General features: G+C 52.0%; 10 protein-coding genes across 14 annotated transcripts in view; 6 read left to right on the plus strand and 4 right to left on the minus strand.

The window, feature by feature from the left end:
- The window catches only part of GMIP (GEM interacting protein), a 24284-nt gene extending 12239 nt beyond the window's left edge, over positions 1-12045 (plus strand). Inside the window, exons 4-23 of the mRNA XM_076360826.1 lie at positions 510-603; positions 694-769; positions 1649-1712; positions 2613-2738; positions 3018-3082; positions 3525-3635; positions 3885-3965; positions 4604-4792; positions 4912-5049; positions 5506-5696; positions 6273-6394; positions 6643-6729; positions 6854-6952; positions 7038-7177; positions 7484-7672; positions 7754-7891; positions 7999-8195; positions 8781-9075; positions 10643-10763; positions 11286-12045. Of these exons, the coding sequence (XP_076216941.1) occupies positions 510-603; positions 694-769; positions 1649-1712; positions 2613-2738; positions 3018-3082; positions 3525-3635; positions 3885-3965; positions 4604-4792; positions 4912-5049; positions 5506-5696; positions 6273-6394; positions 6643-6729; positions 6854-6952; positions 7038-7177; positions 7484-7672; positions 7754-7891; positions 7999-8195; positions 8781-9075; positions 10643-10763; positions 11286-11782 (3020 nt within the window). The 3' untranslated portion in view covers positions 11783-12045. The remainder of the gene's footprint in view (positions 1-509; positions 604-693; positions 770-1648; positions 1713-2612; positions 2739-3017; positions 3083-3524; positions 3636-3884; positions 3966-4603; positions 4793-4911; positions 5050-5505; positions 5697-6272; positions 6395-6642; positions 6730-6853; positions 6953-7037; positions 7178-7483; positions 7673-7753; positions 7892-7998; positions 8196-8780; positions 9076-10642; positions 10764-11285) is intronic.
- Positions 12046-21900: 9855 nt separating this feature from the next.
- On the plus strand, positions 21901-31234 carry LPAR2 (lysophosphatidic acid receptor 2). Of its 2 annotated transcripts, none has more exons than XM_076360814.1 (3): positions 21901-22097; positions 26081-26823; positions 30690-31234. In XM_076360814.1, the coding sequence occupies exons 1-3, from the start codon at positions 22057-22059 to the stop codon at positions 30989-30991; spliced, it is 1086 nt and encodes a 361-aa protein (XP_076216929.1). In that variant the 5' UTR covers positions 21901-22056; the 3' UTR covers positions 30992-31234. The 2 variants fall into 2 exon arrangements, with proteins under 2 accessions (XP_076216929.1, XP_076216930.1); XM_076360815.1 differs by lacking the exon at positions 21901-22097 and adding an exon at positions 24626-24680.
- Positions 31235-41732: 10498 nt separating this feature from the next.
- Positions 41733-56236, plus strand: PBX4 (PBX homeobox 4). 2 transcript variants are annotated; one of them, XM_076360776.1, is made up of 9 exons: positions 41733-41992; positions 45580-45653; positions 52095-52336; positions 52690-52880; positions 53190-53325; positions 53583-53739; positions 53939-54045; positions 54872-54973; positions 55404-56236. In XM_076360776.1, the coding sequence occupies exons 1-9, from the start codon at positions 41781-41783 to the stop codon at positions 55494-55496; spliced, it is 1314 nt and encodes a 437-aa protein (XP_076216891.1). In that variant the 5' UTR covers positions 41733-41780; the 3' UTR covers positions 55497-56236. The 2 variants fall into 2 exon arrangements, with proteins under 2 accessions (XP_076216891.1, XP_076216892.1); XM_076360777.1 differs by having other exon boundaries at positions 54872-54958.
- A 224-nt stretch (positions 56237-56460) lies between these two features.
- Positions 56461-60876, plus strand: DSN1 (DSN1 component of MIS12 kinetochore complex). The gene is made up of 11 exons (XM_076360778.1): positions 56461-56577; positions 56670-56715; positions 57056-57403; positions 57845-57918; positions 58126-58198; positions 58571-58658; positions 59798-59857; positions 60045-60116; positions 60234-60381; positions 60487-60574; positions 60666-60876. The coding sequence occupies exons 1-11, from the start codon at positions 56479-56481 to the stop codon at positions 60752-60754; spliced, it is 1185 nt and encodes a 394-aa protein (XP_076216893.1). The 5' UTR covers positions 56461-56478; the 3' UTR covers positions 60755-60876.
- A 203-nt stretch (positions 60877-61079) lies between these two features.
- MVB12A (multivesicular body subunit 12A) lies at positions 61080-63303 on the plus strand. The gene is made up of 9 exons (XM_076360779.1): positions 61080-61160; positions 61242-61337; positions 61434-61530; positions 61624-61750; positions 61873-62007; positions 62185-62267; positions 62697-62761; positions 62858-62908; positions 63038-63303. Exons 1-9 carry the CDS (start codon positions 61080-61082, stop codon positions 63098-63100), a joined length of 798 nt encoding a protein of 265 aa, XP_076216894.1. The 3' UTR covers positions 63101-63303.
- Positions 63304-63593: 290 nt separating this feature from the next.
- ATP13A1 (ATPase 13A1) lies at positions 63594-78721 on the minus strand. The gene is made up of 26 exons (XM_076360775.1): positions 78371-78721; positions 77797-77886; positions 77312-77502; positions 76879-76951; positions 76392-76547; positions 76163-76232; positions 75396-75502; positions 74628-74757; positions 74297-74352; positions 73554-73680; positions 73142-73279; positions 72511-72631; positions 71727-71884; positions 70717-70892; positions 70203-70313; positions 69547-69672; positions 69112-69220; positions 68371-68570; positions 67884-67980; positions 67272-67453; positions 66827-66941; positions 66324-66520; positions 65506-65648; positions 64790-64901; positions 64390-64533; positions 63594-64003 (listed from the first exon to the last, which is right to left on the minus strand). Exons 1-26 carry the CDS (start codon positions 78719-78721, stop codon positions 63893-63895), a joined length of 3591 nt encoding a protein of 1196 aa, XP_076216890.1. The 3' UTR covers positions 63594-63892.
- Positions 78722-78975: 254 nt separating this feature from the next.
- On the plus strand, positions 78976-101574 carry CHCHD5 (coiled-coil-helix-coiled-coil-helix domain containing 5). 2 transcript variants are annotated; one of them, XR_012997212.1, is made up of 6 exons: positions 78976-79020; positions 79126-79266; positions 79400-79551; positions 92838-92874; positions 97923-98004; positions 100874-101574. XR_012997212.1 is itself a non-coding variant. In XM_076360743.1 (4 exons), coding segments are annotated over exons 1-3 (294 nt in total). In that variant the 5' UTR covers positions 78976-79018; the 3' UTR covers position 79551; positions 80267-82621. The 2 variants fall into 2 exon arrangements, 1 of the variants encoding a protein (XP_076216858.1); XM_076360743.1 differs by lacking the exons at positions 92838-92874; positions 97923-98004; positions 100874-101574 and adding an exon at positions 80267-82621.
- Positions 88272-115381, minus strand: LOC143171719 (LIM homeobox transcription factor 1-alpha-like). The gene is made up of 9 exons (XM_076360741.1): positions 115198-115381; positions 114646-114723; positions 110790-110976; positions 91099-91331; positions 90474-90631; positions 90306-90383; positions 89478-89610; positions 88933-89091; positions 88272-88503 (listed from the first exon to the last, which is right to left on the minus strand). The coding sequence occupies exons 1-9, from the start codon at positions 115379-115381 to the stop codon at positions 88349-88351; spliced, it is 1365 nt and encodes a 454-aa protein (XP_076216856.1). The 3' UTR covers positions 88272-88348.
- A 2814-nt stretch (positions 115382-118195) lies between these two features.
- LOC143171726 (hepatic lectin-like) lies at positions 118196-121694 on the minus strand. 2 transcript variants are annotated; one of them, XM_076360752.1, is made up of 6 exons: positions 121559-121694; positions 120461-120568; positions 119948-120022; positions 119393-119544; positions 118846-118958; positions 118196-118556 (listed from the first exon to the last, which is right to left on the minus strand). In XM_076360752.1, the coding sequence occupies exons 1-6, from the start codon at positions 121599-121601 to the stop codon at positions 118421-118423; spliced, it is 627 nt and encodes a 208-aa protein (XP_076216867.1). In that variant the 5' UTR covers positions 121602-121694; the 3' UTR covers positions 118196-118420. The 2 variants fall into 2 exon arrangements, with proteins under 2 accessions (XP_076216867.1, XP_076216868.1); XM_076360753.1 differs by lacking the exon at positions 118196-118556 and adding an exon at positions 118599-118762.
- A 2526-nt stretch (positions 121695-124220) lies between these two features.
- LOC143171745 (F-box/LRR-repeat protein 12-like) lies at positions 124221-127202 on the minus strand. The gene is given in 6 exon segments (XM_076360793.1): positions 124221-124943; positions 124946-125008; positions 125011-125500; positions 125502-125645; positions 126929-127001; positions 127102-127202. Coding segments are annotated over 6 exon segments (945 nt in total). The 3' UTR covers positions 124221-124869.
- Positions 127203-127588: the final 386 nt, after the last annotated feature.

Raw genomic sequence — 127588 nt, forward strand, 5'->3', positions numbered from 1 at the left:
CTACGCACATGGTTCTGCCGACGCACGTTGCATGGCGTGCGCGCGGGTTTGATCAAGGTGCGAGGCATGCCGCCGCATCCTGCGAGCCCCTCCATCAGGTCTGCCAGCGCATTGCCAGCACCGAACTAAGGACAGTGACGCGACTTCAGCTCAGAGTGGCTACGACAAAGGTTTCCACGCGGTTTTCGCAGCTGATCTTGGGTCTGACTGCAAGCCCTAAAACCAGCTTAGATGTCTCCCCTGGACATTCGCAGACTCGTTTTCTAGGGGTTCTGCCCAAAGAACCTGCATGAATTTACCGTTACCCAAGTTTTCTTTTGGATCCCATCTGACCCTCAGCCTTACCTTGCTGTGCTTTGCCAGACCATCGCAGTTTGACGCTTCCCCGTAAATCCGCGCAGGGTAGCAGGGCTCAGCCACTCTCCCCTGCGCCTCTAGAAACCGTCCTGTCAGCCTCAGGGAGTTCTGGGTCAGGTGCTCCAGTTAAATGATTTCTTCTCCAACTCCAGGTCTCGACAGTCAAGAGGGGACACCTGAAAATAGGAAGCGGTACAGTGAGATATTCCGGAGCCTGGATGCCATAGAAATCTCCATTGGAAATGCGTATGTAGAGAAATGGGGCTGAACTGGTTTTCTGGGTCTTTGCAACCTTAATTTATTTCATTGCTTTTTTTTTTTTTTTCCATTATACAGGACGGTTGATATGTTCATTGGTGATGCTGACGGCACTGATGACGCAGACCTGACCACAGAAAGAGAGGCCGTTCCGGTAGGCAAAGAATGAGACCCATTTTATTAAAGAAATTATCGATGGTCCATTGCCAAAGTGCCTGATTCTATGTTATTAAATTCTGTGTTATTAAAATTGTTTTTTGGGTGATCATCTGAAAAAAATCAGTTACAGCTCTTACTTGAACAGACAGAGAAGAACTGTACGACACTCGGTTATAACAGTGATGGAGGTGGCAACAGAGCAGATAATATTTAGTGGAAACATTCAGGCATTTACTGTTTGGATTTATATTTTTCCGAACAACAAGATGTGGAAATCGCTGGTTTAAGTTCTGCGTGCTAAGAAAAAGATCAGACAAGACAGCAAACCCAAAATACATTCGAGAGTCGTGCATCGAACATCTCTAAAATTTTGGCCTTAAGAAACAGAAGACCTTCAAAATAGAACTTAATGTTTTTTCGCTTGCTTTGGGCAGAATGGGACTTTTGGGGATAATCAGCCTCATTTCATGCTTTTCTGTATGAACAAAGGGGCCAGGAACTTAAATTTTCTCTGACAGCGACTGCTCTCATGTAATCGTATTATCCCATGAGCTAAACTTAAAAATAAAAATCAAGCATATTGCGATTTATAGTAAAATAAGAGCTGCCAGCATTCAGCCTTGCAGCCCTTTTCCAGCCTTGATCTCTCTGCCTTAATGATGCGTTTCCTCCGTGTTTCTCTTTGTGGTAGACTTTTATACCATGCTACCTTCCCTCTGTCAAGTCTCAGGCTACTATTTTAACCGCCCTGGGTTGCTTCGCTAAGCAAAAGCGGCGCGCCAGCTGGCCTTTTGGAAAAATCCTCCAAAATTTCTGAATGCTCATTTTCCTTCACCATTTTCCTCTTTTTTTTTCTCTTCCCCCCCCCCTGCAGCTGAGCGAAAGTTTCTGCAAGAGCAAAACCAGTTCAGAGAGGCAAGTGCAGGCAGACCTAACAGGTAACATTGCTAATTAAAAATCGAAGAGGTGACAGGAGAACGCTTCGCCAATCACCTGGCAACGGTCCTGGCAGCCTCCTAATGACACGGATGAATAATGCTGGTGTCTCCGCTGGCATCAGTCTCAGGCTGAGCTCGGGCTGATGGCCAGCAAGGATGCGGATGCCTGTTTGAGCTCAGTAGTCCCGCTGCTTCCTCCGGCAGGCAGATCTTCCCCTGTTCATCCATTAACATCTCGTTAAGGAGCGTCTCACGAGGTCTTGATTTCTAAATACTGAGACATCAGTTCCCCAAGGTCTGCCGGTTTTAAGCACTGTAAGGATCTACCCAGTGAAACTTGGGATACTCTGAAGCACTTTGTTGCCCACTGGGAGGGTTCTCACCAGCTCTCTACTTGTTGCTGGCATCATAAAGTGCAACATAAAATTGCTTTTTCTTCATATAGAGTCCCTATGAAGCAAAAAACCCCCAAAACAACATTCTGAGCTGCTTTCTCACAGATTTCAGCTTGAAATGTGTTTAGATTTGCTCACTGCAGTGTGATGAATCTGTACTAGGTTCCACCAAGGAACAAGAATCCCACCTGCAACTCCCCGGTAACCCATTAGGTCCTTCACTTTTGGATTTCAAAACAAATTAAATAAAAATATTTAATTAGAAGTGGAGGGCAGAGGAATATACATGTCTAAATTACCTGGAACTTGCGTGGTTCCACGGGCAGGACTGCATGGGGTCACCGTGAAGTAGATCATAACGACGTCGTTCAGTGAAAGACCTTTTTTATGGCTGTTATCTGAGTATTTCACAGCACCAACTCTTGAGACTCTAATTTTGCCACTCTTGGGGGAGCCTCTGCCCATCAGCCAGAGCCGTTCTGAACCTGGATTTATTCTGTTGCAGTTCAGGAGGCAGACGAAATGCTGATAAAATGTGAAGGTGGCATCGACGCAGCCCTCGAATATGCCAAAATGTGGTGTAAATACGTCAAAGAGCTTCTCAGCTGGATTGAAAAACGTCTGAGCTACGGTGAGTCTGTGCACAGAACCAGCTGGGAGTCTGTATGCTTTTTGATAGCTTTTTTTTCTTTAAATCATAGCCAAGAACACACAGTTGCAAGCAAAAGTATACCAGTGAGAAACTGGCCGAACACCAACCCTTTTAGTTGCTTTTGCCCGAAGATAAAGACACAGAGTCAGAATTTCTTCTTCCCTGAATGATCCTGATTGACTGGAATGACCTCTGGCTTTGACAAACCCACCTCTGCGACTGTGAATCTGGTGTCTAATCCCCTCTGCCCTTTTACAGAGACAGAGTTTGCCAAAGGGATGGTGAAGATAGCAGAATCGGGACGAAATGCCATCTTCCAACAGGTATGGGTCCTTGCGACGTTCCCGCTTCGCTGCACGGGCTTCCCTTCGGAGGAGGAGCAAACGTGAGGCTGTCCGCACACACGGCCTGCTCGTAGAGGCCAGCTTAAGCAAATATGCCTCCAAAAACCTTCCTGAAACTCTCAGTATTGGAACAGTTCCTTTTTTTCTTCTATGGGCTTGTAACACAGAGTGATTGTTGGGAAAATTAGACAGAAGGATGAGCAGGCAAGGAGTCAGTACAATACTGCCCAGCATAAAAGCTCTTCTGCTTCCAGCGTCCTGCTGTGTTGTCCGAAATACCCCCCCCCCCCCCCCCTTTAACCAGTGTAGACACTCTCGCCTTTCTGTAATAGATCTTGGTCATAGCTACCAAAAGCTCTTAAATTTAGGAAAGCTGCAGTGGTTACCCATCATTTTGTATTCGCTTTTTTGGTCTCTGCAGTACAACATGCCTCTTCGGGCGCTCTACACGATGGTGCTGGAACATGACATAAAGGTCGGAAATTCAGCCTGCGAGACTGCAGGATTGCTCCAACAGAAGGAATTCTACCAGGTACTGTATCTCTGCGTGGGCTAGACAACTTTGCCGAAAGATTAGACGGGAGCATCACAGGGACCTCACAGAAGTGACTTATCCCGGTCTGAGGGGGCGGAGGGGAAGAGAGGAGGAAATGCACACCAAGTTTAAGGAAAAAAGAGGCATCTTGCAAGGCTTGCTGTCTAATGTCATGCCCTCACCTGTCAGATACTTTTTCCTGCCTCATGAGGAACTGTTGCCGTCCTAACTATTATTCCTCTGCAGCCTCTGTCAGCCAAGAAGAATGAAATTGAAAAATGGAGGAAAGAATTCAAAGATCAGTGGACAAAGGAGCAAAAGAGAATGGTAAGAGGCCGATAGATGGGCCTGACCTTTATGCCAGTCACGGCTCAAAACACTGAAAACAAATGTTTATGAACAAGCAGTAACTAAATAATGTAATATGCATCCTGCTATTGAATAAAAGTACTTTTTAGAAGAGTACAAGGGGGGAGTGCTAGAGACATTCCTGTGCCATCCTGCCTGCTAGATCCCATCACCTCCTGCCGACTGCAGAGGCTGGCAGAGCGAGGGTGCAGTTTGGGTTTGCACACGCTGGCACGAGGCCGTCCTCAGCAGAGAGGGATCCCCTGCAAAGGCAACCTCTGTGCCTGCGACCCCCCGCCAAAACCCAGCTGCACACACCCTGCTAGCACTTCGCCATCCGCCCTTTTCTCCAGGGTTTCCTGCCAGGGAGGAAGATGCTCCTGGGCACCTCGCAGAACGTGATCCAGGACGGCTGGGTCTCTACTCGGCTGTAGAGGAAACCCAGGGACTCCCTTAGAGCTCCTGAACTTTGGGAGGGGAGGGAGGGACGGAGGGAGAATACTGATGTCCATTTGAACCAAGAGACAGGCACTTTCCTTATAAGCAGAGTACTGCTGTGACTTCTTCCTCCCACTGCCTCGCCGGGCTTCCTAAACCTGCTCCTCTTCCTGTTCAAGAATGAATCCTTGTCATCCCTGCGCAAGTCCCGCCTGCAATACATACAGCGCTGCGAGGAGCTGGAGAAAGCGAAGCACTTGAGTGCCAAGGCGGAGGACGAATACCAGAGCACAGCCATCACCAACCCCGGCAGCGCCAACAAGCAGCTGGAGAAGCGACGCCGTTATTGCGAAGAGGCACAAGCCAAGGTGACGAGTTCAGATCAGGCTGCTGGTTATTCCCAGCCATCCCACGCGCCGCGTTACGGCATCTTCCCACCCATCCTGGTGACTTTCTCCTCCTTTGCTCCATTTCTGATCACGCACAGGTTCAGGAAACAGAAGCTTTGTACAAGATGTGCATCAGCGATGCCAACTTTCGACGACAAGAACTGGAGAAAGTACGAGCACGGATCGTCTCCCATATTCGGAAGCTGATTTACCAAGGGGATGAGGTGCTGACGTGGGTACGTGCAGTCTTATAATTTCTCCTCTAATCCTCATTTCAGGGAAACTGCTGTTTGGGATGAGACCTCTAAGGCTCTTCACCATTTCACTGTTGAACCACCCTATAGCTGACCGTTCTCAAGCAGTTGAAATTAGGGCAGTGCTCTGGACATCGCTTTGCTACCGACCTGCTACCAAATTATCTCAGATATATAATCACGTTTTCAATTACTACTGCTTTGAGGACACAGATATCCATAGGAAAAGTCTAGGGAGAGAAAATCCTAGAACAAGAAACAGTGACAAATAATTTTTATCCGACCGGTTAAGTAGAACTATCAATATGCAGAAGTGCAGGTAACTGAGTTTGGGTAATGAAAAACTGAAGACTGGTGAATGACTGTGAGATCCAAGGGAGGAAAAAGCACCTGGGCTTTGACTGGCAATGGGGTTTTTTGTTTTCTTCCCCCTGTAAGGTCACTTTAAGGATGTTCAAGCAGCGGCAGACTCAGTCAGAACAGATTCCAGTGGGATACCAGTACCTGTCCGAGGTCTGCAAGCCATACAAAGCGGGCGAGAAATACCTGGAATTCATTCAGGCTCTGCAGAAGAGAGACATTCATATGGAAGTGTTTGAATTCGAGCCGCTCGCTTCCGGAGGGCAGAGGTAAAAAAAAAAAAGGGGGCAAAACTTGCATCCTAGCTGAAAGGTCAGAAATACACAGTGCACAGAACAACAACAACAAAAAGTTTAACACACATTTATAAAGTCACTAGCAACACTGCAGCGTTGCGATTGCTAATTACAGAAAAGCCCACAGCCTCAGATGTTAGGATCTTTTCTCTCTGCGTAGCTCCGCTAACGAAGAACAGATCTCTAAAGATGCGCTTGGTTCCTTCTGCTGAGCACAGGACCAACATCAGTAAAAGCAGGGCAGCAGTTCTGTACCACGTCCCTTCAGTTATTTCTATCATTTGCCAAAGATTTGGCTCGCTCTGTTCTCACGTGGGTACTGTTTGATTTCTAAATTTTGCCTGCGGATAGAAAAGGTGAAATTATACTGAACAAATTTGTTTTCCTAGCTTTGTGCAAGTGTTTATTACAGGCTCCTTGAAAACCCAGTTTACACCTGTAAGCTGCCTGACAGAGACGCTTTGTCTCAGATACCCGTAAGGCACCTCCGTGATGCAATATCATCCGTTATTCTTCCCTGCTGGAAAACTGTTTGCAACCCCTTCTCAGGTCCCCTCCCAGCAGCAAAAAGAAGATGGCATTGCATTACACTGGACCCTCTTCCGCAGCAAAGGATGCGAGCACTCCAGAAGATACATCCAGGAAGCAGCTCTCCACAAACGGTGAACAGAGTAGGTTGAATTTAATAAAGACGACCCAATTTTCTCTCAGGTCACTGCAGTTTAATTTAGATTAGTAGCCAAAGAGGTGGGAGAGCTTCTCAAATTCTTAGGGCAGCAGCTGAGGCTTTGCTCAGACTGGGAGAAAATATTGACAAGTATTTATGAATTTTCTTGGGAGCTTGGTTTGGACTTCAACCCCGTGTTGAAGTATCCCAAGGGCGCTCAGGATGGTCTGTCACCGTATCCACCTTCCGCAGGTGCCAACAAATCGCTCTGCAGCGACACAGAAAGCCTCGGTGGGAGCTGTGAATCCCGATCCCTGGACTCTCCCAATTCTAGCCCAGGTGAGAGCCGCAGAAATTCTTGCCTAATATTGCCCAAAAGCCTAAAGAGGGAATAAAGTCTACACTGACCCACTTGTGCATCATGAGGACGAGAACAGCTGTTTATATTTTCTCTCTTCTCAAGGAAACTCTAATAGGAAATTGTTGAAAGCTCCATCCACCGGCACCATGTCCTCCTCAGATGATTTTGAAGAGAGAGATTCCTTGCAAACTTTTGAAAATGGTGAGCCACACACATATTTGACTCACGAGGTGGAAACCATGCTTACGTATCGGTTCCTTTTCACGCTTTAATGCTGTTTCTGCAGAAAACGGTACATCCCAGCAGCAGTTTAAGAACATCCTCCTCTCCAGCGCAGCGCAGACCCACCGGCTCCGGAAGCTGCGAGGACCATCCAAGTGCAGGGAGTGCGACACCTTCATGGTCAGCGGCTTCGAGTGCGAGGAGGTGAGGGCTAGAAGATGTCATTGCAGATGCCTCGCGTAGGAGCTTGGGGTGACCATCGTCTCGCTGAAGGTCTGCAGGAATGAGGGGCCCCTCTGCAAAGTTCTGTGCTTTTTCTTCCTCTGCATCACACGAGGCGTGTTTTTCTACCCTTGAGTAAGGCACCAGCTGCCACTTGCCTGAAACAACCCTCTCGGGGCTGGTGGGACTTCGGTGGCTGGGGGAACGGGAGAAGTCCTCCAAGTTCAGCCCCTGCTGCAGTGCTGGACCACAACCAGACCGTAACTCGGGGCGGTTCTGCCATTTCAGTGCTGCCTGGCCTGCCACAAGAAGTGTCTCGAGAATCTGCTCATCACCTGCGGCCACAAGAAGTTGCCCAACCGAGTACCTCTTTTTGGCATTGACTTCACGCAGGTTCCTCGAGATTTCCCAGAGGAAGTTCCCTTCATAGTGGTGAAATGCACCTCGGAAATTGAAGCTCGTGCCCTCGGGGTGCAGGCGAGTAGTCAGTTATTCTTGCTTCGGTCTTCTCTGCTCTGTATCCAAAACTCCTGACCTCTCCCCCTCTTAACCATGCAGGGGATATATCGGATAAGTGGATCCAAAGCCCGGGTGGAAAAGCTGTGCCAGGCATTCGAGAACGGACAGAGCCTGGTGGAGCTCTCCGAGCACTCCCCTCACGACATCACTGGGGTCCTGAAGCATTTCCTGAAGGAAGTGGGTACCAAATCTCTGCCGGGAGGGCAGGTCTCAGCCGACCGCGTTCCTCGGTGCCAGACCAGCAGGATGAAGTAACACGCTGTTTTCCTCCCTTCTCGCTGCAGCTTTCGGCACCGATGCTTCTGTCCCAGCTCTATAACGATCTCATTGCGCTTGCCAAAGATTTGCAAAAACCTGGGGAGGAAAAGTTGGACTGCGCAGGCTTCCCTTCCGATCCCATCCAGAGCATGAAGGACTTGCTGAGCAAGTTGCCTGGAAGCAACTACAACACTCTGCGGCACCTTATTGCACACTTGTACAGGTGAGGAGCGTGCTGGTTGTCACGCAGGTTAGCGTCAGGTCCGACCACAGGAGATCCCTGTTGAGACCTCGCTGCCAGAGGAGCGGCTAGCTCAGGACCACGTGTGTACGAGAAGAGCAGACGCTCTGGGCTTCCTTGACCTGGGAGAGGGCTGATCTAGAGCCGAGCAGGCAGTTGTGAGGAGGGTAAAAAAAATTCATTCATGGAAAGGACCGTCTTGAAGCAATGGGGGGACAGTCTTAATGACCGAGAAGGACCAGGAGGTCCTCACTGATAATGCTTCATAGTTAAAGTGCAGAGCAAGAGGTCAAGGAATAACACGAATCAAGCCCCTTTCACCCAGCTCTGAACGCGGGTCACAAGAAACAGCCGCTCTCATTAGGGCGGCACCATCCAGGCAGATCCAGGCAACTTCTGAGATTTTTCTCTGGAGTTTCCCCGCACAGACCAGCGCTCTGTTCTCCGTAAAAGATGGGGTTTCACTCTCTACTAGGAAATGGGGGTTTTGGTGCGTTCCATCTGTGTACTCAATGCATTCGGGTTGAGAGCTGGGAAGCCCCTAACAGTCCTGTTTCCCTTCCCCAGGGTGGCAGAGAAATACGAAGAGAACAAGATGTCCCCAAACAACCTGGGCATAGTATTTGGGCCAACTCTGATCCGGCCAGGCTCAGGGAGCGATGTCTCAATGTCATGCCTTGTTGACTCTGGTTATCAAGCCCAGATTGTGGAGTTTCTCATTCAGAACTACGAAAGGGTGTTTGGGATGGATGACCTGCCTTCATCCTTATCCCCTGGATGTGAAAATCCTTCGCAAGAAGCATCGACAGAAAAGGATGAAGGACCTCAGAGCCCAAACACAACCCAGAATATAACTCTAGAGGTAGAGCTCCCAGACACTGAGCTGGGCTTACTGACCCTGCTGTAAAGACAGGAAGGTGGACTAGCAATTAAAGAGAAATTTTTTTCACGGATAACAAAACCGTTTGCTATCAAAGGGTTATTCTGAGAGGAAGGAGCAGAGAGCCTGTTACACATGGAGTGGGAGAACCAGGAAAAAAAAATTAGAAGCTACAGATCACTCGGCAGCTTCTCAGACCACTCTGGATGGTGGCTTTGCTCCATGTTTTAGAACCCAGTCACTCTGAAAAATTGTGGGGTTCTCCATACTAAATTGCTTAGGACACTGCTGTTTCTCTCTGTAAACAGCTCTACGACTTTGGAAGCAGCTATGTGCACTTAAGACCCGGCACATTCCCCGGTACAGCCCTACAGGGCTCTGCTGCATCCCTGAGCAGTGGCCACAGACCCTGTTTTCCCTCCCCCACTGCTGAGTGTTCTGTGTTCTTCCCAAGCTCCACGGCTCTTTCCTCACAATATTTCACAACTTATTTCACAGCACTTTAAAAACACAAATGGACATAGCATCCCTGAACTGGGACATGGTGGTTTTTTTTTTTCCTTTTCACAGCTGGTTTGATGAGCAAGAAAGAGGAAATTACTTTCCTAAAGTTAAGCCAAAGGGAGTGAGATCCGGGTTCGGGGACTCTCTGCCTCCTGCTTTTGAGTCATGGGTGCTTGTGTGCAAGACAGCGTGTCTGCAGTGACCATATCCATGTCTGACACGCAGTAACGCTGCTTTATCTACAGGTCCAGCTCACTGAGGAAGCAGAAATGAGAATAACTATGATTACAGTTGAAATAAAATCACCAGGGTAGACACAATGCACTTCTTGCGTGCAGAAGTCCTACAGGATTAATAAACCTTCACAGAAAGCACTTTGAGATACACACAACTATTGCCTTTGACTATTTTCAAAGCCATTTTTACCCGCTTGTGCAGCGTGACTGAATTCCACAGAAGGTGTCACAAACCTTTAAAAAGGGGAGCTGCTTCTAAGGGCACTCTCATTTTGCCATTAATAAAACCGACCTCTGGAGCCCCTGCCCAGGTGACCTGCTCCTCGTGCAAACTCACGCTGGTTCCATACCAACTACAACCCCCAGGCGCTCTCACATCCTTCACTCATCCTCCCACTTGCATTTGACCACAATTACTGTGCTACAGTTAACGGCTTGGTTTCTGATGTTTCCCCTTTTTGTTCTGAAATGGGCTGCTTCAGTGTCCTGCCGGACACGGGAATTGGTCTCAGCACACTGCTGCTCCGCAGAAAGCAGCGGCTGCTTTCTGGGGCGAGTTTTGTGGCAGTTACGGCACAAATGCTGGAGTTGGTAGGTCTTGAACCATAATTTTCTCTCATGGCCCTGCCCCGTGACCTTCCGCAAGCTCCCTGCCTATTCCCCCAAGTGTTAGATAATCTAAGAGAAATCAAGGCATTTTCAGCTCAAGTGGTGTCCTCCTCTAACAGCATTTGGGGTAAAGTGGGAGTTGACCGTATCTTCATGTCAAATAAGAGTCTTGTATAAACACTCGTGGCTTTTTCCAACAGAATTTCTCCTCCAAGCATGGTTTAAATGTGGACTGTCTCTCTGATAACTCGTCTTCCAGGGAAGCCATCAATGAGCTGACTCTGGAGGGAGCCCACAGTCCATTAAGCGTGGATGCCCTAGGTAAATAAAGTGGTGATCGTGATGCTGTTATAGGTTGTCTTGTACTATGTTTGCTGGTTTTCACACCTCCTGCCTGCCTCTACGTTACACAGCAGAGAAAGCATAGCTGGGGCCTCTTCGGCATCGCTGCTCAGTCTTTGTGCAGATAACCTATCGCAGAGCAACCGCCACGTAGCTCGCACGAAATCACAAGCACATTTTCTGCTGTTCTCAGGAAGGGCTTTTCCCTGCTGCTGCCTCTCAGCTCTCGAGCCCACAGTCACCTCTGTCAGCTCTCCTGGCTTTAATGCACCGAGGACAGCTTTAAGAATATAAACCTGATTCATATCTTATACCTCGTTCAAATGCATACCTTGTGATTGCTCCTGATTAACGAAGCTGTTAGAGAGAGGCGTTTTAGCCTGTAAATGCAGGAGGGATTTCGGTGTCCTTTCTAACAGGCAGAGAAGTCATCAGCCAAAATTGTTTGTCATAGTAACCTTGTCTCACTGTTCTAAGAGAACTGTCTAATTTTTTGTTCAGAGATGAATACAAGTATTGGCTCTGAGCTGGAGGACCTGGAGGACTCTGTGCAGGAAAAGACAGACAGTGACTCGGACACGGTGCTTGGGACCCAGCCCAGATGCCATTTCAGCCGACAGCCTGTAAAATACATTCGAACACAGGCAAAAACGAAACCAGTCATTCCCAAGCCTTCCAATTTGCCCCTGAGGACTACCACATTAGCCAACGTGGCAATGGAGCCTGGTGCAGAAGGCAACCCTACCGACAGCAGCTCCACGACAAAGGACGTCCTGGAGGAGAGCACTAGGAGCAGGAACAGCTCGACCGACACAAGCACGCTCAAGCAGCGCTCAGGAGGGAGACAGCAGCTCAAACATTTTGAGATCACGCAGGAAACCGCCAGGATTGTCTCAAAGTTTAAATTCGATGACACTTCTGTGTCCCCTGAGCCTTCTCTGGAGAGCACGAGATCTACTGAGAAGGCAGAGGACCTCAACCCAGGGACATACCTATAGAAAAAACCCTAAGGGTAACAGATAATAGCAATGGAAAGGGAGACTGGACTGAAATCCCACACCTCCCGAACAAAGGAATAGCGATGGGGTGAGAATAACATCCTATTTGTATGTACCATGCAGGCTGGAGAAAAGGCACCTGCTGTGAACTACCTGGCAGGCTTTCAGCTAACCCAGGATTTGCTTTTTATTCGTTAACAAACCCATGTGAGTGACAAGAAACAAGCCCAATGGCGCTCTCTCTGGAACATGCCCTGCTTAGCATGAAGGACAACAGATTGCCTGGCTAGAAAGATGTAGCCAGGAAGGAAGCAACTGAAATGTAGGACATTGGACAGAAAACGTTCCCAAACGGTCATTTTCTGGCAGCTGCAACAAGCACTGACTTTTGCCATTTTTATTTCACAGCATTTTTGAGTGTAACTCACTTTTTGAGTGTAATAGAACAGGGTACACGGGCAAAGCTCACGTACTCTGGATCCTTCTGCTTCCGTTGCTGGAGCTTCAACTTGCCAGTCAGCACAAAGCCATTCTGTAAAGGGAAAAGACACTGCTGTACTCTGAGCCGGACCCCACTTCTCCAGAACATGAATTCTATTTCCCTCAAAGCACGTTGAGCTTCTGCAATACTTCCACGTGAAGCTGCTGCTGTCACGGAGGCGGCAAAGCCCTGAACCCCCAGCAGATGAGAAGATTTCTTGGGCCTAAGAGGAGGTTGCTCTGACTTGCTGGGTCTCCAACTCACCTACACATGGGTTACCCCAATGCTCCTTTCTGCCTCCCTGCAGCGGATTTTCTGTCTGCCAAACTTTGAGGACAGGGAGGACTCTGTCCTGTAGTGCCATCTCGTGACGCATGCACGGGGAAGACAGGCTTCCTATACTGCTCACTCCCGGGGATAGCTTTGCATTATAGGATGGGCAGTGTTACAGATTTCCTTGGTGTTTGGTTGTGTGTACAGCATGAAATTCGGACGACAACGTAAAAACTTCTGCACTAAGGCAGATTTCAGTGATTACCATCGGCTACAAAGACACTAGGAAACGTATGAAGGCGCCAGAGCTAAATGCTAAAAGAAAACATTACACTTTCCCCAAACAGCTCAAGAGGTTAAACAATCTACTTTACAAATTTCTTTTGTCTCATCAAAAGACTGTTAAGAAACAGGACCAAAACATAAAGTTGTAAAAGAAATGCTAAGGATCTATTCTCAGTATTTGTACAGCTAAAGAGAGCTTGCATCTCTGGAGCAATGTACATTTGTTAATATAGTGCTTTGAATTCTTGAATACTAAATTATCTTTTACTGTAGAACTTCTGTTATTGGGTATTTTATTATAAGCTTATCCCGTATTTGTTAACCATGAATAGGGAAGCCTTAAGTAAACACTCACCGGACTATTATTGAAAGTGCCAAGCGCACTCAGGTCTCTATAAAACAAAGGTAACGCTTGCCCACAAGAATTTATAATTTGAGGAACCAGCAGAGCTAGAATAATATCCCTGGTAAAACCCCTAGTTTCCTTTTCCTGCACATAGTTAAATAGGGGATTCATTCTACGCAGAAGAAGCGTTAGGGGCTTGTACGGTACAACTCCTGCCATCCACCTCTGCCCCCCGCTTTTCCTTCCAGCAGTCCAATATACACAAAAGTGCTGTTGGAGAAAACACACTTGCTCTTACCTTGTAGCTCCTCATTACTTGCTGCTTTCCGCAGAGCTGGTAATTTGTTGAGGGTAGGAGCTGCCAAAGCAACGCTTCTAGCCAGAGTTGTACGGCTGCCAGGTCCCACTCGCGTGAGGAGAGCTTGGATGCAGGGTCCGAAACTCCTGCTCGGGATGGGGATTTTCTGTCATCCAGCCACAGCTAACATGGTTTGGTTTGGAAGCCGAGACACTGAATTTAAGAAGAAACTTGGCAGGGAGGGAAGCATCATTTCCTCAATTCCTCCCACCTCCTTGAGGCTGCGTCTTCACTTCAAAGGAACAGCCTCAGCTGTATTTATGTACAGCAAGGGCCAGGCAACAATCCTGGGAAGCACTAGCAAGGAACAACCTCATTTCCCAATTTAAAGCCGGAGTAGAAAAGATCTTACAAATACCCTATTTTCACAGCAGCACCTTACGTAGGTGGCTGTCTGACCCTCCAACTCAGAGCTACGCCGCTCTGTGTAATTGATATACAAAACCATAGCAACCCTCTCAAAAAACCTTTTATCAGCCAAACAACCAATAAACCAATTTCTTACTTTAAGCTTTTTTTTTTTTTCTTTTTAAATCAGCCAATGTGAATTCAGAGCACAAAGCAACCATCTCATCTCAGCTAGTCAATGTGCTTCTGAGCATCAATCACTCCTCGTTAAGGAAATTAAAGGCCCCAGGTCCTCACAAATAAGGATCTCAGCTGGGCTGCATACGCTGGACTCTGAACAGAAGTAGGAAAATTCAAGCTCCTGATAATTTTAAGCAGGGCCCAAGAGATTCCTTTTTCTTGGAGAAGCCAGTCGGCGTTTGTGATTTGCTGATCACCCAGTGTTTAATTGTGATCAGGCTAGTGACAAATGTTGCCCCAAATTTCCTGCCCTCAAAGAAAGGCGCTCTTTAGTTTACCTTTATCATTCTAAAAAAGCAAAGCAAATAGACCTGCAGGTATCAGGAGTCTCGAGGGGAAAACTTTCCAGGTTTTTCCAGCAGAGACTGCTGAGGGATTACCTTTACACCTCGACAGTGTTCTAACAAAGCAAGGTAGAGCAAGGCAAAAGGCATTACATTTTTTTAAGGAGCTCAAGGCTTTGGTCCCATTCTTGATCGCACCCTTCTCTTTTTCCTTTTTTTTTTTTTTCTTCTTCCTCATTTTAAGTTTTGTGCTGCTGTTTCTTATTCTCTAATTAGAGAAGCTAAGTGGAGATTAAAGCACAGCTCTCAGATCTTTCTTAAAATTACCCCCAGAAGGAGAGTCTGCAAAAAAAAAAAGAGGGTTCAGGCCATTTATTGGCTGGAAACAGGCTTCATTCACAGGTGCTTCCTTTTGAACCATTAGCGCGTCTTCATCGTTGGCCTTTGAACCAGCATCCCTAGAATATAAAGACGGGGATGACTGGCTTGCTTAGAGCCTGGGGCTTTGATGAAAGAATATGGGAGTTCAGTGGGATTTATTGCCGGTTTCCCTGGAGCAGGCTTTTTCTAGGAGCTTTTATACTTTGCAGAATCCATCCTCTAAGGGTAAGAAGTATTTGATTATCAGGTTGGGCCTCTCAAAATGGGAAATGTTATAGCGTCTTTGTTATTTCTTAAAACCAATCCAAATACTAGGTAGCGTCACAAGAAGCTGGTTTATGGGTTGGGGTCCTTTTTGAAGGTTGTCTGCTGCCTGCTTTGAGAAGAGTCACTGGGACACAGGTGCTCACGGCAAGCCAAATCTCAGTAGTCTCTGTGTAGCGTGGATGCGCATGCGCCCTTAGAGTACGTTGAGTGAAAGCTGGCAAGGAGATAAGCTGTTGCTGAACGTTTAGGTGAGCAAAGGCCTTTCCCTGAGTCAAGAAGGGGCCAGCAGAAGCAGCTATTTATAAAATGGTAACTGCTGTCTCCCTGAGGCTAGCTTGGGCGCAACTCAGGCTTGTATTTGGGTGGGAGGTTTCATTCCTTACGGGTGAGCCGCGTGCGCGTTACCCTTGTGCAGGGTGCTTCCTCGCTCAGTTATCGCTAAAGATCAGCCTAGGCCATTACGTTCTGCTTTGCTGCTCTAGCAGTTACTAGTAGGTACCAAATTTACTTTTATTCCTCCTCCTAAGCTCTTCTGTTGTCTCGCGCTATAGCGGGTGGTTTAGCAGCAGGAGTGGCTGTGTATGTTGTTGTTTGGAGTCAAATGAAATTATTCCTACCCTTGGACATTAACTTTAACACATCTGGAATACTGCAGGGTATAAGATACATCGGTATTATTGCATTCTTGCTTTATTTTACTTTGAAAGCTGTCTTCCAACAGTCAGCTAGCAGATGGGATGAGGCAGAGCGCTGGGCAGATGAGGTAGTGAAAAGTGAGCTCCTCTGCATGTCTTGCTGAGAGTTCACGCTGCTGCAGACAAACAGCTTTTGTTTTCTTCTTCTCTCTCCCCCCTGCCCCAGTGTGTTTTGTAATATTCTTGGCTTTGTGAATGTACAGAGCGATGGTACCTATAACCATATGGAAGATGGGAGAGCAAGTAAACCAGGCATATGAATTTCTGATCAGCCAAAACTCCCACATCTGAAATTCAGAAGACACTTTGCTTGGGGAATTTTTGCTAAAGATGCTGAGTTACAACGTGCTTCCATTCATTCGTATCGCAGTGCAGGCATGCCCATAGGTGTCGTGCACCTCAGGGCATTCAAGAAAAGCAGTTGCAAAGGGAAGTCTGGAATGAACTAAATCAATTATGCATGTCTATGCATTCAGGCCCACAGCTTGTGGCTGGAATCCTTTCAGGGCACTGGCTGCTCTCCTCTATCATTTATTTTAAAAAAAGATGTGTAGAGCTGTAATTCAAGCTTTGCTTAGGCAGCGAGTTTCAGATACTTGGTATCCAGGGCCCTCGAGATGGTCAGTTTTGTAGGTATCTTATAAATGGGTTTCAAGGGAGTTGTATTTTTCAGTGTAAATCTGTTTAATAAATGAACACGTGGACTTCCTATGCCCTTTGCAAGAATGACTTAGTTAAGGGAACATTTTTCTTAGAAGGAGCAAGAGCTTTCTTGTTGCTTTGCAACAGAAGGCGGCATCTGAAGTAATTTTTTTGCCCGCTAGAAATGTACCCAAAAGCTCAAGGCTTTAGGAAGTTAGTAAAACATCACCAAAAATGATCGGAAGCTCAGGAATTGAGCAAACAAAAGTAGAAAAGACCGTTTCATTTGTAATGGAAACCTTGAATGTTATGGGCCAGATTGTGGCCTGAATATATCGAAATCGTTCCAGTTACTCCACGCTTACAGAGGGCAAAGAGAATCCAGGGTCTGGTGGTGAAGGCAACGAAAAACAAATGGTTTTGGCTGCTGAGCAGGCAGCTGGGTCTGCTTAGGAGAGACCTTGTGTTAGACCAGGACTGCAGGACCGAGGCAGAACAGGAAAGGTTTGCCAGCTATCGCTTGAATGTGTTCAAGGGACTTGGTGGGGGAAAGGTTTGCAAGGGAAGGGTTGTGCTGAACATACCTTTTGTTTGTTTAAAGTGGGGGCGTTGTAGTCTTTTTTTTTTCCCCCATGGCCTCACTCTTGCGGGAGCCGATTCTTGAGGAAAAATGCAAGACTTGCTAACGTGAGTCAGGCCATCGATGAAGCAGTCGTGGGCATAATGAAACATCCCCAGAGTGAGCTGAAATCTTCACCGAACCGGGAAAAAGCCGTGTTGCTGAGAATTCTGCTTGACCAAGGCCACCCCAAAGGCGAACTCTCTGGAGGGAAGTCGCATTTCTTTCAAGGGACAGATATTCCCTTTTCTTGCTCAGGGATAGTAGCTATGTGTCGGTCCCTGATGCTCTTTTTCAAGATAAAGCTGCAGTTGTGCTGCATCTGCTTATTCTGTAGCTGGAGGCTTTTCTGAATTGGTTTTGTTTTTTCTTTCTAGACTTAAGCAGAAAGGCATGTTAAACGCTTTTTATGACTCTCCAGCCATAAGCTGCAGGCATCTGACGTTAAACCAAATGGAGACACGGGGGAAGTGGGTTTTTAGAAATAATCCCTGTAAAAGCAAAGGCTGAGGCATGCGGAGCTTGAGTGCCTGTAAAGTTCCCTGACTTTCCAGCAAGTGCCAACTAAACAGGGAGACTTCATCTTGCTGGGTGCCAGCCAAGATCAGAGGAGTTCAGAGCAAGGCAGCGTGCAGCCTTCTTGCAAACGGAGACTGAGCTGAGGGCTGCCTGCATGTGGTTCACAGGAAGGGAATTTCTACCCAGTTTTGTTTTTATTGACAATAGTGTGAAGTGCCAGATGAAATTATCTTTGGGTGAAGATGAGGCTGAGTCCTGCTTCGTAAACACAGCATCCCGACTTGATTCTAACCTCGCTGTGGCTTCTAATAATGTGACATCATTCAGAGGCCAAGCTATTCTTTCTCTGAACTGCTGCTTCTGCCTTCAGTATAGCTTGTCTCTGTGTAGGATAATCTCCTTCTTCCTGTGTGAATTAGGAGGAGCAGCAGCAGAGGGGCCCCTGGACCATCCCGACTCCAAACAAAACACCACTGCAAATAACCCTCTCTTCCCTCCCCTCCCCTGTTTTCTCTCCACCGCTGCAGAACAAATGTTTTCATCTTGGAGAGTGCTGGAATAGCCAGTAACTGTGCAGAAGGAAGTTAGCCCACCAAAATCCATTTCCAGGATAGTTACCTGGGGAAGGTAAGAGTGTCGTTTTGCCAGGACCCGGATGCATCTGAGGGAATATCCCGGCCATTCTTTTCAGCTGTTTTTCCATCTTGTCTAACAAGGCAAAGGTGACAAGATCCAATGTCATGTTTTGCTTCAGTGGTCTCCCCGCTTCAATTTAAGGTGTTGTCTGCAATATGGAAATGCCTTGATTCTAAGTGTTTGAACGCAGCCAGGGCAAACCTCCTCTGGAAGGTGAAAGGGGGAAAGGAATTTTCCAGGTTCTTTGTGATTTGTTCTGGAGCAACTGATTGCAAATGGTTGCTAACTTGCTGGAGGGAAAGAAAATTCCTGTTGTAGGCAAGGCTGCAGTGGGCACGGATTTCTTCCCTACCTCTTTGTTGAAAAGTATTCTTTGATGCTGTAGGCTTGCAAACAGCTCCGCTCCACCTCAGAGTTGGCCGCATTTCAGCAGCAGTGGGTGTTATGAAATTCCTGCATTTCTAACGCTGATGTATATGCTGCTTTCCATCGAAAGATTTGGCTGTTAGCTGAAGTGGTAAGAACTGTGTTGTCGTTTTGTTGTACTCGAGGGAGTGCTCCTCGCTGAGGGTTTGGGAATCTCTGGGCCAGTTGGGACTTGGGAAGTATTAATTTGAGCAACTGGTTCTCTGCAGAGATCTGCTGGGGGGGAGATGATGACATGACTCCTTCCAGAAGGTTTTTAACATTCCTGGGATTCCAGGAGAGGGGTCTCAGCAAAAAAAACTCCAAACCCTTCAGACTGTCATCCATGGGAACAGTCACAGCTGTGAGGCTTAAAGAAAAATCTTGGCTTTAAGTTTGTCTGAAAATGCAAAAATCTATTAAAACAATTAACTTCACTTTGAAAAACAGAAGTGTAATAAAGGGGAGGCAAACATCTGTCTTTGGAAGTGTTTCTCTACCAACTCTCTGCTGGGCACCAGAATGCGATCAGATCTGCCGGCTGCATCAAGATCAGGTTACTCGGTGCCTCTGCTCCAGCAGCCTTTCTGCTTGGGGGGGAACAATGCTGCACAACACCCTACGAGCCCCTTCTGAACTGGTGGAAACAGGAAAACTCATGGAGCGATTGGAGGGGAAGAGGGGCTGGACGCGATGGGTATCTGGTCTCCTTGATCTTGCCTGTGTTCAGCGTCCGGTGCTCGCTCCCAGAAGTATCATTATTGGAAGATACCTGAGCTCAGTCTTTAAGAAATCATTATGTTGGCTGTAAAAGCTGATGCGAGGTTTTCAGGTGCAATGACTTTTGGTTTTGCAGGTAGCACCCTGAAAGGGTGTGGCTGTGCAGAGCCCAAACTTGTTCTAATATCCCCCAAACCTGAAAATAAACAGACTCCCAAACTTCTGTTATGCAGAGAAGTCAAGTTAGGGGTTTTTTTAGACAAAGGGACTAGAAAAAATTGCTGTTATTAAGGTCAGGACTTTGAAACCTGAAATATTCTCTCACCTCCACATGCAGGCAGATACAGTCTGTGACAGGCTTACATGAGCCCTGGCCTGATCCAGTCTGACATTTCTTGTGTCCCCCCTCTGTCCCGACTCCGGGGTGTGTGGATGGAGTCGCAAAAGTGCTTCTGACCCTTTGTCAGCACTGGGTGCTCTGAACTCGCTGGGTCTGTCTGACGTGCTGAGCTATTGTGATGAACTGTTGACACTTCAGTTGAAACCAGTTATGCTGGGCTGTTTTCCTGATTGCTCTGGGTGTTTCTTTATGAAAATGTCGCCTCTAAAGCACTTGCTGAGTGCCAGTTTGAAACCTTAAAGGAACAAGTAAATCAAAAGTATTTTTAGACTGCTGCCATCCCAAACTGCACAGCTGCAGAGCATGTGTGGCTTCCTAACTGTCTGAAGCCAGCGCTGCTGCCAAACGGTTGCTCTGACCTGGGTTCTGCTTCTTGTGCACCAGCGTGGAGAGTTGGATCTGTGACTTAAACCTACTGCTGGCAGCACAAGTGCTGGAGCAGACCGACCAAAGGGTGGGCTGGGGAAATGGGGGGGGGAGGGGGGGGGCTGTTTTATTGCAGCTTGGACTTGGGTCTCTTTGGTCTTAAACTAATAATGTAACCAAAAGGATAATAAATGCCTCGTGGGAAGGTGGAAGGATCTACTCTCTGTCACTTGAGTAAGATGCTTCAAATTTGAAATGACTTCTTGTAACTATAATACTGTTGTGAATCTGTCTAGTTGCAGTAAGAACTTCTAGCTCTCTGTGTTAGGACCGGACTTCTCGGTAACTTGGTGGCTCTCTGGTATGAGAAAGCAAGCTTGTTAAACCATAGATTATTCCCCCCCCCCGAAAGGACTCTGGGATACCTGTCAGTGCAACTTTTTGTTTCTTCTAAAAATGCATGTGGAAATCTTGTGAAAGGCCCCTGTGCCTGGTACTGTCTTGTGGGTGGCATCATCGGTCTGAAGGCGCAGAATTTGTAAGCAGGTGGCCATTGTAGGTTCTTTCTGAGTTTTTTGTAGCCCTCGTGAGCTTTCTGGTATGATCTTGGCCTTTGGAGGCTGCAGGACGTAGGGGTAGAATTCAGGGAGCCTGGTGCGATTTTTCAGTTCTTGCAGGACTCGGTAGTTGGCCCTCTGCTATCTCAGCCTGCCCTGGTCATCCATCTTTTCTTCTGCCAGTGTCGCTACTGCTCTGCTTCCACTTATTGGCTGCCGTGCTCTGTTAATGTGACCTTGGATCTTTGACCCTATCTCTTTCCCCTTTGTGCTGGGCTCTCTTTGTAAATCTCCTGCCTATTTTGCATAACATTACTTGGCTCTGCCAAGCTCTACCGTGTATCTGACTGGCAGCAGATTAGGGTTGTGCTTGGTGATAACATTGTTCCTTGGGGAACAGATGATGGTAGGAGGAGGGTGGGAGAATAGGAAATTGGAGTCGAATGGAAATTGCTGGGGCCTTTGCAAGAGCAGCAGGCATAAATCAAAATGAACGGATGTTGCAAACTCGGTGTTTTTTTTTCCTTCGTAATTTATACAGCTATGGCTTGTTAGCACCAAGTGTGCTGTTGGTATTTGTACAGTACTTAGCAGGTAAGAGGATCTCGGATGTGTCAAGGACTAGCTCGACTGACATATCAGAAATGTGAGCTCTCTTTCTAGCAGTGACGCACGCTTTTACCAAGTTACAGCAGGGAAATCCTGTGCCTCAGTTCCCTTTGTGTCTCACGACATCTCCTTCTCCCTGCTTCTTACCCATTTCAAGGTTTCTTGTGTTGCACTGGGCAAGTGTGGCTGCTGTAGTGGATGTAGGGGGCCGCATCCTGACCTGACAGTCCGCTTGAGATGTGGGTGCTGTAGCTGTAGGCTAGGAAAACAGCCTTCTGGTGCCAAGGCAAGACAGCTCCTCCATCATGGGATCACACCTGGTCATTCAGAAGATCCGCTCTCCTCCTGCGGTGGGGCAAAGGCTCTGGGGCAGCAGGTGAGCACGAGCGAACCCTCACCGTGGGGCGAACCGGTGCGGTGGGAGCGTTGGGACCAGAAGGTGCCAGTTCCCACAGAGCAACACCTTGCCAGCAGGAACGGTCCATGAGGGTGATGTTGGCAGATCGGAGCTAACTCGTTCCAGTCAGAACCGGAGGTGCTTGGAAAGTGGCTTTGGCCTCCACGGAGGCGGCAAGGACTCGGGTTACAGCTCCTGGTCTCCTAGAAGGACCCGCCTAGGGGAGGACCCAAGGAGGGACGGGCTCATCGGAGCTCTTGCAAACTTGCCTCCCAGGAGCCAGTGTTTCGGAGCGGTCCGTGATGGGCTCTGGGGCTGTAATGCTTGTCTGAAACTTTCCTGTAAGGCACTTGGCATTTTTTCTTGCTTGGAAAGCACCTCCGCCCTCCAGAGATGGGGATCTCCTTGCTGGATAGCTGCCCTGGTTTCCTGTGGTGGGGAGACCAATGCTAAATGTCAGGTTTGGATGCAGTGGTTGTGCTTTCAGGTAAGGATGCTATTCTCTGGAGTAAAAGCTTGTACTGTTTGTGGCTTAAATATAGCAGTGGTTTGAATGTTTGGCCACGTAAATCTGTGTGCAGTGGACATGGGTAAAACAGGTTGGATTTGAGTCCCTGTGAGTCTTTATAGATTCATTGTTCTGTCTTGATCAACACTGATTGTGGCTATTAGCAGGAGCATAAATTCAGCCATTCATCCCTGTTCACTTCCACACTACGCTGGCTGTCGGTTTGTTCACAAGTGTTGAATGTCTTCCCAGAGCTCAAGGAGCTGACTAGCATTTTCCACTTTTGCAAGCAAGAGGAATTGGAGAAGGGAGGACACTTACACCTTTACTTTCTGTGTAAAAGGACTCTGAACTTACCGTGAACCTGGGGCAGTAATTAACTGAGTAAGAAGGGAGATGGCGTATGCATACAGATAACGCTGGCGAGGAGAAAAGACGCGTTCTGCGCTCACTTTGTGTGGTGGTTCTTACCAAACTGCAAAAGCTGTACTCGATTTTAAGGGGGAGAGACTTGAGCAGAGTTTGAGGTAGCGTGATTAGAGAAGAGTCTGTGTTTGCGTATTGCTCAAGGAACGGGGCCGCTGAATTGTTGCAGCACGTAACTAGACTCTTGTTTTACCGAGTAAACAATGCTGGTAAGGAAAAAATCTTGTAAGATCCTGCTGAGGAGTGTAAGGCCATGGAAGGGGGTTGCTCGGACACTGAACAATAGACTCGTCCAGCTCCTTTGTGCATCATGGCACCAGCCTGACTTTCTGTCTGCTTGCTGCTGTGGGCAGGGTGTCTCTCTTCCCCCAGCACTGCCTGTTAAATTTTGATTTGTGGCATTGTCTGCCCTTGATGCCAAGCTCCAAGGTCAGTTTTCTAATTGCAGGGTAGCGGTGAAGTGGCACACGAGCTCCTAGGGCCAGTCACAAGCATTAACCTGTCAGTCCCTCCTGGACCCCACCCAGTTCACAGCACTGCACAGATTTAGTTTGTAGCCTACGCACGTTTCAGAGGGATTTGCAACCCAAACTTTTCCCTGCGCTCTAACTGGGTCTTGCCTAAAGAAGCATTTCGGATGTTGTCATTGGGATTCATGCTGAGGAACTGTTTCTCTAGATTTGAGTATTATACATGCAGAACACAGCTCTTTTGTGGGTTTACACAGCTCTAATCCCCTCCCCCCGTAAACATGCCATTGAACCTGTACTTGTGTAATGCTTTGAAAAAAAGTTCACAATTTGCCAGTGAGCGTGCAGTCTTACCGAGGAAGTTTATGGGGCCTGTCATAGCTGTGGAATCTCTAATATTTGCAACAAAATAAGATTGGGCTCTGTAATTTAGTGGCAATACTAAAGCTAGTCTTATCTGGATTTAATTTGTGTTGGTGTCGGCTCAAAAATTACTGAGAATAAGACCTAGATCTATCAACCCATTATTTCACTGTAGTATTTTAATGTTTCTTAAAAATTAAAGCGTAGCGTGAGCTGTCTTTGTGCCACGCTGTGCGCAGGCAAGTTTCTGGGCATCTGCGTGTGTAACCTTAAAAAGGTGAAGTGACTTACCTAACTAACTTCAGCAGCAATTTCCTTTTTGATTCGGGATTAAAGCTTTCAAAAATGTTTAGAGGAAACCGTTTTGCATAAGAATGGCCTAGCCTTGGATTTGGTGCCTCTGGTGCCTCCCCAGATACACCCTACGCAGGTGGTTATCCATCTGCCTGCGATTCACAGCGGTTGTGTCTGTCCTGTTCCTAGGCTTTCCTCCCTTCCTTCTTCCATCGCTTTCCGCTGTTCAAGCCAAAGTTCTCCCCAGTTACCTGCCAAGTCACCACACGGTATCTCTGCAGAAGCCACTCGGTTGCTTTCATCCCCCACGCGACTCTCCTGAACAGCTCTACGCCTTGAGATCTACAAACATCCCATGACCTGAAAAGAGAGGAAAGATGGACTTGTTACAGCACTAGCCCGTGACTCCATCCCATGGGGCAGGCTGATTCCTCCTCTGCCTCCTTTTCCTTTTTTCCCCACCAATATTTGTAAAAATAATAGTTCCCTATTCACAGACTTTAAAGTGAATTAGTTCGGTCGTATAGCTTTCTCGCCTCACAGTAAAGACAGCCATATGCCAAAGCAGGCTGATACAGAGCCCATTAGGCAGCGGAGATCAAAAGTTCAGCTGCAGGTATGATAGGGTTTCCCGGCTCAGCCATCTTGTTTGCACAACTCGGCATGTGTGCAAGCAGAGGTGGGTGCGGTGCAGGTGATAACAAGCTGGCCTGCCTGCAATGATCTCGCCTCCCTTGCTGCTATGCCGAGAGCTCCTGCTGAAGTGTGCTGGAAAACAGAGCGGTTGCTGCCTAGAGAGTGGAGGAACATGCAACTAAATGAGCTGTGTGTTGGTTTCGGGGCTGGTTGAAGTGAACTGTGAGTCAGGCACTTTGGGTTTTCTCCCTGTCTGAAGAGGATGGCACTCTTGCTGCGTGGTCTGCGTTAAGCTTTCTCTAAAAAGAGGATGACTGTTGAGCTCATGCGAGGACAGGGAGAACCAGTGACTTCATGTGCAGAACACACCAGGGTAAGGAAAAACTGTGTCATTTTTCAGCACCTCAGTGCCGCAAGGAAGGAGGCTCCAAACTGGGTTTGCCCATCCCAGCAGGGACCGCAGCCAGCCCTGACTTGAGATTTCCAAGCTCTTGGTTAGGAAAGGAACACGAACATCTGCTGTGGGGTGTAATGATTGGGCTTCTTCTCATCCCTTGGCTTTGTTCATGGTGCTGTATTTTTTTTTGTGTGTGTTTTCATTTTTTCATGGACAAGTAACGCAAGCGTCAATTACCGGGTTTAAATTCTGACTCTGTAAGGTAAAACATCGCTTAACCCGCTGCTTCACGTTTGGCTGTCTGCAGGACAGGAAGCTAATTACCAGAGAGGTATATGGGCTTTCAAAATTAAGACTTAGCGTTATGATCCAGACGAATGGCTTGTCTGGTCTTGCTCCCAGCAGTGCCCACTGCATCAAAGAAATGTGGAAAGTCCTCCTTGAGACTTAAACGTCTTTTCCTATCAAGTTTTTCCACTGAGTTCAATGAGTTTTGAATTGCAGCCTTGTTCCAGAGCTGGAAGGGGAGAAGGGAGTTGCTTCCTGCACAGGTGACTTACCAGTTGATACTCTGGGTGCTGACCCACACACTGTTGCGTAGCCTCGAGGTGCTGCAGGGGTTGCAGATGATCCAGCTCTTCCAGAGATGCAGCCCTGTGGTTGTATGAGCTGACTTCTTGCTAGTTTACTTTTCTGGGCTGAGGAGTTTGTTTCTGCCCAGCTCGGTGTGCTCTTTGCCTCTTGGCAGAGTTTGGGAAGTACTCACCTGTTTTGGAAGGCTCGGCAAGCGCTGTGCATAGAGCAGCGTTCGGAAGCAGCTGTGCATTACATTAGCCTTTAAGCAATAAAACTACCCAGGAAAGATGAGATATGTGTGTTCACTGAACCAGAAGCAGCAGTCCTGGGGACTGCAACAGCTGCAGAGGCTCATAGTCTTCATCAGAGCGTTGTTTAGTGATTGACTGATAAACCTTCTTTGCTCCTGCTTTGTTTTTACATTTCTGAAGTAGGACATCTGGGACAACAAAAATAGTTTTGTCTGTCATCCCCATGAAGCTGCGTGGGCCGGACGGGGAGAATCTCTTATCAGATCTGGCAAACCTTATCTCCTCCCATGAATGTTCAAGGTTTTGCTGCATCCTCAACATGGCTTTGAGGACAGATAAGGACTCGGCCTGTGAGATGTGTAGCTCTGTCTCAAGTACAGAAGCAGATTCCTGTTGCTCATGTGGTTGGTTGTGTGTTTCAAGCTCCTCCCCGCCTCTGTCTGTGTCAAAGGCATTATCGTAATGCTCAGCATCTCCCCGGCTTGTAATAGTTGTGTGTGTGTGTGTGTGCAGGCACAAGCAGCTAATGACACTCTCGTCCCTCTTTAGGACAGCAGCGATGAAGCACTGTTTTTACAATGAGACCGTGGGGTTCTTCTACAACAACAGCCGCAAAGAGCTGACCACGTACTGGAGGACGAAGGATGTCCTGGTGGTTGCCCTGGGCCTGACAGTGAGTGTCATTGTGCTCCTGACCAACCTACTGGTCATCACCGCTATCATCATCAACCGGCGTTTCCACTACCCCATCTACTACTTGCTGGGGAACTTGGCAGCTGCCGACCTCTTTGCTGGCATCGCGTACATGTTTCTGATGTTCCACACGGGGCCCAGGACAGCAGAGCTCTCCCTGAAGACCTGGTTCATCCGCCAGAGCCTGCTGGACACCAGCTTGACAGCCTCTGTGGTGAACCTGCTGGCAATCGCTGTAGAAAGGCACCAGACTGTTTTCACTATGCAGTTACACAGCAAAATGTCCAACCAGCGTGTGATGATCCTGATCTTCTGTATTTGGGTCACGGCCCTGCTCCTGGGGCTCATCCCGTCCTATGGCTGGCACTGCCTCTGTGCCCTGGAGAAGTGCTCCAGCATGGCACCGCTTTACAGCCGGAGCTACCTGACCTTCTGGGCCATCTCCAACCTGGTCATCTTCCTGATCATGGTGGTTGTGTACACGCACATCTTCATCTATGTCAAAAGGAAGATGACACGGATGTCCAAGCACACTAGCTTCCACCCCCGCTACAAGGAGACCATGATCAGCCTTGTCAAGACGGTCACTATTATCCTAAGTAAGTCCACTTGCTGTGGTCAATCTAAATGTTGCTTTGATCCTCCATCTTGGGTTGTGCGGGGCTGGAGAGGTGAATGTGCGTGGGACGACGGGGAGGATTGAGAAGTGATGTTCTGCTTCCCTGGTCTCTGAAGCTGCTGGTGTGGCTGCTGAGGAACTCGACAGTTTCAAGACTCTGTGTGAATTGTGTGAGCTGTAATGGGAGCAACCTGGCAGACAGAGGGGAGGGCAAGCTCCTGAATCTCTTCCCCTCTGACACGGCTGCTCCTCTGGTTAGCAGGGACAAGAGGGACTGTTAGTAATGTGACTTGGTAATCTCTGACTACTGTAAGTGCAGGTCCTTTGGGCAAACAAGAGGCTCTTTTATGTGCTTAACTCTAGTATGCTTCCTCCATAGAAGAGTGGCATGGAATTAGGAGCTATAATCAGGCCTTAATCAAGAAGCAGCACTTGGTGCGTCCTTTATTAAAGGATGGAGAGAGGCTTGGGGCAGATATTACAAGGTGATGGGGAAAGAATGAGGGAGTTGCATCCAAATTCCTTACTGTTGACTGGAACAAAGCACTGAACTCTGTTCAGATTTTTTTTGTGAGCAGCTCAGTACCGGGTCTCGATCTGCTTGGGTAAATATATCCCTGGAAACTCTCAACTCTTAGTTCGAGCTGCTCTCCATGAGCAGGGGATCTCCAGCAGAGTGCTAACTGCCTGTCAGTCTGTCTGCATCCACAGTCTGTAGTGCAAATAGGAGCAGATCAGTAACTGGAAGTGGTTGGTGCTTGATGGTTGGTTGATACTTATTTGGATATGTGCTGTTCTGCCCGGTACCGTACATCTAACAGCAGAGGCTGGTGCATGCATTGTGCTTTCAACAGCCTATCACTCCGTGATTTCTTTAATCTCATTTTTGTCTCATGCTTTAATGGTCTAGCAACCTTTCTTTAAAGTGAAATAAATCAACGCGCTCAATCTTCCACAACGCAGCTTGACTCTGGGCTTACAGTCACAACCCCTTGCTTGCAAATCTTTCCTGATAAGCGCAGAATTTGCTCCGTCAGGGAAACCTTGCAGCTGCAAACAAAGACTACTCCCTTGCAAACTCCTGCTGGCAGAGTGGGCTTGGCAGGGGAGGGGAGCAGGGTGGGAGCAGTGGGGGGGGCTGTCGGGCTGCTTGGTGTGTCCCTGCTCGGGGGCATGCCGGCTTGCCGGGTCTTGTTGCAACGTGTGAGCGCTGAAACTGGAGTTTTCTGCCTGTTCCTGCCTTTCCTGTGACGTCTTCTCCCCTGCCTCGCAATCGCTCCATCGCTTGTGCGCAGCTGGGAGTTCATTACTGCCTCGGAGCTGATCAGATGCAGCACAGAGGGTCAGCGGGGCTGAAGAATGATTTACTTCATGTGTTTTGCACAGTCCACAGTGGAGAGAAGTTGTCTTGTTCCCCCTTTCCTTCCCGAACAGTATTGGAGGGTCACCCCGTGGTGTCAGCAGGACTGCTTAATTTTATGGGACTTCACAACATCAACTGGAAGAGGGGTCAGCAGGATGGGGATGCTGGCCAAGAAGGAAAATACAGTTCATGCTTGGTGCGTCACCTTGTTTTGGGCGATCCCTTTGCTCTTGGTGTCCTCCCTCCTGGCTTGGCCTGCCCGCCTTTGTCTTCTGCCTTGAGTGAGGAAAAAGCTTGGGTCCGAGGAGGCTCAGAGGAGTTGCTGTGGTTTCACAGTGAATTGGGACTGGTGTCTGAGGACGGACAGAGGGGAGGAACCTAATGTGGAAAGCTGAGGCACTCAGGAATTCATCAGGCCTCTGGGACTCTTGTAGCCCAAGGGTTTTTCCCTTCCTCTGCGGGGCAGTGTTGGAGAGAAGCAGCAGTCAGTTCTGTACAGGTCCCTTGCAGAGAAGGGAACAAGGGAGGGAATTGCTCAACTTGGGGAAAACACCTTTCCATTCGGACTCAGTGTACAGAAAGTTGAGACTGCAGAGGGTTTTTTCCCCTCCCTGTGAAAGCCCTGGTGTAATTCCTCCTCCACCCTCGTTCCCCAGCCTTCTGCAAACTTGGACTCTGCACAGAAGAATACTTTGCGCCTTATGCATCAGAGGGTGTAGCTGCTGGTGAGCGTGCGAGGAAGTCGAGGGTGCGGTAGGAGCTGTCTCTGTGTGCCACTTCATTGCAAGGCAAGGTAGCTGCGGTTGATAATCCTGCAGGTCCTGGCCATTAGGAACAGGTCTGGGAGCTGACCTGGAAACCAGTAAGTCCGAGGTACATCTGGAAACGAGTAGCAAATTTTCCCACAGACCAGTTGAGCGACACAGGGATATCATAACGACCAAACCACAGGGCAGAGTCCTTAGTGACCACGCTGTGTTAGACTAGTAAGAGTTCAGGCTTCTTTCTGAGTACTTTAGCTTCCATTAAGGAGCAAGGAAATCAGCTGGATTTGCAGGCAAAGGCCCAAAACTTTTTAGGTAGCTCTATTTGCTTTTTCCCCCTCTCATCTTTAATGTTCCTCTGGCTTTACTTTGTGCTGCTGGAAGCCAGCCTCTAGAGAATCTGGCTTGCCTTGTTGGATGCTGAAAACCTGGCTTAAAAAAAAGTTGCGTCACGAAACAAGGAGGTCCCCTTTCCTGCAGGCTCACTCAAGATAGAAGTATTGGACCTTCCTTCATGACAGCCAGGAATCTATTTTGTATATTTGCTAAATTTAAAGGGGGCAAAGCCGTGTCTGCAAGTGCAGGGAAAACTGCCTGGCCCAGCTGTGGTGGCTGCTGTGCTGACCTTCTGGGAGCACGATTTGCTTAAATAAAAAGGGTTGCATGATGTAGTGGCCTGAAATCAGCAGGGAACGCTCCCAGAAATGCAGGAGTGTTTCTCTGTGTTCCTCTGACTTTTCACCAGTGCAGCATTTCCCTCAATGACAGCTTTACATTCAGCCTCCCGGTTTTGGTGCAGCTCCTCTGGCTGCTGTTATTCCCTGACGGATGTCTTTCAGTAAAGGGTGTAGTTGTAGAGTTCCCAGTAAGTCTGTTTTCTTCCACCCTTTCCCAGAAGACACAGCAGGGTGCAGCTCCTGTGCTTTAAGATACAACCTTACGCATGACCTCCAGGAGCACTGATGGGCAAGTGCTCTGTTTACGTCAGCCTTAAAAACATGACCATAAAAAGGGGTTTCGGAGCTGCGGGCACCTCCCACTTCGTCATGCAAACAGCAATTACCCTTTTGCCAAAGAGCTTTGCAGGTGGCAGCAAGCACATAGTATCAGCCCGACTGAATCAGTGGGGGAGTCCGTCCAGCTCAGTCCTGGTGTTGGCCAGTCCATTGCTTGGCTGTTTTCTACTCAGCGTATAGCTGTGTGAGAGACACTTCCTTGGACTGCCCAAAGCGTTGGTCAGGACTCTTCTAAACTCGTACTGTTAAGTAAAGCCCCCGTAAACTGCATGGACAGTGGAGATTATTTCATTCAAGGTGTGTTACTCTGACTCTTCCCTCATTTTATGGCCTCTTCCCCCTTTTGGAGGGAGTGGCACGTAAATAGGAAATACGGACGCTTTATCTTCACTCTGTAAATGCAATGATGGGGACGAGGGGAGGTAAGTGGAAGTACTTGGAAGTGTTGTTCTGAGTGAATGGTGTGGGGGAAAGGGGGGGGGGGGGAGGGGGAACCAATGCCTGCATTTCTAGTATTTGCTGGCTGAATCCTTGGTCTTCCTCCAAAGCAAAAATATAGAGTGAAACTAGTTGGGTTTTTCCCCCCACTTAACTTTTTTCCACAAGATAAAACACCAGTGATTCTACTGAGCATCTTTATGGTGAGTGAGTGGGCAGGGCCAGGAACCTGCTTCTTCTCTAACAGGGCTTCTTCTCTCCCCAGGTGCTTTTGTCATCTGCTGGACTCCAGGACAAGTTGTGCTCCTCCTGGATGGCTTGGGCTGCAAGAGCTGCAATGTTCTAGCGGTGGAGAAATACGTCCTTTTGCTGGCAGAGATCAATTCGTTGATAAACGCTATTGTCTACTCTTACAGGGACAACGAGATGCGTAGCACCTTCCGGAGGATCCTCTGCTTTGTCTGTTATAGGAATTCCAAATACACCCCCACGGTGGTGAAGTTAAACACCACAGACCGCAGAACACTTTCTCAGAACGGGCACTTTACTGTGGATTCCTCTATTTAGCTCTTGATCAGCGAGACAAGCACGGCGCTGAACGGCGGCCGCTTTCTGAGCAAAAGAGCAGAGGCTAAGAGTGACCTGCTTCTAAAGCAGTGGAGACTCCTTTTATGTGCTCAAGCATAAATATTTCTATAGAATACTTGTCATTGATAAAGGACAAGATGCTTTTAAGGAACTGCTGGATGGTGCGTTATTTAGGACAGATATACTTTGAGTAGTATTCTTATTAAAGACTGCTATTTCTAACGCAAAGTTGATTTAATTTAGCAGCATCTAGAATTATGCTATGTGCAACAGGAATCTCACGTGATCTCTCAACAAGCAAAGTATTTTCTCGGTACTTCAGTATTACTGCCTCCAGAAATAGTCGTTCCAGTGGTAGCGTACTCCAAAGAGCTAAAGCTCTTCAGCTTTACGCGTTGCTTCCTAAACAGAGCTGCTTAGTGTTTCCCCAGAGAGTCTTATTCAGGTTGTGTTCCACCTGCTTCAGAAATCATATTGCTCTTAAGGCCTCTTCTGAGAGGAATCTGTTTGAATTGCTTCCTGAGAAGCAGATTCCTGCTTTCCTAAGTGTCTGTTAGTGAATCTCAAAGTGTTCTGGGCTTTTGGAGGATGTCTTAGGAGCACCTAATTTTTTCCTAAAATGGAGAGTGATGCTGTAACTAACTGCAGTTGTGTTTGTGTTCTGCTAAGTGATACCATGTGGTATTCACAAGTTCATTGCCTATTCATGAATGTGGAGTGAGTCATGTTCCCATTAAACCATCTTTCTACTCACTGAAAACCCTTTGGGACGGGTTTAGGTTAGACTCCAAGGCAATCAGTATTTTGCCTTAGGTTTTAATGTGCAGTTTGTACCTTAATACTCAACTGCTCAAATAATGTGTTAACAGTCTGTTCATATGTAGTCTTTCTCTCAGCAAAGCACCATAAGAAATTAGCAATATTAATTAATGTTAGTGCGCGTAGGATCTAGTTTTCTGAGTAAGTCCATTTGCTGCATCTGACATGCAATGTAAACTGTCACTCTTGATTGCGAGGCCACAGCTGGAGGGCAGAGGCTCTGCTGCTGGAAGAATATTCACGGCGGAGAAACTGTAAATACTTCTCCAGGTTTCCTTCACCCTCACGCTGTTAAACTTTAACAGTGTGAACGTGCCTGTGATGGTCCGAAATCCAGAGTTAGTTGTTTACCATGGGCTTCTGTGAGAGCAGGGAGAGGCTAACAGGAGGCAGGTTTTGGAATATTGTTGAAATTTATCATTCCCTTTTTTTTTTAATAAAACAGCCCTGTTCTGTCAGATGATCAGCTTCCTGACTGATCACCTCAGCTGGCTTTGCAGAGAAGACAACTTACTGGAGGCATTGTTACTCAAATGTGTGTGTATGGACTTTTTCTTGCAGAACATGGTCAGGAAGTGACAGTGTTAAGGTGACAGTCTCCTGGATTGACTAAAACAGTCTTGGAATATGGTTCCCATCTCCGTGTCCCAGAGACTCTTTGAATAAATATTTTGTCCTGGGTTTTAGAAAAGAAGACTTGGAATTTTTCCCCTATCTCCCCACTCTGAAGCTCTGGGAAAAGTACCATCCTCCAGTTGTGTGTCGTGATGCTGGAAGGGAGGGATACGGGCCTTCATGCTTGCCTCCACTGTGACTTGCTGTGCGGTGGCCCTGCTACTGATCTGCCTTCTAGGTAGGTTGTCTGTGAGGGCGTCTCACAGGACTGTGCGTGTGTGTCTGGAGGGGTTATAGCCTCCAGAAAGAGACCCTCGAGAGAGCTGGAGAAAGTAATTTTTCAGCCAGCCACCTGCAGCCAGAGCAGAGGGTAAGGCTACAGCCTTGGTCCGTTGCTTGCAGACACCAGACTTGGCTGGTTTGGGGAAATTTCACACCATTAAAGCATACCAGGTGGTAGGGCTAAGAGAAGGCATAATTTTATTTTTATTGCCGAAGAAGACTTCTAGTTACTTTTACTTTCCCTGGAAAATACTGTTATTGGGCTACAGGTATGCACTGCAGTGGAAGCAGGTGGTGAATTAGCAGTAGCTGGAGGAAGACTGTAATAGTGAACACCTGGAAAGCTGTTACTGGGTGTGATGGAGCTGGGACAGAACAAACTTTAGACCTTTTCTGCTTTCCCAAACACCCCCAAAGCAAGAAGCGCTTAAGTCCTACTTCATGCAAAGCTAATTTTACAATTAAATACATGCCAAGCTCTGCTTTTATTAACGAAGAGGGAGGGAGGAAATAGGAGAGTTCATATTGCCTAGGTGTGGGATCGGTACTAGTCTGACTTAACCGGAGTGCGTGTGAAGAATTGACTGTACTGCGTTTGGGTGTGAATGAATCTTTGTAGTGGGCGAGATGACACTTGGCTCCTAAAAGAACTGCAGTTGGCTTTTTATGCCCAATTGGGCCCTTAATAAGCTGTATGTGTTCTTCCCCGAGGGATCTGGTAACTAGCCTGACCTCAGCCTTCTGCTGGCTGCTCGTCAAGCTGCGTTTCAGCAATGTGATCCCGCTCTGACAGCACTTTCGTGTAAGTACCCGCGACACAGCCAGGCTTTAAGTCACTGACAACAGACTCTTGATGCTTTATGATCGCCATACAGAGAGGATCATCTCTGAGGGGTTTTTCCGGTATTTTAAACGGCTTATTTGAATTTAGCTGAACTGCCAAACCAGTATAAATACTAAAGAACTGTCGTACGCAACACTGATGGAAAGTATATCAAGGATTCGACCAGTTTGTACCAAGCAGAATATCCTGACTACCCAGAGGATGTCCATACTTTCTGTATAAAAATGGACTCCGCTGAATAATGGTAACTGAGTGTACAAATGCAGCTTGCGTGATTTCACAGAGGTAAATAGCAACTGATTAGTGTAAGGAGGAGGAAAAAAAAAAGTCCCAAACCTTTAATGGCGCTTGTCTCTGAGTGGTGGCTGGCACCCATCAGGAACAGAGGTGGGCTGCCTGGAATGCTTCAATGAGATTTCTCTTCCTGAGTGACTTGGGACCTGTGGATTTCTAGTTGTTTCCAGCTGGCTGTAATAGATGAGAGAGCAGGAAATTAGGAGTCATAGAAACTAGCCTGGAAAGTGCTGTTTTCAGTGAGATTTGAAAAGAAATGGTGAATCAATGAGGCAGAAAAGATAGGAGGATTTTAAGAGCCCTCTCAGCAATGAAGATGGGGGAAGGGGGAGACATAAATGGTGCATATAGAACATGCATGACAAAAGAGGGGGTTAGGCTGTTCAGTATTCCACATGACTTTACTTCCTAGTTTAATTTGGAAACACACAGCCTTCTCTAACTACATGGAGGCAGGGAACCACGTTGCACTGTGTTTTCTGCTTGCTGTTTTCTGTCCTAAACAAGATGCTGCAGCGAAGGGTGTGGTGTTACCCGATTACATGTTCGTTTCCCAAAGCTGCTTAGAGGACTCTAAGTATAACTTTATCACTGTATGCAGAGCTGGATGCTGCCAGGTTTATGGGATAACTTGTTTTTTAATTCACAGGCCACAACCTGTGGTGTGTCTTGCTTAAATGTGGCAATATTCCTCTCTCCAGTTTGAGAAGACCCCCTGCCTTTTTTTTAAATCACAGTATGAAACTGCCTTTGAAGGTTCATGGCTGGTTTCATCAAGCTTTTTTTTTTTTTTTTTAGAGGAAATCTCCCTGAAACTGGGGGTGGGTGTGTGTTTGTGCCTCTTTTTGTTTTGAGGCATGTGAGATTTGTTCTAGACTTGTGTGTTGGGTAGGAGGAAGGAAGAGACACCTAGGAACTATTTGAAAGGGATCAAATGTGGGACAAGTGAGAACACACAACTTGATCAAAGATAGGCCGTATGGTTCCAGGAATGAGAGGTCATGCCTTGCTGACTGGTTGGAATTCCTGAAGCAAGCTGCTGCCAAAAGTAATATGGATTTTGGTGTGTTTTTTTGGGGAGGGTAGCACTGGAGACTAATACTGTAGGGACTGATGGATTCCGAAGGTTTATTTTATTGACGAAAAAGAATCCCACAAAAAAAAGCCCAACCTCCAGGAAGGGGAAAGACACAACAATGGGGAAAGTGAGATTAATAAGGGGAAGCTGGTGATGGTGGGTTTTTCTTTGTTTTTAAACTTCAGTTTGTCATCTCTCTGACCTACTGAGACATGGAAAATGAAAATCAAAGTTTCTGCTAGACTGCAAGCGTAGCCGATGCAAAAGTTAAGCTTTTTGGAGTCAGTTGTGCTTTTCTGAGTCTTGGGCAACGCTGGCATATCAGGGCTGAGAGTTTATTTTTAATGTGCAAGGATGACTGGTGCGACACCTGGGGCCCCTGGTCTGATGGCTGTAGATCATTTAGGAGCCCACCCATACGTTTGCATTGAGCTCCCCCAGCCGAAGGCCTGCGAGGAGACAGCGAGCACCTAGAAGCTTTTATGGGGTGAGTTCTTGGCTTAGGACACACATTTTATTAACGCAGTTACGAGGTTGAAGCCTGGTGTATCTCTGCAGGGGATTGGCACGTGTGCGGCCAAGATAATTTAAGAAAGGTCACACTAATAGTGTAATAAATACTTCCCGTGGTATTTCTGTGAAAAGCTTTTCTGTGAAAAGCACAATGTTTAGCAGCAGCAATTGGGCTTCACGAGTCCACGCTCCCACACAATATGTAAGTGTAACTTCTGTGAGCAAAAGTGAGAAGAACCCATGTCCCATCTGAAAGCTGTTACAGCCTGGAGTCCAGCTTCAAACGGAGTTTCTGGGAGATGCTTCTCTTCTAACTGGCGGTCTTGGGCCAGGTTTTGTCCTGATGCTGTGACTGCCACAGAGGATACAGCGGGCACCAGAAGGGAGAGGTAAGGAGCAGCTCTGATTTGCCTGCATTCCCCAGCAGGGAAAATAAAACTGTCCTTTCAGTCGTTCACACCCATTTCCTGATAAATCTCGCCTCGGTCTCTTCCGTAATGGTGACAGAGAGCATTCAGCTGACTTCTGCTTGGCTCGCCTCTGGAAAGGAGCATTTGGTTGAGTTGCATTGACCCTTTTCATGGTAGAACCAGTCTTACTCTCCAGGTTTTCCTTTGCTGAAAGCAAGGAATACAAACTGGAAAAAAATGTGCCTAGGGTTTCTCAGATTTTTCGACTGTGCCTGTAGGGGTCTCTAATGCTGCAGAGTGTCCCCATCACACCCGTGATGTCCTGAGCCCTACATGGGAAGAAGGTCCAAAGGCAGCAGGAGAGTATCTTCCTCCTAAGTTTCATAATCATGGGCAGATTTCAGTGCTGCCGACCACGAAGAGGAGCTTGCACGGTGGTTTTTGCTCTGGTACAGTAATTTTTCACAAAATGATTTTTTTTTTTGGTGACTCCCAACTGATTTTTAGCACTTACCGCCCACTTTTGTCTTGGTAGGAGTAATGCAGCATGGTAGAGCAGTGGGATCTGGAGACACCAATGGCTAATTGCCTGCTGTGCTATATGGTGACAGAGAAAGATAGATGCTTTTGGCACTGCTGCTTTTCTCTTTTCCTTGCTGTCTCTGTGCCTTGGGGGACCTTCACTGAAGTGGTGCTTGCTCTTATTTTCTGCAATTTCCCTGACAGCCAGAGAGTTTTTATTACAAATAGTCAGAGATCAAAGATGCATCCTTGTATCTTGATGTTTTCTGGCATGGGCTGTTGTGAGCGTAATGCAGCTTTCAGTGCTAGACCAGTTTTATTTCACTATTTCCTTCATCTGGCTGTAAGAAGCCGCAGAAGTTCACAGCCCAAATCAAAGTAAAACCCATCAGTGTTTGGAAACCCTGGCAGATCATGGCGAGTCCGGGAGGCACTTCACAAATACGAAGGCCAATGCCAGAGCATCCCAGCTCAATGTGGATGGGGAATCCTTGGGGTCTTGATGGCGTGACCTGTGTCACTGGTGTTGCACGTGGTCTTGGGCATGGACTGTGCAGTTGTCTTCATCCTCTGTAACAGCGCTTGACACTCCTGAGGCTGTTGCGGCGGTAGCCAAGGGACACGTAAGCAACTTGAGGTTGAAGCCGCAGGACATGTGCGTGAATAACCACAAGCAGAAGTCGGGAACAGTATGACTGCGCACATGATGGGCTGCAGCTCTCCAGAGCCCACGGAGATCTCTACAAGTGGTGTTTTGAAATGGTGAGCGTGATTCTCCTTGGAAGTAGCTCACGAGTCCCCTTACTGGCAGGAAAACCTTGGCAGCTGCTGCAGGGATGAGGGTAGCTGTTATGTGGCGTGCTGTAGCCTTCCTCCGCCGGGAGGCAATGCAAGCCAAGCTTTTCTTTCACCGTGTGTTTTCCTGTTCTCTGCCCGATGCTTCTTCGTGTCCCTTTCCCCCTGAGAAAGGGGGGTGCGTGGCCTCCTATCAGCCAGCTTGTCCTATTGGCACTTTTTAATACTCTAATTGCCACTCTTCAGTGCCCCATGGAGGAGCTGTGCCACCCATGCCGTCACTGGTATGCGAATCTAGGAGCTGGGCGACATTAGTCGTGGCAGGGGAGCCTGTTTCCCACAACTTCCCTGTTAGTTTTGGGGCTGAGCAAAGCCTCCGACTGATCCACGAAACCAAGTTCATAAGCTCCAGCTTACAGGACACGGACAGCAAGCGATAGTCACAGATACACGAGAGCAAGGCGAGTGTTTCTTCCCATATGAATGAACAGCATGCAGGTGTAGCGGGCAGGTATCCTCACACGTGTACATACAACTTACATATCTTATGGGCAGAGGCATTTACACATCAGTCTGTTGGTCCAGATGAGCTCTGAAATATACAGCTGGGGAGCACGCAGGCTTCTTGCTGGGGAGATCATTTCTGTGCTGCCTCCCGTCGCAAAAGCAGTGATCACGGGTCTAGCAGCTAACTTAATCCCATCACAACACAAACCCTTACTCGAGCTGTAGCTCTTGCTATGGAAATGCCAAGAGATAAGGCGTAGACTACGGTGGGGGTGTATCTCCCTGTTTATTTATGCTCTGTGGGCTCCAGGCTCAGTTTATAACTTGTCATTTGGCATCTGAAGTCCTGGCTTTAGTTTTAAAATGAACTCTTCCCCCGCACCCCCCCTTTTTGTGCTGACAGGAGAGAATTCACTCGCTAATTATACCCCAGTCCGTTTCCAATCGAAATGCACAGGGCGATTTGTCAGAGAGCTGGAGACAGCTCTCCCCGTTCCCTTGGCTGCATCAGCAAGAACTTTTGCAAGACAATTTAATTTCTTGTCATCTTTTAATCCAGCTCCCTTTCCCCCTATAGTCAGGCTGTGAATGAGAAAAGATGGTTTATTAATCATTTTAGCAAAAGGCTGAGAAATCCAGCGTTTTTTCAGTGGTGCCTGCTCTGTACCTCCTCAGTCAGCATTCCCAGAGCACTCGGAGCCACAGGGTCATAAACATTCAGCTCTGACATGGGAAAATTAGTTCCGTCGTCATGAAAACCTGTCAACTGTCAATGCGGGGAGCCAGGTTTTGCTGCCTTTGGGGTCTAATGGGTGTTACTCAGAATTGGATTGCGTTTTATGCAAGAACCTGCTTAAAATAAAGCTTGAAAAAGAATATGTGTGTTCTCAATGTCACAAAGCGTGTGTGTGGGGTCACTGTCTTACTGTGTTGAGTGGGAATTTCTACCTCGTAAAGCCAGGCCTAAATCAAGGTCCTGAATCTGTGGTGTTATGTTGGAATAAATGGAAGATTGCTGGATGCTGCAGAACTTTTCCACTAAAAAGTGACATGCTAGACTCTATCTAAAGCTGCCGGATAAATACCACCCTCATTATCAGCCTGCTGGTGAGCTCGGATAATGAAGGCGGAGGGGTTGATTGTTCTGAGCCAAGTCACAACCCCAGGGACTCGCAGTGTTTATCTGTTTCCTCTGTCACTGTCATTTTCTTCCCCGCCTCACTCTGTCTCTCCCGCCTTCATCCCCACCCTCTTTCTGCTCTGGTGCCTTTCCAAATAAGCCGGCCCTTGCTTAGGACGCTTTCTGTATTATTCCACAGGAGTTTTAGCTAAAATTTCCTACCTGAACTAACAAAGGCAAAACATCTAAACCTGAGGTCAGGAACAAGACTAGAACTTGGTTTTCCTTATACGTAAATGTTAAGAGCTCAATTTGAATTGCTCGTATTTGGAAATTTGAACAAACAAGCTGCAGTTTGCTGCCCATCAGTGCGGTAGTAATGGTGGAAAGTATTAGCGTGAGCAAAAGGGCTGCTTGGACGTGCAGGCGTCGTCCCTGTAGAACCAAATCCAGAGAGACGTAAAGCCAGGGTTGCTTTAGCACTGAAGCTTCATAATAACCCCAAATGGGACTCTATATTTACACGCACACACACAAATACATATGTATACGTAAAAATAAAACGGCAAGAAGCTGTTCTGTTTCTGGGCATTAATGCTGCTTCTGGTCCAAACACTGCCTAATGATTAGGAAAAAAAAGGTAAATATACCAAGATTAGGTGGACCGAGAGTGTTACCGTGGTGGTTGTTTCCCCTCTGATTTAAAGCTTCAGTCAGTTCAATCAATAAATGCACCAATACTAAGGGAATGGTAATGCTCTGCCTGGAAACGAGATTTCATGATCTGGAAGGAGGCGAGCAGAGTTCTGGGAACTCGGTACTTACACGTTTGTGTTTACTGATACCAGCAGCCTCTTGGAATTTTCTAAAATAACAAGTTTTTGTCTTTTTTTGTCTGAATACAACAATTACCCCCCGAGGAATAGCGGTATGCTAAGACTTCTGACCATGACCCTGCATTGATTATGGTTGTAGCGGTGCCTGAAACTGTCAGTGGCTTTAAGAGGTACGTGGTGTTACGGGGGAGAGAATAAGCTAAAGAGGGGAGGAGAAGGAGGTTTCCCTGCTTTGTATTTGGAGAGGGGCCCTCAGCCAGGTTTTGCTGGGACCCCCGAGGGGCCCTGCTGCCTTCCAGAGTCATGAGGACCCCGCACCTTACCATAACTGCTGCTTTTAGTAAACTTTTTTTCGCAAGAACGTCAATGCGTTTGCCGCAGAGGGACAGAAAAGGTGTTTTAACTTTGTCAGAGCAGAGCAATTGCCCGTATGCTGCACTCGCTCCGCTGGGAACCTCCCCAGAGGGGAAACTCTGGGTCGGTTTGCAGCACTTTCATCATTCGTCATGTTGTCTAGGAGGGAATGTTTTCTTTACAAAGATTTTGCTGAGCAGCCGACGTGCCTGCCTGACACTGAGACCTGGCCACCAGGCGTCTGAGAGAGGGATCGAACCCGGATTTTGTGTTCTGAAGCAGAAGATGAATGTCATACGCCTGCTTCGGAGGCCGAATGCAATATTTCACCTTTGCAGAATTGATACTGTTATTTTAAACAGCACTAAAACTGCAACACTGAATGTTAAATTACCCTTGCCTACGAGGTGAAGATTCAAGCGTTGGGTTGGTAGCAATCAGGAGCGTGGAAGATGCTTCTACTTGAAATGCAGCTGTAGAAGGACGTAAATCCTGTAAGCACGTTGTACTGCTGGACTCTAAAACGCTGAAAGAGTGAAGAACGATGACTGATGCAGTCAGCTCTGCGCTTGCACAGAAGCATTTAAATACAGAATCTGAATTTGAGTTTTTCTCCTTTTTTAACCCCTATTTTTAGGCAACCCTAGGTCTAGCTATAGTGCTGTAACTTTAAAGTAGCAGCTTAAGAGGATACCCAAACTTCATACAAAGCTGTCTGGGTGGTCCTCTATAAAAAATAACTTTTTCTGCACTGCTTTGTACCCGCAAACCTTATTCAGCTGCAAATACATGAGATGCGCAGGAGCTTTGCTGTCGAAGCCTCTTCACGCTCAGAGCCACGCATGGTCACGTTAAATTGTCTTTCCAAGGTGACAAAGCAAGGAGTGAACATGATCTGAGCCCGGGTTGGAGCCTGTGCGGCCTGCTGATGGAAGAAGGCACTTACGGCACCGTTTGGTGCTGGTGGTGTTGGTGTTGCAGGAGATCAGTAGCTTAGTGGCAACTGGGAAGAACGTATGGGTTGAGGTGAGAGAGTTTTCTCAGGTTACCCAAAAACGTGAAGAGTATTAGCAGCAAAGAAGTATATAGTCTAATTCTTCCTTCAGTTGTGTTTCTTACTAGTGAAACTCCGTTAGCATTGATCTGAATAATTTTCTCACTTTGAGTGCAAAAGGCAGAGAATCGGGATGATGTACCGTGTTTGTTTGATGCTTGGCCTGACATCAGGTACATGCGAAAACGATGGTGGCCGGGCAACGAACGGAATCCTCGCGCTGCACTGAAATGCATATTTGCACGTTAAGATTGTTTATTGTCTGCCTAGACGAATTAGAGGTCAATTAGGTGGGGAATCCCAAATATTATCACAGTACAGCTTTACGAAATGGCCGACTGCCGCCCTGACGCTACGGCCTGGATTTGATCCCGTCGGCTCCTCGGGAACCTCCGGCGGTAAACGGAGCGCCCGGGGCCGCCGGTCGCGTCCGGGGAACCGCGGGGCAGCAACCGGGAAGAGGGAGGGCGGGAGGCGGCGGCGGCGGCCGGCGCTGGGACCCAGCGCGGGGCTCTCGGCGGCCCCGCCCCCCGCGTGCGGCGGGGGGCGGCGCGGCCTATCGGGGGCGGGGCACGTCGCGGCGCGCGGGGCGGGGCGGGCCCGGCGGCGGCGGCGGCGGCGGCGGCGGCGGGGGGGGGGCTGAGGGCGCTGGGCCCTGTTGTGTGGGAGCCGCTGGGGCCGCGCCGCTGCCCGTCCGCGGCGGACCGGCCCCGCCGCCCCCCGCCATGGAGGACCCGTCGCGGCTGCTGGCGGCGACGCACGGCGCCGGGGTGACCCTACCCGGCGGAATCCCGCCGCCCCCTCCGCCCGCCACCGGGGATCCGGCCGCCGCCCCCCCACCGGGGTCGGGGCCGCCGCCCGCGCACCACGATACGGGCGACGTCCTGCAGCAGATCATGGCCATCACCGACCAGAGCCTGGACGAGGCCCAGGCCAGGTACCGGCGGGCCCGCGGCGGGCCCGGCCGCCGGGCGGGGAGGGGGCTCGGCGCGGCGGAGCGGGCCGGCGGAGCTGTTCGGTACCGGCCGCCTTCCCGCGCCGCCCGGCGCCGTGACTCAGCTCTGCGCGGCGTGGGTGTGGGCGTGGGGGGAGGACGCCCTCGGCCCCGCCGCTCCGGTCGTTACCGGGGCTGCGGCGAGGGGAGGCGGAGGGCAGCGGTCCCGCGGCGCGACCCTCCCGGCCGCGGCTCCGGCGGGGGAAGGGGGCTTTGGTGGGAAACCGCCCTCCGGAGGCGAAAAGTTGCACGTTCGTTCCCCGGTTCCCGGTGTTTCCGCGTCTTCGCCTCCCGTCAGCTGGGGAGCGCTTGAGTACCCAACGCCGGGACGATGCCCGGGCTCCTCGTAATCAATTTTCCGACTCTCCTTCCTTCTCGCCGCGTTAAGAAATTGCCCGGGCGACGTAAATTACGGAAATTGCGGCCGTCATCCCGGTGGAAACGGGATTGTCCTGGCCTGACGCCGCCTGGAACGGGAAGATCGAAGCGGCGGCTGCCGTCGAGGGCCGAAGTTTGCTGGGGAGGGAAAGGGAGAGGAGCCGGAGGTCTGTCGAGGCCCCCGCGGCGCGGGTGCGAGGGGCTCTGAAGGTTTTTCACCGCCACCAAGAAGTTTCGCTCTAATCGTATTTAGAGGAAGAAGAATTACGGTCGTTCCTTCCCGGTCTTGTTGACTTCATTGGGATGTAAATAATTATATGGGAAAAGCAGCCTGGAAATCAACGGAATTCGGCATCTTCTGGTGTGTTCTCCTTGCCCCGGAGCTGCGTCTGGCCCTGATTGGCGCGGTGTAATTACACGTAATTACACGCTTTGCTTCCTCGGCGTGCGCGAGGTGGGCAGCCCCCGCCATGAGGCGGTTTGGGAGAAGGTGGAGACTTGACAGAGCGGGTTTATAAAAATCAGCAAAATGGTTTTCCGGCCTTTTTTTCCGGTTGATCCGGTGCCGCTCCTCCGGCTTTCCCCTGGGTCGGGTGTTGTGCGCGGTCGCCCCTCCCCGCCCGCGCCCCGATTTCCCTATCGCGGCGATTGCCGCGGTGCCAAGGTTTTGTTGGTTTGGTTTTTTTTTTAAGCTCTGCCTAAAGTTTAGCCGGTTTTGGGTACGCCTGTTGCTATCGTGCGCCGTCAGCAACTGGCGTGCCGAGGCAGCGGCGTTACCGAGGTCAGGTACCAGATTCCTGACGGCCGAGTGGATTGATGCGGATATAAGGAAAAACTGTGCGTTCTAAGAATGTCGTAATTTGGGTTTAAAGTCGGCTCTTCCGGGTAACTTTCGACTGCAGCTTGTAGGGCGGTGAAACCTGTGAGCGGTGCTTGCTGTGGGTCGCGTGTAGGACTGTTGCTCCTTCCCAAAACGTACGTTTTTCTTTTCTGCCTGGCGCTGTATCTCAGAAACAACCGCCCGCAGCTCCGGTATAGATTCTGTAGGCGTGGATTCGCCTGTATGTTGCGTAAGAGCTGCAAGTTTTCTCTCGCAACGTCATCTTTAAGATGATTTTGAGCAGAATAAATTTGTCAGGAACTTTAGTTTGAAATAGGAGTTGAGGAAAGGGCTTGGAAAAAAGGCCTGACCGTTGTTTAAACTAAATTACCTTAACTCTGCTTGTTGCCTTAGAAACGGTGTCGAAGCCTACCTGAAGCACGGCAGGCTTTGAGGGCCCCCAGATTTTAAAGCACCTTTGGTGTATTTTCATGAGTATTTGCGTAAAAGAAGCTTTTGTCTTCTGGACAAGAAGTTTGTTGGGTTTACTTAGTCCTCCTTAAGAGGACGTGCTGCTGGGAAAGTAAAGCTCAAGCCTGGTTAAACCCGTCGCAGAAGCGCTACGGGGACGTGGAGCGGGATTCGGGACTTCTCCCACCTGAGTAACGCGGCGTTAAGGGCTCTATTTGTTGGGGATTACTTTTATTCTTTTGTATTAAAAACGCACGTCGATGTGTTTCGTATGTATTATTTTAATGCCTGGTGAACGTCAGAGGGTTCCTTCAGTGCACACGACGAGAATTTTTAAAATCCAAGTTGAAAACTTGGGTGAAAGTTTCATTGAAGGGAAATTAATCTGCCGAGGATGAGCTTAACGCTGCCGTTAAACACGTTACGTTACCACCTCGGTCTTCTTCGCAGGAGTCAGAGGCCGTATTAATTACGCAGTTATCTCTGGGTCTGGTGTCTCCCCTGCCTTGTGCCTAAACACCGCTTTGGAGACCCGGGTGGAGAGCGCGGTCTGGAGGCTTGGAATTCATCTTCTCTCTCCCTCTCCCCGCCGTTTTTCCCTCATCAGGCAAGGACAATAGACTCCACTAGGCTGTCTCCTCAGCTGCCTTTGTTCTCGGGCTGCTTGTCTTGGGGTTGATATTATCAAACATCTCCGCAGCTGAACGGGTTTTCCACTTCTTTTGGCCGTGTCACGAAGGAAAGTGGCCGGTCGACTTCAGCTGCTGCGATTTTTGTTTAAAAGCTTGCGTTCTGATGTTCGCTGGCAGCTCGGCAGTAGCTGTAAGCGTTACGGGCCGTAAGGAGGGCGAGCACCCGTATTTGTGCCGTTCCCAATAGCTGGAGAAGCGACTGGCGCGCAAGAAGGAAGGCCAATTTGTATTTCTAGAAAAACTATACCGAAACCTAGCTATAACGGCGGGTTAAATATTATTCCTGAATTACGAAAGGGGTCACAAGAAGCAAAAGAGACTTTCTTTGAGGCGTACGTTGCAGCTAGATACTTCTTTCCACTGACTTCCAGTGGAAGTTAGGTACCTAACTGCTGGCTGCCCTTGGAAATCGGCGACGGCTAGGTAAAACCACCGCCCGCCCTCCGTGGGAAACCTCAGCTCCCTCTTTTATAGGTCGCTCACCACGCTTGAAGTGTGTTTTCAGCTGAGCAAAAGATGTAATTCTCTGTTTGATTAGACGTTAGGAGGGATTCCGTGTTAATGGTGTAATTAACGTTGCCTCTTCCTGGTGAGAAGGTGTGGGGGGGAAGCGGCAAACACTGGAAGAGCTTCAAAAAGGCAAAATTGGCACGTGTGGTGAAACTGGTACTAAAATGCTGTTAAATACAGTCTGCTTCTCACTGGATCAGGTGGCCGCTCGTTGGGTAAGCTGGGCGAGTCGCCGAGTGGTGCTCGTATTCCACGTTGCTCCTGTTGTTCAGGATCTAAATGCTCTAAACCCACCGTTTTTCCCTACCTTTTGGCTGGATTCCATTATTAGATTTTTATAGACGCGTACTAACTCAAGAAGGAACTCTCTATCCCCGCGTATAAAATACGCTTTTGGTAGAACTGACGGTGCTTACGGTTCCTACAGGCGACACAGAATTTGGATTTTAAGGCCTGCGTATTTTTATGACAGTTTGCTCCCAGTGATGACCGAGCGTGGCACTTAACGTGCAAGTTCTGGTGATATATTTCATGTTTCTTTCTGGATCTTAACGCGCTAACCTGCTGTTACTGAAGCGTGATCCAGTTCTCTGTAAGTCTTGGCAGCTTCCTCAGCCTTTCCCGTTGGCATTCACTCATTCTCTCTTCTTCCGTTTCAGAAAACATGCCTTGAACTGCCACAGAATGAAGCCCGCTCTTTTCAGCGTGCTGTGTGAGATCAAGGAGAAGACAGGTGCGTTGGTGTCTTTCCTGGCCTCGGCTTTCCAAAAAAAACCCCCACATTCAGTCATCAGCTCTGCTCTCGTTTAACGTGGCCTGGGTTTTCCCTGATGGAGTCTACAACTTAAGGCTTTTTTTTTTTTTCTTTTCTTGGCTTAACAGTCTTCTGTCAGCTGGAAATTGTTTTGATGTGCTTTTTATAATGCTGTCTGCGTGCAGGTTTGGAGAAAACAATGCTGCTTACTTGAACGAGTGTTTTGGTTGCGTGTATGCGAAGAATCTATAGGTTGGGGTTTTCTGATGTCTGGCTAGATACCTAGAGAATCCTGAATAATCCTGCCCTGTTGTCACGTTCTTTTTTTCCTTTAAGGAATTGGTACCAAAATTGTGGTGGTAGCAAGAGTTCCAAGTTGACAAATAACTGTATTACGGAGAAAAAGAGACAGTAAGGCAGAACGCTTGGGGATATTGGAAAACACAGAAGTAGCAGGAAATGGAGTTGGTGATCACGCAGCTTTCTCTGAGGAGCAGAAGCACGGGGGGCAAATGGAGTTCGATTTTTTTGGATCGCCCGGTATATGCTCATACACGAACACTTAAGCAACATTGTTTGAATATCTAATTTCTATAAACTATAGTGAATTTTGATGGTTTTTTAGAGAATAACTACTTTCATTATACGTAACTAAAATGGTGGTGGGTTGTTTTTTTTTTTTAAAGTTCTAGTTGTATTAACATTTAACATCCTAAACCTACATTTGTATTATTCTTTCTAAAAGCGTATCGAAACTCGCGGTGCTCCTCATTGTCTTGCCAAGTGAGGGACCACACAGTTCCATTCGCTGCGGTGCTCGTGTCCTCCGAGGCAGCTTTGAGGCAGACATTACACGTTCATTTCTGGAGAGTTTGGCTGCATATATTGCGCTCTCATGATAGCAGCTTGCTGCTGAAGAAAAATGTTGTGGTAGTAGGTGCGTGTGTGCGCGCGCGCGCTGTCTGGGTGTGCTTTTATGTCTGCCTGTCCTTCGAGGATTGCTGTCCTTAAAGAGGGTCTTTCCTCTGTTTTTCCTTTCTACGCTGAAAGCTGCCTTCTGTGTTTTATTGATTGAAACTGCGACTTCTCTGAGCTAAATACGCTTGCAGGAACAGACTCCGATATCGCGGTTATGCTGGATTTGTTTTGGTCTCATAGGTTTTTGAATGTCTGATGGTCTGTCTATTCCTTATTTAAATTATGGGGAGCAGATGTTACGCCTTCAAGCAAACAAAAGCCTGGGCATACTGTAGCACAAGGTTTTGAGCTTTCTTTGTGACCCAGGCACACAAGCTTCTTTTCCAGCTCGGAAATCAGTTTCAAACATGTTCCTCCCCCCCCCCCCATCCTTCCTTCGTTCTTTGTTGGAGCGCTAGTATCATTCACAATAGCTCAGGATAAGCCGTACGCCTTTGCCATGGGCAGCCAGCTGAAAGGTGCCGAAAAATTTTCCCCAGTCGTGTTTATTAATTAAAAAGAAATTGCAAATGACTCTTTGTAATTTAAATAGATTTGGCCACATTTAATATTTTGTTCAAGCCCTGTTGTTCCTCCCCCTCCCATGATTTCAGTTTTTTGTATTTTAAACCAGTTGTGAGAAAAACAGGTATTTTATTTTATTTTCAAGTCTTAAATACCTGCCTGGAGCATATGTAGCTATTTGAAGAGGCATCTAATCCAATACAGCCTGCTTAGTTTTTTTGAAGCATTTGGAGCATTTTTAATCTATGCACAGATAGGGGTTTTGCTGGTTGGGTTATACTTCAGATATGATTCAAGCCGTATGAACTCAAACATGGCATAATTCCATGTTAAAATCGGAATTAAACATCTGCAGCGTTAAAGGTGCACGCTTTTGGTGCTGAACGTTGAATTTCAGAGTTTTTCTCCTCAGCTGATTATACCACGCTAGGAAGACACTAGTCTGTGATGGGCTTCAGGCCCCCTGGGGCAGGGAAAGTGTATTTCTACCCACTTTTGTGGAACACGCTGCGCAGTGGGACTCTGATTCTGTATTTCTGGATGTGTTTGTTGCAACATCGTAACATGGAGTACCATTTTTTTTATTGTTTCTTGCCGTTGCTAGCTGCAATCCTCTGTCCTTCCTTTAACGTGCTGGCACTCGGCTAGGTTAATTCAACGGGTACCTTTTCATTCGGTTATAAAACTTGGCAAGCGGCGTGGCCGAAGAACACGCTTTCTCTTTGTTGCCGAGTTTGTTGACATTCTTACGTAGGCGAGTCTTGTTCCTCAGCGCTCGGAGCCCCGCTGGCTTTTGTCTTCTGTTTCCATTCTCTCTCTCCTCTCTCCCCCCCCCCCCCCCCCCCCCCCCCGCCCCCGAATGTGCGAGACTGTCTTGGATCTGGAGAAAGCGCTTTCCTGTGACGATGCTTTGAGACCAGCTGAACCAGCAGCGATGTCGTTCTCTGTAGTGGGGTGCTCAGGAGGCTGGTGTCCCCACGGAGGACTGCCAACTGAAAAACGGGGTGTCTCGTGCGGGTGAAGAATCTGCTTGATAGTGCAGGGGGGGGTGGGTGGGTGGTATTTTGGTAGCGTTAAGAAGTGGTTTAGAAGGGGTTCGTGGTTGCTTTAGGTGACCTGCTATTAAAAAAATATGCTCCTGCCTTCTCACCTAACAGTGTGATTTGTGGACTGCCAAATCTGTCTGAATAAAACATCAGGAGCCCGTATTTAGCATGAGTTATAGGATAAATATTTGCAAGCGTAACATAGGTAATGGGATCACCTGGGAAAAACTGAGACGCGGACGAGGAGGGGTGCAGGTCCAGGACCCAAGTGCCTACTTCCTTGCACTCTGCGTAGGTATTTTATACTTCATGCCATGTGGGCTGCTCATTTCTGGCCCTAATACGGCAGGTTTTGGTTCTGACTTTGTATATTCTGTACCCAGTAGAGGCATTTATCGTGCTGTTCTTGCTCTATCGCGTGTTATCATGCGTTACTTGCTCTATGAGGGAAAATCTGAAAGGAAAGCAAGTCAAAGCAAAGTGTGTATCACTTATTTTGGTACCAGTGATCTTGTACAGTTCATTACAGAACTGCAACTCTTTAATTAATGAGATGTAGATATATTGTAATGATAGCATTTGCATACCGAGTGAGGCTTCAGCACCTTAGGTTGTGATGTATTTTAATTAAAGATTAATTAGAAATGATGGGAATTTCATTTTGCTTAGTATAATTGTTTTACATATTTGATGAATATCTGGTAGGTGATGTGCCAGAGGACGCACAGTATTACAGTGGTACGTCTGACAGGCTTTCTGAGCCAGCGTGGGGTATTTCTTAAACATCCATAAAAGTGACGGATTGTGAAGGATTTAGGCGTGAAGGATTTTCCCGTTACGCAAGGACTTTGTAAATCATGCTTCAAACACTGACTACGCCATAACTGGTTATGCCATAACTCCGGTCTCTGAGCGTCCTGAGTGTTAATAGAGTTGTCATGTGTTCTTAAACTATTGTGGGAACTTCAAAAATTTGACGGCCAAAAGGCTGCTGAGGGAGGTAAGCTTTCTAGAGAAGCGTTCTCCTTGAAGTATCGTGAGCCAGTAGGTAATCAGCAGCGTGTAAGGACGAGCATATGTAATGAGTCAGTGTTGACCGAGATGCTCTTTTTTGATTGTGGTAACTTTTTTTTGCCTTTGGAATCCTTTTTGTTTAATGAAATCTAGTTCTTCCAGAAGCCACGCGGACTGCAAACTCCTGCTGGCGTAATTTTCAGGACTGTACGCAGAAATGAGCGACGCCTGACCCACAGAGCACGCCGAAAGCTCGCGGGGTAGATGCAGCTACCCTGACAAAACTCGTAGTGGTACGGCCTGTCCTTCTGGAGTTGTTTTTACCAGACTGTCAAATGAGACTTGCAGAAGCTGGTGCGAGCGCAGGGTTCCTGCAGCTGCAATGGTTTTGCTCTCCCGGTGCGCCATCTTTTGAGATTACCAGCTCTGGAAAGGTTGATAGATGAGCAACTGCAGCCTTTGTGCTTGGAAATCGGAACTGGCCGCTACTTGCGGCAGTTATGAATTCACCGAATAGGTAGTTCTGAGTGAATCTGATGTAACTTGTGATCTGTACAAATATTATCATTAGGTGAAGATGCTAGGGGCAAAAATAAAGCTGAAGCAAAAGGTATCCATTCCAGGAGATGACAGCTTAAACTTAAAAATAATATCCGCGGCAATGATTTTTAAACTCGTGTTTTAACTGTCACGCGTATTAAGATGCAATTATGCCAAAAGTTTAAAGTCGGCCTGATGGAGCGGGTTGGACAGACCGAGCTTCTTGCGCTCGTTGGTTCTTAGGTCTGTTTTGACCTTTGAGAGAGTTTGTTACAGAAAACTAGGTTGGAAACGCAGTTTACGCTATGTTGATGAGGGTTAACGCCTTTCTAGTTTCCTGTGACTTAGTAGGGCCAGCCAACCAGTCTTCCCTCGAGACTGGGAAGGTGCTTTATACATGCTTTTTTCAGCAGTCAACTTGAGATGAGCTTATGTGTAATTGATGATAACTAATGTCTAATTACCATAATTAGACAAGTGACATAAAATTAAGCTGCAGCTGGGAGCTTGACTTCAACATGAGGTACTCTGATATGCATCATAATGTGCATAACAAGATGTTTGGCAGAAGCACATTCAAATAAGAAGGTGACGCCAAAATATCTGTCCCGCTGCATTTACGCTTGCCAGTCCAAGCAGTTTAATGCGAGTTTTATCAAAAAGACTGAGGAGCAAACGGCCACCGGCAAACTCTGCCGGGTCTTCTGGAAAAAAGGAGAACTGGCGCTTTTTAAAAACAAAAAACCACCAACAAATACCCCCCCCTTCTTTTCTGTGTTTCATTTCTCATAACGTTCACTCAGTGAAGGGTGTGTGCAGTAGATGGTCTGCTATTTTTTTAAAAAGCTATTAATTTTAATTCCATAATGAGTTAGAAAAGCCACTAACTTTCAAAATAGTCAACACTTTCCTCATTGTTGTCTTAGCTTGAGTTCAACAGTTACCCATGTACTACGTGATAGCTGCTTTTGCCTTACCTTCTTCCACTTGCAAAAAGGCTGGGGATGTTCCGGAGAAGACCTGGATTGCTGGGACAGAGCGAAGGTCCGCAGCCACTCCAGAGCTCGCTCTCCTTCAGAACTGTGTGGGAATTTCTGTATAGCCTGCAAAATATTAAGTTCAGCAATGTGACTGTAAGTTTAGGCTGCTCGTGTGTTCAAAAGCATTACTGGTTTTTGGTTTTTTTTTTAGATGAGCTATTCTTTCGCCTACAAAATGCTGAAAATTGTTATAAATGCGTATGTTTAATGTCTCTGTACACCTACATTGTTCTCCTGCCCTCACACTAGACTCTTTGCCTAACAAGAGATCTTTGTGTTTATCTTTGGTAGGGAGCATAATATCCCGTTAACCTGCCAGTTACAATTTGGAAAAGGTCATTTGAATTTTGCAGCTTCACAAGGTTAAGACCAACTGTTCATCAAACTAAAATTGTCTAGCAATTAAAATCAAATGAAAAGCCAAAAAGCTGTTGGCATTTTTTGTATTGACTCAGTATCTCGTGAGTTCTTACGCTTTTTAAAAAAGGACGTTCATAATAAATTGTCAAAAAATTGGGGAAATTAAGTTTTTAAAATAAACTTGGTTGGAGTCAAACTTGAATAATCTGAGCACGCAGACTGCTGCAGTCTGGGTTTGTGGAATACAAGCTTAAGGAAACCGGCTTCTGGGGCATTTTTTCGTGTTGTTTCAGGTTTTGATAGATTTTAAATAGATTTTAATAGAGTTTAAAATTCAGCACTGTTAAGACCTCAATTTGTAGCCTGCTGCTGTGTAGCATCGTTGCGTCCTTGGCATATAAAGCGGATGAGGTCAAACTCAGGCCTTGCGTACAGATTTCGACGGGATCTTACGAGTGTGGTGTTCGTTCCCGTCCCTGGACACGGAGGCGTAGCAGTTGTCCCAGCGGCTCGGGCCTCTTGTCCATCCACCGTAGTCTGTCTGCACAAGCTAGTGCTGAACGCTGTTGAGGACCGTGCAAGGAGCCAGGCAGCAGGCCGATACGGGGGCACCTGCTCCGTAAGAACCTCGTTCTCATTTTTATAGACTGCTAAAATAATTTCTAAATGGAGTATAAACTAGCATGACCCCGAGTAGTCTTATTAGCCGCGTGCATTTGAAAACTCGCCTTATGTTTCGGTGTTTCTCGATCTGAACAATGTCCTCTTCGTTTTGATGTGTTGCCTCGTGGCTTCGTTAAATGCTCCCTTTTTTTTTTTCTTGAGCTCAAGACCTGCTAAAACCTCTGAAGGGCGTTTAAATGCTTTGCCAGAATTGAAGTGGATGCTCTTTCCTGTTTCGGAAATAATGTTTTGATTCCCTCTTTATATTTATCTAGTGTTAAGTATTCGCGGTATTCAGGAAGAAGATCCCCCAGATGCTCAACTAATGAGACTAGATAACATGTTGCTGGCAGAGGGTGTCTCCGGGCCCGAGAAAAGAGGAAGAGGAGGACCGATGGCTGTAGCAGCAACATCAGGTGGCTGTCCAAATGACAATAGCATTGAACACTCTGACTACAGGGCCAAGCTGTCACAGATCCGACAGATATACCACTCTGAGCTAGAGAAATATGAACAGGTGATCTTTCTGCATGGAAGAGTTTTTATCATCTCAATTAAAAATAACCGTTTTTTCCTTTGGTGTCGGTTTTAAGAACAGAACAGGAAGTATAATGAATTCAGGTGAACGCGAGGATATCAAATTCAGTTGAAAACTTATCTCAGTGTTCCAGAAGTAAGGTGAAGACAGAGGGACCGGACATCAAACTAAAGATAATAAATGTCTCGTTTATCTTTGTTGCCGTTTGAGTAAATAGAGTAAAGCTGAAACATGGAAACTCCTCTGAAGTTTTTTTTTGGATATATATTCTTGTGGGGGAAACGAATTCTAGGTATCTTACTGTTTGTCGATACAAATGTATGTATTTTCAGGCCTGCAGCGAGTTCACCACCCACGTTATGAACCTGCTTAGGGAACAGAGTAGAACAAGACCGATTTCGCCAAAAGAAATAGAGCGCATGGTGAACATAATCCACGGCAAATTCAGCACCATCCAGATGCAACTGAAGCAGAGCACGTGCGAGGCAGTAATGATCCTGCGCTCGCGCTTTCTTGATGCAAGGTAGGAGAGAACAGGATCTGGCGATAACTGACGTTCAAGCCTGAACGTCTTTTCTTGCGTGATGCCAGTGATTGTGTAAGAAATCTCAAGTCCGTCATTCCCAGTGTTGATCTAGTTTAAATATGAGGAATTCGCCACCCGTTTTGCTTGCTAGGGTATACTTTGACATCAACATCTATTTCATTCCACACAATTCTTACGTTCTCCTTCAAACCACAGGTATTTTAGACAAAAAGAGAAGCCCACGGTGTGCTCTAGCCGGTCTACTCTGTAACACCATTTAAATAGGAATAACTGATGTTTTTGTAGGCGTAAACGACGTAACTTCAGCAAACAGGCAACAGAAGTACTGAATGAATATTTTTATTCGCATCTGAGTAATCCTTACCCCAGCGAAGAGGCCAAAGAAGAGCTAGCAAAGAAAGGGGGCATCACAGTTTCACAGGTATGAAGTGTTTTATCTGGAATTCAGTGACTTTTTTTTTTTCCCCTTGAACAATGGCTTGGGTTTTTTCCCCCCCTTAGTTAGCAACAGGCTTCAGTTACTGGTACTTTAAACGGGATTTGGGTTATTCTGAAGGGTTTAGTAGTAGGCATTTTCTGCCTGAAGCCTAGTTTAAAACGTCTCCCTTGCTGGTAACTTCCGAATATAGTGGAAAATGTAATAATTTGGTAAATACTAACAGCGATGTATGTCTCCAGGTTTCCAACTGGTTTGGTAACAAAAGAATTCGATACAAAAAAAACATGGGGAAGTTCCAAGAAGAAGCTAATATTTATGCTGCAAAAACAGCAGTGGATGCAACTAATGTCGTGGCTCAAGGCAACCAGGCAAATTCTCCCTCGACACCAAATTCAGGTGAGTGAGGGCGCCGGTGAAGAGTCTGTCTGCTTGAAAGGCTCTTAATTATTTCTTGTGACAATTGGTACCGCGGAATACCGGTGTTTGAAACGGTCGCAGGGTTTCTTTTTCTTTCAAACTTAAATAATGTAATACTCATTGAAGAACCATTTTTGGTGGGTTTTATTTCTCATTAAAACCTGTTTGTTTTTTTCAGCTTCCTCTGGCTCTTTTAAGATGACAAATTCCGGAGATTCGTTTATAAACTTGCAGTCATTGACTTCCTACCAGAGCTCCCCCGTGGGAGCCAATGTGCAGTCGCAGGTCAGTAAGGAAAAAAAAAAACCCTACTTTCAGCAGTGAGATAAATGTTAAAATCCCATTTCTCTGTCCTTTGTACGGGGTGAAACCGGTTGCCCAGGGAGGTTGTGGAGTCTCCGTCCTTGGAGGTATTCAAAACCCAGCCTGCTCAAATTGACCCCGCTTCGAACAGCAGGGTTGGATTAGACAATCTCGTGTTTTGTTGTTTGTTTGTTTTTTTTTTAAAGGAGATTCTCTTAATACCAGATAGGGATGGATTCTTCTGTCTCTGGCCAGCACTGGCTAGGATGCAAGAAATGACTCGAGTCAAATTTCTCAAACGAGTCAAGAAACAAACCTGCTCAAATGTGTATTTTCTTCTGGAACTGGAATTTTCTCTTACAGAGTTAACCGATACCTGAATTAACCTACTGCTATTCTTCTGTCCCCTTAAATTTACATTAATGAATGAGTATTTTCTCATTTTAGAGTCAGTCTTGTTCCATATAAGTAGAACTTTGCTTAGGATTTGTGGTTAACAGTGTTGTTAAAGTCATTTTAAGCTTTCTGCCGAATTTCTAAATCCATCTAACTGCATAAAATCTGTTCCTCTGTCATAAAAGTTACAGGTGATAGGCATGATACTAGGCTCTAATTCTGCTTGATGATGAACTCGCTAGGTATAGCTCAGTTAATAGCAAGAACTGCAAAGAAAACTTGTCTTCCTGCAAGAAAACCTGCCCCTTGTTTAAAGAATTTTTGGCCCAATAGATCTGTACCACGTACTACTGCATTTCTTTAACTTGACTTTTTATCCTTATTGTTCTCATCGTGTGGGATCTTGTTCTAGATGGATTCCTTACATCATGTCATACACCAGACAGGACGATATGACACAATTGTGGGGAATCCCTTGTATACGACGCAGCGCATAGATGTAAGATGTACTGAGGTATTACTAGAAACACAAATTCTGCCTGAGATTGGTTAATGATCTGTGAATAAATGTTGGCTTTTCATTCCCCCTGACCTCTCTGATGCGGGGCTAGGAAGAAGCTGGAAAAGATGTAGTTTAATACACCAGCCTTTCCCTCCCAGAGACCGGATTTAAAATTTCGGCTTGGGTCACCAGAAAACTTGTGCACTTCAGTTAATTCTTGCCAGAAGGAGATGGCACTAGGAGTAAGAATAACACCATAAAATCTGGGGGTGGAGAGGTTTTACAGAATATTCGTGGACTGTGCTTTGCCAGAGCCGATACGTAGTTATTTCCTTTCAAAAGCACTGTCGCTTGTACGGTGTAAACATATAAAGGCATACTTTGTTGTCTGCAAGTAGTTTCTTAAAGATTTAATGAAATGATGTATTTATTCTCCCTTCAGGCTAATGGCAGCTGGCAGGATGCTACCACCCCTTCATCAATCACTTCACCTGCTGGAGACCCTGGAAGTGTTAATTCGGATGCGTCTAATTAAGTTTTTAGGACCTATTGATGAGAGGAAAGAGGTCATTAGTGTAATTTGTCAATGTTGCTCTTTTGCCAATACTATTGTTTATACAACTTGACACACAGCTAATTACCTCAGAAAAAAACCCTGGAACCAATAGAAGATTGTGATTACAATGATACCTCTCTACCTCTCAGCCTCACGCAGTTGAGTTCTTTTTACTTATGCCCATTGGGATATGAAATTGTTTTAAAAGAACTTGCTTCATTTTCCTAACCAAATTCATTTTTTAAAATATGGATTTTATGGTAAGAATCTGAAAGTGTCTCTTCTAGAACTTGGCGTTTGTCTCAAGTTTTACAGCTTAAGAAAATTGACTTATTTTAATTTCCATAAAGTTTTTTACTATGAAATTTCTGTTCTAGTTGATAGCTACTAACAGTTAAACCCCCTGTATTGTAATTGTATGCGTTCTCTGTATTGTAATTTTGTATAGGAAAATAAGCTTTTCTTAACTAGAATTCATTCTGAGCTAATTAATCAGAACGTTGCTTTACCAAAACTCTCACTGGACTTTGCTCTCGGGTAGGACCTTCCATCCTGTGTCATTCCACGTAATTCTAATTTAACGTCTAGTGAAAAAAAACCAACACAACCACCTGACTTCCCCATGGATAATAGGTTTTTGTGCATTTCTGCAGCTGTTAACACAGAGTCCACCCCTTTCAGTTGAGATTTTATCAAAGATAATAAACTTCCAAAGCTTTTTTTTTTTTCTTTTTTCTTTTCCTTTTCCTTCCTAGCTTTCCTCACCTGGGCTCCCAGGCGGCCGGGCTCCCTGAGGGGATGAGGGAGCGGCGGGTTCCCTCAGGGAAGGGCGGGAAGCCGGGGCGGGAGGGGCGAGGCGGCCTCCGCGCATGCGCCTGCCTGAGGGCCAGCGGGCGGCGCCTTCCCGCCGTGCCCCGCGCCCAACGGCCGCTGCGAGCGCGCGGCGACCGCCGCCGCCGCCATGGAGGAGCCGGCGGCGAAGGGCTGCGGGGCGGCGGGGAGCTCCGGGCCGGCCGCCGCCCCACCGCGGCCGTCTGGCGGGTCGGAGGAGGAGGAGGAGGTGAGCGCTGGGGGGGGCCGGCTCGGCCGAGGGGGCTGCGGGGAGGCCTCGCTGCCAGCCTCGTAACGGGTTTTTCCCCCCCCCCCCCTCAGCGTTCCCCCGGCGGAGCCCGCCCTGCGGCTGAAGCTGCAGCGTCAGGTAAGGGCGGCGGCGGGCAGCGGCGGCGGGCCTGGGAGCGGGGAGGGCCGGGCGGTACCGAGCATCGCCCCCCCCCCCCCCCCCCCCGCCCCGGCTGCGCCCTCCCCCGGTGGGGGACCGGCCCGGGAGAAGGATCTCCGTGCTGGAAGGGAGAAGCGGAGGCGGCGGCGGTCTTGGGAGGCTGTGGAGCGGTGATCTAGCCACCGCGCCTCGGCGCTGCTGTTGCTCCGAGCTAGAAAGCAAAGCGCGAAGAACGGGTTCGGTGCTTCTGAATCCCTGGGAAAGAGCCTCTCCTCTCACTTGACCCTGCTAACGTGCTGATTGTGGCTGGTTTTCTCAGATCCTGGCCCTGGAGAGAAGAAAGTGGATCCTGAGCAGTTCCTAAAGCCACCGGACGTAACTGCTGTTAGCAGGAAGAACCTTAGTCCCTGTGAGACCGCCGGAGCGGCTATGAGGAAAAGATCCCACGGAAGTCCTACCCTCAGGAAAAGCCCCCTCGGACCTAGTCCCAGGAGGCTGTCTCCCTGGAGAAGCAGTCCCAGGAAAGACCATACGCTGAGTTCTTTTAACTTGTCCCCGAGACCGCTCGTCGCCACTCCTGAAGCCAAGCGTCGCTCTTGGTGTCGCTCGAGCCTGAAGGGGACAAAACGCCGAAAGTCTCTGCCTCCTGTTCACCAAGATGTCACTGGTACGCGCTCCGCTTCTTCCCTTTATCAGGGCCTCTCTCGAAACTTGTAGGGCAGCCTGCAGCAAGTTGAAATTTAATTTCATGGCACGACCTTTAGGGTAACGACCGTCTAATTGCCTTATTCCTAACTAGTAGCCACTGACGTCCGTGTTGGCAGTGATCTCGGAGGTCCAGGTACTTGAGGATAAAAGGAGATGCTGCATTAACGGCTTCTGTAGACCAGTGGTTTGCAGTCTCTGCCTTTTTATTTCCATGGTTGAGCCTTAAGTGTGACTTTTCCCTGTTAGAAACTCTGCTTCTCTCTCTTTTTCCCTGCTCCTTCCATATCCTGCAAACCGCGCTCCTATACGACAGCTTTTAGTGTCTTTCAGGAACATTCCAGCCGTTTGCAGCTCGGTGTGAATTCAATTGTTTAAGAACAATTTTGTTCTGATTTTTCAGAATTAAGCAAATCAATTAGCCTGGATCTGCCGGAGATAGACCGGCTTTCTGTGCTGCTGTTGTCCAGTTTCCAGGTAAGGTCCTCTCTTTTAAAAAAGTGAATTGTTTTTCTCTTGCCTTTCTTCTGCCACTAAACGTACGTTCTGATTTGTATAACCGAGTTGTGAAATACGTGCGAGGGGAGGAGGGGCTCCTTTCTCCTTCCGTAACGAATCTTCCCACGGGCTTTGTCGTACTTCTCGGGGAAGGGCGCCAAGACGTTCTTTTCTACCTTCTCTTAGTTTTCTGCACAGAAGCTCGAACACGTCTTGAAGCAAACTGACGGCTTTAGCCCTGAGGCTTTCAAAGCTAACGGTAAGGTGTGCTGTTTGCGTCAGCAAGGGTAATCCTGAACTTAAAAATACCGGCCCTTCCCTCGCATCCTCTCAAAACGAAACTAGCCGTCTTCTAGAAGGGGTGGGTGCAGCCAAAAACACGGGAGTGATGTTTTTGGGATGCTCACAGGTTCTGGGAGGGAAGGCAAACGGGCACGCTGAAGTAAACCGTGGCCCCAGAGATGAGTTATTCTTTCAGAAACAGTGGAAGTAATAACGAGAACGCCTTCCGATGAGGAATCGGAGCAGCATCTGCAGGTCGGGAAGCAGCTTCGTTTCTCGGTACTGGTGATTTTCTAGGCAGTGGGTGCGAGCGTTGGTTTGTCCCGTTTTGTTTTGTCTTCGTCTCCAGTGCACTCGGTTTCAGAAGACCTGAAGCGGTACGTGCAGAAGTTGAAACGAGACGGGACACTGAAGAGCTGCGTAGAAGACCCTAAAGGGTAAGGGCTCCGCCGAAGGCGTCCCGTGTGGAGTGTAAGCAGTGAGTCGGTATCGCTTTTGGGGGCGGCGGGGCCGGAGAAGGGGGTAGCCTGAACACAAAACGCATCCGCTGCCGCGTAGGAGGACCTCGCCCTGCCAGCAGAAACCTTCCGAACCCGGTTGTGTCAAAATGCTTTGGGGTCATTTACACGTTTTAATTAGCTGGCTTCCCTCATCCAGGCAACGATAACGGAGCCAGCGAGGAAAGGCTGATAACCCTGCAGCTGTGCCAGCAGATTTTTGGGGGGGGGGGGGGGGTGTGAAGCTTTTCAATGGGAGAGAAACCCACTGTATCATCCCGTTGTACACACGCAGGATCTGGAGAGGGGAGCGGTTCGTAAATCAAAGCCGGACCGAGTAAGATTTTGCCTGTTAAAACGAATGCATAAATATATATATACAAGTCACAGGTATATGCACACGGATAACGAGGATCGTGTATTTGGGGGATCGTGTAGCTGGGGTCGTTTAGCCTAGAGAAGAGAAGCCCCGGGGAGACCTTTGAGCGGCCTTCAGGGGGGCCCACAGGAAAGATGGGGGGAGCGTAGTGGCAGGAAAGAGGGTGGGTTTAGATCAGATAGTGGGAGGAAATTCTCTACTGTGAGGGTGGCGAGACGGTGGAAGAGGTTGCCCAGAGAAGTTGTGGCTGCCCCTTCCCTGGAAACGTTCAAGGTCAAGCTGGACGGGGCTCCGGGCGACCTGATCTGGTGGAAGGTGTCCCTGCCCGCGGCGGGGGGGGTGGAAGGGGATGAGCTCTAAGGTCCCTTCCCACCCAGAGCACTCTTACCACTCCACGATCCTCTTTTTTTCCTCTTTTTGCTTTACGGAGATGCTTTACAGTCATCTAAATTTGCAGGGTTTTACCCACTGCCCGTGGCCGCGAGGATTTGGGGGGCTGATGCCGTCACTAGACAAGCAGTTCAGTGAATATTCGGGGGGCGTTGAGGAGGCCGAGGAGGCTTTCCTCCTTCGTACTCTGCAATTCTAAGCATTCAGCGTGGCTGCGTAAGCGCTGAGCAGGCACCAGCGCCCTCCGTGACATACGTGCGGAACGTATAGATCTCCCTGTGTCGTCCTGACGATGTTATCTGCGCTTTAGGATTTTACCGGACTCGGCTTTGGATGAGTCAGTGGCCCAAGTGAAGGAGTACATCGCCAGGTAAGGTCGACCGCCTGCGTGAGCTAAAGCTCTCAACGCCCAATACGGGTTTGGACACCTCTTCCCGGAGGGTATTTTGGGTGTATTTAATTCTTCGGCTGTTTTTTTTCTACGAGCCTGCGCCGTAGTTGAGCTTTACAGAGGGATACCCCGGGGTACAGACCCCTTCTCTCCTCTCGCCCCGCAGGTTCGCTGCCGAATGTCGCTCCTGGGATCAGCTCTTGCTGCGCTACCAGGAAAGGGCCGAGGGAACGTCCAGGTCTGGATTGTTGCCCCCCCCCCCCCCCGTCTTAAGCCGTTTGGGATTTGAAAAGAAACCGATTTAGATGATGCCGTCGGCCCTTTGCCTCACGGATCGACGGCTTCTGGTTCGCAGGCAGCTGGAGGAGTGCGGGAGGAAGGGAGGGCAGGCGGAGCCTCCCAGTTACCTCCAGACGTCTCAGGCCGAAGTCCTCGGCAGCAAACCCGACTACCAGAAGATCCTGGATGACCAGGGGGAGGTCTTGAGCTGCATGGAGCTTGTGGTGAGCGGGTCTGGGCTGTTGGAGGGGAAGAGCGTTCTCCCCCCGGTCAGGATTTAGCCATTTTTCATCTTTTTTTTGTGTGTGGGGGGGGCTTTGGTTTGGCAGCTCGACGAACTACAGCAAGCGGTGAAGCTGCTGCAGGCCTTCAGCGAGGACAGCCGGCAGTACCTCCGGTGCCTGTCGCAGCAGCTCGGTAAACGGGAGGCCCTGGGGGGCTGGGGGGGGTGGTGTGTGGAAGCCTCCCTGGGGGTCGTTAACGGGTGTTTCCCCCTCCCCCGTTCCAGCCACGAGGACCTTCCGGCAGCTGGAGAACTCCCCCGTGCGCAAGCTGCTCGCCGCCCCGCCGAGGAAGACGCTGCCGCCGGAGGGCTGAGCGGGGCGGGGGGGGGGGCTGCGGGCCGCGCTGTCGGTGCTGCCGTCAATAAAGGCGGGGGGAGCCCGGTGCCGGCCCGGTGCCGGCCCGGTGCCGGCCCGGTGCCGGCCCGCTGCGCTCTCGCTGCCCGCTCCCACCGCGCTTCCGCCTTTGTAGACGCCCGGAGCGGGGTGGTGGTGGTGGGGGGGGTGGTCGGTCGTCGCTCAGTGGCCGGCGCGCACGTCGCTCAGCGCGCCGGCCAATCGCCGCAGTCCGCCGCCCAGCGGTTGCTCAGCAACGGGGAGAGGGGCGGAACTCCGCTACTGCCGAGGCGGAAGCGGCGGCCATGGCGGCGGCGGAGGGAGCCCCGCTCACCGGCGTAGCCTTGGCCGCTGCGCCCGAGGCCGCCCCCGCCGGCTGGACCGCGGTAGGCGCGGGGGGGGGGGACACCGACGAGGGGGCGCCGCTGCCCGGTTCCGCCGCGCCCTGACGCTCCCCGTGCCCGCAGATCACCGTTACCGTGGAGGGCGCGGCTGCCAACCTGGGCAAGGGCTTCGGGCACAAGGGCGGCGGGTACCTGTGCGTGAGCACCGGCGGAGCCCAGGTGCGGGGGCGAGGAGGGGCGGCCCCGGAGGGGAGGGACCGGGGCGGGGGGTTGGGGTCGTGCCCCGGTCCGGTGCCGAGGTCCCGTCCCGTCCAGGCGGCTCCCGGGCCCGTGGTGACCGACGTGCAGGTGCTGAGCGACCGGAGCCCGCAGCCCGCCGGCTACACCCGCGCCCCCGAGTTCCCGGAGCCTCGTAAGTGCCGCCCCCCGCCCCGGGGGGTGGTGGTGGCAGGGCCCGGTCCCCAGCTGCCCCCCGGTCCTGTCGCCTGTTCCCCCCCCCAAACAGGGACCGTCGTCTCCCGGAAAAAGCGGGTGTACGTGAAGCTGCTGCCGCTGGACACTGCCGAGACGGCCGTGTTCGACATCAAGCTGAGCTCCAAGAGCAAAGCCCTCCCGCACTACATGAAAATAGGGTAGGGGGGCCCCGCCGCCGCCGCCGCCACCCCCCCCTGCTCCTGCTGCCCTTCGCGGCAAAAGCCTCTTGGGCGGGTGGTTGGTGGTTTGGTGTTTGGTGGTTTTTTTTTTCTTTCCCTAGGGAAATGGGTAGTTTTGCCATCTGGTGTAAAAAAGGGCCGGTTTTGAAATCCAGCCCCCAGCCCGTCCCCAAACCGCGGACGATCAGCGCGGGCCTGAGGCAGCTCTCGCTCCAGCCCTCCGCCTCAGACCAGAAGTACGGACACGTTCATGTTGGGTTTACTTCCCCCCCCCCCCCCAAGTCTTACCTGAACCCATCTGGGACTGGGAATAAACCCCGCGACGGCTGGTGCCACCTCGTGGTTTCCATTCCCCTGGTCTGGGGCTCGTTCTCTGTTGCGAGAGAACATTAATTGGTTCTGATCTGCTACAGGTCACCCGGGGCTCGAGGCAGCGTCAAACGCGCTTCTCAGCACGAATCTCTGTACGACGCCTCCAACATCTACGGCCTCTCGGGTAAACCGTTTCTTCATCTGGACTCGGAGGAGGAAGCCGCGTAAAGCAAGCACATCCGTCTTTAGGGAGCACTTTAAAATGAAAATACAGGCCGGGAGCCGGCTCGTACGCTAGCGTTCCCTTTAAAGGCTGGGATTGAGCTACGTTTTTGGAGGAAGGTTTCCTTAAAGGCTTCTCCCTTCCTGAAAGTTATTCCTTGCTTGAATTAAGACATCACTGACGTGGTGCTCAAACTCTTCTCTGGGTGCTAAGGTGGCCCCTTCCGCTCCCCTGCTTTATGCGGTGGGGGTGGTTTTGGGTGCGCGTTTTCGGGTGCGCGTTTTCGGGTGCGCGTTTTTGGGTGCGCGTTTTCGGGTGCGCGTTTTCGGGTGCGCGTTTTCAGAGCAGCTCCCGGGATGTTCCTAAAGCATCTCTCCCTTCTCTTCCCAGCCATGGATGGCGTGCCTTTCACACTACACCCCAAATTTGAAAGCAAGCTCAGTTCTGGCAGTAACGTGAGTCTTCCTTTAAAAGCTGCTGGTTTTAGTCCCACCTCATAACTAATCTTAATTAGAAACACTTCACACACCCCCTTTTTTCTTTTTCCCCAGGCTATCCTTGCAGACCTGAACGTTAAGTCGCTTGCCGATATCGAGAAAGAGGTAAGCGGGGCCGCTTTTGTCACGCGCCTCTTTCGGGGCGGATAGCGGTCGTATTCTGAATTCCTCAAACACCAGCGTCTCGTCCTGACCGATTGTTTTTCGTCCTGATCGATTGTTTTTTGTTTTCAGTACAATTATGCTTTTGTCGTCGAAAGGACGGCCGCTGCCAGGCTCCCGCCCAGCGTCTGTTAGCACCGGAGTCTACCTCGAGGATGTAAACCGCAGCCGGACACCCAGCTGGGCTGAGCCCCTCCTCTCTCTCTCTCTCTCTCTCTCTCTCTCTCTCTCTCTCAGATTAAAGTTCAGGCTACCTGAAGAAATGCAATCGATACCCGATTACGGGAATTGCTTAGGGAGACAAAAAATAAACGTGTTTCTCTTCTCACCTGCCAAAAGCTTTTTGTAACGGTTTGGAAATACAGGGCTTCGGGGTTGGCACGTGCAGCGGCACAACGTACAGAAGTTCCTGGCCGTGTTTGTTCTCCTACGCTCCCGTCACCGCTACGACTCTCTATTCTGAACGTTACCTCCTGCGAGGGTGGTTACAGCGTTTCCGCTGCGTGAGAACTCCTACCCCCTCGGCCTCACCTCCAGGCTGTTGCTGTCCTTGCTCCTGCACTCGCTCTCAGCGTCTATTAAAAACATCACAAAGCTTTCGGCCCCACAAAGGAAGTTCCAAAACACGTTTCAAAATACATCGATTCTGATTTTAGTTACCAAATTCTGTAAACGTTTCCTTAAACGTTAGGGCAGTACAAAACTCCCGACAGTTGGTGGCGCGTCCTGGAAACATTAAAAAGTCAGCTCTTGTTTCACAGAGGTGGTTTCCACATGATTTGGAGGAAAGCTTCCCCGCGCCTGGTTCCGAGCAGGATCAGAGTTATTGTCAAAAGAAGGAAGGATGATTCTTTGTGATGGCGAAACACGGCCCCGGGTGCTGTCCTTGGTGTAGCACTGCTGGGGGCGAGGACCTCGGAATCCGTTTCAGGAAGGCACTTTAAGTTTTGCGCTCCCCAGCAGAAACTGAAGAATTCGGTCCACTAACAAGGCGAGGAAGAAGTCAGCCAGCAACACTTCCGTGATCACGACCTTGAACTAGGAAAACAAACACAACCCGTTAGTCCCTCTCCTCCCTCTCTTCGCTTACTCTGGCCCCGCAGAACAGAGCCTCTGCCCCAGGAGGCGCTCCTGGCCGCTGCGGCGACCGCTGAACTAGAGCTTGAACTTCCCCCTTTCGCCAGCGTGCTGTAAAAACGGCTAAATCGTAAACGTTTCACAGCATGCTGTAAGAAATCCCCAATGCTTCAGCAGCATCGCTACCCTATCCTCTCTCTCAAAGCTAGTTGGGTAAGGTAGTGCTCCTGTGAGTTACTGTCTGCCTTAAGATTCCCCCGGAGTTCCCGAGGACGGGCCGAGTCCCGCTCTCCCAGCTGAAACTGTGCGTAAAGTGCAGTAGGCGCAGAGAAACGCTGCCTGCTCACCTCAGCAGGGATTTCTACCAAGCCAAACTGTTCACTGAATTCTGGCGAAGAGCCCGTGAGAAGGCCCACGATGGCGAGTCCCGAAAGGATGATGCTCCAGAGTAAAGGCTTGTTCTCCCGCAGACTCTCCATGAAAGGATGGCCCTGAAACACAGCGGGGAGAAACCGTGAGCAGAGGCGAGGCTGCGCTCGTTCAGACTAGGGGGTGCGGAGCAATTCGTGACGCAGTTTGGGACGCTCGGCTCGTTCCAACTTGGTGCCAAAAGAGGGAGGTTTTCCCCGCAGAGCGCCGACAAAGTGTGGTTTGTGATTAGAGAAGAACGTTGGTTTGTACTATTGCACCTTAACGACAAAGTCGCTTCTCTGGTGCTGCTGGAGATGTGACTTAAACACGGCTTGCCTTGTAGTTGATAGCAAACGTGGCCATCTGCATTGCCATCGACATGATGTAGACGGTGCTGTTCACGAGGCTGGGCTCAAACTCCTTGTACAGATCCACAAACTCCTCCTGTCTAAAAGGGAACAAAGCTGGAGGTCAGCGGACCAGACTCGGAATCACCGGTTTATTTAAACTACGGTTTATTTAAACTACGTGCAAGTTTTGTCGGGCAACGGCAGTTTGTTCCCGGATTTTGGTGGCTCCCGTTCGCGGCAGCCCCGCCTCCGACACAAGCGTGCTTGCGTGGGTGAGAGCGGAGCTGCAGATGCTGCAAGCACAGGTAATCGTCGGGTTTGGGTTTTTTCCACAAAATAAAAATCAAGTGGGGAAAAAAAAAAAGAAAAAAAGAGGTTTTTGTGTGTTTTTCTTTATAACTTTCCAGTAATCCACCTCATATTGGCGTTACTTCTCTTCCCCTTTCCCCTCCCAGCGTGGGGACAGTAGACCACTGGAACTGCAACGTGTCACAGACCACATTCCCACCGGTTCCATCGCGTCCTTGCCACGCTGGGCTGCCTGCCCGTGCGCTCGATGCTTTTTCTGGACACCGCCTAATGCTTGGCGCGCTCAATAAAGCGTTCGCAGAAAGAGCGCTGCGGTGAGGGAGGCCTCTCTCCACCCTCCCGCTTAGCAGGAATTGGAGAAAACATTCCAGCGTCGGAGGAGGAGACACTTACTTGGAATCGCTGCGCGCCTGGGCACCGCGGTACAGGTAAACGAGGCTGAGGAAATGCACGAGGAACTGCAGCAGCACTGTCAGGACCGTGTAGAGGTTAAAGATGTTCGGCAGCGGGCGCTCCTTGGAAAGCGTCTTCAAAGGCTGGGAGAGAAAAGCAAGCAGGGTTGACTCGAATGGTTTTGACCATCTCCAGGCAGTTTTCCAGCAGAACCCAACTATAACATTTGCGTTTCTCAGGAAACGCCTGCAGGAATTTGGACACGAGGAAAAGTTTTCTTTACTGAAAGAGCGGTTAAACGTTGGAACAGGCTGCCCAGGGAAGGGGTTGAGTCCCCATCCCTGGAGGTATTTAAAAGACGTGTGGATGAGGCGCTCGGGGACATGGTTTAGTGGGCATGGGGGTGTTGGGTCGACGGTTGGACTCGATCTTAGAGGTCTTTTCCAACCTTAATGATTCTACGAATTCCACTTCAGGCGTACATGAGACCCACGGCTTCGTTGGTGCAAGTAACGGCCTCAGCTGAACCACGGACCTGCATCCCCCTTCCCACCTCTTCCACCTGCTCTTCCCGTAACCCGAACAAAGCTGCCTGCCTGCAATCACAAGATGCTCCCTTAAGCAAGCGCTGGCCTCAGGAGCCTCCCAAATCCAAAGGGGGAACAAAAAAACCCCCCAAACCCCACCCCCCCTCCAGCACTGTGGGCTGTTAACTTATTAAAATAAACGGCTTTTTCTGGAGAGAGGCACTCCCTTCAGTAATCCCGATACCACGGCCATCGACCAGCCCCCGTCCCGACGCACTTCCCTCCCCTTACCTTCGACCTGGAGATGAAAAGGAAGCAGCCAGCCAACAGCAGACCCTGCAGAGTTGCCTGAAAATCACTGAACTTCACCCCTTCCAAGTAGAGGACGCTCTGGCTGTAAGCAAGGATCAGGGCGTTCAGGGCAAGGATCTTGAACATTTGGAGCGTTGTCACTAGCGTGCAACGACCTTGCTTGATCACGTGGCAGACTAAGGAGCAAGAGGAAGCAGCGTTTGGAAACAAAACAAAACAGGTTCTGGGGCTTCGTCCCTCAGTCCTCTCCTTTTCTGAAGCAGTACAGAGGGAAGCTAACCCCTCACCGCTTGCGTGTCCATCCAAGAAACCCCCGCAGGGCTGCGCCACACAAAAAGCTGGCAAAGCCATGGGTTTGGGGGCGTTTCTCACCACCCCACGCCCTCTGTCTTTGGCTTCTTTCAAACCCAGACTTATTCCCCTCGGGGAACCCGGACACGTGGAGATGCACACCAACTGTTCAGCTCCCACCACACACTTACTGCACTGAATGGAAGAGAGCTTGGAGGTAAAGGGGGCTGCAATGCTGGCATCGCCCAACTTCACGACTGGTACGCGCTCCTCTTCCAAATCCTTCAGGACCTGACTGATCCGCTCCTGCAGGCCAACAAGAGAGAGATGCAAATGCATCACCTCATTATCGCAAACCTGGATCAAAGATGATCTTGCGCTCTCCTCCCCCACACCCCTGCTCCAAGGCGAGGCTAGAGAAGCCTTCATGCTTGCAGCATCAGCTCGATGGCTGGCTGGAAGAGCAGCACCGCCTCTGCCCAAATCCATTCCGCTACTTCAGGATAAGAAGCAGAAAAGCTGGTCTCCTCCCAGCACATCCTGCCATTTCCAGCGTTCTCACGAATTAGCAGTAAACCAGAGGAGGAACAAAGAGCGAGGATAAGTTAACGGGCTTTTAAACATCTAGTTACCAACCCTCTGGATGGCCAGCTGTTCCTCTCTTTGGGACATGACCCTGTGCTTGGCGCCACGGGAGGTGGGCTTCACAGTTCCGCTCCCCATCGACGGCAAAGCAGGCCTCCCATCACCGGGTCCGTCTCGAGTTCTCTTCTTCCGTTCGGGCAGTCTCTCAGGAGCATTTGCCAGCAGTGCCACTCCTGTAAGAGTGTAAAAACATTAGCTGCAGGGAAAAAGGGCTGCAGTCCCTTTGCCGGCAGAGCGTTTTCACCAAGTAGGAATCCCAGCTGCTATTAGACCTGGAGTCAGGTGGGCAGGCTTGTTACGCAGGGACTTCAGACATGTTACACTTGCTGAAGCGAAGCTTAGGGAAAAAAAAAAAATTAGGGAGAATCTTTCTTCCAGGAAAATGTGTTTGCAGCTAATTCCCGCTGCCTGCTGGTGAGCACAGAGCGGGTATTCCACCAGCACAGAGATCCTCCTTCTTTATGTTGGTTTATGCCACCAAATGACGTTGGTCAGATCGATCCCAGCCCTCAAAACACCCGAGAAACAAACACTGGGTTTGTGTTTAGGAACGCTAGCCAAACTCAGTCGGGGGCGCAGGCGAGATCCTGCGTGTGGACTCACCCACATCTGCATGTTTCAGAGCTCCGACATCGTTGGTCCCATCCCCACACATCAGCGTGACGTAGCCCAGGCTCTTCAAAGTCGTGATCACAAACTCCTGCAAAAAGAAACGCGTCGCGAGAATCGGCAGCCTGCGCGTTCCGATACACTGCAGCCTGGGCTGGGTTAGGTGTCTCGGTCAAGTGCTTCTGTTCTGCAGGAGCTCGCTTGGCCTCACACCCAGACTCCAAAATCTTCACCTTCAGGCTCTGTTTTGGGAATGCAGAGCTAGAACGGGCTCAGGACTCTTTAGGAGAACAACGTGGCACCTCCTGAGCTCTGGTTCTTGCTTCCTGCTGGCTCGGGTGTTGGGAGAGGTTACGCTGCTTTGTTGAAAACAGCTTTAGCATTAATCACGTGCTAGCATCTACGTGGCTCCCAGGCACCACATGAGCCCTGCGGGGAACCCTGCTAAAATTGGGTTTTACCAGCAGCTGAAATCTCTCACCTTCTGCTTTGGCACCACTCTGGCAAACACCTGGATGTGCGGTATGAGTTTCAGCAGCTGCTGTCTGTTCACAGACTGTAGGTGAGAGAGACCTTCCCCAGTGACACACAGGTCGTATTGCTGTGTCAGCGCTTGCGAGGAGGTTGGGGAGATCGGGAGCACGACAGCACCATCGACGGACTGCCACTGCCAGCTGGAGTCTGGAAAGAGAAGCACGAGCTTGACACGAGCATGCCTGTGAGGTGCCCGGCTGCGAGAAATGCTCCCAGCCACCCAACAGACGCTGACCCTGGCGTTTGCGGCCCCTCAGCATTATGGACACGAGGCCCTCCACTTCTCAGGACAGCGACGTGCCCACCTCCCATCTAGGTACAGTCTTTATGCGGACCCTCCTTCCCTGCTGTCAGCGACATGGCTCTCAGCTTCCCTGGATGGCCTCTGAACCGGCACAGCAAGGAGGCCTTTAAGCTGCCGTTATTTTTGTTATTTTGGTGCTCGGATAGCTCGGTTTAGGAGCTGGCAGGGGAATGTAGGTAGCTTGCATAGTACTCCCGGCCAGAGAAGAGAGGGGCAAAGGACAAGAGGGTTATCTGGGATTCTGGAAAGCAAGTGAGTCATCTCCTTTACCAGCATCAAGCAGCAGCGCTAACAGCACGTGGCTAACTTCGGTACAATGCCCCCGCAGGGCTATGGCTGCTGTCCTCCAAAACGCAGAGCCGCTTCCCGCATGGGATCAGTTACCTTTGCTCACAGGAGGCTGCAGAATGAGGGTGTGCTCCCTCTGGAGGAAGTGTAGCTCCCGGGCCACGTGGCAGGCAGTGAGAGGATTGTCTCCTGTTATCATCACTACCTGAAGGGAAAGCGAGAGGGGTCAAAAATCAGTTCTGAGTAGATAAGCAGCGCTTCACAGGGCGTCTTCTTTACGCTGAAAAGACTTCTGCCTAGCTTGGATGCTGGTGACATTCCCTATGAGATGTAGCTCTGTGCAGCACCCAGAAAGGCTTTCTCTCTGGGCCAGGGCAAATCCCACCGCAAAAATAGCATCGCATCCACAAGGTCTCCCTGCCTTCACCGTGGGGAAGCCTTTGCCCTCGCTCCACAAACGCTTCTGGGACTGAAATTCCACATCCCAAACACCATGGCTACCAGCAAGGCTAGGACGCTGCTGACGCTTACGTGGTGTGATGCATTCTGGATCTCCCTGATGACGGATTTGGAATCAGCTTTGAGAGGACAGGAAACCACAATGAATCCAACAAATCGAAGATCACACTCCAAAGCTTCACGCTTCATCTCTCTCACCTGCCAAAGCACATCAGCAAACAGCGTTACCTGCTGCTCTGTAGCGGCAATCTTGTTTTCCAGTGGGGTGCTTCCTTGCAATCAAAGCATCACCAGAAACACAACTGGCGCTCTGAGGTGCACAGAGCAACCCTGGACAGTGCCCAGCTGCTCCAGAAGAAAGGCTTCTTTGGCACAAAGCTCCACAGAGACAGCCCTGAAAACAATTACACGTGCCCACCCCCACAAAAGAACAGGTTCACAGCTAAGAAGTTCAGTGCTAAGCCTCTTCAATCGCTACAAGGAAAGAGTTGACCCTGCTTTACGAACAGGGAAACAGAAGTATCGATCGATGACGCACGGGAATTCGAAGCCGGGAGCGCAACGCAGAGGCTGCAATCTTCCCAGAAGATCCAGATCGGAAAAACAACACCGTTACAGCAGCTTTGGGCAACCACATCCTGAAAGAGTCCCACCCCTCTTCCCTGCTCACACCACCTCCGTTTCCTTTAACGGGCGCTCGATTTCAAGGCTTAAGCAGACGGCTATACCTGCTGGTGAGTGAGGTGCCCCAGTTCTTTGTAGCCAAGGGCCAGCACTCTTGCCCCCTCATGTGAGATTTCCGTGTGGACAGCATGATAGTTGCTTGGGCACTGAGACAACTGGAGAAGGCGTGGGGAAAAGCATCGTATTAACAGAGTTTCAAACACAATTCGGTAGCATATTTCAGCATTTCACATTAAATGCGCAGACAGGGGAAAGAGGCGCCTTTGGGAGGGTCCCTCACCATCAAGGGCAAAAGGGGAGATCCCCCAGATTTAGCCTTCTGCTGTCAGCAAAAGCAACAGAGCCAGGATCGCACATGGCGAGATACTCAGATCTCACTAGGATTAGACTGAAACTCCCCAGCGGAGTTTGTTTTCAGGCACGGGTTCACTGCGCTCTTTCGCAGGATGAAATCCCTACGTCATTCAGGTTCCAGACTTGGCAGGGACAGGCAGAGGTGTACGGGGACGAGCACACGTGCTAGAGAAGGCCCTTCCTCTCCTAGAGAGATGCGCTCACCATTTTGTGCAGCGTCTCTGGGGCCCCTTTCACAGCTGCAATGTAACAGAGATCAGTCGAGCCGATCTTCTCGTACGACGCCAAGACAGACATTCTTTTCAGGGCACTGGCAAAATGAAAGCGCTGGTGAATTTTCAGTCCCTGAGTTTTAATACTTCTGGGGAAAACTTTCTCATCTGGAAACAAACAGATCAGGAAATCCTGAAAGGTTTCTCGGTATCAAAAGCAACATCCCTCCCTTCGGGTCCCAAAGGAACCCATAGGTCACCGAGATCATATGAATTTCCTCTCCTTAGATACAAGCGTACAGAGCTGGAAATTCTAGTGCCAAGAATTAAGGGATGTAACGCATCAGAACACCGATGTGCTTTAGTATGAACAGCTACACAGCAGGTCGAAGGTGCATTTATAGCATGTATTATCATCACAGGTAAAAATCCAGAAGGAAAAACCACAACGGCACGGGTTTCAGTGGGATACGTGTGCAATATTTCTGGAAGATTTCTACTTCGGTTACCTGCGCACGCGAAAGCCAAGAAAGCAGAGCAGAAAGCCTCCAGAGAGACTGCCCGCAGACCGTGCTAAAACCCACACCGTCGTCTTTTCACTACTGCGATCCGCACTAGTCACGCCCTGATTTTACCGAGTCGGCACAACCAGAACGGAAGGACACCAACCCGAGCACGCCAGCTGCAGAACGCAGCACCTGCAGTCCTGAGAACAGACTTCTTCTATTTGTCGTCCCTCAGACATGCAGCGCAAAGATTTCCACCGCCCCAAACCAGTTCCTGGGACCGTACCAGCTGGAATTCGCTCCTTGAGGAAAGCTGGCACGAGGCATAGGAAATCTCCATAGGCTAGATAATTTCATGCTCAGAACTGACAAACACAGTGCTATCATCGTCACACCTCCCCCCCCCCAAAAAAAAAAAAACCCCCCACCCACAACCCACAGCGTATGTAAACAGGGCTCAGGTATCAACCAGGGAGGAGCTGGAAGCAGGTTTTACCTTTGGTCAGGGTCCAGTCCACAGCCGTCAACATTGCCTTCTCTAACGGATCTCCCACCAGCGTCCCATCATCCAACTGTACAAGCGAGTGGCAAGTAGCAATCGCTCGGTGGGTTTCTACAGGAATGTCAGATACTGGTGTCACTTCCTTCCCATCCCTGCAGCATAAAAAAGACTGCCCATGTTAACAGACCCCCATTCACATCCTCTCAGACAAATCCTGGAATTTGTCCCAGCCAAAAATTCCTGCTCTAATACAGTAAACAGTGGAGCTTCTCATGGTGAGATCAAAGCCACAGGAAACCTGGCGCTGTCTCAACTGCAAACAGTGCCAAAGCCCTGTAATTTTTGCCAGTCCTCCAAAGCAAACTTGATTCAAGCAGAACACTCGAAGTAGAGGCCTGAACTAACGCATTTAAGCAACTGCAGAATCAAAGGACCCAGCTGTCTCTCTGCTGCGGCATGGAGCCTTCAAGCACAGTTCATTACGGCAGCGGAATGAGGAGGCAGGATGCTACTGCATGGAGGAGCCGTGAAGATCTCGGTTACATAAAAAACCCATGCAAGAAGTCCCCCGAGACAACTGAATTCACAAGTCCTGAGCCCACAGTCGTTGCCAGAGACCAACGACCCTCTCTCCTTCCAGCTCAATCCATTTCTTTCACTCTCTGAATCCCTGATTATCTTCTCTTCCCCACCGGAATGCGATTTCACTTGTGCCTGAGGAGTTGCCGCGGTGCCCAGAGCACAGCAAATCATGTAACGAAAATCACCCAGGACCTACCTGAGCCCAGCTACTCCCCTCACGACAAGGTGATCGCTGGTTAACGTCCCAGTTTTGTCAAAACAGCAAACTTGAACTTTGCCTGCAAAGGGGATGCGGAAGGGCTCCGTACAGTACACATCTAGAAGAGAGGAGAGGAAATTCCGTGAGAGAGCAGCTACAACAAAGCCAGGACAGGATGCTCAGTGGCTTTTATCACAAGACAGGAGCTATCAACACGGTTCTCAGCTAGAGTTAATGAACCCTGAACTCCCCATTCTGGGTTCTTCTGGCATCTGAAACCAGAACAGACACCAAGTCGCAGCAGTGACGCAGTCCGACACAGAAGTCATTGACCTCCCTATTCCATATATAGGAACCCGCTCAATGCAGGGCTGTTGAGCAAGCAGGCTTTCATAGGAAGACTTTCCCTCCGACACTTGATTTAGGACCCACTTCAAAGCACACACCTCCTAAGTTCTTTGGGGTTTAAACCCCCTCATACACACCGGCTCCAAAACCCGTACCGCCACTGTGTAGAAACTGAGGACACGACGGTAATTTCACACTCGTTTCCTCACCGACGTCCCCACGGTTCCAGACACAAGGAAGCAGCCCTGGTTTTGTTTCTGTGTTTAGGCTTGGTACTTACAGAGCTTGGCCAAGGCGATGAGGGAGGTGTTGACAGCCAGAGAGAGCTCAATGGGAAGTTCGGGCGGAACGACCGAAGTCAGTATTAAAGTACACTCCAGGAAGAGCTTGTAACGGTTCCTGCTGGGATCCTTGGTGCCTACAGGATGGGACGGGAGAGCTGTATGCCTCCTCATCCTCAGACTGTGTGCCCCACAGAACTAAGATGAGTACCGCAAAGAAGCACACCTACCTAGGAAGGGCTGTGGGAGGGCAAGAAAAGCATCCAGAATGCAGTGTGGGCCCCTACACTGAAACACCGGCGCAGCCCAACCCAGCTATTGTAACTCTCAGAAATTACGTCAACTGTCCTTCCCACAAGCTTTGGTACAAGTCCTGTGTAGAGACCTGGAAGAGGCAAGAAGAAATCTCACCTTCAATCCAGACGTATGCTGCAGCCGCAATGGCAAAGACCAGCAGGAACAGGATGAAAATGAAGGTCTCTAAGTTATTGGCTGTCACTCTCTTCACCCCAAAGAGGATTGTACGTAGCAATTTCCCCTGAGAAGAACAGCCTTCAGTGCAAGAAGCTATCTCTGCAGCATGCAGTAGTTTGTTAAAAATAGGTATGAAACCCCATTTTAAAATTACACTCTGGTGTTTTGGTGCCAGAGCCTGAAAATTATTCCCACTTCTGTGATCCTCTTAACAGGCAGCAGCCTAGAGTCACCCATAATTAACCTGTTAAAAACCCCCACACTCGTTGCTAAGTCACTTAAGTTGATTTCTTTGAAGCAGTCTTCAATTTTCAATTGAAAAAGCTCACGTTCACATCTCCAGTCTCTACAAACACACCCAAATGCCCCCCTCCCAACAATTATCATTACAGAAACAGGGATAACCGGGAGCTGTAGTATACAAATAGTGCGGCCAGTCACAACAGGACCCCCGAATCCTGACTCCCAGGCTTCTGCATCACACATCGGACTACTTATTTGACGCACAGAGAAGAGACCAACCTCATTTATTCCTCTTCCAAACACGCAAGTAATTTTAATGCCCTGGTTTACATTTTCCCACTGCTGTACTTCGTAAGGATTTCCCGCCAGCGAAGCGCTGGACGACACAACCAGCGCCATCGACAAGACAGAGGTGAGAAGGCACGTTCGCATCTTACCTGAGACGTGTTGAAGCCGGTCCTCAGAGCATATGCCACGCACCCATTATCGACGGCTGGAACAGGAGCAGGAATGAAGACAGTAAGCTTAGTGTAATCCTTTTACAGGCTTATCGCAGACAGAATACACTCGAAGCTACACCCTCCCCTCGCCTACAAGGGGACATAGTCAACTTTAACAGGATACCACAGCGGTCTAATATTCAAAGTAAACCGACAGGGCCAAGGAGACCGACTCAACGACACCCTCCAGAAGTTGTATCAAGCCATTTAAAAGAAATCTGTGAGCGCGCGACACGCCCTCTCAGAGGGAATTTGTGCAGGTACGTACATCTCAGTCCCGTGCTGGCTTTCTGGGGCGGGATGTGCTGCACCACTTTTGTTCCCCCAAATATGATGTGTAGGCGGGAATCTGTCTGCATGTCCAAGACGTGCTCTGGACTGAGATCCTCCACAGGCTCCTGCAGGACAATGTTCAGGTCTCAGATTCACAGCTATCAACAAGTAAACGTCAGGTGTTCCTTTCTGTTCTTATCCCACAAGAGGCTCTCAGTTTCACTTCAGCCAAAGGTGGCCTGAGCTGAATCTAGACCTTAACACGCCATTCAGCTCCTGATCGGTCTGGGTTTAAAGCCTGCCATCTGTGGAAATTCTGGGTTTGGGGGACTAGTTGACCCTCGGCACACTGAATTCAGCAAGGGAGGCTCTGCAAGCATTACTTTATCCTTTTTAAGTCACCCACTGGCACAAAAAGAAGGAAGATTCAGGGGTTTGAAGTGCTTTACACTTGTTCCTCCTCCCGCCTCTACCCAGCCAAAGGAATCCAGACTGGGGAATGTGTAGGAGGGCGACGCCATGCCCACACGATGCAGTTCAGACCCGAAGGCTGGAGACGTTGCCAGACAAACCAGACATTTCTGTTTCTCATTTACCAGAGGCCATCAATCATTGACAGGGAGCCGATAACAAACAGACCAGGTTGCTTGGGCCAGCATTCACACACAGAGATTAAACTGCACTCGCAAATGCTGCAGTGGCTCGAGTATTTTTACTCTTCCAGGTTGCAACACAGGGACAGCACGGAGGACGCTCCACAGACCTTCATCTGCGGCACAGACTCTCCCGTCAGCATAGCTTCATCTACAATACACCGTCCACGTAACAGCAGCACGTCGCACGGCACTAGATTTTCATGAGGAGATCGGCCTGCAATTAACGCATTAAAACTGAGAAGGAGCTCAAAGGCAGAAGTGACTATCGTTCGGCTATTTGTCTGGCAGGGCACAGCTCTCCTGCAGTTGAGCCGAGATGCGGGGGATTCCTAAAGCTTCAAACCCCCTCACGGGCTGCCAAATCTACCACAGCACGTCCCCCCCTCAGCACTGCTGAGAACCGGAAGGGTTTGAAGGTCATTGGGTCTCTACTGAGACCAGGAAAGTTTAAAATCCAGTCACTTAGTTCTCATTGCCGTTCGGGCTTCAAAGACCGGCATCACATCCCGGGGTAACACAACCTCGAAAGGGAGAGCAGGGTTAAGAGAGAGATCTGCCCTTTCCATTCTAGGAATATATTGTCAGGAGGAAGGGAACTCTTCGTCTTCACAACCCTAAGCTGAAGAATCCGAGGCTGATTCATCTCGGTGTTTACCTTTCTTTAAGACAGCTAAGCAGGTCCAAGAGATCCAGCCCAAGGATTAATCTCTCGGACCCTTGAATTGTGACACCTACGAATCAAAGTCCTCAAAAGCACCCGACCAAGACCGTTAAGATTTTTACCGCCTAATTCAATCTACTGCGCAACTTAACGCGCCGGAAAGAATCTGATTTTAGACAAGCTTTTAATTACAGCCAGCATGCAAGTCATTACCGATGGAAACGATATCCCCTGGAATAATCTCATCGCTGGAAATGGGGCGCCACTTGCGGTTTCTGTAAACCTGGAGGGGGAAAAAAAGAAAAAATAAAAGCACTTTCAGAAGCCTCGCATGCGTCAGAAAAGGATCAGAGGAAAAGGACGGGAAAAAAGGAACAGCAAATCAGCTAAAAGACAGCTACCTCACAACCGTCACGCACAAATCCTCTCTGGTTGCGATTACCTGGATCATGTACGGCTTGTTGCCCATTTTTCGAATCTCCGACATGTTCCTCATTTGCTGCTGGACCAGAGAAGCTTCAAAGGCAACCAACATGGAGAGGGTAAAAACGCTGTAATACCAGTATTCATCCAGGCACCACAAACCCACACAGAACACCTGTGGGGAGAACGTGACACGGAAGTTATTCTCATCTCCCTCAGAAAACAAAAGCCTTCCATTTCTAGGAATGGGGGGTTTTTTTTTTGAAGCTAACTTGGTACACATTTAATTGTAGGAAGCCAGAAAAACAGAAAATCGCAGTAACTCATTCGGGAGAAAGAGGGTCGCTCCCGGGAATAAAATCAATCTTACAGCGCAGGAACAGCATCTACTCCTGATTTTAGAAAGCTGCCAGCCGAGTCACGGCTCTCAAGCCAGGATTGTAAGGAATTCTCTCATTTTTTAGCAGGGAGAAGTATTTACAGCTCTTTTTGTTTGTTCATTTTACCTGAAAGACGAAGAATGGGGCTGTAGCTCTTTCTTTAAAGAGTTCTAAGAACTCCGGCACCACCATCTCAGCCCTGGGAAAGAACGGAATCCTTATTAACCTAAACGTTCCAGATTCTCAGCGAAAGCCCAACCCAAAAGCCACCCGCAGCCTCTGGTGTCAGACCAGGCTGTACTCCAGAGTGTCCACAATCTCCCGATTTTCAATTACTTTGAGTCAGTTAATTTGTTATATGCAATTAATTTCCATCCATAGCCCAGCCTGGAGAAAACACCTTGGTCCGATATTGTTCTCTGTCCTTAAAGGAATTTGAAGCAAGTGCCGGGAGTCATCGAAATGTAAAAAAACCAGGACCAGAACGGTGGTTCAACACCGTTGTTCCTGACGCGCTGGGATGCTTCGGCAAAGGGAGATCCGCGCCTGGAAAACTTACTTGTTTGTACCGTATTTCTTCTCAGCTGCTCGGATATCCTTGTCCTCCTGATAGCCTCGGGCGTTCTGGTAGTAACAAAGGGGATGTTCCACAGGGAAAGCTACAGGCAGAAACTGTTTCTTGCCGTCTATCTCACACGAGTATTTGATTTTCTGAAATTCAAAGGAAAGAGCCTCCTGCCCATCCTCACCCTGCAGAGAGGGGGAAAAAAAAAAAACACCAAACCACCAGTTGAACACACACCAAAGGCTTCGCTCCACCCAGAGTCTGGCCTGAAGAAGGAAAAAAAGCCCAATCCCTTACATCTTTAGTACGATTCTGCTCGTGATACACGCACCAGGGCAATCTTTAACATCCCCACTTTTGACTGACCGCGGCCGATTCTTCCCTCGTTACTTAAGTTAAAAGCTAATAAGCTGCAGGTTGATGGCACGATGCAGCAGTTCCCTGGCGCGTGACAAACCTCACGACGGCCGTATCCTTACCTGGTCTCTGTGGAGCGGCACTAGTTCTACCGATCCGTTATTTGGCGTTGGCACAACCTTAGCCAATGTGGCTTTCTTAGGACAAGGTTCCTGCAACCCAAACGAGAGACGCTTCGTAAAGCGGATCGCAGACCCCGAGTTTCGACCGGTCGGGAGGAATCCTCGCCGGACCGCGTTAAGACACGCGGAGAAAAGAGCTCTTTGCGGCCGGGTGCTTTTGCGGAGCCTCCTTCCTCCCCCCCCACCCCCCCGCCAGCACCCTGCCGCGCTGCCCAAGCCCAGCTAAAGGGAGAAGCGTCTCCGTGCAAGGCGTCTCCTCACGCCCGTCACCCGCTCCCTCATCGCGCCTGCAAAGCTTCCCAACGTGGCTGACGCGGCTCTGCCACGGCGCAAGAAACACACACACACCACCCCCCTCCCCCGAGGAGACCGAACGCCCCCGCGCCCTCAGCCGCCCCCGCAGGACAGGAGAGCCCGCGGGGAGCGGCAGGAGCCTCCCCGCGCTGCCCGGGGGCAGCCCCGGAGGCCTCTCCAGCGTGGCCGGCCCCGCGGCACCGGCAGCCCCGGGACTCACCCGGACGCAGGTGAGGGCGCAGTGAGCGTGCACCGACCACAGCCCCGAGAGCGCCGTCAGCAGGTGGACGACACCGATGGCGGCGAGCGCCAGCAACGCGGCCTCGGGGGGCGCGGGGCTCGGGCCCGGTCTCGGGCCGCCCTCCTCCTCCTCCGCCACCGCCGCCGCCACCGCCGCCGCCTCCCCCCACGCCGCCCAGACGCGCGGTCCCCACAGCCACAACCAGGCCGGGTAGAGCCCCGCCACGAAGGGCAGCACGGTGCCGTGGAGTAGCCGCGGCCGCCGGCGGTACAGCGTCACCGACGAGACCAGCTCGTCCACGGGACCCGGAGCCGGGCCGGCCGCCGCCATCTTCCGAGAGACCTGCAAACGACCCACTTCCGCTTCCGGGCGGGGGGGGGGGGGGGCGCGCGCGCGCGGCGCCTGCGCAGTGACCCGCTTGAGCGCTGCGCGGGAGGCGCCGCCGCGGCTGCGCGCATGCGTCGAGCCGGGGAGGGGGGGGGCCGGAGGCTGCGCCGCCGCAAGCTGCGCAAGCGCAGCCACCGCCCCCCCCCCCCCCCCCGCGGCTCGACGCATGCGCGCTGCGGTAGAGCGGCGGCCGCGCATGCGCACAGAGGTAGTAGCGTCCGGGGCTCCGGCGGCGGCGGCATGTGAGTAGGGGGCGGCGGGGGGGACCGGGCCGGGCCGGGCCGCGCTGTCCGTTCCCCCCCCCCCCCCCCCCGCCGTCCCGTGTTAACTTTGCCGTCTCCCCGCAGGCAAGCGGCCCTGGAGATCACGGCACGGTACTGCCGCAGCGAGATGGAGCAGTACGGGCGGTGCGTGGCCGCCAGCCCGGCCTCCTGGCAGCGCGACTGTCACCGTCTCCGCCTCAGCATGTCCCGCTGCGCCGCCGCCCAGTGAGTGCGGGAAGGGGCGGCGGGCCGGGGCCGGGGCCGGGGCCGGGGCCGGGGCTGGCTCTGCCGGGTACAGGCCTGTCGGGGTTGGGCCGTGCGGCTCCCGGGAGCTGAGGGCCCCGGTGTTGTCCCGCAGCCCGATCGTCCAGCAGATCCGGCAGGACTGCGCGGAGCCGTTCGCCGCCTTCGAGCAGTGCCTGAAGGAGAACCAAGCCTCCGTCACGAACTGCAGCGACCACGTCAACGCCTTCCTGCTCTGCGCTGACCGGGTGAAGCTCTCCACGTGAGGTGAGGGTCGGGCTGCGGAGCGGGGTCGCTTTCCCTCCAGACCTGCGGTCACGGAACCCTCCTGCTGACAGCCGCTCTCCGCGGCTGCTTGGGAGCCGCTCATTTGAACAGCCGGAGCGGAATAGCGCAGCCCAGAATACGCACAGACCCGCCTTTTTCTCCCACCCACCCACCCCCCCCTTCCCCTCCTGTCGCTGTAAATTCTCCTCAGAGAAATACAGAGCGCAGCCAGGAAGTGTATCTGGGCTCAAAGCGTGGTAATTCACGGGCGTGGATTGTCGGGGGCTGGAAGTGACGTGTGTGTGTGTGTGTGGCCGCTATGGACGCGAACGCAGCAGCGTATTTCTCTAAACGGGTTGGTCGTTCTCGGTGTCGGACTGAGCCGATACCCTGTGGCAAAAGGCTCTGCGAGGAAAGCAATCTTGCTGAGGTAAAGGCATGGGTTTTTTGTCCGAATCTATTAATCAACCTGGTCATCGGTTTTGTACAGTAATATATACAGAATGGTTTTGTTGGGGTAGGTCAGCTTGCAGCGCTCTGCTCGTAAACATCTATGGAGCAACATTAAAGTAAATAACATGTTACTAAGCATGTAGAAATCACCTGAATGACGTACTCCCATGACCTGACGTGGTAACCTACTGTACCTCATAACTAGGGTGCTGCGTACGCACGGAGCCTGCCTGATGCTTTTATTTGTGCTGTTTTTTCATAGGGGAGCCTTGGAACTAAAATCCATCTTCAGGAGTGAACGGAAAGTCTTTTCTGTACTCTGGAGTATCGTTCCAATGCTGGGTTGGGTTGGTCTTTCCCCTCTGGAAAACGAAACGCAGCCCTGCGATGTGGTTTTCTTGGTTCTGGTCACCCTACGCTTGTCTTCAGCGGACAGCTGGACTCTGACCGGGATGTCGGAGCGTTCCTCATCCGTCGGCACTTGTGTGCTGATCACGCTGGGTTTTGTCTGCTGAGTTGCCTCTAAAAACTTTCTAAGTAAATAAATTACAGAACTGTGTGGAAGCGACACCAAAGGATCAGCAGCAACCTGCAGATGTGCTTGAGTAGGAACCGAAAGCTAAAATCAGCCCTTACCTCTTTTTCTGTAGTCTCTTCTTCGACAGCTCCTTTGATAATTAAGCACAATATTTTCCTTCGTCCCAATAAAAAAAAACCCCACTTTTCAGGATCCAAAGCTGGTTCTGGCTTTTCCCACTGACGATGGAAGCTGCTCTCTGAGCTGGACCGACTGCAGGGACATTTCTTTGACCGCAAATGTCCCAGCTTGACCCGCTTGAAAACATCCTGTGCAGCTCCCAGTTTTGGGGGTGCCGTGAGGGGTTGTAGCCCCGGGCCTTCTGCTGGTTTAGAACAGCAGAGGGAGTCTTCCCACCGGCAGAGAGGGCAGAAAGACTGCGGACTTCAGAGCACCGGCTGCTCTATCGACAGCGCAACAGAGATCTTCCAGCGCGGGGGTGCGGGGGGGCACCTCCGTTGTTCTTACACGGGGGAACAAAGAGCCCAGCTCTAAGGAGAGGTTGTTTCTGGGCTGTAACTGGTGGGGAAATAAATTAAAAATTAGAAGAAACAATAGATGGGCTAACGAGGAGCGGGATTAAGACCCGGGCTTCTGAGATCTGTGAGCAATTCTGTGGAGGGAGAGCTTTGGGACGCTGCGATCTAGGACCCTTGGGTCTACTCCGGCGTGCCGTGTCTGCAAATCACTGTAGGTCTGTTTTAATGTGCTGTGTGCTAGCGGGACTGAGAATCTCTCCCAGCAGAGGTTTAAACCTTGGAAAGCCCTTTGGGGTACTCGAGACCGGGTTCGAGGAAGGAGAAATGAGCTGCTACGACCTAGTTACACCAACGCAGCTTCAGAGGAACAGCTTTGCTGCTCTCCCGAGTAGGAACTTGGTCTTCCAGAAAAGTTACAGGGAACCAAACCCCCGATTTTCCAGAAGTGCGCAGGGAGCAGATGACACGCAGAAACTATTGTGTACAGCGCCAGCAGAGTCTTTGAAAGCGCGGCACAGCTTTGCTGTGTTTGTGAGGGGGTTTTTTTGTACCTCTTAAGAGAGGGTGAGGCATGGACCGGGAAACTTGGCTTTGACCTGGTTCCCAGGGGTTCATTCCCCCTTTCCTGGGACACGTTAATCCTGATTCGTGTTTCAGCCAGGCGTAAGTCCAAGCGTTCGCCTTCGAGCCTGCGGTGGTTGGCAAACGTCGCTTGCATTTTCCAGTTGGGCAGAGTTTAACTCCTCTGGGGAGAGGGACAGCAGATTTAAGTTGATCTGTTCCAGCTTCTAGCAGAGCCCGAATCACAAAGCTGGCTGTCGGCGCTGCTGTTGTCTGTCTCGCAGGGGTGGCTGCGTTTCAGCAGCGATGGGAACATACGAAGATGCTGGGGTCGTGTCTAAAAACATACACGCGCCCTTGCAGAAAACTCTTTGTTTGCTTTTATCAGATGCCGTGCATTTGAAACATGAAGAGCCTTTTTATCTTCTGGCAGAAAAGTTGGGAGAAAAAGGTGACGGCGGCTTTGCTTCGAAATGAATTTAGGGAGGGGGCAAGTGCTACCAGAAAAGGAGGAGAAATCTGTTTTTAGTGAGTCTTTTGAGTTTTGTTTATACCAGGCGGCACCCCATTAGTCATAAATGTCTGCGGTGTGAATAGCTTTATTAAGGATGCCGTTATACGGGAGCGAAGGTGCTTTACATGTTGTTGACATTGTATTGAAATGTCAGCCTGTCAGCAGAAAAACCATTTTTCATTATGTTTAAGGTGCACTGGGCCCCCTCTTAAGCCCGGTTATGCCTCCTCCTTCTCGGGAGCCTGAGCCACTCTATTATTACTTGCTCTAACGCGTTAACCGCTGAGCTGCCAGGCGCTCGCTGTTGTCACCGATGAGCCAAACTCTCACGGGGGTTCAGTTAACTTGTTGCTAGGGGGAGGGGGGAGAGGAAGATGCCGCTTCGTCCTGTTCCCGCGTGCAATCGGGGAGAGAAATGCTTTCTGAGACAGTATTGGGCAGCTGCAAGTTTTATTCTGAATAAAGAATGTCCTCGTACATCTTTCACTGCGTGTGTAATGTAAATGTAAAATAACTTCGCGTCGCAGAGAATGACGGAACCTTCCCGCGGAGGGAAGTATTGTGGTGATGGTCACTACCTGAAGTTGTTGCCTTCCTCAGTTTACCAGCTCCCTTGGAAAAGTTTCTGGATTAAATCAACTCGTAGCCCTGGCAAACTTGGCAAATTCCTCTGTGAAAAGTGAAATGAATACCGGCAATTTTCTTTCCTTCAACTGGATGTGCCAGGTAATGACTCGGAGAAGCCAGGGAGTATTCTCTTGCTCTCCTCTTAGCCTTGAAGGAATCTGTAGCTGTACGTGCGGTACCGCATGATTAATCAGTTTAATTCTCACTTAGGCAGAGGGGCCTAAGACCTCTTCAAGTGAGAAGCGTGGAGCAGGGGGTTTTGCAGCTCTTTCTCTTCTTCCTAACTGCCTGGGCTACCTGCTCTGGCTGGTTGCTGGAATAAAATCGGAGTGGCAATTACAGCTATTTCTGGCAGGGACAAACATAAGGGAAGGGCTGCTGTGGATCCGACTTGCTTGGATGCGTGGTAGCAGCCGGAATTAAGGCAAAGCCGTAGACACGGGGCGAGCGAGTGTCCCTGTGAGTGTCGGGAAGAGCTGTTCTTTCCAAATCCAGCTGTTGTTTCTTTGGTCCTGTCACCAGAAACGTATTTAGCCGTTAAAGCTAAAAGGAGGGTCGGTTGCTCCGGTATCTTTCACAAGGAAAGGCTGGCAAGGAACGCCTCTGAAAACCTGAGGGTGAAAGAAGAATTAGGAAGCCAGGAAGCGTTCTCTTCATTTCTTGCAAATCCACAGGATGGTGATGCTGTCTCGTACCTCTGCGTTTGATTAGGACAGGCTCACGGAAGCAAGTGCGGGAAGCTGTTAGGACAGTTACCCGCATAAAGCTAAAGAAGGGGAAAAAAAGTCCTCGGGCAGTCAATCAAACCGGTAGGTTCAGCTTTATCTCCAAAGGCTGCAAAGAGATTCAGCTAAATTAATGCCGAGTGACTGAAATCAATAAGTGAATAAGCCTGTATTTCCCAGAGCGGGAGACTCGGGGGGGGGGGGGAAATAAAAATAGAGCGGGATTCGGATAGATTGGTCCTCTCACATCCTCCCAAACACAACCCAGACCAGAAATAAAGGCTAAGGCCCTGCAGCACCAAGGAGAAGAACCCAGAGGACCGAGTTCTAAGATGGTTGAGAACTGTTAAGAAAGCAGTGTCAGACTTGTGTAGGCGTTCCTGCTTGGGGGTTAATTATTGTAAAGGACCCTGCATTCCCCCATTCCGTCGCTATGGTCCTTCGGTTTCTTGTCTTCTGGCATGGGCTTTGCCATTCTCTGCTCGGTTTCCATCGCCTGGTTCTGTGTTTTCTCCACTCTTAGTTGTTCTCGACTCTTTGTTTTCAGGCAAGTGCGCGTTTTGGCTGGTAGTTAAGCAAACTGGATGTCAGGGTTTTTTTTTTTCTGTTTTAACTTACCCACTGTCTTTCTGTGTGGCCTTGGAAGCTAGTCGTAACACGTTCCTGTGTCTCCATTTACTCATCTCTGAAATAAATAACACCTACTTGGCTGGGGAGTAATGACGGATAATTAATTAATGCATGCAAGGAGTTCTGAGGTCCTTAACTAAAAGAAAGCCAAGGATCGTTAGGTTAGTTAATTCTCTGCTTTGTTTTTCCTCCATTTCTTCTTGGTTTAGATCTCTCAGAATGTGAAGTTAAGTGTGTCAGGACTTTTTTCAGCCTGTTGCTTTAACTCCTGTTGATGTCACTTTTCCTTTCAAGTGGAACTTTAAAACCAATAAGGTAAATTACACATGATCCTAGAATGAGGAACTAACAAAAACATCTCTTTAATTTTTCATCCAGAAAATATTCTCGTTTTACACTCTGCTTCTCTTACTTAAAGGAACCATAAATCAGCCTGTTCCTTTGGTGTTTGCAGTCACAGGGAGAGATTTAGTGCTGCTGGCAGGCCCGGGTCTGAAACGGGCAACTGTCGAGGGCAGAGAGCCGTACGGAGCCGCATTCCATTCACACACACATTTGCTTTACTTGGCTGTCGTCCAGATGATTTTTTGAGTCACTCGCGAGCACGAGGGAAATAGCCTGGGCAGAGGGGAGCGTTTTCCATCTCGTGGTCGGTCTGTCGCCTCAGCTGGCTTTTATTCACCTTTTATGCTCCTGTCTGCAAAGACGGGAGAGAAACACACGCGGGCGTTTCGGAGAGCAGCGGGCATTGCCAAACCCTCCTTCTCAGCAAATAGGTTGGCGTGTCGCAGCCGAGGACCTGCACCTCCCTGCTCGATGAGAGCAATTGTTCTGTCTCTTGGCCACGCAGAGCAAAAGGGGAAAGCCAAAAAGTGTGGGTGTGGCCCAAGGTGCGTGTGATTCTGTTCTTTGCTCTGCTGCGGAGCGGGGCTTAGCCTCTCGCTGCTATTGTTTCCTCACCAGTACGCATTCCCCAAGTCCTACGATAGCCGTGAGGCTTAATTCGCTGATGTCCGTAGGCGCTCTGGGATGCGCGTTGATACCCCTGGGTTGCCAAAGGGTCAGATCCCTTCTGCGTACGTGCACAAAGCTACTTCTGCCTCTTCCCACTTAACGCTCGCTGGCAGTCCTGCCGCCGTCTCCCCAAGTCTCTTGGCGCTGCAAGGAGACTTCCAGCTGCAAGATACGGTTGGGAATAGATCGACCTGCAGTCACTGGACTCTGATACCTGGCTGTTGATGCTAAAAGCAGCTCTAGCCTTTGGTAGGAGAAGCAGCAGGACTCGCTAGGCGAGCCTGATAGCCCTCCGGGCTCTGACAGTGTCAGCTGTGGTGCTTGGTGTCCACCTTTCTGCTCATCTGAGGCAGAACCTGGCCTCAAAATCGGAGAGTACCTGCAACCCAGCAGGTGGTCGTTTCTTTCCTTAGCTGTAGGGTATGAATTTCATCACTGGCTCTTGTCCTTGGAACTCTCTTGTCACCGTCCGATTCCTTTGCATCAGTAGCTCCAGGTCTAGCATAGCTCTTCACCGTATTTATTTATTCACGTTCGGGATTCTAGTCCTCTTGCAACTAACTGACTCCTGCTATTGAGTTTCCTGACTCTATTAAGGCGTGAACAGCCGCCAACGCTAGTTGCTCCTTTGCTCCGGGATACCTAGTGCCTGGGAAAGGTAACGGATGGGCCGTCCTCCTGAGGAGCCCAGGCCAACCTTCGTGGGACCGCGGGGAGCCAGCTGACTGCTCGTGCATGCAGTTTGTCTGACTGCGCTGAGGCAAGCTTCAGATTTCCACTTACAGTTTGCTTTTTTTTTTTTTTTTCCCTTTTTATTTTCAAATGTACATGCAAAAAAAAAAGAAAAACCCATCGGCACATCACAGCACTAGATCACAAGGAAGAGAGGGTGGGGTTTCGGTGGGTGACGCTGGCTCTGGTATTTGGGAGAAACATCAATTTGCACATCGTTCACTGTAACATTCTCTTAAAACTTCATCTAAACTGAGACCGTCTCTAGTGCAAGAGCCTCTAAAAGTAACATACAGCTTTAGGAGTTTTTCCGCGTCGTTTCTTAGGGGTGGATGACCGCACAACGAAGGTGGAAGTCACCCAACTGCAGCAGCTTGGTCTAGAACTTGTCTATCTGGGCAAACATACGTCATAAATAGCTGTTTCTGCGCAAGGCTCCCCCTTCCCTCAGAAAAAGAAATGTCAAAAGTGTCTGTAAACTATGTACACAACTGCCTTCTGGGGAGAGCCGTTGATGCTGAGAGCAAAGGCAAGTCCAGCTACAGAACCTGGCCCTGTAAACACAGCGGGCAGTGACTGCACATCGGCACGTGTCGCGTTCACACAGCTTTATTGAAGGTGAAGCAACGGTGGAGTGGTCTTTATAAGGGCTGTGGTTCTGTTACATGTCATTCCTTATGTCAGTTCTCTAGAAGTAGTCAAGAAGGTGAAAAATCCTGATAAAAAGCAAAATGCATCAGGACCGCGGCCCCTTTCATCCCCAGATTATGTAGTTCCTGGGAATCTTCCTCCGTAACTGCAGACAACAAAAATTAGCCATTTCTTTTTTTTTCTCCTCATTTGAGAGGCTACACACCTTTAAAATCAGACTGACCAGCCTGCGGAGGCTTAGAAGTAAAACGCCACATACAGAAACATCGGTCAGCCAGGTTCTCGGGTTGCACCGCTAGACTCGCAACTCTGGAGATCCAAGATTTAAAAATAAGTCATTATTTCCTTTTGAAGTTGTCTGCCGGTTGTTCAGTTCAAATAGACAAGGGAAGGTTAGTTCTGGAGGACCGTATTCCTTCAGCTGGCGTGCTGTAAGCAGGCTCATGGGAAAACCTGACCTTTCCAGGAATACCGGCTCTCCTTCACGTATATAAAGAATGAAATCCCAGACTTGGGTCTTAGGCAGGAGAATAAAGAATTTCCCTTTGGTAATAACTCAGACTTCCATTCTCTGCTCTCTCTTTCTTGCCCTTTTTGTGGGTACACATATGAGCGCCCACCCGCTTCTCGTAACTCGCCTGCTTCGTGGCATGATGACGGGCGGAGAAAATGGATTATTCCTTTCTATCCACAGCGGAGACACGCTTTTCTCTTGGCTGAGTCCTGATGTCACCCCTGGGTTGCCCTCGAAGCGAAAACCCAGCGTAGCCTCTTGGAGTTAAGTGACTTGGCAGGGACGGGTCGTAGGATGACGCAGTCCAGTTTCTTTCTCTCACCGCTTGCTGGGGGGAAGCGAGGTGCTGGGATGCCTTCAGCGAACTGAGAGCGCAGTCAGGGTGGGGTATCCTGCTGTGGACAGACCTGCGGAGGAAGGGCCTTCTAGCAGGAATATTTTTAGAGTAAAAGCATTTCGCTTTGCTGCTTTAAAAAAGAAACAAACAGAAATTAGCCTGGCTGGCAGCTGTGATTTTGTGAGAGTAAGTCTTTGTTCTGTCCATACAGGGAGTAAAACTGCCCCTTTCGAGAAAGACAGACAGACATAAAGGCGACAGAGGACTCACTGTGGGTGTGTTACACTTCTCCTGGCGTCCTCGAACACGACAGAGGATAAATATTCTGTTGTTTCTTGAAGCAGATACCCGAGCATAGCCGTTTCAATCAGGGGCCGAACTACTGCATTTCTGAAATGTCAAACGTTAAAAAAACCTGTCCTGGTCCGACTGATGGACAACCATGTAGAAAATCTCTGAAGCAGCAGTGGCATCCTTTAGAGATGCCTCGGGACCTTGGATTTTACTGTTGAAAATGAACCTTGCCCCATGAAGCCTGCATCTGGATGGGGAAACGAGGCAAAACAGCACAGCGAGCAGCTCAGCTGCAACCAAGACTTTAAATAAACTGAGTTCTTGTGGGAAGGGCACCCCCTGCTTCTAGGGGCAGCTCTGGTTAGCTTGGCCAGTCTTTCTTTGCCGGACATAACGCTCAAAAGCTTAAACACTGGACAAACTGCTAAAGTTACAGCTAAACAACATCATACCATCGATCTACTCGTGGCTAGAAAAAAGGAGAGAGGCGATCCAAAGTCCTTCAGGCTGTGAAAGGTCTCCATGAATTAGTGCTTATATGCGTGGCAGACCTCGTTGCCTCCTCCGTTGTGCAGTGCTCAAGGAATGTCTCTGAAGGTCTCGGTCTTGTTTCTTTTCCTCACCCCCGTTCCGAATTTGAAGCAGCATCCATCCGAGATACTCGTGAAGAGCTGGGAGCTTTTCTATGGTCAGGATGTGAAGTAGGAGCTCTGCATGGAGTAGAGTCGGTCAATGGGGTTGCCCACGCGGGCTTGGAGGAGGTTGGCTTCGGCCGTTGACAGCAGGCAGTCTCCCAGGTGGCTGATGCTGTCACTGTCCATATCGTGAAAAACTCCTTCTGAGTCTAGAAGAGGAAGGAAAAGGAAATGAGTGTGAAGGTGGCACGAGCGTGTCTCGTGGGGAGCTGCAGCACAGAAAAAGGGCGACAGCAGGGCCGTGTTTCACCGGGAGCCACGGTCACCCCGAGCGGGTGTGAGGTGAGCCCCGCACACAGGACCAGCTTTCGGCATAACTCTTCCCTCCCTCACCCAAACGCTTCATGTCGGATGGAGGTAAGACCCCAGCCTCGCTCCCCGGCCCCTAGCAGAGCTCAGTCTGAGGCTCCGGCCTCACCAAACTTCTGGGAAAGGGCTCTGCACAAAGTCCAAGCCCCGTGGAGCGTTCACTGCTGCTGCCTTCGTCAGCAGTCGCAGCAGAGCTGCCTTTTCCTGACTGCGACTGCTACGCGCAGCTTTGGTGCAGAGACGGGACGATCTCCACACCGCTCTCCTACCGTAGGGGTGCAGATGGTCTCCTGGCAGCTGGGGCGGCGTCAGCCCTTGTCTGTACAAGTCTGTGCTGTAGCCGTTCTGATCCAGGGGCAGCAGCTGCTGCTGGGGGATCCTGGGGTAGGGGACCATGAGCCCATCCAGGCCGTGAACGCTTGCGCCGTCTAAAGACACAACCAGCGGGGTGGGTTGAAGCAAAGGGCGCGCAGCACGCGGTGGGTCAGAGCACTGTCACGATAACATTATTCGCATCGCTCCAGCAATATTTGGTGGCCTAACACTGCACGGTACTAGGCTCCGTGCGTACATGCAACAGAAAAAAACCCGTCGTCTTCTCAGAAAGAGGAGATACGTGCTGCATCACGAGTACCCACGGGTCTTGCTGAACGTTACCTAGTCATTCCAGCTTGTGCATACCAATTCAGTTACAGCCTTCATGCCTTTTGCTCATCTCTTCCTGCGCGCGTTCTCTCTCAAACACATCCGAGTCAATCCCCTCCATCCCAGCCTGCGGCCCCCAGAGCTGTCACCGTGCGCAGCGGCTCCTCACCTTCGCTATCATCATTGCTCTGCCTGCTGTTGCGACCGGTCCCTCTCCCGGTCCCTAAGCGAGGGTTGCCCAGCTGGTCTTGCTCCTGCTGTTGCTGCTGCTGCTGTTGTTGCCTGCGAGCAATCTTCTTCATCTGCAAGGAGACGGAGACCCCGGATTTGAGGTTCTGACTGAGAGGGGAGCGGAGTGGGTCGCATTTAACAACGGCGGCGGACCACTGCCGCCTGCCTTTCACAGGGACCAAGCACTGCCATGACAGAACCCTGCTCAGACTCCTCCGGGTGACTCCTCTGCAGTCAGTGTTCTCTGCAGTCGGCCCCGTGCGAGAAACGGGGCTGACAGAAAAGGTTGCATTATCTTTGTGGGAGATGCCATTTGCAGTTTAAAGAACAAAGGGCTTTGTTTTACTGCGAAGTGAGGTTTTCAAAGCCACACATTTTCTGTTTTCACCCTTTAAATTCTGCAAAATTAGAAATGTTTCAACTTCTAGAATAAAGCAGTGGGAAAGCCTTCTAGTCTTTCTATAGTGAGGGGGACAAAGCAAGTAGAAAAAGAGTAATCAAGAAAAAAACCCAACGTGAAAAATGTTAAGCCCTGCAAACATCTATAATGAATCAATTTTTGTATTTCTCTTCAAGCTTTTGCTACTACTAGGTAGATGTTGTAGGACTGGGTGGACCTGTGGGTGGTCCTGCGTAGCTGTTCTTCTGTTCTTCTAACCATTTTCTCTTTTTCTAAGCTATTCTACCTTTCCTTTCAATTGAACGAGCGTGTGTGATATCCCACAGGTGTGCAGAACCCAGCTGTGGCACGGGAACCGTCACTCACCTTGGCTCTTTGGTTCTGGAACCAGACCTGTACCACCCGCACAGTCAAGCCCGTCTCGGCTGCCAGGGTCTCTCTTACCTGTCCACAAAACCCGGAGAGCTGAATCAGAACTTAAGTTGCACTTAAAAAGATCCAAGCCAGCAGTTGTGCTGGGTGGCCTCCTTATACCTTTCTGCAAGGTTTTGAGGAAACCTCGAACGAGGCCTTGAACGCCCGACGCTGCTGTGTGGTAAGGATGGTGCGCGGGCGCTTGGAGCGCTTGTGGTCTTTGCTCTCCTCGCTGCCTTTGCCGTGCGAGTGGCTGCCGTCTTCATCCTCGCTTTTCACTGCAATGGAAGATCAGTAGCGGTGATTCGGCAGAGAGCGGCCTTTCTGGGCCATCTCCCAGGGCAAGGCTTCAGAGAAACTTGGAGTTCTGCTCCTGCCAAGGTGCGATTTAGAGCAGAAGCGCAGAACGAAGCCAGCAAAGCTCGTGGACTGAGCTGTGGCTCAGGGGAACACCGTCAGTTCAGAGACAGAGCTGATGGGCCGCCCTGGCCCCCTATCATCCATTCTCTAACGTCTCGGAGCAGCCCACCCAAACCTCTCCAGATCAGCCAAGTAGATCTCAGCAGCCTGGTACCCCCTTGGCTGCCTATCACCAAGGGGGAAAGATGCTACAACCTCCACCTACCTACATCTCCTCCCTCTGAAGCCTTCCCTGTAGTTAACTAGGGACCAGGCGGTACCTGCCCTCTACAAGGTTCACCCTGATCCCCCACCCTCAGCACCGCTCCAAGCCCCGGCCCCTCACCGGACTCCGTGGGTGCCGGGCTGATAGCGCTCAGCATCTCCTTCTCCTTCTCATAGTCGCTGCGGCACAGCAGCTGTCCCTCTTTGAGCACAAACTCGTCTCCCCGCTGCAGGCGCCGCTCACACTCGCAGCAATAGAAGCAGTGAACGTGGTAGACGTTCTCCAGCACCCGCATGATGAGCTCGGAGGGGGCGATCGCCTTCAGGCAGCTGCTGCACTTGGTCTGGAACAGCCTGCAAAGAAGGTCCCGGCGGTTAGACACTCGGGCAGGGAAGATCAGCCCTGGGTTGGGGCTCAGGCACCCAAGGGAAGAAGGGGGTGGATGTTTGGAGCTGTGCTAGCACATCCCAGCAAGAAGTGTACATCCCAACTGTGTTTTGGGGCTTTCTGACCTTCCGTAGCCCCAGGGAGGAACACGAGCTTGCCTGGCCCAACAGGACAGAGCTTTATGCCCCCTCTTCCTCTCTAGGGCTGTTCACTGCCTGGCTTTGTTAGGTTGCTCCTAGCGAGAGGGCTTTCTGCATCCCTCCGGGACCGTCCCCAGGGCTTGGAGGAGCCTTACGCAGGGGAGTCCCACGGGGAAGGCTGTTTGCGCCCCACACCGTGTCCGGAGAGAGAAATAAACAACTGCTGAGCGCCCCGCGTACAGAGCAGATGGTTCTGATGAAGTAATTTGGGATCTAAACAAATGTGAGCGGTGGTGGCTGCCGGCTGACAGCTTCTATTTAGCCACTTGACAAGAGAAAGTAATAAAATAGGGATTAATTAGGCTGTTGTTTAAACACACAGGATCTTCTCCACCAGCAGGGAACTCATAAACTGGGATTGAGAACAAGACTGGGTTAATCCTCCTGGCAAACTCTGTGGAGCAGGATGAAGAGGCTTACAGGGGTGGGCTCATCCCTTCCAAATACCACCATGGATTTGTGCTGTGCGGTGGCTTTCGGCTGAAGTGTCTGGGACATTCCAACTGGAATGGTGTGGGATTTCTCTCTCCTTTGTGTGAGTGTGTTTGCGTGCATGTTCCTCTCTCCCTCCCTGGCTTGCTTTCTCTCCCCCTTTCCCCTTTGTCTTTCTGCAATTCACACTTGAAAAATAGTAATCGAATTTGAGCTGAAAAAGCTGGGAGTAAAGAGCAGCCTTTTCACCACAACCTCTCACTGTCTTACGAAGGAGCAAACTGGGAGCGTGTTCCAGGCACAAGCCCAGTCCAAATCTGGGCTGAGTCCAAATCTGTCCCTTTCCTAACGCCAACATCCTTCTGTTACAGCAGAAGTGAAAGAGTAAAAAATAAAAAAGACCCCACACTAGAGCCAGTCGGCGATCGCGGCTATCTGGGATCAGTCAGGAACATGTGACTTATTACTAAACATTAAGTTATTAATGCTCCTGGACTTTAAGCCCAGATGGAAGATAATGGTGATGTAGTCTGACCCCCGTGTTCATTGCAACCCAGAGAATCTCGCCCAGGGATTCCCACCTCGAGCCTGTTCGCTGGTGGTGGATGTACAGCGAAGGCCAGCCAGTCGCGGTCTGGAGGCGTCAAGTGAAGGAGGATCTGTCCGCATCCATTTGGAAGCGGTTCCAGAGGCTAACTAGCTCCTCAGTCCTTATTTCCAATCTGAATCTTAACTTTATTCCATGCCCAGCAACTAGCCTTCGCCATGTCTTTATCTTCTCGAGAACCGCTGATAATTAGTTATGCCAACTGTGGGTAATCAAACTATTCTTCTTTCCAGGTTTCTGTCCCTTACCCTTCAAACAACCCGTCTGAAAGTGAGTACTGACTTTTCTTTGCATCTCAGCTGGGAGAATTACCGTCCCCGAAGAAAGGTCTGCCTTGCTTCGTTACATGCTGTCGTGTAGCTGAATCTGGTGACGCAAATATCATTTGACTTTGAGACAAGCTAGCCCCAAGCTCCCGTCTGGTCTTACCGTATCTTTCGGAGACGGGTTTACTCCTGTAGCACGCCCAGGCCAGGCTGGCTCAGCCCCACAGCCCCAAATCCAGGGACAGACACATTTAAGAACATGGTCCTGACAAACAGAAGCTTTACTTCAGTATCCCGACCTGCCTCCGAGTAAGGAACGGGATAGTTTAGGAAAACTCCCTGTCTTGTTTCACACTTGTGTTTTCTTAATTATTTTTATCCATATAGATACTGGAGCGTTCCCTGGGTCCTTTTATACTTCTAGCCTCAGTGCTGTCGCTGGTTGCTTGGGGAAAACGTCCAGAATATTGCTTAGCCGAGGCAGGTAGAGGAAAGCTTTGAGCGTGATGTGCTTCTAACCGCAGGCAGGCCGATAGCGAGAGGGATGGAGCAGAACAAGGAAACGTGGAACCAGATGTCAGAGCTGGGAAAGGAGACCTATTCACCTGCAAGGCACCAAGCCGATTCCTCCCGCTGCTGTTGGGACAAGGCAGTTAGCAAGCCTTATTTAAAGATGCTGTCATGTGCCAGATTTCCATGAAAAGGGCTCTTTTGCAGCTATCAGGTGAGGGAAGCGCCGTTGCTGCAGCCTAACTCAATAACGCTTTTGGCATCGCAAGGCCCGCACCCTCCCATCTCCCAGCTAAGCCCCGAAAACAAATCCGCTCTGCATTGTACTAATTGAAGAAAACATTCAGCAAGCAGCTCATAAACACGGTGTCAGCTCGCATTACACAAAATTAAAATTCTCAGCCCCTCCAACACCAGGAATTCCTAAAGAGGCTGGTTTTAATATTGCCTGAATCCGTTTAAGTCAAGGTAATATTGTTTGGGTTGCCATAGGAACAAAATACATCTCCGTTGCTGGCGGTGGGTTACAAGGAGGCTTGGGAGGCTGTGCTGCCGACGCGGCTGCACGATGTCTGGAAGCAGCTGCCTGCAGACACTACGCTGAGGGACAGTCCGAAAAATAAGCGGGTTCCCAGGTTCATAATGAAAAGCACATTTAGGAACAGCCGGGACACGAGCGAGATCTCTGCGTGCTCCCGGAGCAGCAGGACCACTTCTAAGTGCCTGTAACTCACAGCAACTATATCCCACTTCTTTTGGAAGGACCCTTATGCCGCATAAGCCTCATAGTCCGCATGCCTCCGCTTCTATTTTGACCAACTCTCCCCATGTCCTTACTTAACACCCTTCTTGCCTGAAGATCCCAGCTGAGTTTGATTTCTGTTCAAGATTTCCTTACGGGAGGTGTGGTAAGGCTATCAACTTTTACTCCTGGGAACGTTCAGAAACCATCCGGCAAGCAGAGGCAGGTGCGTGCACGCAGGTACATATCCCACGTCCTTCTTACCAGCTTGCCGCAAATTAATTATCTTTGCAAACGATAGAATTTGATTTTCCTGCCGGGGGATTGCTCACCTTGATGGAAAAAGTGTCAGCAGCAGGAAGGCAGATGGGCTTATAAGTGGGAACGTCTTTGGGAATTGCAAAGGCGGCGGCTGTGGAGCAAGCGGAACCGTTACTCGCAAGTCAGCATCGTGAGAGAGGCTTGGGGCTACAGGCACGGTTTTTGGCAGCCGGTTCTTCACGCCGATGGACGCTCGAGGCAAGAGGACCGGCGTTGCGGGCAGAATAGCAGCCTGGCAGCTGCCCGGTAGAGGGCAAGCACATCTGTACCGTTTGCCAACTCGGAGACAGCACGTGTCACCCGAGCAAGGATGAAGATACACGGTATCTTAAAAGAGAAGCTTTGATGCTGGGCTGGAGGCCAAATTCACTGGCTGCCCACGCTCCTCCTGCCAGGAGGTATCTGAGGCCAGCTCTGGGGCCACAGGGCTGGCAGGAGCACGTGCAGCAATGCCTTGAAAGTCCCAACGCTATTTCTCTATTTCTCTTTTATGCCCGGACGCTACAGCGATGCCCAACATCTTCTTGAAGCTTGCTGAAATCTTGGTCCCAACAGCATCCTGCAGCAAGGAGTTACATACTCTGTGAAAAACAATTCCATTATTTGATTCCCTCGCCCTACCTACAGCCTCCCTGTCTCTTTTTTACCATTAACAATTTGCTTTTCTTTTAATAACAAAACAGCTGGGGAGAGCCCAGCGCGTAATTCATTTCCCCTCGAGAAGTTCGGTAAAGTGTCAAAGTGTGGAGCAGCGGCAAGAGGAGCCGCAGCAAAGCGACCACGTGCATCTGCCTGGCTTTTGCACACAGCTGGGGAGCTCCGAGATCTTCCTGCCTCTTTTCAGACGCTCTAGGGACTTAATTTATCAGACTTTAGCCCTGGTAAAACACCCCAACGCCTAACTCTCCGTTAATCCTCGCAGAGCACCCCTGTCGCAGCTCAGGGCACCGCTCTCTCTGCCGATGGCTCTGGAGGAGAAGTGGCAGCCCAGCTCCCAGCTCTCCAGATGGGGATGAGCTGAGCAGCAAGTTATTTGAGAACCTCGCTGACCTGCCATGGCACAGCGAAGACGCTGACCTAGGCCTGGGAAGGGTAATTTGGGGGGCATACGGTTGTCTGGGTGGGATTAAAAGGTGTTAATGAAGCAAGGAATAAGCTGGGAGGCCTGTGCTTCATGAAACTAGCTTATTTAGTTAGGGTTTAGTCAAAATGAAGCAGTCCAGGCTTAAGCAAGGTCTGTTTACTTAACATTGAGCTGCAAAATCCATTGTAGCCGTCTGAAATATTGAAGTGGAACTTGCAAAGCCTCTTTCCAGATTTCGGGCTGGGGGCTAGGGGCGTGATGGGGAAGGGGACACACAAGGGAAAGGAGGAGGCAGCGGCAGCACAATACGCTCTTTCATTCCCTGCTGCAACAGCCATTTCCCCCCAATTCAGCGATACAGAGTGGCACCAGGGGATTAAGGGGAAAAAATTCCCTTCTGCGTAATTTCTGACTTCTTCCAGCTACGTTTGGGTCAGAGAAAGAAGGAGTAATTTGGGGGCAACAGTTACCTTTGCTCTCCGTTCCCTCCAACGCTCTTTGTGGGTTACATGAACAGATTTACCCCCAGAAAGGAACTTTGTAATTGTGTGATTAGGTAATTGTGCCTCTTGTCAGAAATAGCCAAGGCTCAGACGTACTCAAACCTCCTCTCATGTGAGCGTGCGTACACCAGAAAAGAAGTCTTCAGAAGTTAAAGCTTACCAAAGCCAAACTGCCTGCTGCACGCAAAGTTCTCCCCCGAGGAGCGGAAAAACCGAATTTAAAATAACAGGGGTTAGTCATCTCCCGTAAATGTTTCACTAAAAGGCAGGAGGATGGGGTAGGAGTCGGAGAAGAGCCACCGCCGCGCTATCGCTGTTGCATCTTCACAGTCGCGCAGAGGGAATGACCTGACCTTCTCTGTCCATCGCTGGAAATATTACTTATAAGGACGAGGGCAGCACCACGGTCGTGTAGAACGGAAGGATTTGGGGACGGGGCACGCGGCAGAGAGATCTCCCCGGAGTTTTACACCTAGCACCACGAGCAGCATTTAATGCAATTGCGCTTTGTTATAAAAAGTAACCGAAAGAACCGCGTAAGCGGGGTCCTGCTTGACTGGACCCTGTAAATGCCCTTGGCGTCCACCCAGAAGGTACGAGGTGTTACAAGCTCTGCTTCCTGGGCTTGATTCTGTTCATGTCAGCGATGAAAACTGATGCTGGGGGAAAAAAAAAAACAACAAACCCCAACCGCTACCGAAAACCTAAACCACAAGCAAAACAGAAAAGCAAAACAACACCGAAGAGGTTCCCAAAGCCAGAGAGATTCATAAATATTAAAGTGACACGAGTGAAATGCTACTGAAAGATTTAATACTGTGCTGCTGCTCTGTCCCTCAAGGGGTTAAACCCCCCACTGTGAGGATATTACTGCCAGCACGGTGGCACTGAGCCATCACCGTATAATCTGATGAACTCTTTTATTAAATTTCACAGGCCTGTCTTCTTTATTAAAATCTCCCAGAATTCATAGGGCGCCTGTCATATCACTGCTGAATGCTAACAAAAAAATGTGGGTTGTCTTTTCCCCCCCACCCCCCCCACCCCCCCCACCTCTTTTTCCCTGAGTCCTGCCAGGGAGGGATTGTGTTGCGGTGAGTGTCTCCGTCAGGTGAAGGAGAGGTGGGAGGGACGGTGCTGCTGGCTGAAGTACAGCGGGAAAAGGGGGCTGCGTGCTTTTGCAAGCACCGACACCCCCCGCAAACCATCCCCCTTCACACCCCGCAGCCGCTCCCTCCAGACAGAGCTCAGCGGCGGGGAAAACGGGTCCCAAAAATGAGTTTTACCTGTCTCTGTACCCGCGGGTGCTTTCTTTTCCCGGGGGGGGGGGCAGCTCGCAGCGTGCAGCCCTTCCCAAACCCCGCTCTCCCCCCGGGGCAGGGGGCTTCTGCAGTGATGGAAAGAGCAACGGCAGGACCACACTTGCCAGGTATCGTGGCTCTCGACAGGAGCCAGCATTAACCACTGCTTCCGAGGAAGAAAATGAGCAGGCTCCTTCCAAACGCACCCCGAACGGAGGGATGACAGCAGTACGTGTACCTTGAGCGGTTCCCTCCTGCCCTTCACTTTGAGCCGCTAACACCCCATTTAACATCCAAGCTGCCTTGCACTCGCAGGCCTGCAAGAGCTCTCCTAAGCTGAAAATACTCGCTGTCACTGGGGCAGCGCGGTGGAGGGGAATTCAGCTTCTGCAATCACCCTCACCTCTGCAAAGCAGAGGCAAAAATATTCCTGCTCTGCTTTAATCCCACGTTAGGCTGTCTCTGAGCCGCAGGAAAGGTGGGATTCAGCTGCTGAATCTCTACGGACCTGCGCTGGACTGGAAATTAGGCTACAGCTTTGGTTTTATGCTCTTTAGAGTATACTCTAAATGCTTTTTTTAATATTTCCAGCAGGAGACCGTGGGAGTCCTACCCTGAGCTGAGCGGGGACGGGCACGGCAGACTGCGGGACGCGCGGAGCTGCAGCGTGCAGGTGCAGCGTTTATTTCTCTGTAGCCCATCCAGAGTTCCCGCTGTAATGCAGAAGCTCTTGTGGAGTCCCGCGCTTGGCGCTTTTCAAAGAATATTCTGCAAGCTGTCAGGAACAACGGAGCAAAGCCCCTTGGCTGGCGCAGGATAGAGGAGGCGCGTCCTGCCCCAAGCCAGCCACCTCCGCCTGCCTGCCCAGAGAACGGCATTGCCCTCTTCTTTCTGAAATGATTTTCTCTTCCAAGTGCAGAGAGCGCTGGTGTGGTGCCTTGGCAAGCTGCCCCGCTTTCGGACTCGAGCTGGCTCTCCCTCCACACTGAGCCCTTAGGAAGCTAAAAAAAAAATGGGAACTGCGTCTCTACGGGGAATCCACCTCCCTGGGAAGGGACAAAGTTTCTGGTCCTGTATCACCAAGACGGCACCTTTCTGCTGTCCCCCGAGAAGGGAACCCGCAGCTCCTTTCTCTCCCCTCTTGTTTTCCCCCCTCTCCGCTCGACAGGGCACAAACCAAAAGCTCGCTCCGGGTCTGCGGGTTTCAAGTTGGGAGTTATCCGTTCATATTGATTTTGTCCTGCCTTATTGCATGGCTCCGGGAAAGCCTCCGCATCTCCATTAGTATGCCTGGCAGGAGAAGGGTTCCTTCGCTTAGTAGCTAGGGGTGATATTACCCATCCAGATAGTATCCAAACTCAATATCCAAACTCAATATCCAAACTCAATATCCTGTTTCTCCCTTTCTCATTTCCTGTTTGCGGGGCTGAATGCTGGCGGTGTCACAGCCAGAGGGGGGGGGGGAAGGCAGGGAAAAAGACAGCAGGAGAGTGTGTGCACGGGCGAGGGAGGGCTGGTGGCGGGGGGTATTAACGGGGGAGGTGAGGGGGAGGGAGGTGGAAGGGCTGCAGACACTTTTATTACAGATTTAATAATGACAAAAGAACATCATTAAACATTCATTAGAATTATTTAATTAAATTTTACTTTGGAGGGGGGGGAAAAAAGAGATTAGATATGATGTAAAAAGCAATATTGATTGAGAAAAGAACAAGCTTGGGAGATGTGATTTAAATTAAACTCTGCGCTCTCTCCCTCTTCTCTCTGTTTTAAACGAGGAAGGGGGCGCGCGGTGGCACAGGGGACGATTCAGTAGCACGCAGCGGTAACGGGGCGGCCTGGCTGGGCAGGGCTGCTGCCTGCCCCCCCCCCCGGGAATGACACTGAGCTCCGTCCCACCCTAACCTGGCGACCGGAGCCGACTTTCCTGGCAAAATGCCTCCGGCACCTCCCAAGGGTTTCCGAGCTCTGCACCCTGGGGCTGAGCTGGGCGTCACCGGGTGACGAGCCGGAGAGAAGGCAACTGGCGATTAGAAACTGTAGTCCCTCTCCGTGCCCTGCTAGACCTTTTGTGTAGCTCTGGGCGTATCTTCTCTGCGCCGCCGTTCCCTTTGGGGATTAGGAATAACAGAGCATCCCCACCGCAAGGGCTGAGAATAAGTCCTCCGTTAAAGTCCTTTAAAGCAAGACTCATTTTAGAAAGAATTAAAATGCTCGTACAAAACAGCCGTGACCCAAGAGGTGGCCAGGACAGTACTGCAGCAAAAAAACTAAGCCTGCGTTAAGGACTGAGAAGAGACAAGGAACGCTGCTGCTAACAGCGACCTCAGGAAAAGAGATTGAATGTAAAGTTGCCTTGATCTACTACAGAGAGCACGCCAAGCTAACGCAGCCGGCTTCCGAATCCCTCTGTGTGGATGCTCTTAAGGCAGATACCAGTTAAACGTGATCCAGATCTAAAAAAATCTAAAGGGATTTTTTTAAACCGTGAAAGCTGTTAAGCTGTCACGTAATAGGAACCCACCTGTTTAACTCAAGAAACAGTGAGGGAGATCTCCACGCACAGACCAGCCTGACTTAGAATCATAGAATCATAGAATCATTGAGGTTGGAAAAGACCTCTAAGATCACCGAGTCCAACCGTCGACCCAACACCCCCATGCCCACTAAACTATGTCCCTAAGTGCCTCATCTACTCGTCTTTTAAATACCTCCAGGGATGGGCACTCCACCCCTTCCCTGGGCAGCCTGTTCCAATGTTTCACCACTCTTTCAGTAAAGACATTTTTCCTCACGTCCAATCTAAACCTCCCCTGGCGCAACCTGAGGCCGTTTCCTCTCGTCCCATCGCTTGTTCCTTGGGAGAAGAGACCGACCCCCACCTCGCTACAACCTCCTTTCAGGTGGTTGTAGAGAGCGATGAGGTCTCCCCTCAGCCTCCTTTTCTCCAGGCTAAACAACCCCAGTTCCCTCAGCCGCTCCTCATCAGACTTGTTCTCCAGACCCCTCACCAGCCTCGCTGCCCTTCTCTGGACACGCTCCAGCCCCTCGACGTCCTTCTTGGAGCGAGGGGCCCAACTTGTGATGGAGGGGGTAGGAATACAGAGAAGGGAAGTTAAAAGTTGTGAGAAGAAAGAAAAGAACAGGAAAAAAAAAGCAAGCCAAAGCCTCAGGGACCGGGTCACAAACTGCAGCGTAGACTCTCCCGGTCCACAAAGCCACTGGCAAGTTGTACGCAAGCGGGCTGTCGTCCAAAAGTAGCGTGGTAGCTTTACTGCCTTTCCAAGACTAACTGGGATTATTGGTTTGAGCCCGAGTCTAGATTAACGAGGCAGCTTCCATTTTGGCAGTAGCCTAGCAAAGGCTGCGTGGTCGTGCACATTAAATGGGTGCGGTGCTGCGTGGCTGCTCATTTCTCTGCCTTAAACCGCGGCCCTAAATTTACTGTAGCACTGAAAGTGCATTGCACTGCTTTTGGGGATTAATGTGACCAGTTTAAAAGCGTATCGGTAATTAAACCTGGGCATCTGGTTTTTTTACAGGCCAGGCTTCTTTCTAGCTTCACTTTTCTCCTGGCACCAGCGAAACCACATCCAGGAATCAGGAAAGGGATTTGGGACGGTGCTTCTCCGCGCGAGGCTGACCGGCTCCGATATTACCGCGGCTGTATCGGCAAGACCTCAATAATGGAAAAACACCGTGTGAAGCTGCCACCAAGATAGTTAGGATAAACTGTAATTAACCACATATAAGCTTAATTGCATTAAGGGGGAGGGGGAAATGAAAGCTGGAAGCAGATTATGGATCTGGCTTATAATTCAATTTGTGCAACAGCTAGGAAAGAAGGGGCCGCATTCTCCAGCAGCGTGTTAGCAACGCAGGAGGCGTGGAGCTACTAGGACTCTAGGGACGATCGGTGAGCAGAAACAGCAGAGGGAAAGAGAGGGAGGACTGAGAAGCAGAAGATAGGAAAACTCCTTGGGAGAAACAAGGGAGAAAGAGCAACTCGGCTCCCCGCAGAGGGCTGGGAGGACAGGTCGGAGGATCTCGTTTTCAGGGTACTGCGTGACGCCGACGACAACTCGTTCAACATTGCCAGCCGTCACCCTCGTTTCTTTAGCGTCTGGTTTCACACAGACGTCTCAAAGAAGGAACCGGAGGACGAAGAAACTGGGTGACAGATTGCAAGTGCTACGCTTGCAGTGTTAGACAAGTTTAGAAATAAAAGAAATGTGGTAATACAGGGACGGTAGCACCTCTGTGTTTCATAAATCACTTCCCCTTAAATCCTTGCAATCAGTCACACCAGCCGTGGGCTCTCCACGTCAGTGCAAACTCTTTGCTGAGACCGAGTGCCTGTAAATACCTTCTAGCGCATCCTCTCTAAACCACCGCCGATTATAAGAGAGACGGAGAGGGTCTGGGCTCCCCTTGCCATGCTCCGGGAACCCCCTAGTCTGGGAGAAAACTGGTTTCTTAAAGCATTAACAGTTCAGGGCTCCCCTTTGCCTGTCAGGATGCTGGTGCTGCGTGGGAACAGCTCCTGCCTGCCTGCCTGCCTGCTGTTTCCAGCGCTGCAGCCCCTGGCACTGCTGGAAGCTGGCTCTCAGGAGTTTTATTTCTGGCACCTTTGCCTTCGCGGCTGCCCTCTGGTGGTCCCCGGTTCCGGACTGAGAGAGATGCTGCGTCCAGAAGCAGGAGCACGGTACAGCCTCCAACCCTTCAGCGCCTTCGAAACCGTAAGTCTGTGTCCCAGAGCCCTTCCCGGTGTGCAGCTTTAGGAAAGTCAACGGAGCGGTGCCTCGGCTTTCCCGCAGGCGAGCTGCGGCGCTCGGTGCGTGCACCTAACATCCAGACACCCCCCCCCCCCGCACTACTCATAGCTGCTGCGAGGGACAAGCGGTACACCGGGCACTGAGGGGGAAACGGAGGTGCCGGGATGAGAACAGCACCGGCACCCAGAGCTCTAACCCTGCCCCTTGCCCGCTAGCCCAGCCTCGCAGCAACCACACCGCTCCTCGCCCCGACACCGGTTCTCTCAGGGTAAGAACCCACAAGCCCAGCTGGAGTTGTGCTGGGTCTAAACCCGGTTAATCTTGGGGGGAAGCACTGCCAGGCACGCTGTCAGGAGACGGCCAGGCGCTGTGTCCAGTGCAAACCCCTCGCCCTTCCAGCCACCGCTGACCTGAGCGACACTTCCCTCCTCCTTCCCCAGCCCGGCGAACCGTGGCCAACCCTAAGAGCTAGCTTGGGGAGCTCTGCAAGCAAGGCTGCAAGGCTGCGAGCATGGGAAGGTAGAGCTGTAGCACGTCTATCAGCGCCACGCTAATAAGCTCAGCCCTGGAGAGCGGGCTGTCGAACCCTGTGCTGCTCCGAGACTGGCTTGCCTGCTGGACCATGTCCACCTCCCCAAACCCAGGTGCCGGGGGGTAGCATCCTCGATATCTGCTTCGTGCCCGTCAAGTCACCTGCAGCCTGAAAGGGATAAGAAACGGCTTTCACTGGAAGCGCCGAGGACCCAAACCATTTACAACCACTCGATTGTTAAGGTACATCTGTGTCCTCTGCTTGGGAGGAGCCGAGACCTTGAATTATAGTTGTTTACTTTGATATCTAAGTCTTTTTGGGTTCGTATTTTCCTTTTCCTCCTCAGAAGAGAAAGCAAATTATTTTTAGGGGCAGGCGTAGCTGATATTAGACTATGGTCACAGCGTTGCAGGAGCTGGGTGGTTAAGAAAACTCTGCCCGGTAATAGCAAGAAAGTTGGTGACGTGGGTCCAGGAGAGACTCAAAGCCACGGAACACAAGACATGGAAGGAAAAAACCAGCCCAGAAGAGAAAGAGTATCTATCAAAGTAAATTACATTTAATTAAACTAGGAAAATAATGTGCTGCGCACGAAAAAAGTTCTTCCTCCCCCATGTTTTCCCCCCCGTTATAAAAACAATCCAACAGCGATGGGGGAACAGACAGCACGTGGTGGCTGGTTTCTTAATCACGCTCAAGGCGCATCTGCATATTTCTTTCATTTCGCAGTGATTATGGAGTTAGTGTTTAATTTCCTGGGCCCTGTGAACAAACCAATGCAAGGGAACAGTGAGAACTGGGGTAGGAATAGCTTTGTGTAATTAACGTCATTAATCATCAGACGGGCTTCGCTCTCAGCGGGAGACGGGGCTCAGCCACTCACCCGACGAGGAAGGAGGAAACGTTTGGGATGGGAAAAGGCACGAGCTTTTGCCATCGGGCTGTTTGCTGAAGCTTTGGGGAACCGGTCCTGCTCCACGGCAGCGGGGTCCGTGTCCCCGTGTCCCCCCCCCCGGCCCCGTGTCCGACAGAGATGTAAAGCTGCAAACCCACCGGGGCTGTCCTAAAAACGGGACACCAGGCTCCTTCCCAGGTTCAGGCTGCCCGATTTCTGCACCACCGAGGTCCCGCTGGCCCTCGCCAGGGGAGCAGGGACGGCTGCAGTGACCTCCCCAGTTTGGAGGAGCGAAATATCTCAAGATAACGGCTGCGGGTGCTCCTCGGAGGACCGAGGAGCACAAGCACAACTCGCCCTGCTTATGGGTGCTATCGAAGGGCGTCCGGACTGGGTCCCATCACCCAGCCCAGAGGAGCTGGAAGGAGTTGGCAGTTCCTTCCCACCTCCCTCGTCCCCTCCTCTCCCGTTGTGCTACTCGTGGAGGTACCCGCAGGGTCTGTTAGCCGGGCACGCGGGCTCCATTCATCACTGCCTTGTCAGGGGTGCTCATTATCTCATTTATTTGCTCACTTTTCAGAGCACTGTCACTTTTCATTACCTCCCTCCAGCCTGACAGAGAGGGAGGGTCAGGAGAAGACATGACTTGGGGGGGACCCCGTTGCTCAGCAGACGGAGCAGCTGCCCGTGGCCGAGCAGGGCAAGGAGGGACGGATCCCTGCCTGCTGCCTTCAAAGCAAGAGGATTGGGATGCCCAGCGCAGTCGGGAACAGCGGCGCTTGGTAAAGCAAGGCTGGGCGGGCAACCAGAAGCCCCTTTTTTAAGAGTAGTAGCTATCACCAGCAAGCCGTCACGTTTTGGCACTGTTTTGTCCTCGAGTCCCTGTTTTTCGGGTTATAAATACATCCCGAGCACCGCTTTTTAAGGTCCTCGTGCCTAGGAAGCGCTCTGAAAATTTCTGAGCTGACTATAACCAAACGTCCCAAACGCAGCAAAGGGGAAGGAGAAGCTTTTATACTTAAAAGCCAAAAAAAAAAAAACCCCACCACAAGGAAAAAAAAAAAATAAAAATCCCAAATCCTTCTGGTTTCAACACCAATTTCATCATTTTTAGGGCCTGACTCCTGCTCCTGGAATGCAATGGGGTTTGCGCACAGCGCCTGGGCTCGCTTTTGTCCAACTCCTGTCCCGGCTTCTCCTACCTGGGAGATCTTTGCTCGGAGGGGAGCCCTCCCACATGGTTTTAAACATTAACCAGCTTGCTCAGAAGAGTTGCCAAGGTGCTCGGTCTGGGTCAGTCCCCGATATTCGGGCAGGGAGGGTCACTGCCTGTTCGGCAGGGAGGAGCAGGGCTGCTGGCTACTCCTTGGCTGCACCGCGCTGCTTCTCTGGATGCACAGGAGACTTTCGGGCCCCCCTACCCTCCCTTCACAATCCCAGCCGTCGCCTGAGCCCACATCTTTAACCTGCTTGCTCCACCCGGTGAAAAAAGTCAGCTCCTGTTCCCCATTTCTCAGGCAACTCCGTTCGTATCTGCACCGCTCACCTCTCTGCCGGGCTTTTCCTAACCTGCACAGCCCAGAAAATTGGCCAAAATGGTTAAAGGTCCCAACAGGACGATGCTGGATGTCACTCCAGGGTACCAAAATCTGGCAGCCGTGCGCCAAACGCTCTGGTCTCGGAGCCCAAGTTTCCCATCTCTGCTCTCTGAACATCCCTGCTCGACACGCGGGGGTAGCTGAGGTTATCTGCGGTGGGTTTCAAAAGGCAAATGAGCTGCTCTCGGTCCAGAAGGATCTCCCTGAACCGTGGCCACCCTTTCGTGGGCTTTCAAGACCCTCGTGGCTAGGAATATTATCTCGACTCCAAGTGCAGCGCTAGGTTCTGCACGTCCCACCCGGCAAGGGTGAGAAGAGCTCCGAGAGGACCCCAAAAGGGAGGCAGGCAGAGCCGATGGCTGGGATGTGCTGGTCAACCCCTCCTCAACCCTCTCGCCTCTACAACCAGATGGAGAAACCACGGTGATTCAGGCAAAGACCGAGGACCGGGAGGGCATTCGGCGGACTCGGTCTGCGCTCAGCTGTGCCGGTCACGTGCCGGCAGCTGCTCGGCAATGGAGAAGCTGCAAGTCAGGTTCGAGCTGAGTTCACCCCGTATCTCTACAGAGGACGAGCAAATCATCTCCACATGGGCAAAAGGAGAGTGTGGAGGAGAGGGGGAAGGCTGCCAGCGCGAGGCTGCGGTTCAGATCCCTCTTGACAGCTCCCCGGCAGCCCCCACATCGCCTGTCATTCCACAAAACAAACTTCAAAGTAAACAAGGCGCCCAGGACCCGGCCGTTGCAGCCACTCTATCATCGTTCAGGAGTATTTTTCCCTCCCCCCCCCCCCCCCACCTCCTTCTCCTCAGCCATTGCATTTACACGAGCTGCCCGGAGCTGGATTTACAGGGCAGGTGCCTGAGCAAAGCGCAGGAGAGCTGGCTGGGCCCCAGGCAAAAGGGGAAGAGGAGAGTTTCACAAAAGCCTTCAGACTGTGGTTTTATATGATAGGGACTGCAGAACAACATCCATCTTCAGGCTTAACATTTCATCTCTAGATCAACAGTCCGTTCCTTCCCCCACATTCAGCTGCAGCTGCTGGCTTATCTCTCCATTAAAGCATTTTCCTCTTATTGCGCAGTTTCACATGAGGAGGAATAAATGCCATATGGGTCTCCCCTCCAGGTCACCACGCTGCAAGCCCCGGTCTACGCCGCAGCCCAGAGCGACGCTGGATTCTGCAGTCTGGGATTCATCGTTGGCCAAAAACACGAACTTTGGAAAGTCAAGGCCAAGAATGAATACTCTGGGGGACAAGATTTCCAAACAGGAGGACTGAGAGTTTGCCTCCCTGGAAATTCCCATGCTGGAAGCACAAAGGTGCTGAGCGGAGCCGCCTTCAAAAGCGCCTGAAGCACCAACTTTCAAATGCACTTAAGGAGCTGGAGACCCTAAGGGGTGTTTCGGAAACCGGCTGAGACGGATACTTCGGAGCGCAGAGGTGGGATGGAGCAGACCGTGCCAGGGGGCTGCAGCCCCGCAGCTGCAGCTGAACGCAGCACAGCGCTAGGGAAAACAGCGTGGCCACGCTGTCCTGCCCAAAAATCAAGAGCGAAAAAGCAATGTTGGAGGCTGAGGTCTCCCCACGTGGAAATGTCGTCACTGGCCTCGGGTCAGGCACCCGACTGCCCGGAGGAGGAGACGATGCTCCTTACAGACCGGTTTTGCAAACGCGTTTTTTTTTTTAATCTGGTTACTCTTAACCACAGCGGTCAAACCCGCTGCCTGCCTGCACAGCAGCCAAAGCCAAGACCTTACGGAGGCCCACCTCCTTTGCTTCAAAGCACCCTGGGACCCTCGCCCTCCGCAGGGACGGTGTGGGTGCCGCCGTGCTCACGCAGCCTGTCCTTCCTTTCCACGTCAAACCGTGGCTGTGCCTGCACAGCTCCTCGTCCCTGCCTCTCCCAGCCACCCTGGGGAAGTGGGCAAGCCCTGGTATTTTTATTACCATTCCCTTCGCTGCCAAGCGCTTGCGTCAGTGGCCGGGAGGAGGCTGCGCTCTCCTTTATGAAACGCAGGGAAGATAAGATTGGACCGTTAAGTCTTTAGAGGATGCTGCCAAACTTCAGGGAATTGATGGAGCGTCTTCCCGGCATCCTCGGACGTCTGTGTGTCACCAGCTCTTCCCAGCGGCACCAGCTGCAGGAGGTCACAGCCAGACATGGGCTTGGAGGTCACAACCAGACACGGCCTTGGAGGTCACAGCCAGACACGGGCTTGGAGGTCACAACCAGACATGGGCTTGGAGGTCACAACCAGACACGGGCTTGGAGGTCACAACCAGATGTGGGCTTGGAGGTCACAACCAGACACGGCCTTGGAGGTCACAGCCAGACACGGCCTTGGAGGTCACAACCAGACACGGCCTTGGAGGTCACAGCCAGACACGGGCTTGGAGGTCACAACCAGACACGGGCTTTCCAGGCAGCAGCACTGTGCCCCCCCCTCCCCAGCTCCTAATATTTCAGTGGAGGTCTCGGCACAGGAAAGCTGACCCGGGAGGGAGCGTGTGGGCAGCAGTTTGTGCTGTGCTCACAGGAGATGCTTATTCGGCAGAGGAGGAGAACCGAGGAAGCATCACCGTCAGCGTCAGCCGCCAACTGAGCCCGATCCATCACCTCGGTGCCCGGTGCCGTGGCATTAATGGCGTTGCCAGCTGCCGTGGTGACAAGCAGCGATGCCAGGGAGCTGCTGAGCTCCGAGGAGCTCCCTATCCCAGGGAGGGAGAAGCTCACAGCGTTTTCCGATGTATCTGAAGTTTGCCGGAGCGTCACCGTGGTTGTTTAGCTCTCTTGCCAGAGGCAACAGGAAAGGCAGCAGCCTTTGAGCCATCCCCTGCCCTCGAGCCATCCCCTGCCCTGCTGCAAGGCGGACGGAGCCAGCAGCCAGGGTGGAAGCAGCTCCGTTTTTTACAGACATGATCAAAGCGCTCCGTGCCAAGAGATAACCTCCGGCAAGATCGACCCTGCCCCGGCACCGTGGAACGATGCCACTTGGTTGGTGCATCCAGACAGGAGGCTGCGGTGCTGGCTCATCATTCAAAGTCCTGTTCGGAGGAGCAGATCCTGCGCTCCCTTCCAGCTCTTCCAGCTTATCTCTTGTTCCTGAGATGCTGAAGGGAAGGGGGTGGCCAGAGAACAAGCTCTCACCGCTCCGGCTCAGAGCTGTCGGGGTCAGGGATCAGCCTTAGGGAAAACGAGTGGCATCACCCCCCCCCCCCCAAAAAATGCCACCTGGGGCTCGTGGTGGCTGCCAGGGGAAGGCAGAATCGGGGACACGAGGCTGTCCTTAGGGGGCAGCCCCTTTCCACGTCCTCCCAGACTCATTTCCAGCTGCTGCTCTGCTGCGAGATGCTTCCAGGCTGCAGATAAATGGGGGTGCCCACACAGGCCCCCTGGGCTTCCCGACGCCCTTTGGAAAAAGGGAATCACCAGCGTTTGAAGGAAAGCAAAGGGTGAAGGCTCCGCTTTTCCATTGGAGGGGGTCAGGGCGAAGGGGAAAGGATCTGCCTGTGGCCACAGAGCCAGACGGTGGCAGAGAGAGGCTATTTTCTATCCCGTGTTCACCTCCCGCCCGTGTGAGAAACGCACACAGAAGCACCTGAGCGGCTTCGTGAATAAACGGCCACTAAAGGCAAAAAAACCTTCACTGCCTTAGTGCTGGGGCAGGGCGCGACCACGCCGCCAGCTCAGGTGCTGCCGAAATTCGGGGACGCGTCTCCCAGCGCTGCGGGAGATGCTGCTCTTTGAGTTTTGCAGGCAAGGCTGAGTTTGGGATGAATCTAAAGCCCTGATTTTCCCGAGGATTTCACACACACCGACGGCTGTATTTTATCAAATCACGCAGCCCAGAGCAGAGCCCAGCGATACGCAGGGCGGCTGCTTCCCCAGCTGTCCTCCAGCCCCTCCCAGGTCCCTGCCACGCTTGCGTTTTAGGGATGCCTCCTTCCCCATCGCACCACCGCAACCCAGTTTTCCGCTTACAAAATGCCTTCAGCCCCTCCAGCTCCGCGGGCCGCTTCCCTCTGTTCAGCTCTGTCTGGGCTCACTGACACTCAAACACCTCATTTGATCTACGCCATTAAAATTACACAACGAGCAGAGGAGGGCGACAGCCCTGTCTTCTCCTGGAAGCCCCAGCGAGGTGTTCAAAAGCAAATGAGGTTGGACTAAATGATGGTTGTAGGTCCCTCCCAACGGAAAGATTCTATTCTGGTCTTTTCCTTTCTTTTCTTCTCTCTTCTTTTCTCTCTTTTCTTTTCTTTTTTCTTTTCTTTTCTCTCTTCTCTTCTCTTCTCTTCTCTTCTCTTCTCTTCTCTTCTCTTCTCTTCTTTCTCTTCTCTTCTCTTCTCTTCTCTTCTCTTCTCTTCTCTTCTCTTCTCTTCTCTTCTCTTCTCTTCTCTTCTCTTCTCTTCTCTTCTCTTCTCTTCTCTTCTCTTCTCTTCTCTTTCTTTCTTCTCTTCTCTTCTCTTCTCTTCTCTTCTCTTCTCTTCTTCTCTTCTCCTCTCCTCTCCTCTCCTCTCCTCTCCTCTCCTCTCCTCTCCTCTCCTCTCCTCTCCTCTCCTCTCTTCTCTTCTCTTCTCCTCTTTTCTTCTCTTTTCTCTTTTCTTCTCTTTTCCCTTTCCTTTCCTTTCCTTTCCTTTCCTTTCCTTTCCTTTCCTTTCCTTTCCTTTCCTTTCCTTTCCTTTCCTTTCCTTTCCTTTCCTTTCCTTTCCTTTCCTTTCCTTTCCTTTCCTTTCCTTTCCTTTCCTTTCCTTTCCTTTCCTTTCCTTTCCTTTCCTTTCCTTTCCTTTCCTTTCCTTTCCTTTCCTTTCCTTTCCTTTCCTTTCCTTTCCTTTCCTTTTCCTTTTCCTTTTCCTTTTCCTTTTTCCTTTTCCTTTTTCCTTTTCCTTTTCCTTTCTCTTCTCTTGCCTTGCCTTTCTTTCTATTCTGTCCTGTCCTGTTCTGTCCTGTTCCGTTCCGTTCCGGTCCCATTCTGTTCTATTTGGTGGCCTTGACCCTCCTGAAGGCACAGGATTGCCACCACGAGCAGAGCAGAGCCCAGCGCCCTAGCCACGGCAAAGACAGGCACAGCCACGCGGTGTAACCACAGACGTGGGCTCCCCTGCCCCGAAGAGCGGCTCGTGCCCCGCTGCACGAGCACGCAGGGCTTGCTGCCAGCTCCCAGCGTAATGGTGAGGGGACAGAGGTGCCCGCTCCTGCCCTCCTCCGATCTGTTCTTCACCCCGTGAGCAGGACCTTCGCTGCAGAGCAAAGCTCCTCAGGTTAAACCTGCCGGCCCGCGTGTCCCAGAAGGACAAGGCATGGAGTGCTGTCATCTCCTGGGCAGCCTTGGACATCCCTCATTTCTTGAAAAAGCGTCCCAACAACCACCACCAACCTCTTCAGCCAACAGCTCGTCCCTTCTCCCTCTTCGCCCCTGCCGTGTCACCAAGTTAAATCAAAGCTGAACGCTTCTGTCCCTCCACTTGGACAGCATCCCTTCGCAGGACGCCTCTGTGGTCCTTATCAACTCACCTGGTCCTCGCCAGCCTACGTGACACCAACACCACGATGCCCTTCCGCAGCCCACCCTTCCAGAACCCCACCTCGCCACTGAGCCCCCCCCCAACACGGTAAACAGAGCCGAGAGGGAAGGAAAAATGGAGAAAACTTACTTCTCGTAGTCGTGTTTGCAGTAGAGCTGCCGGTTGCGACAGTAGCAGGTCCCGGAGAGCGGCTGCAGGCAGACGGCGCATTTCACGCAGCCTTCGTGCCAGGAGCGCTCGTTGACTCGCAGGAGGAACCGGTCGGAGATGGGGGTGTCGCAGCCGGCGCACACCTCCCGCATCTTGGAGTCTGAACCTGGGCAGCAGGGAAAAGACGGCGTGAGAAGGAGTTTCCCTTTGCTGGGGAGGGGGATCATGTCCTGCAATAACGGGGGGGGGGTGATGCTTAGCCTCACATAACTCCTTGCAACCATCTACTATTGTTTTCCGCTTTTTTTTTTATTTTAAAGCCACGTGGCGTTAGCGTAGGAGAGGGCGAAGGAGGCTCGGCATGGAGGGTTTTGTGACAACCTTGAAAATAAATGTCAAAGTTGGCTCTGCGAAAGCAGCAGGTTCTGGTTTCTCTGCAGGTGGTAAATTCCTGGTGAACCCCGAGCCCCCGGCTCTGGCACTCTATAAATCGCACAGGACGTGGAGAACACGCGTTTGGGAACCAGAGGGCAAATGTATGCGCGTCTCGACAGGAGACTGTGGGTGCTGAGCTTGTTGGAAACCTTGGTCCAGGTCAGGGGACAGACCTGCCTCGGAATTTTGTCCAGTTTCACCCCCGGTTTGGTGCCAAGAGCTGCTTAAAAAGGCTCCAGGGATTTGGGATTTTTTTTCCTCCTCGGCGTTATCAACATGTAAATCTATGGCTGCTCTTCAAAGGCTTCGTCACGACAACTTCAAGGTAAAGGAGTGAGTAATAAATAGACTATCTGGGGCGCTGGATCTGGGTTGCAGGCTGAGCCAGGCAGCGGCACCCTCTCCGATGTCCACAACCTCCACCCTGCCAAGCTCCTTGGGTTTTACGAGCACTTATCTCTGTCCTCTCCAGCTTCTCGATGCTTTTATCCTCCTGTAAGCTCGTGGGTCCTGGGGTAACACCTGCCCAAGCCCCCTCGAAGGGTTGGGGGGGATGGTGGCATCCCACGGATGAAGCTTATGGCTGGTTTAAACGGCAGGTGAGCTGCAAGGGCAACCAAGGTCTTCTGCTGCACCTTGGAAGAACGTGGGGTTGAGGGGGGACACTAAGCCCAGCTCTAATTTGGGCTCTGCCCCAGGGCAAGGAGTCAAAGCCAACAAGTAGCGGTGGCAGACGGCAGGAGACGCGTTCCGGTGGACCTCTGCGCAAGGCTGGGAGACACAGAGGAGCCCTGACCCAGCAGCACCTCCAGCAAAAGGGGATTTTCTGCTCCTCCAGGAACACGCGGAGACTTTCCCGGCCCTGCAGATCTTCTCTCCCGGGCTCTGGGAAGCAGCCCTTACACCTGACCGCACTCCTCTGCCGATGAAGATCCCAGCCAGGACCCTGAACCAGCCCATCAGCGACTTGCTTTCCGGCTCCTTGGACTCAGCAGGCTCAAAGTGGCGGTAGGAGGATGGACGAGCGGAGCACGGAGCCTGCAGGACCGCCCCGGCGGAGGCAAAATGCAAGCGGTCAGAAAGTATCCGTGAGCAGGAAGCTTTCTGAACGCTTTTTCTGTCCAATTTTAGCCGCAGATGCTTTCCCGAAGTCCTGAAAGAATTTGAAACCACGGCAAATGCTCTCTGCCTTGAAGGGCGCCGCTGTCGTTAACACCAGCGCGGGACTGGTTGGGGGGGGGGGGGGGGAGGGGGGCAAATTGGGCTAATTTGGGGCTTTCTATGCACCCGAAAATGGGGGTGTCTCGTGCGAAGGCAGCTTCTGCCCCACTTCGTTGCGGTGCTTGGGTTTGGGTCCTGCAGCATCCCGGCTGGCTGAGCCTGCAGACACGTGCCTGGGCGATGCGGGACGTTGCGGCAAGTCGAGTCCCTTGGAGCTCCCAGGCTCGGCGCAGCTCGTTAATTTAAGCGCTGGGACCTGGAAATCGGGTGGCAGCATCAGCTGGAGAGGACCAGACCCCGAAAGCCCTCCTGCAGATCGGGATCCAGCAGATCAGGAGCGGAAATGAGGATTTTAGCCCAAGAAGAGGAAAAATGAATGTCTGCCGTGCTGCCGGTGGTGCCGGAGCAGCGGCACAAGAGCTACAGTGGTGCAGCTCTGTAATGCCAGGAGGGCAGCGTGGACGGCCGAGGCAACAAGCAACCGCATCCCAGTGGCTGTGGGCACGTGCAGAGGTTCTCCGTGGATGTTTATCCCACGTTGAGCCTCCACTTCTCACTTTTTCCTCCGCTATTAACTTCCGGAGTCAAATATTTTCACCCTTCTTGGCTTTGACCCCACGGGCTGCGTGTCACCGCGGGACCAGCCAAACCTCCAGTGGGTCGGAGGCATCTGGGACTAAAAATCCCCAACTCTTCTTTAATTTAGGGGGAAAAAACAGGGAATAATCTAATAGCAAATTAGTCTGAGAGCAGATAGTTACATCTCCAGGGAGCTCCGGGAATGCGGGATCAGTCTAAAAGGGAGAGACACAAAACTTCAGCCCGGGGATGTTTGTCCCTCCCTCTCGCTCAGCGAACAGGCAAGGAGGATGCCAGAGATTCGGGGTGGTGGGGAGGCAGCAGAATCCCGCCTGCTGCCTGCCCGTGTCGTGGCTCGGGATGCGCGGGCAGGGCCCGGAGCAGAGGTCACCGCCCCCGGCAATAAGTCGCACCTGAGTCTCGCCTCGGCACAAGGCCACGAACACGGTGATGCCGTAACACAACGGGAGACGAGCGAGCGATCCCGAGCTCCAGGGGGAAGAGGGGATGTGAAAAATCCCGGGAAAACTGTCGGCTTCCCTGAATCCCCCCCGCAGCCGGCCCGGGAGAAAGAGGCAAAACTGAAAGTAAAGGAGATTCTGCCTTACGCTGCCCTAAAGGCTTATAAAAACGCAACAGTTTGGACCCGCAAATACGTTGACGAAGAGCAACCCCAACCCACCACGTTGCGGCTCTCTGAGAAAGGGAAAAGGGACAACGAGGGGGACGCGACCCGGCGAGCCCAGCGTCGACGCGGAGGGGAGGCAGCTCGGGTGCCTCATCCCAGTATTATCCGAAATTAACCCCCCCCCCCCCCGCCCCGCATCCAGGCCCTCCCACGGCACGCAAACTCCCCAGCGGGTCTCGTGGGCAGATACCCTCGCTGTGATTTAAAATTCGCCAGCTATCGCCCGCGGCTGGGATGGTCGAGGGCCGCGCGACCGCAGCCTGGCCCTGCGCGGGATGCTCCCTAAAATCAGCGAAGGGCCGGGATGAACTGAGGCTCCGAAGGGGCTTATCCAGGAGGTGGGGGCTGACGAGGGGCGGATGCTTGCGGTGTCCCTGTCCCTTCCGGGCTCCGTGCCTTGTGCCTTGCTAAATGCCGGCGCTGTCTGCCGTTAAGGACAACCTCAGCCCACGGAGCCGCAGCTGCTTTGGGGTTGCAAGATGGCATTTTGCAGCGCGCCAACATCTTGCCGCGGCTTTTGCTGCCTCAAAATTGGCAAACCAGAAAGCCAGGCTGAGCGAGGGGGGGGGGGTGCTCCTTCTCCCCTGATCACCCCGACAATCCGGGGGGGAAGGAATCTCCTTCCCGAGCGGGGAATAAACACCGCAGAGGAGCAGGGAATGCCGCTGACGGCAGATGGGATCATACGGTTGGGGGGAAAACGGGCAGCGCAGGGAGGGCCGGCTGGTCCCGCCGCAACTTGCGGACACGCCGAGACCCCCCCCCCCCCCCGGAGCGGCCCGGGGAGGATGAGGATGGGGCAGGCAGCCAGGGATGCTGCCTGAGCAGCCCGGGCTGGGGGGGGGGCTGAGGGTCTCCCCGGTCCCCACTCCCCGGTGCGTGGCACCCGCTCCCGGTCTCTCCGGCACTCACCGAAGCCCAGGACCGGCGTTGCCTGCTGCAGGCAGGACGGAGTCTCTTCCGTCTTCATGCCGGTGGCCAGCGCGGGGGCTGCGGGCGGAGAGGAGCGTTAAGGACCGGGACCGGTCACCCCCCCGGTGGGTCGGGGCTGCCCGGTGCCTCCCGGTCGTTTTCCACGTCCCCGGAGCTCCGGTTAACGAACGGCAACGAAATCACGGCGGCGGCGGCGGCCACCGACCCCGCTCCCCCCGGTCCCGTTGGGGTTAAGACCGACCTTGCCCCCGGCATCCCCGGAGCCCACCCCGGGGGCTGCGCCGGGGGATGCGGCCGCGGTGCTTCCCCCCCCCCCCCCCCCCGCCCCGTCCCGTCCTGTCGGGACACGGCGGCCCGACGGGTCCCTGCGCTGCCGGTGCCGGTGCCGGTGCCGGTGCCGGTGCCGGTGCCGGGCTCTCCGCTCACGGACGGGGCGCACACCCCTGTCGCCTCCCCGGGTTTCCCCATACGGGGAGTCCCGGGTTACCGGCACCGCATCCCCGCCCGCCCCGTCTACGCGCGGGCACTTACCGGGACAACGATACCGGCAGCGGTACCGGCAGGGAGGGGAAGGGAGAGGAGCGGAGCGGGGCGCGACTGTACGCGGGGCAGAGCGCGCAGCCCCCGCCCGTGTCCGCGCCCGCGCCCGTGAGCGCCGCCGCCCCCCGCCTCCCCCGGGAGCGCGCCTGAGCCGGGAGCGCGTCGGGGGCCCCATCAAGGCGGGGGACACCCCCCACCCCCCCCCCCCCGCCGCCCCGGTCCGGACCCCCCCCCCCCGCCTTCCCCCGTTCCCCCCGGGGGGTTGATGCCGGCAGAGCCCGGTGCGCCCAAAAGGCGATACCGACGGCGCCCCCGGCAGCGGGTGTCGTGACAGAGGCAGCGCTTCTCACGACAGGGGCTGTCGCAGGCACGGGGGAGGCTCCGCGGGGTCCTGACCGTCGCGGGGCGGGGGGCGGGGGGGGGGGGGGGGGGCAGGCTCCGCGCCGCCGGTCTCGTTAATCCGCCTCCGCTTCGCCGCTCACCGCGGGGCTGCCGGGCTCTGTCACGACAGCCGTGTCGCCGACAGGGCGGGCGGAGGCGCGTCCTCCCGCCGTCGGGGTCGCCGTGGCCCCGCTCGACCCCGGGGACGGTCCCACCGGGGCGGCGGCGGCGGCGGCACCGGCCCGGAGCGGGGGGCGGCGGGGGGCCGGGGCTCCGCCGGGTCGATGTCCGCGACCCTCCCGCGGCTCCTCGAACGAATCCGCCGCGGGCATCGTCCGGGGAACCGGGGGGAGGGGGGCGGGACGACCGGGCCGGGGGCTGCCGCTGCCAGCCGGGACCGAGCGGCGGGGCCGGAGCTCCGGGGCGGCCCCGGGCACCGGGCACCGGGCAGGACCTCGGGGCTGCAGCCGGGTGGGTGTCCCGGGGGGCGGGTGCGCTGGGTGCTGCCACCCCCCCGGGTCCCGGCCCCGAGCTGCCCTCGGGGGGGGGGGGGGGGGGGGGGCGGGGGGCACGGCCGGGCACCCCCGGTACCGGGCGGCTGAGAGCGGCTCCCACCCGCTCCCTGCAGCGCACACACGCACCTCACAGCGTGCACGCACACGCGTGTGCACACCCGCTCCCTGCAGCACACCCCCCCCCCCCTCACAGCGTGCACGCACACGCATGTGAACACCAGCTCCCTGCAGCACACACGCACCTCACAGCGTGCACGCACACGCGTGTGCACACCCGCTCCCTGCAGCACGCACACACCCCTCGCAGTGTTCACGCACACGCGTGTGAACACCTGCTCCCTGCAGCACACACACACACCTCGCAGCGTGCACGCACACGCGTGTGAACACCAGCTCCCTGCAGCACACACGCACCTCGCAGTGTGCACGCACATGCGTGTGCACACCCGCTCCCTGCAGCGCGCACACACACCTCGCAGTGTTCACGCACACGCGTGTGCACACCAGCTCCCTGCAGCACACACGCACCTCGCAACGTGCACGCATGCACGTGCACACACCCGCACGCATCACACACGCACCTCGCAGCGTGCACACACACGCGTGCACACACCAGCTCCCTGCAGCACACACGCACCTTGCAGCGTGCGTGCACGCATGTGCACACACCCGCTCCCTGCAGCACGCACTCCCGCCTCGCAGCGTGCATGCACACGTGTGTGAACACCAGCTCCTTGCAGCACACACACACCTCGCAGCGTGCACGCACGCACGTGCACACACCCGCTCCCTGCAGCACACACACGCACCTTGCAGCGTGCACGCACACGTGTGTGAACACCAGCTCCTTGCAGCACACACACACCTCGCAGCGTGCATGCACACGCATGTGCACAACCGCTCCCTGCAGCGCACACACGCACCTCGCAGCGTGCACGCATGCACGTGCGCACACCCGCTCCCTGCAGCACACACACACACACCTCGCAGCGTGCACGCACACGTGTGTGAACACCAGCTCCCTGCAGCACACACACACCTCGCAGCGTGCATGCACACGCATGTGCACAACCGCTCCCTGCAGCGCACACACGCACCTCGCAGCGTGCACGCACGCACGTGCGCACACCCGCTCCCTGCAGCGCGCACTCCCGCCTCGCAGCGTGCACACCCGCCTGGGCACACCCGCGCGTATCGCGCGCACACCTCGCGGTGCGCACACGCACGTGCACGCACACCCGCTGCCGCCGTGCGAGGGCCGGCTGCCACCCGTGGCTCTTCACATGGGGGCGAGCGGGGTGAGCGGAGTCCTGCCCGAAACCAGCGCGGCAGCTCGAGGTTTCCCAATCTGGCCCAAAATGAGCTTTTGTTTGGTTGGTTTTCGTGGAAGGATGGAAAATGTGGGAGGGAGCCCCAACCCCGCGGGGTCCTGGAGCCCCCACCGCTGGCCCAAGGACCCCCATCGGTGACCGAAGTGACACGGAGCTGAACCATGATCGAGCTTTACGTTATAACAAACAAGTACCGGGCAATTTTGTCGTGTGGAATCCAAATTGAAACGCCAAGAAGAAAAAAGGAGAAGTTATGAAAATGGCGGGGGTGGTTCCCCCCCCCCTCGGTAGGAAAACCAAACCTCATTTCCACCTCTGAAACCGCGTTTACTGGTGTCCCACGGCTGCTTGACTCGGATCCTCTGCTCGGTGGCAGGGACTCGAGCCGGGAGGAGTGGGTACGGGCAGCCCCGACTGCGGGCAGGTGCCGGCAGGCAGAGGGGCTGCTCTTAGAGACGGCAGAGCTGCCCTCAGTACCAAACCCCTTCAGGAGCGGGGAGGCTCGCGGCGGAGGCGCCGAATCCTCTCGGACGTGGCTCAGCTCTGCTATAGTCCATCCCAGCCTCCCCTCCCTGACGCTACCGCGGGAGATGCCCCCGTCCCGCTCCCGGGATGCTGCGTTGGGCAGCAAATCCCATCTTCTGTCCCATTTGTTCCCCGGCCTGCTCCCCGGCGTTGCTGCTGAACCTGCACGACGTCCGTCTGCAGCCCCAGCTCGCCCCCACCCCTTCACGCGCGCGGCTAGAAACACGAGAAGCTTCGTTAACCAGAGCAATAATCGTCCTTTATGAGGCTGAGCTCCCCACGGAGGACGCAGATTCCTGCGTATATTGCTTAGGACCATCAAAATCCATCCCTGCTCTTCCTCGGGACAGGGCGGTGGAGAGGAAGAGTGGGGAGCGGGCGCCCGGCTAGTATAAATTAAGAAGCGAAAAGGAACGCCTGCGGTGCCAGAGCATCGGACGTTGCCTCCGCGCGTGGCTTTGCTCAGTTGGGCAGAGGCTTTTCGCAGACGTAGTAGCACTCATAGGTGCAGTAGACGTCGTTCCACTTCCCGGAGACCCAGATGTGGGCACAATCTTCGTTGCTGCCGCTGTTGTTGGGCTCTCCCTCCTTCCAAAATCTGGGCAGAGGAGGATCAAACTGAGCGAGGGCAGCGGGGGCAGGCAGCTGAGCGGAGCAGCTTTCCCTGGGGCTGGGAGAAGGGCAGGGACTAGCTAAACCTGTCTGATTTTAGGTGGGTTTAGACACTAATTCTTGCCTCTGCTGCTGTTAGACCTCGCGGTGAGTGCCCATCCCAGGGCAGGGTGAAGAAACCCGGTCTGCTGGCTGAAACAGGGGTGTGCGGGCAGGGAAGCTGCCTGCTGTTTTGGGGTGACGGGCATGAAAACGCAGGGCGGGCCGGCACTCACGTGAACGTGGTTTTATAGTCGGTCCCGTCGATCCATTCCCATTCCCCTTCCGAATTCTCGTCCGTGAGCCCGATCCAAAAACGCTCATTCCTTGTCCTGAACATGACAAAATTCTGCAGCGGGGAGAGGGATCAGGAGGGAAAAGCACCAGGAAAAGGCTCCTCGAGCCGGCAGGCTCGGGGCAATCTCGGCTCCGCGTTTGCACCACGGAGGAGCCGGAGAGGTACAATTCTGCGCTTGGCTATTGATTTACAACGTGGAGGTGGCAGGATAGGTGCCGGTGCTGTGGTCAAGCATCCGGCACACGTACAGGAGAAGCCCTGGATGCAGGCAGCGGGCAGGCAGAGCAGGTTCTGCCTGCTCTCTGCTGGCTGATGCAAAGGATAACAAGCACCAGCCCTCGGCTGCCCAGCGAGGTTGGGGTGCGCAGGATGGCGGCAGGGAGCCGGGGAGGTACCGGGGCCGGGGGGCAGGGGGGTGCTCTGCAGAAGGCTGGGGCAGGATTCGGGCAAGCCTGGGCTTTCCTGCTTGGAGCTGGAGTCTTTACCTGCTTGGCGTAGCTGTTAATGATAGCCAACCGCGAGTGCATCTCTTCGCACTGAGCCTTCGCCTTGTACCAGCTCATTCTGGTCAGGGAGAAGTAGTAACATTTTCCATCGAAGTATTCCCATTCCCTGGATCCGGGTCCGCAGGGAAACACTGGCGAAAGGAGGACGAGGGGGAAGTCAGGGGGCTCGCGGGCAGTCGAGCCGGTCCTCGCTGGGCTCGTCCCAGCAAGAGGGTTTTCCCAGCAGCGCTCCAGCGCCAAACTGGTACGGACGCAGCGGCCCAGCCCCGGAGCTTGCTCTGTGTTGGATTGCCACGAAGGCGGCAGCCGGCACCCGAAAAAGCCTCTACCACAAGGAAAATTTGTGGGTTTTTGGTTTTTTTTTTCCTAAAATATAAACGTGCTCGCTGCTGGCAGAGCAGCAAACCCAGAAGGGGACGGGTGCCCCGCACGGCCTTAGCGAAGCAATCCGGGGCGGGAACACTCTGGGGACAATTTAGGGAAACTTCCCAGGGGAAGAAAAGCTGGTGGGTTTGGGCAGCGGCCAGGACTTACACAGAAAATCCCTGCCGGAAAAGTTCTGTTTCCGTTCCGGCTGCACCTCGTTGAGTTTAGAAGAAATGGCTGAAACTATTCGAGAGAGAAAGAGGGAGAGGGAGAGACGCTTGGGTTATCGGTCGTGTTGCCACCCACGCGCCGAGGGTTGCCTGCGAGCACCTCACCCCGGCGAGGCTACAGATTGTTAGCCTTGTTTTGTTCCGGCGTCTTTATTCTGCTGGGGATGCACTTTTCCAGCAGCCTACGGGGCAAAGGAATCCCAGGAAACTTAAAATAGTGGCTTATAGCTTGGATTAGCCAGTATTTTATATATTTATATATAGATTTTATAGCGAGACGGTAGCGTGGACGTCAGCAGCCACTACATGGGACAGCCCGGGAGCTCCTCTGGTCATCCTGTCCTGTGGAATTGGGAGCTATAGAGTCCTCTAGAGCGTGAGCCCGCGCTTCGACCTCGTGTATCCCTCGGTCCTACCTGCCTAATTAATTAGTTCAAAGATGTCCCAGTACCTCTGGAGAGCGACACAGCGAACAGGGTGATGATCAGCAAGAAGGAGAGGGCCAGTAGCAAGTATACCGTGAAAAAGGATCTCAGCTTCTGCCGGAAGAAGTTTCTGTCTTTAAAAGAAAAAAAAAAAAACAACAAACCAAACCCAAAAAACCAGATGTGAAAATATTCCCTTCGGATCACCGGGATTTTCTCATAGCTCCTCTGGTTCCATTTATTGAAGGGTTAATAAATAACCCGGAATAGTTAACTATTTGCTACAGAAGCCAACGTTTTGATGATAATTCCTGTCCAGACCGACCTGGGGGGGGCTGAAAGCGCCCCAAAACGGAGGCTGTCACACAGTTGTCGTGTTAGCACTGGCGTGGCCTTGCTAAAGGGCAGGGCAGGTGACCTCAGGTACCACGTAAGCAAAATCAAAAGAAATTATAAGCTTACGCCGTGGATTTTGGGCTGCGACATGTTTTTAAGCCCTCCTCGGCTGTCTAGTAACCCTTTTCGAAAGGGAAATGGTTCCCCAAGCGACAGTCTGCGGCCTGGAGGGCTCTTTGCCGTCCCTAGCTGGCATCAGGTGCCCTTCTCGGAGGGGTTGAACCTTGGAAATACCCATGGGTGGTTCCAAGGTTCAACCTGGGGAGGTTTGCAAGGGTGCCGGGCCACCCGGTTTGGGGAGCTCGGCTCGGGAAGGCTCCGGGAAGAGCCGAATTTTACTCTGGTTCGGGGCACTTCCAAGGCTGAACCCTCTCAGGCGTTGCCGGTTGGGCACCACCGGCTTCGCACCACCGAGGGACCTTCATCTCCGCGGCAGCCCACAGCTGCGGCCGTGGCCCTTTTCCCTCATCTTCCACCTGAGCCTCGACCCCGGGGGACGAGCTCGTCAGCGCGGGGTTCCCCACCCCGCCCAATCAACCCCGTTAGAGCCGGTTAGCCGAGTTGCCGAAGCAGAGGAGGAAGGAGAGCGCTGGACCTTCCTCTCCCTCAGAAACCGAGCGTGTTGGTGGAGAATAGACCACGGTCCAAGACACGGTCTCGTCACCCTCTTCGCTCCTGCCCGTCCGCTCGAGGCGGTGGGTTGGAGGGCTGGCGCGGCTGAAGTTTACCTTTAAAAACGTGCAGGTCATCGTGAAGATGTTCCTCGTCCATCCTGGTAAGCTCTGGCCGGGGAGACCTTACTCGGGACCAAGGAAGCAGAAGCTTTTTCACCGGGATCTCTGGAAGAGAGAACTCGCAGTACCCCTAGGGATGTCCAGTCCAAAGGTTATAATTTAACCAGCAGTTTTTCAGGCTCTGTCCTATTGGTTTGTCCTCTCAAAATAGCAGCTTGGATTGTGTCCACTTCCAATAATTCATCTTTCTGGAGGTTTGTGGGGTGTTTTTCCCCACCCCCCCCCCCTCCAGCCAGGCCGGGTGCCCTTTCTGCTTGTAACTCTTCCCCATCCCTTTGGCTTAAAAAAGGGGCAAATTCTGGAATTTCTGAAGGTGTTTCCTCCAAGCGTGGAAACGAGCGGGTCCGGAAAATAAGAAATGGTCTTCGGTTCGGAAACCGAAGCTGAAGGCACAAGCGGCGCCCCAACAGACGCGCTCGCCCAAGGAAACAAAAACGGCTCCGGGTCTGACAAAGCACCCGTACGAACGTGCCGTGGAAATCTGCGTCTGGCGGAGGCGTAGGGGCGGCTTGCTGATGCGGGGTCGCTCCCCGCAGTACTTGATGCCCCAGAAAGTTTAGGGCCTCTCGGAGTTTTGTTTTCACTCTGGTGGCTGCGGACCCTTGCTCCTCTCAGCCCCGACAAGACTCCGAGAGCTGTTTCGTGCCCCGGCTTCGCCGAGGAGGGGGGGTTAGCTGGCTCTCTTTTAAGCCTTTTGTTCCGTATTTTTAAAAGAAGTTGGGCTTTGATGTCATCCTGATGTGCGGTAGGCAGCTCTAAGGCGGGGCGGGGGGGGGAAGAACCGTTCAAGTTAAAGGTTGGCAAAAGACGAAATGGAGGTAAACAGAGTAGAAACGCCCCGAATTTGGAAATTAGAAGCAACGAGGGTCTGGAACAGCCCTCCAAGAGCTTCAGCAGATGTGTGAGGAGGGCGAGCTGCTGTTCTACCGGGGCAGAAGCAGAACTGATGATTCAAGAAGACCCTTTCAGTCCCTTATTCCTATAATTTGCCCGTGGTCGGCCGACGTTTACAGCTCCCCTCCCGCTTCCAAACCCGTAAAGCCCGCTTTGCGCCGTGTAAACTTGTGATTGCTGTTCCGCGCGCTATTCCACGTGCGGCAATTATGCGCTCTGCAGCGCTGCTGGAAAACTGGCGAGTTGGGACTGCCGGGTATGAAATTACGTTGTTGGGAGCGCTGTGCCGTCAGGCTCGCAAACATCCCACTGCAAACATTGAGAGAGCATTTAGGTTCTCGCCGCATCGAGCTGCGCCTTGACTGACTGACGGATTTTTACGGGTTTTAATTTTCCCTTTTGCCGTTTTTACCTTGGCTCTGCGAGCCCGGAGAGCGCTGTGACAGATAGGGCTTGAAGTTTTAATAACGCTAATTACTCCAGCGTACATCTCTGGGCCTGTGATAAACGCGTAGCGGCGGTTATTAAGCCGGCAGCCTTGGGATGCTTTCCAAAGCAGAGCTGGGGCGCTCTGCCGTTGTTTATTTGCCCCAAAGCTACACCGAGATCGTGTCTAGGAAGGGAAAGGAGGCCAGGGCACAAAGACCGGCTGTTAAACGAGATGCACGGCAACGAGGATTTCGTCACGGGGCTGGGGGGGGGACGACACGGTCGGTCACTGCCACCCGGGTCTGTCTGAAACCGAACGGCTTTATTGCATAAGCTGAACGGAGGGCAGGGGGTGCCTGGGGTGAAAACAGCCGGATCTCGAGGCGGAGCCCGGAAAAGGCTCAGCCGAGACGTTAATCCTTCCGCTGCGCTTCCTCGGAGACCGCTCTTGTCTCCCCCAGCTCCCAAGGAGGGGGCGGGGGGGCAGGGGAAAAAAAAAGAGCGACCGACGTTCTGTGGGAAACATCAGTTCACGTCTCTCCCGGTCCGGATCGGGGGGGGGGAGGCGAACAGCGTGGGAGACCCCCTCGGGGAGGGGACGGGGGGCGTCAGGAGGATCCAGGACTCGGGCGTTCGTCCGAGCTCTTTGGAATCCCACGTGTCTCCCTGCCGTAAGGGGAAAAGCTCTGCCGGGACTGAAGGGTTGGCTAAATCGGGAGACAAATGGATGGGTCTCCCCGAGGGATTCCTGGGCCAAGCTCTGGATCACCGCGGCCTGGCTAACGCCATCGCTGACTCCATGTCCCCGCTTGTTACCTTCATCCCAGGACAGCAGGTCTTCAGCTGTTAACACCCGAGGACGCCGCCGGGTGCCAAAAGCTGCCCGACTTCTTTATTTTAACAGAGACGTTAGCTCAGTTAAAACACTGTGGCGTGAGAAAACATAAATCAAAAGCATTTTTATTTAATAAATACAGTATTGGATTTAAAAACACCCTCAGCTGACCCAACAGAACAGCAACGGCGCAGCGCTCGGTGTCGGTTATCTGGCGTTACGACATTGCAGGGAGGAGGAGGAGGAGGAGGAGGAGAACGCGGATGATTAAAAAGTGACAAGGAAAGGCGGCTGCTTCCGCTGCACGGCCCAGCAAAACCCAGAGGTAACGGCAGCCCCCGGCGATGCCCGAGAGCCCGCACCGGCCTGTTGGCCGCGCGAATGGGAGGCGCGGCTCTCGGGACCAGGCGGTCAGGAAGCCCCGCGACCAAACCTTTCCGAAGGGTAACCTGGAAGAACCGAGTCTGGAGGAAAGTAGAAGGAAGACGACACCCTGGACTGAAAACGCTCGCTGTCCGGGCGGATCGCCCGAGCTCTTCCAAGAAAAGAGCGGCTCTGGCACGTGTCGCTGAGGTGTTTCTTCCCTGGCGGAGTTTGGAGCGTACGTGCAGGGGGGGTTGAGCAATCGGAGTTAGGTATTAACTGGCAGTCTGGGGTTTGGGCTGCCGGATCTCTCTTTTGTTTGTTTTCCAGCGGCAGGAGGGCGCCCCACTTCGCTCCTCAAATTCCGCGCTCGTTCAACCGCTGCCCGACGTCTAGCGGCGGGGGAAGAGGAGCAGGCAGAGGGTTGAAACTCGTAACCTCAGCCGGCCTTTGGTCAGCTCAACAACGGGCTTCCCAAAGGCTTGGGCGCTCCCCGGCTCCCCTGTTCCAGGGAAAAGGGGGTGGGGGGGGGATCGTAGCAAAAGCAAGCTCCCGCCAAAACCGTTTTACACGACGCTCTGGCTGGTTTAGCCCCAACGAAAATCCTGTCCCAAAAATATGTACAGCAGCTCCCAGGAGAAGAGACCGTACCCCGAAAAAAAAAAAAAGGAGCACTTGAGGCGCGGGACCGAACGACAAAAGCCCCGCCGCTTCAGGCCGCGCGTCAAGGAGTACGTGAAAAACTGCAGTGGGGCAAACTCGCCTGGATCTTATCGATTGCTTCGTCTTCAAAGCCAGCCCGCCTAATTTGAGGTTCCTCAGCTGGGGCAGCGCTTGGCACAAAGCAGTAACGGCGCCGGGGAAATCTTGTCGCAGAGGTCAAGGCAGAGCGTCTCCAGGCACCGCAGGGCTGCTAAGCGAGCCAGGCCCGCCTTCGTCAGGGAGTAAGCGTCGCTGATCTCCAGGAACCGGAGACGTTTCATGTGGCGCCCGACGAAGTCCATGGCGGAGTCGCCGACGCCGCCGCAGCGGCGCAGGACCAGGCGCTCCAGCTCCTCCAGGTGCGGAGCCGCCCTCTGAATCCCCTGATCTGTGACGCGGTAGGTGCCCGAAAGGCTCAGCGTCTTCAGGCGGCTCTGGGAGGAGATGTTCAGGAGGTGGGGATCGGAAAAGGCAGGGACGTTGCCGACAACGAGGCACTGCAGCCGGGGCAGGGCCCTGGCGGCGGAGCCGCAGAACCAGGCGGCGGGGATTTCGCAGCGACTCAGCTCCAGCGCCTGGAGGGAAGGGGGGATGCTCTCGTAGGGGACGGGGCGGAGGTCCGTCTCGGCCAGGCACAGGCGGCGGAGCTGGGGGGCACCGGTTCTTGAGGGCGGCCAGCAGCGCCGGGGAGAGGAGCCGCTGTTTGCCGCCGCAGGAGAGCGTGCCCCGCACCCGCAGCGTCTGCAGGCTGTCGTGGAGGTGCCGCCGCACCAGGTGCCACAGGGTGCGGGAGCTGAGCTGGGGGGAGGAAGGAAACGGCTCCTTCCCAGGGGGTGGGCGGGGGGGGACGGACCCCCGCTGCCCGTGGTGGGGTGATCTGCCCCCTCCCCCCCAATCTCAACCCCGTCCTCACGGTGGGGTGGACCCCCCCCCCAATCTCAGCCCCCTCCCTGCAGTGGGGTGACCCCCCCCCCCAAATCTCAGCCCCCTCCCTGCAGTGGGGTGACCCCCCCCCCCAAATCTCAGCCCCCTCCCTGCAGTGGGGTGACCCCCCCCCAAATCTCAGCCCCCTCCCTGCAGTGGGGTGACCCCCCCCCCAAATCTCAGCCCCCTCCCTGCAGTGGGGTGACTCAGCCCCCTCCCCGCGGTGGGGTGATTTCCCCCCTCCCATCTCAACCCCCTCCCCGCGGTGGGGTGATTCCCCCCCTCCAATCTCAGCCCCCTCCCCACGGTGGGGTGACACCCCCCCCCCATCTCAACCCCCTCCCCGCGGTGGGGTGATTCCCCCCCCCCAATCTCAGCCCCCTCCCCACGGTGGGGTGACCCTCCCCCCCAAATCTCAGCCCCCTCCCTGCGGTGGGGTGACACCCCCCCCTCGCTCTCAGCCCTCTCCCCGCAGTGGGGTGACACCCCCCCGAATCTCAGCTCCCTCCCCGTGGTGGGGTGATTCCCTACCCCCCCCCCCCCCCCAATCTCAGCCCCCTCCCCGAGGTGGGGTGACCCCCCCCCCATCTCAGCCCCCTCCCCGAGGTGGGGTGACCCCCCCCCCCCCCCCCCCCCCCAGTCTCAGCCCCCTCCCCGCGGTGGGGTGACACCCCCCCCCCCATCTCAACCCCCTCCCCGCGGTGGGGTGATTCCCCCCCCTAGTCTCAGCCCCCTCCCCGCGGTGGGGTGACCCCCCCCCTAGTCTCAGCCCCCTCCCTGCGGTGGGGTGACCCCCCCCAAAATCTCAGCCCCCTCCCTGCGGTGGGGTGACACCCCCCCCTCGCTCTCAGCCCTCTCCCCGCAGTGGGGTGAAACCCCCCCGAATCTCAGCTCCCTCTCCGCGGTGGGGTGATTCCCTATCCCCCCCCCCCCCATCTCAGCCCCCTCCCCGAGGTGGGGTGACCCCCCCCAATCTCAGCCCCCTCCCCGCGGTGGGGTGACACCCCCCATCTCAGCCCCCTCCCCCATCTCAGCCCCCTCCCCGCGGTGGAGTGATTCCCTCCCCCCCCCCCCCCCGCCATCTCAGCCCCCTCCCCGCGGTGGAGCGATTCCCACCCCCGCCTCCCGGTCCGGGAAGGGGGTCGGGCGGCCCGTACCCGGTGCGGGCTCAGATCCACGTGTCTCCAGACCGTCCGGTCCAACGCCAGCCGCCGCCACCGCCGGCAGACCCTGCGGAGAGGCGGGAGGCCGTCAGCGCCGGGGGCCGGGAGGGGCCCGGTGCCGGTCGGGGGCGGCGGGGAGGGGAGGGGAGCGGGGGGGGGGGTCCCACCTGGCCGCCCGCAGCCGGTCCCGCAGCGGCAGCAGCGCCAGGACCTGCAGCAGCACCGAATCGGGCAGCACCGGCAACTCCGAACCCGCCGCCTCCGCCATCTTGGCCGCTTCACGACGACGAGGCGGGCGTTGCGCTCCGCGTCACTTCCGCTTCCGGCCCGGCTCCCCGGTAGCTTCCGGTTCCGGCGCGGTAACGGCTGCGGCGGAGTGACGCAGAGCTCGGTGGGTACCGGGGGGGGTTCGGGGGGGGGGGGGGCTCCGGTGGGGTCGGGACCTCCCTGTTTAACCCCCTTCCTTACCGACAACCCCCCTCCCGGTGCTTCTTCCCCCCCCCCCCCCCCTCCCGGTGCCTCATCGCTCCTCCCCGTTAACCCTCCGGTGTGCCGCCGCCGCCGCTAACCCCTCTCGTCATCCCTCAGCAACGATGATCGAAGTCGTCTGCAACGATCGCCTGGGCAAGAAGGTGCGGGTGAAATGCAAGTATC

The sequence above is a fragment of the Aptenodytes patagonicus genome, chromosome 30, assembly GCF_965638725.1.
Source record: "Aptenodytes patagonicus chromosome 30, bAptPat1.pri.cur, whole genome shotgun sequence".
In the NCBI taxonomy this organism is placed as follows: domain Eukaryota; kingdom Metazoa; phylum Chordata; class Aves; order Sphenisciformes; family Spheniscidae; genus Aptenodytes; species Aptenodytes patagonicus.

What these genes read in the sequence shown, in the direction of transcription:
- LPAR2 (XM_076360814.1), top strand. Translation starts at nt 22,057, where the DNA reads ATGCTAAATGTCAGGTTTGGATGCAGTGGTTGTGCTTTCAG. An exon ending in TGCAGTGGTTGTGCTTTCAG is followed by an intron (nt 22,098 to 26,080) that starts GTAAGGATGCTA and finishes GTCCCTCTTTAG; the next exon opens with GACAGCAGCGATGAAGCACT. An exon ending in GACGGTCACTATTATCCTAA is followed by an intron (nt 26,824 to 30,689) that starts GTAAGTCCACTT and finishes TTCTCTCCCCAG; the next exon opens with GTGCTTTTGTCATCTGCTGG.
- LOC143171726 (XM_076360752.1), bottom strand. Translation starts at nt 121,601, where the DNA reads ATGGACGAGGAACATCTTCACGATGACCTGCACGTTTTTAAAG. An exon ending in CGCTGTGTCGCTCTCCAGAG is followed by an intron (nt 120,023 to 120,460) that starts GTACTGGGACAT and finishes TCTCTCGAATAG; the next exon opens with TTTCAGCCATTTCTTCTAAA. An exon ending in TTCCGGCAGGGATTTTCTGT is followed by an intron (nt 119,545 to 119,947) that starts GTAAGTCCTGGC and finishes TCCTTTCGCCAG; the next exon opens with TGTTTCCCTGCGGACCCGGA.
- LOC143171719 (XM_076360741.1), bottom strand. Translation starts at nt 115,381, where the DNA reads ATGGGGCCCCCGACGCGCTCCCGGCTCAGGCGCGCTCCCGGGGGAGGC. An exon ending in CTGCCGGTATCGTTGTCCCG is followed by an intron (nt 114,724 to 115,197) that starts GTAAGTGCCCGC and finishes CTCCGCCCGCAG; the next exon opens with CCCCCGCGCTGGCCACCGGC. An exon ending in TGCAAACACGACTACGAGAA is followed by an intron (nt 91,332 to 110,789) that starts GTAAGTTTTCTC and finishes CCTTCTTTGCAG; the next exon opens with GCTGTTCCAGACCAAGTGCA.
- DSN1 (XM_076360778.1), top strand. Translation starts at nt 56,479, where the DNA reads ATGGAGGAGCCGGCGGCGAAGGGCTGCGGGGCGGCGGGGAGCTCCGGG. An exon ending in TGCTGTTGTCCAGTTTCCAG is followed by an intron (nt 57,919 to 58,125) that starts GTAAGGTCCTCT and finishes ACCTTCTCTTAG; the next exon opens with TTTTCTGCACAGAAGCTCGA. An exon ending in TGCGTAGAAGACCCTAAAGG is followed by an intron (nt 58,659 to 59,797) that starts GTAAGGGCTCCG and finishes TCTGCGCTTTAG; the next exon opens with GATTTTACCGGACTCGGCTT.
- CHCHD5 (XM_076360743.1), top strand. An exon ending in TCCCGCTGCGCCGCCGCCCA is followed by an intron (nt 79,267 to 79,399) that starts GTGAGTGCGGGA and finishes GTTGTCCCGCAG; the next exon opens with CCCGATCGTCCAGCAGATCC.
- MVB12A (XM_076360779.1), top strand. Translation starts at nt 61,080, where the DNA reads ATGGCGGCGGCGGAGGGAGCCCCGCTCACCGGCGTAGCCTTGGCCGCT. An exon ending in CCCCCGCCGGCTGGACCGCG is followed by an intron (nt 61,161 to 61,241) that starts GTAGGCGCGGGG and finishes CCGTGCCCGCAG; the next exon opens with ATCACCGTTACCGTGGAGGG. An exon ending in CCCCGAGTTCCCGGAGCCTC is followed by an intron (nt 61,531 to 61,623) that starts GTAAGTGCCGCC and finishes CCCCCCAAACAG; the next exon opens with GGACCGTCGTCTCCCGGAAA.
- PBX4 (XM_076360776.1), top strand. Translation starts at nt 41,781, where the DNA reads ATGGAGGACCCGTCGCGGCTGCTGGCGGCGACGCACGGCGCCGGGGTG. An exon ending in CTGGACGAGGCCCAGGCCAG is followed by an intron (nt 41,993 to 45,579) that starts GTACCGGCGGGC and finishes CTTCCGTTTCAG; the next exon opens with AAAACATGCCTTGAACTGCC. An exon ending in TCCCTCGACACCAAATTCAG is followed by an intron (nt 53,740 to 53,938) that starts GTGAGTGAGGGC and finishes TGTTTTTTTCAG; the next exon opens with CTTCCTCTGGCTCTTTTAAG.
- ATP13A1 (XM_076360775.1), bottom strand. Translation starts at nt 78,721, where the DNA reads ATGGCGGCGGCCGGCCCGGCTCCGGGTCCCGTGGACGAGCTGGTCTCG. An exon ending in TTTTCATCTCCAGGTCGAAG is followed by an intron (nt 65,649 to 66,323) that starts GTAAGGGGAGGG and finishes TTTCTCTCCCAG; the next exon opens with CCTTTGAAGACGCTTTCCAA. An exon ending in TGGTAGAAATCCCTGCTGAG is followed by an intron (nt 64,004 to 64,389) that starts GTGAGCAGGCAG and finishes TTGTTTTCCTAG; the next exon opens with TTCAAGGTCGTGATCACGGA.